The sequence below is a fragment of the Lytechinus variegatus genome, chromosome 15 (assembly GCF_018143015.1).
Source record: "Lytechinus variegatus isolate NC3 chromosome 15, Lvar_3.0, whole genome shotgun sequence".
NCBI classification, from domain to species: Eukaryota; Metazoa; Echinodermata; class Echinoidea; order Temnopleuroida; family Toxopneustidae; genus Lytechinus; species Lytechinus variegatus.
The window spans coordinates 1,660,440-1,794,994 of NC_054754.1; the positions used below are offsets into that span (position 1 = coordinate 1,660,440).

Sequence of the window (134,555 nt, forward strand, 5' to 3'; positions counted from 1 at the left end):
CTTTTAAATTAAATTCACCCTGTTCTACATACCTTTGCATTCTTGTAAAGTAATTATTCAATTTTTCCCGATATCCAAGAAGTATAAATACAAATGAATCTGTTTATGATTTTGTTATCCTTTCGAGCAGATCTTTATATGACTCCACTGCCATTGCGAGCACGAAGCACGAGCGAAAGTTTTATTTTTATATTTCATGTTTTATATTTCCCCTATTCCATTCACTCTTCTTTTTCCTTTTTTTTCTTCTGTCCTCCCCTCCCTCTTTCTTTTTCATTATTTTTTTGTTGGCCCAGTCAATAAGGTTATGGGGGGGGGGGGGGGGCGGGGGAGGTCGGCTTTGCCGCAAGCATGCTATAGTAAATATGATCTCATTTCTTCATCTTGCTGGGCTTGCTCTCGCGAGCGAGAGGGGTGGATGGGCGTGACCGCCTTCGAAACTTTATGGAATTTGTCGAGTAAAATCACGTGACTAATATAACTTATTTGTATTGCCAATTTGGATCTTACTGTCTTCGGCTAAATATATAATCTTTCAAAATTTAAATCAGTACTCACTACAATTAAATCATATTTTACACTTTTATATTTTTTATTAATCAAGTATATGAGGCAATTAATATAAAACTATATAAAAATGTACTATTGGATGAGACGACTGGCCGGCTAGCTGGATGTTGCAAAATGTCCAAATATCTCATTTATTCAAGCGAGTCAAAGAACCCTAGAGAACCCGACGAGTGGACTCGAAATCATGGATAATTTCCATCGACATCTTTTCCTTCTTCATTAACCAGATGCATTGAAACTTATTGTTATTCAATTTTGAACAGATGTATTTATAAGTGAATATTTGACACAATGGATTTGGAATACATCTCCCGTCGTTTCCCGTTGTTGGTCATCGCCTTCTTGGGTAAGTTGCAGTTGCACTCGCAACAGAGCGCGAGCAATCGGGGCAGTGGAACCGAAGCTACGGGTGTCGGGTATGGGGCGAGCCGCTGCGCTGCGAAAGAAACTGGATCCTGATCCTGGCCTGGCGGTGGTGGATGTCGTAACCACTCCTAGTACCAATGAGGTCCAAACATTAACATGTATGGACCTCATAGGCGACATTACCCAAAATTATGGGTTAGACAATTCAGTTCTGATTTCAAACCCAAGACTTTGGTAAATGTACGCCTTAATACAAATTGGAGTTATGCGATATGACTTTCATTTGGTGGGAAGCCTTTAAATACTTCAAAAAATGAGTTGAAATTAAAATGAATTATTTAAATAAGTATTAAACTTACATTTCAGGCCCTTTTTGTTGATTTTCGGTGAGCGTTCCACACAGCTGCGACGAGTGATCAACTCCGAAGTGATACGCGAACTGGTCAGCTGATCGGTCAGGTGATCGGTAGATTATCTTTTTGTCAGACGTTCATAATTTATGTAAAGCGTATCAATCTTCAGTATCTTGATTTCAAAGTATCAGTATTGCAGATAAATGTCATTATTGATTGGAATCAGTGGCGGATCGGGGGTGAGCATTTCTGCCCGATCCCCCTATTGAGATTTGTAGTAAATATTTTGGAATTAAATACGTTGTTCATACTAGTTATGCGACCCCTCCCTTATGATGATCACAGCATTATTTGTAATGGGGATATTTCGTTCATATTCTTGTCTCTTCTTTCTCTTTTTAGCCCTTTTTTGCTTGTTAAAACCCTTTTTCCTTTTTTTTTGGGGGGGGGGGGGCTCGCCAAATTTTACGTGGGTCAAAATTACCTTCATTTTTTTAGTGACAATCTTTTTTTCATTTGTCCAGTTCTACGCGAGACAAAATTACCTTCGATCATTATTATAGTTAAAACTTTTTTTTATTTTTATTTATTTATTTATTTTTTTGGGGGGGGTTGCCAAATATCACGCGAACGTTTTTCAGCTTTTACTGTTTTATTCGACTTATAATCAAATATTAAATGGGGCTTACCACAGTTTTTTTAAAGTCAATTCATAAAAATATTCCTCCTCGGGATTTGAGCTTTCTTTCATGAAATATCAATCTTTTTCATGATTACCAAAAATACTTAAAATTTTTTATCGGTGTAGGCCTATAAAGCTTTAGCTCATGCGTTGCGCCTGCCATATTTTAATGTTGATCAACTTTATGCTTTTAATGAATTCCTAAAAACACTAAATTCTCAGATCATCAATTTTGTCGCAATCGAATAATTCGATTGCGTCTCTCTATCAGTTTTGAATATTCATAAAAAATATCAGCTCGTGCTTTTTGCTCATAATATTTTGATTAGTAAATTCTTCTCTTATATAATCGAGTCGGATAGATAGATAGATAGATAACTAGAGAGAGAAATTTGGGGGGGGTCCCTCAGCTACTTGTCCTCGCTTATTCCCAATTTGTTATTATGCTCATGTTGTGAGAGCTTTGTGTTTTCATATTTTTTTCTTTTTCAACCTTTTTATTGTCTCGGAGCTTCCCTCTATTTCTTTACACTATGATGTAGTCCTTTTTACCTCATTGTTTCAACCATTGGCGGCGGAAGCCCCAAATTTTAGGAGGGGACAACCCAAAAAATTTTGACAAGCAAAAAAAAAAAGGGCTCTCAACCCAAACATTTTAGGGGGGGACGTAGGAAAATAAATTGACAAGCAAAAAAAAAAAAAAGTCAACAACAAATTTAGGGGGGAACGTCCCCCCCGCTTCCGCCGCCTATGGTTTCAATTCTTTTTTTGTTCTCATTTCAATGAAAACATCATTATTAAACTGACGTAGAAGACTTTATTACGAAATTTTGACATTGTTTTGTCTCATTTGTTTGGCTTTCTTTTTTTCTTCTCATCTTCTTTTTCTTCTTACTTTTTCCCTTTCCTTATTTTCTCTTTTATTTCATTTTATGAGGTATCCGCCAATTTATACAACACCAAGCATATAGAGGCGGATAATCAGTGAGGGAGCGTGACGGTGTGCCGCTCTAAAAAAAAAGGAGGAATATTGGAAGAAAAAAAAGAAGGGATGGGGAAAAAATAAAGGAAAAAAAAGAAAGATGATGATGGCAATGATGATGATGAAAATTATCTTGGTGATGATGATGGTTGTGGTGACGGTTGTGGTGATGATGGTGATGCTAATGATAGTGGTGATGATGATGATGACGAGATGTAATTTTGTTATTTTGTCTTTGAAAAAATTAAGTAGTGCAAAGTTGAATTCATTTAAAGTTTATTATGAAAATAGCAGAAAAAAAATAAAAAATTGGTATGCGTTCGAGGAAAATCCATCCCCCACCAATTTTTTTTAAAAGGTAAGATTTTTTTTTGTGACGGCGTAGGCCTTTGCAAGCAGCTATTATTATGGTAAAAAAGTAAATGAAATGTCAAGAAATACATGATAATGATTTTTATGGTACATTTAGTATATCAATAGATAACTTCATACTTGTTATCAAAAAGAAAAAAAGTGGGTCGTTACGGACCATTAAAAATGGGAAATTTGGGCATTTTATATTTAGGATAGAACAACTGCTCGTTATAGACGTCACAATAAATCAAGCATTCTAAATTCTATCAACTCCATTTTTGTCAAATAACACCTTCATCGATATTTTGAAATGATTTTTCTCATATTTTCATCATCTTTTTATCAGGGTGAAATTCCCCTTTAATTTACAAAACAGATTCGCAAACAATATCAAGAGTAGTGGGAGGCAAGGGCGGAAATCTAAGGTAGGGGACCAGGGGCTAAAAAAAAAAGGCAAAAAAAAAACAAAAACAAACTAACAAAAAAAAACAAAAAGGAAGGTTTATCACCCCCAAAAGAAGGTCGTCTCGTCCAAAATACATGTTTTACTTCGATTTAAATGATGTAGGCCTATTTCCATCATATATAAAAGAACAAAAATAGTAGGGGGACATTTGATAATGTGCCCCTACTATTTTGGGTTAGGGGGAAGTGTCCCCCTGGGATTTGCGCCCATGTGGGTGGGGGGTGTTGCACCTCCTTTCGGAATCATTATGGAACAGTGTGAATAGTCGCTGTGATTTCGATCTCATACCTATAAAAAAAAATAGAACAGAAGAACGCCTTGACCACAGGCCAAAATGCCTAACAATTTTTCCGCGGCATTAGCGACTCTCGTAAGGGGCGCTCCATTTATAAATAAAGTTGCATGTGTAGCTGTCTATGGCGACAGAATTTATCGCAGAATTGCAGCCAGAAGCGTGGGAAATTTCCAGAAAATTCAAGAAAAGAACCGGTGAGTACCGATTTAACAGTACTAATGTAATTAGTAACATTTATTGAATTATAAGAATATTCAATTTTTCGTGAAACAAAGCTTAGTTCTAAGCTAGGGCGGCCCAAATGCGCGTGAGTGGAGTCCCAGTTTCTTAACACGGGTAAGTATTGCGGTGTCGCCTAGAGTGGTCGTAGCCTACCTTAGTCTTGAGGACGCAATGATGATGATTTTTTTAGATATGTCATATACTTCTTCATCATTGACGTCTTGACACTCTCTCCATAGTGTCTTCAGCGAAGAACCAAAACAAAGATGGATTCCCCCCCAAAATCCATCTTTCTAAACCGAAGTCAAGAGAATTCATTTAATTTTATTAATTCTTACACCTTCCTACGCCTAATGCGTAGGAAGGTTTTAAATATTACTGTCTAAAAATGTAAAAAAAATGAAGATTTCTTACCTAACTGATGCAGCGTAGACCCCTCGTTCCACATGTAAACAACGGAAATACAATAGCGTCGACCCTTGAACCGCTTATGTATGACGTACTTCCGGAAATCAATGCCGTCTTAACGAACAATTTAGAGATAAAAAATCTTATTTAACAAATATTAAAATTTATTTCGTGATCATAAATAATTTATATGTATTGATATGAATTATTTATGATCACGAAATAAATTTTAATAATTCAGCGGAACAACTAACATAATGGGAGACTGAAGCTTTTGGTCTAGGAGGTTCTATGACTGATAAATCTACCTACCTACTCTCTCTTGTCTTTTGACTTTCCGTAGATGCCCACAGTCAAGATTATTATGGCAACCTCTTGCCAACCTCTTGCCTCTCCATCCAGATAGATCTCGATAGATTGCTCCTTTTCGGCCAACTCTCCAATCTGGACCACAACCGCTTCGAATACCGGACATTTCTGGCAGCTCTCGGAGCATGGACTCCAACTATCCAAGTCATCCAGGATACGTTGAGAAAGTATGACCTCCCTGATCTTCACAGCACTATCTTGAAACCACTTCCTTACTCCACCTTTAAGAAATTGATTAAGTACAAGATCTACACTGCCGTCAATGATCTCGTTGCCCAGGGCATCCGTGTGAAGTCAACTCTCAAGTTCTGGATTGATCACATACCACCCTCAGTTAATCTCCTTTATCCGAAGTCCTCACATTCCCCTGTAATCCGTTTCGCACTCATTGTGAGAGCCCAGCTACTCTCATCCACATATCTCACTCACTGTCGCCTCCACACATTGGGAAAGTCCTCCACTCGTACCTGCCCCCTTTGTGACTCATATGATGAGACAGTTGAACATTTTGTTGGATCTTGCTCCGCTCTTGACCACCTCCGCCAAGACTTCATACTCAGAGTAAAGGAGTGTCTCACTGACTTCCCACTTTATCTAGACGTGTATACTGCTGATGACCCACACCAATTCACCTGTGCTACCTTATTAACCCATCAACCTGGTCTCCCATCCGAAGTCAATAATTGTCTGCTCCTTAAATCTCTCTTTTTTCTACATAAAATGCATGGCTACCGTTCCAACCTGTTGCTGAATCTGTAATTTACCTGACTGGGAATTGTTCTATTTGTATCCTAGAATCTCCAGAACAGTGGAGGGATCACCTAAGAGAGAGAGAAAGGCAAGTCTCTTTCTCTCTCTCTTAGCTGATCCTTCCACTTATTTGGTGATTCCTGGTGGAGGTTCCATGACTGATAAATCCTCTGTTTCTGAGAAGTTTTTCAACATTTTCTGATCATTTTTTGTCCTAAACAGTCAGAGCAGCAGGAGGGATGATGGATGGCCATCTTCTTCTACTTCTTCCTCCTCTGCTTATATTGGAGATCAACAGCAAGGTGCTGCACAAAGAACGTCCAACAGTAGTTAATAATTTCAGAGAGATGTAATACGGCTAATATGAAGTTTATAAAGGAAAGTCAATGTAAGCAAAATAAGCACATCATTTTGTTGGGAGGTGACGTAAAGAGAGCATGGGAGTAACACCGCTGTTGTGAATGCATCTCCTTTGGTAACCCAGGGAACTTACGTGTAAAGGCATACTCACCTGACAAGCGTGAAGTATGGTCAAAATAATTCTCCGAATAAATAGTTAAAACAGAAATCAAGCACTTACCACGATTATATGGATGAAGGTCTAACGAGTGGCAGTTTTTCTGACATCTGGGCACAGACTGGAACCTCAAAAACGAAAAGTTCTCTCCTACCCCCGTCTCGACCCGGGGGGGGGGGGGGGCACTCGACCAAAAAAGTGGTAGGGGTGTGCCGCGGGCGAGGCAAAAAACGGGGGCCTTGGAGCGGGCTTACTGTAAAAAGGAGGGTCCTCGGAACGGGCTTCGGAACTACAAATGTTTGTGAAAACGGGGGTCCTTGGAACGGATCTCCAGCGTGTGAGTGCGTATATGCATCCCTATGGAACGGGCAATAGTGCATGACGCAGCTAGCGCGGCCTCCGCCGGGTGCGCTCGCGCTGAGGCGATGGTCGAAAAGCGCTCTACGGCCGCTTTTCACCAAAATTGCAGCTCATTATAAAGCAGATCAATGCAATCGGAACGGCGTAACGAAAAATGCGAAGCTTTGGAGCGGATTTCTTTCTTGTTTTTTTCTCGATAAGAAGAAAATGCCATGCCTTGGAGCGGCTTTCTTTGTTCTTTTTCTCAATAAGACAAAAATGCTATGCCTTGGAACGGAAATTTGAGTGTGAAAATGGGGGTCCCCTCCGCGGCACATACCCACTATGCATTACATATTGAGTGCCCCCCCCCCGGGCGTCTCGATTGGCCATTTTTGTTATGAATTGTAACAAAATGGCTGATCGAAACGGGGGTAGAAGGAGAGAACTTTTCGTTTTTTGAGGTTCCAGTCTGTGCCCAGATGTCAGAAAAACTGCCACTCGTTAGACCATCATCCATATAATCTTGGTAAGTGCTTGATTTCTGTTTTAACTATTTATTCGGAGAATTATTTTGACCATACTTCATGCTTGTCAGGTGAGTATGCCAAATTGCACGTAAAAAAAGATCCTGGGCTCCCGCCCGCGTAGCGGGCGCGAGTTCCCTGTGTTACTCCTTTGGTTGTATCATTCTAGAGAGTAGTTATTAACGGAGCTGGGTCTTTTGTACCTCTTGTTTAAAGATGTGTAGAGAGTAGACAGGAATAACCGTCGTTTCTGGGGATTTATTCAACAATTTCTGACATTTTACTACAATCCCCATTCATGTATTGGTGAGTGAGCCAACGCAGTTCAGCGGAACAACCAAAATACAGAGACTGAAGCTTTTGGTCTATGTAGGGAGGTACAATTAACTGTGCTTTGAGGGAGGGAGTTCCAAAGTCTTATCGAGTCTGGGAAGAATTGGGGATATCTGTTGAATTCCCATCATAACTTTGAAAGTTTATGGATCTGATTCATGAAACTTAGACATGATAGTAATCAAGCATCACTGAAAATTTTGTGCAAGTTTCAGGTCTCATGATTAAGGTCAAGGGTCATTTAGGGTCAATGAACTTTGGCCGAATCGGGGGTATCTGTTGAATTACCATCATAACTTTGAAAGTTTATTGGTCTAGTTCATTAAACTTGGACATTAGAGTAATCAAGTATCACTGAACATCCTGTGCGCGTGTCAGGTCACATGACCAAGGTCAAAGGTCAATGAACTTTGGCCGAATTGGGTGTATCTGTTGAATTACCATCATAACTTTGAAAGTTTATGGATCTGATTCATGAAACTTGTACATAAGAGTAATCAAGTATCACTGAACATCCTGTGCGAGTTTCATGTCACATGATCAAGGTCAAAGGTCATGTAAGGTCAATGAACTTTGGCCATGTTGGGTTTTTTTTGTTGAATAACCATCATATCTCTGTAAGTTTATTGGTCTAGTTCATAAAAAGTGGACATAAGAGTAACCATGTGTCACTGAACATCTTGTGCGAGTTAGAGTAGTATTCAAAGTCAGCACTGCTGCTATATTGAACCGCGTGATGCAGGTGAGACGGCCAGAGGCATTCCACTTGTTTATATTTGCTTGGGTGTGAGGGTCCCATATTATGCTGGCATACTCCATGATTGGTTGCAGGAGAGCATTGTAGCACAGTTCCTTCACCTTTCTTGGACATGGCCAAATATTTCTCTGGAGGAAGGCACCCGTGGAGTTGGCCTTTTTGGTTACAGCATTTATATGTTGATTCCAGCTGAGGTTTCTCTGCAGCTCAACTCCAAGATACTTTGCTGTGTTTTTATCAGATATAGTCTGTCCATGGATGAAGTAAGGCTTGATGATAGGTTTGTGCTTATTTTTGACATGAAGTACTTGACACTTCTGTGGATTAAATTCCATCAGCCAATCTTGCTCCCAATCTTGCTCTCATCTTTGCAAGGAGTCAAGGTCCTCTTGGAGACGAATGGCATCTTCCTCTGTCTTGATGTTGTTGGCATAAAACATGCAATCATCAGCAAAGAGCCTTACCGTTGGGTTGTTGGAGAGATACTCTGGCAGGTCATTGATGAAGATGAGAAAGAGCATTGGCCCGAGAACACTGCCTTGCGGAACGCCTGATGTTACTTGGCTGGTATTGGAGATGGATCCGTGATCATCCGTCCAGTACAACGCGTTGGGTCCTGATCAATGATCTTTAAAAAACAACGAATATTCTTACTTTACACAAAGTTTCACTTCTTTTCCAAGCTTCTATCAGTCACAAAATTTGGTGATTTACAGCCAACATGGAGTTCCTCACACGTATAAATAATTCGCTGCCGATTTAAAAACATTGCATACGCGAGGATCTGAGCTCGGACCCTTGTGCATGCACATGCGATGTTTTGAAACCCACAAATTATTTATACGTGTGAGGAACTCCATTTTGCTCCAAATTACCAATTTTGAGACTGATAGAAGCTTGGAAAAGAAGTGAAACTTTGTGTTAAGTAAGAATATTAGTTTTTTTTTTTTTTTTAAAGATCGTGATGTTGCATGAATTTTATATTTTCCTCCCATAAAATCCCACCTTTTTCACTCGGACTATCAGAGCGAGTTCTGGGGATCAATGTTTGGGTAGGTGGAGCATTATTGCTGTGTAATGGTAGTGAAGTGGATTGGAGCCCGCACGAACATCGCTTGTATCAGGTAATGAAGTTTATGATATAACCTTGTTCTCTGTTACTGGAGTTCTCTGTTACTCTGTTACTTTGTCAGATTAAGAAACATTATTTTGAAAGCTTTTCCAAAAATGTTACTTTTTCATAATGATATACAGTACTTTAGGCCTACATTGTATATGTACAGTACATGACAAGCATCTTGCCATCCAAACAGTTGAATGTTTTCATGAGTCATGACAGTCTGAGGTTTCATACATGTATATATTTGCTCGGCTCAGTATGCTCTCTGTTTTTGTTGCATTTTTTGTGGAAGGCCATTGAACATGCTCTTATTTGTTCTTGGTGTTTTGATTGATTTTATGCATTGTATCGATGAAAAAATAACCAAAGTGATACATGTATAAAAGTTTTAAAGAGAACACAGACTACAGTACATGTACAGTATGTATAGTAATGTAATAATCCAATCACCATACTTATTTGTGATTATTATTCATATGAAGACGCTGTGGAACAACGTGAGAAAGATTTTGAGCAAAAAAATCATTCTATTACTATGACAAATTGTGCTTATATAGGCCAAATATAATCACTAGAGGGTATTCATTTGTCTCGCAATCTACTATGGTCAACAAGGAAATTCGTGATCACTCTCGCAAAAAGTGTTCACTGGCTTTCTAGGAAATTTGTGATCACTCTCGCAAAAAGTGTTCACTAGCTTACAAGTTCACGAGCTTTCGAGTGCCGCTGCAACTCTTTATCAAGTGACACGGATTGTCCGATATCGTACTCTATTTATACCAACCTCCAAGACCGTATGCACAAACGCGAGAACAATAGGTGGGCACTGATCCGTTGTGTGATTGGTCAGGAGTTATGCAAATAAGCCGGGGGTATATGCAAATACGCCGTGGGTCGGCAATATGCAAATGAGACCAAAATTGGCGGGCTCGCTAGTGAACACTTTTTACGAGAGTGATCACGAATTTCCTTGTTGACCATAGTAGATTGCGAGACAAATGAATACCCTCTAGCGATTATTTCAATCCGCAATAATGAACCTATTTAGTATTAGGCCAAATATAGTTTATACTGGTCAGCCATTCTCAATTACTTTTGTTGAAGCTCCAAATTTCTTGTTGAGAAGGTCCCTCCCTTGCAGGTCCCTGCAAGTCCCTGCAATGCACCGTCATGAATGACATTCTCCCACACAACTTCATCTCGAGCTCTAGTTTTTTTCAAAATCAGGACATGACTTGCTGTTCTTTCAATGTCCATATCTCTTTGTATGGATTCCTGATGTACATTTTTGATAGAACTGAGATGATACCCTTTGTATACATACCAAATACGTTACAATGAATCTGATTCAATCTGGCTACAGTACGAACGGAGAAAGTTGGATATTATTAGTCATTCATGTATGTCTGTTTTTCTTGCTTTATTCATTTTAAATGAGGGGAAAAAGCATGCTTCGATCTTGATGCTACATGTAAGATTATTTGTTCTGTCTTGTTCGCCTTGAAAATATAATGATGAATCAAATGGCTATTTCTACAGTGATTGTTCGACAGTGTCACATCATCGAGTATCCTGCGGTGCCCACATACTCCTATTTGTGTAAGTTGAAGGTGATTGTGATGCTGGAGCTCCAAGTTTGCGCGCTCAGCTCATTCACACAGTACAGGCCTCAGCTCCTGACCTTTCCAGAAAAATATTAGAATTGACACATTTGAAGAGATAGATCTAGACCTAACTTTTATGATATTTCCTTGATTATGATCTGTAAATTTTCTTTCTATTAATATTACCCATTGAGTCCGAATGTCGGCGTTTGAAATTGCATTTGATCAACTTTCCGTATCTGATTTAGGGCTGATACCCCTTTCGTATGTCCTGTGCCTGTACATGTAACTTATGTAAGTGTGAAAGTGCCGTGATGGACCACCCTGCTGTAAGGGCCAGCGGTGCCGCATGGGGAAAAGCATTTGTGAGAGCCAGATCTCCATCCATAGCTCTCCATGCTCAAACCAAGGAGATATCGTTAGAGGTGATATCTCCTTGCTCAAACCAATAAGGATGTAGCCTACACTAGGCTTATACTGTTTATGTCAAGCTCATTCATTACCAGGTTGGGGTACATTGTTGTAGTATTGTATTTCATTGATCCATGGGGCACCTATAATACTATGCACATTCCTCTGCTTATTCATGCATGACAGTGGCTTTATTGAGTTCATTAGGTAAGAAGGCCAAAAGGGATTACAAACAAATTCAAGAATCAAATTGATCTCCATGTTAAACAACATTGATTCTATATGGACATTGAGCTTTTTTGTTTCATTGTTTTGAGTTTATTTTAATGTCTTCTGGCAATTTCCTCTTCTGATGATGATGAAGTACAGTCTGCCAACTGGTGTATTGTCATTTTGACAAAGTTAACTTGTACTGTATGTTTTGTACAGACTTATTCGAAAATCAGATCATTGACCAGTTGAAAGGTGTGCGGTTAGTCTGCAGGCACAGACCCTGATTGGAACTTTGACCAACAAGTGTGCCTCCATGCAAAGACTAGCACATACAAAACTTGCTGTTCCAAGCCTTCAGTACACAAGGCATGAGTAGGCTGCACATTCAGACCCTTATCTCAAGTGAAGGGTTTGCCCAGCAGACTAGTGTGCGGTGGCCTTAATGCACATGTACATGACCAGACTCAAAACTTTCATAAGTCAATCATGCAAAAAAGTTTGCACTAATGACGATGACACCATTGGAGGTAGAAATTATTATACCTAACCTGTATGATCATGTAAAGAGAAGGTCCTTTCAAATATTAAATTACTAAAAGCCTATCCAATTACTGTACTTGTACATCTGATAAAAATAGCCCTAAATATAGCTTTTTTGATATTTTGAATATATCTAAAAAAAAATACTATTTTTATTTCAAACAAATACAGAGTAGAAATCACTGTATGTCAGATTGTCAGGTCTGGCATTCCTGATACAGTATGGAAAATACCAAATGCCAAGGATACAGTGTACATTGCTTATTGATTAAGTTATGGGTTTCTCGTGGTTTAATTAAAATATAATTCTATATCAATATTGAATCTGTGGCAGATTGGGTGTTAGTTCGCATTGGCCATACCGTGTATTGTCAGATTACAAATATGACTCCAAACTTAATGCCTGACAATGAAGGCATGCATACAGACCATATCGGAACTGAAGTTCCTCTTTCAATGCAAGAAAATTACTGCAAACAAAATCATCATTTAATTTGTTTACTTTGACAAAGTCATTTAATTTGTTGTCTTTGACTCAATTATTGCATTTTTCAGATGATTAAATCCAGTTTCGATCTTCATACATGTAAATCGTACAGACACACATATGATATGTGATAATTTGGGATTGTAAACATAGGTCACCAATAAACAGGTGCTTATCTTTATGCATCATATCTGAAGAATTTGTATATAGATGCATTTTATTATTTTTAAGGATAGAATCGCAAATAAAAGGTGAACATGAAATGGTTATTTTGGGAGAGTATTCAGTAATGTACTTCTCTCCCCTGTTCTTGAGCCCACCCAATACATGTACATACCGCAGTGCGTTTCACCATGTCACACAAAATCCCCTCTCAAAATGTATCTTTTTTTTTAGAACATATTTTTTATTTTGAAGGATTATTTTTATGATGATTGATCAATGATTAATTGATTGTACAGTGTCTGAACATCTTTCTTCGAAGACCAAGATACACACATCAAATTACATCATAGTAGAAAACATTGTAGTTACCAGTATTTTGTTTTCAATGCAAACAAACAAATAATGATGATTAGATATTGGACAACTCAGCACTTGATTTTTTTGCAGGGCTGAGTTGTCTTAAGTGCCCAGTTACATGTAGCTGGCACCCTTTACAGTGTGTTCTGTGACAGGTTCACTGTTTTACCCTTTTTACACAGGATTTTCTAAGCCCGGACTATCGCTAACCCCGTACTATCCCTAACCCCGTACTATCCTTAACCCCGTACTATTTTTTTTCCTTTTCACACATGCCAAATTGTTATTGCTAACCCCGGATAAGGAATACTTGCTTTTCACACACGAAACTCACTAACCCCGGACTAGTGGTACATGTAGCTCATGCTTTAGATACATTTGTCGATCATTCGTAGTACAAGTACTTCACTCGTACACTTTTTACATGCTAAAATTTCCTTAACCCCGTACTATAGGTAGTTCTAAATTACCATTTAGCCCCACCTATAGTATGGGGTTAAGTTTAGCCCACATTCGTTTTACAATAGCTATCTTAACCCCGTACTATCGCTCTTAGCACCGCAATTGCTGGGATAACCCTGCTTTTTTGCAGGGCCAAATAATCCCGTACTAAAGGTGGGGTTAGCCCACTTTGCAAAAATGCTGTGTAAAAAGAAAGTGGGCTAAGCTTAACCCCGTACTATAGGTGGGGCTAAATGGCAATTTAGCCCCACCTATAGTACGGGGTTAAGGAAATTTTAGCGTGTGTAAAAAGGGTATTTATGTACCTTTTCATTTGTATGGGCTCATTTGAAGAAAGTTGGCCTAACCCAAAATCTGTCTACATGTATGTAGGTCACTTAAAGGTCAATTTTGCACGCCCCCTGTCAAAATTTATGAGAGCCAAAAAAAGAAAAGGAAGAAAATATGGAATTCCATACCCATTGACTGGAATAGGACTTTAATAGAGAGGTCAAGTAGGGTTAAATTCTGAACTCAAATTCAACTTTTTTTAGAACCTGTTCTCTGTTGTATTTCTTTAGTTGCAATGTGCATTTCATATATATTATTCAAAAGTACATACCTACTACATGTATGAAGGGGAGGAGGGAGATTGATAACGTGGTCGGAGCTTTGGAAGTTCAGAATGATAGTCATTTGTTTTTAGCAAGATTTGTTTTTGATAAGGATCATCAGGGAGTCATTTTTCCTACTTAAAGTTCACATTTGCATTGATTTGACAAGAAAATACTTTGAACATACATGTATTATGTGATATCAAGATGAACTATGTATGTGTATACTGTATTAAATTGAAAAATGAAAAAGATACTAATCTGAAAACTAGAATATTTTCTTGCATTACAACACAATGAGAATGAAATTAGCAAAGTAAAACATGGAGAAGGAGATCTCATTCTTCTGCTAAAACACTTCACACTTGGTTCTAAAGAAGCCATCAACTACGTATTTGTCAAGTTTGATAACTTCCTGGACTATTTCCAACACTTCTGTTGTGTTGATCAATTACTTCCTTTTGAGTAATTGTATTACTAGCCTCTACAGACACTCAAGGCTTGTTGAAAAATAGCTTGGTCTCTCTTGTAAAAAAATGAAGTCATGATTACATGACATTTATTAAAGTAGAGACTCTGGACTATAAAGACAATAAAAGTGAACATTAATTGTTTAACCTAAAGTTTAATGTTCAGGTACATTGTCAAGAAATGGGCTTTTTGGAATCATAAACATACTGTCAGTAGGCCTAAAAATGTTTCATCGTGCAAAATTTTGGGGAAAAATACCCTCCCCCATTCGGAATATAGAAGATATGATAGTACATGAGGACATGGCTATGGCTATTAAAGTGCCTGGCATATTCTATTGTCTAAAAGTGTTTGCAGTCATGTAGTTGTCTTTCGCTGTGTAATAGAAAATCTATATCACCGTGGTAACCACTTCTCCCTAAAAGCTATCGTGCCATTTGCCAGGTGCAATGTACTGTGATGTACATGTACATGTCCATTCCTTTCATTGGATCTTGTCTGGTCCATTGCAAGTCATAAAATCAGGATTTTTATGAATTGGCTCAGGACAAAATATTCTGGACTATTGTAGTTATACAGTGTTCTTTTTGAGCTACAGGGTCAGGCTAGGGTTCTATTTCATAAAGACTTGTTTTAAATAATAGAAATTAAATGATTTCAGTTTATTCAAATAGACCAGTTCGTAGTTACTTATGGACAATTTTGGTCAAATGACCTTTCATTTCTTTCATTATGATAGGCAGATTTCAAAGCAAGATATTAGATAAGCTTGCCTTACATAGCAAGATGAAGAAATTGAATAGACCAGGGGACTAGAATAGCACAGCAATGAACAATATTTATGAAGGTATTTGTTGCATTCCTACTTTGAATGCATATCATAGCATGTTGCACAATGTACTTGACAAACTGTGAAATACCAGTCGTTCGTGGACGCATTGTTGTTTTTTGTGGATGTAATTGAAAACCACAATTCAAAAGAATGAATGAATAATCAAGACATCAAAGTTGGTGCTTATCTCATTAGATTTTAAACCACCATGTCACTTTAGTACAAATGACCTTCCTCTGATCATGCGCAGAAAGGAACTACGAACTGGCTTATTAAGGGAGGGAATCATGATCCTTGTCTACATGTAGTTGGTATCAATCTCTGGAAGAAGAAAAATTAGAGCTAGTATAAATCAATAAAGTTCTAAATAATTAATGCGTTAAACTATGAAATTATCCATTTAATCACCAAAGGACAGTGCTGAGACTAAAATTATTCACTCTCACATTCCACAGTGTTTTTTCTCAAAAAAATAGACAATATCTTTGTTAATGATTATTTACATATATGTAAGGTATTTGATGATGACGATGATATTAATGATGATGGTGATGATTATGATGGTGATTGATGGTGATGATGATGATGATAATGATGGTGGTGATGATGATGGTGATAATGATGATGGTGATGATGATGGTGATTTGATGGCGTATATTGGCTTGTCATTTTGATTTTCATGTGGGTGTACTGTACCACTAGTCCACTACATGTACTTTCCATTTTAATTCATCGGGGAAACAATTATTTTAACAGTAAATAAATAGAGACGGTAATAATTAAATATCAAACCATTATTTTGGAATTTCTGTCTGGTTTTGATCACTTTGAATTCTTAAAGACTGAGTCATTACTATTAAATAGTTTAGTCATTTCATTGGTGAAGCCTCCATGATAAGAATTTTATCCTTGTTGGAATCATTGTCTGAGACAGTATTACCACAGCATGACCTAGGCTGCGTTTATGCGACCTCAACCCAGAATCATGATTGGAATCACGATTTGAATCATGATTCAAAACAGCAACATGAATCACGATCCGACAGAATCAGCGTTTATACGACCATCTTTCTAACGCTGTTTCTCCCTGAATTTGGGCCGATCCAGTGCGCATCACAGTGCGCAGTTTGACCCAGGAAGTATAGGTCAACATTTTCGCGCGTGTTTCTAACTTCACGTCGGCTGCTAGATTTTTGCTGCCACCGGAGCTAACGCGCGATCGTTTGTGCAAGTGCAACTCGGCTTCCGAAAAATAAATCTTTTACTTCCAGAATTCCGTGTATTGTACCTCGTATTGTTTTTGTTTACTTGTATTCAATCTAGTCGGTTCATCAAAAATGGTGTTCGGTAGCCGTAGTACTGGGCACGAATTCTGTTAATTTTGTCTCGACAGGCGGTGCCACATCTCCGTTGAAATCCCTCCCTTGCAAGCGCCGCTGAAAGGGACTCGTAGATCGTCTTATATTTCTGTGAATCCCGGTAAGGGATGCTTGTGCTTCAGGCTGAGCCCAAAGCACAAGCAGAGCCCTGAGTTCGTCGTCAGTCCAATTTGTGCCTTTGGAACTTGAAGACATGATTGATGAAAACAGTGAAATCAGGGTGACCAGACGTCCCGTATTTCCCGGGATTGTCCCGTATTTCAGAATATTGAACAAAATGTAGTTAATACATTTGAAAGTGACAAATTTTCATTAAATAACCAACGGCTGACGAAGCAGGGACAACAATTAAATCGATAACTGTAAACTTTTGCAAGTTCTGCGATGATTTCTTGCTAATACATTGCAAACGAACTGGCCTCCTGCCTGTGTGTGGCAGGCTACTAGCTAGGCATGGAGGATCGAAGCAAATTCTCAATGGTGCAAACACCTCACATGATAAACAGTTTTTCTACCAAAATAATCACAAAATCGGCGGGAAATTCTTATAATTATACTATGGATTCTCAGTTTAATGATTTGGAGATGTAATCGGAGGAAAATGTTATTGACTTTTCATAGATCTAGTTTCAGCTTTCGTTTTGAGTCTTGGTGTGCACGATGCCGCGATGTTTCATCTAATTTTTAAGTTTGACAATATGTTTCACTTTGAAATTTTATTCATTTCTAAAACATTTTATGTTTCAAATTTTAAAAACACATTTAATAAAGTTATGATTTTTATAAGATGATTGGATTTTTTTGTTTACTTGAAGTTTGAACTTTTCCCTTTTCTTTATTTTATATATACCCTATCCTTTCTGCTTGCCCTTTTTTGTTCCATCTATCTTTATTTCCTATCTTTCTTTCCTCGACATTTTCTTTTCTCTCTCTCTCTCTCTCTGTTCATTTTTCTTTCTTTCCTTCTTTATCCAATATACTTTTTTATTTCCTTCATTCTTTCTTTCCTTATAATTACCTTGGCTTCCTCCTCTCTTCGTCTCCTTTTTCTTTTCGTTCTTTCTCTCCTTCCATTATTTTCTATTTTTTCGTTCTCTTCCCCTTCATTCTTCCCTTCCATTCTTTATTCCTTTCTTCATTTTTCCCTTCTCATTCTTTTCCCTTATTTTTATTTTCTTTCTATTGTTTCTTTCTTTCAAAGAATGAAGGAAACATGTTTATTTCCTTCATTCTTTCTTTCCTCCTACTTTTTCTCACCTTTCCCCCTTTAATTGTCTCCTTTATTTTGCGAGACATTTATTAATCTTCCCTTCCTTCCTTTCTTTCTTTCTATATTCATTTCAAAGAATGACGGAAACCTTTTTATCTCTTTTTTTATTTCTTTCATCCTTTTATTCTAACTTTCTGTTATTTTTTCTGTTTTCTTTCCTTCCCAATCATCTCTTTTCTTTCTCTCCTTCATTCTTTCGTTCACCTTCCCTTCTAATTCTTTATATTTTTTTCAAAAGTCTTATTATTATACTATGGATTCTCAGAAGCCCACACTTTGTGTGGGCTTCTTTGTTGATCTTCGTTTGTCAATTGTCCCGTATTTCATTTTGTGAAATCTGGTCACCCTGAGTGAAATATACAAATGACGCTACAGTACAACCCCGGGGTACAATACACAGAATGATAATTCCTAAATGCACATGACAATTGGCATATACCGGTACTAGTACACTGGCAATCTGCTACACGAAAATTAACCTGCACGAAACACAGCGCGCGCCTTTGAGTCGAACCCGGAAGAAGCACGACACAATGACGTCATAGAATCATGATTCAAATCACGATATCGTTTATACGACCCTTTTCGTTCGTGATTCTACAGAAACGTCTTTCCAAACGCCCCTTTTTCCGTGTTTCATGTTTGTGATTTGAAAGACGTTTATTTCCAATTTCGACTAAACGCAATCGTGATTCTGCAGAATCGTGATTTGAATCATGATTCTAATCATGATTCTAGGGTAAAAAAGTGTCGAATAAACGCACCCCTACATGTACAAGTGTTCTCAACCAAAAGATCAGCATGCTAATAATGTGCCTATGTAGATTTATCTTTGTGCAATTGGAGCTTTCTCAGAGATGGGCCGCATAAATACTTGGATTTTCAAGTTCATTAATGAAACAATATACATGTACATGTACTTTTAAAGTCTTTAAAAATAATAATTGTTAGGAAAAATCTGAAAAATCTTATGAGTTAAGGAGTGTACATGTACATGTATTATCACTATTTTTATTCGAATTAAATCCTGTACAGTTGAATGCCAAGAGCATTTTAGATAAAGTGTACAGTTTTTAAGCAAAATAAATCAGAAAAACATGTAAAGGTTGAAGGTGATGATTCTCTACATGAAGAATTGAAATCTGCCACATAGTAGATCTTAGATCTGAAATGATTGATTGTTTCCATGATAATCCTAAATATGACAAATCAAACAAGTGAGTCATTCCTTTTGAATTCAAAGTACTACATGATGATGAAATAAAGATTATATCTTCTTTTCTTTCTCATTTTTACATTCTTTGAAATCAACCTGACTTGCCTAATATTGTTACATAAAAAGAGAAAAGAAAGGGGAAATACTTGGTGATAGACAAAAATACATGTATATCAAATGGAAATTGTCAAAGCAAATTTGTGGTAATTTCTATTTTTTATTAACACAACAGTTTCCTTCAGGTGGCCATTCTAAAAGATTAAAAAAAATAATTGTCTGATTCATACTTTCTCATTACATCCAAATCTTTGGACTCATTTTGAGAAATTTTCTATTTTGCTGGATTTTCCTTTTTATCTGATGATTTTGCAACCATTTCCTGGTCTGTTGAATTGTTGGTCAATATTTACAGGTTGAGATTCTATTTGGTACATGTTTTGTGGTCTTTATTGTTTGCTAATACAAGTTTCTATTTAGTTATGACAGATGCATAAAGGTATGGTACATACATGTACATGTACATGTAGACCTGTGCTTGACTTCATGATTGTGTTTTGGACTGTTTTGCTTTGTATGTTAAAGGATGATTGTGGCGTACTTTTATCATTATTGTTAATGTTTTCTTGATTAAAAAAAAATACTATTTAGGTAAAAAATACAAGGTGAATTATGATATTCTGATATATCAATACTTTTTATGTAAAGTGCTTTGATACTGATGTATTATATAAAGCGCTACATAAAAGCAGAATATGATTATTATACTGTAGGCCAGTTGAAACTTGTTATACAGCTTGGGAAATCAGACCACAAATACTAAATAATTATTGCCCAAGCTCTACACATCATCAGTTGAACTTGTGTAGTTTTGACAGTGACATGTTTGCTTGAAGAAATTTTCACATGTATCTCATTTTTTTTACATTGATTAATGTGTATTTCTAGTTCTTTATGTACAATGTATGTCTCTTTTGTGATGTAGGCCCCTTTGACATACAGTATGTACTTGTACCTGTTCCCTGTTCTGTGTGGATTTACAATATTTTTTTTCATTTGTCGGAATACATTGATGATGACGAGTATGATAATTTATTGATAACAATGCTTTGTTTTATTATTATTGGTTATTTATATTATTGTTTTTATTATAATTACTTCATCATTATTATTATTATCATTATTATTCTCATGATCATGATAATCATAATCATTATTTTCATTATTATTATTTAATTATTATTATTGTTCTCATTCTTTTTGTAATTGTTATTGATGATAATCCCAATATTTCTACAGCATTTTCATGAAAAAATTGTCACATTTACATGTACAAGGAAGGATACATTCATGTAAGACCTATAAATGTATCTGTACAAAATGGAACAAAACATGAATAAACTGACATAAAAAAACCCTTTGCTGTTTATCTCCAAGTAGGCTGAGACAGATCAGGAGGTGGTGGGTTCAGGCTGTCAGAAAAATGATAAACTTCTTAAGATGTGTAAACAGCCCAGAGGGGTTATGTCAGATTAGGGTAGGGTCAACACTTTGACCTTAAATGACCTTTAGTTTGCATTCCCAAGCCTGTATCTTACCCCTTTCAGTTAGGCTGTGTTTGTGCGACCTCAGGCCAGAATCATGATTTGAATCATGATTCAAAACACAAACATGAATCACAATATCACAGAATCAGCGTTTACACAACCTTTATTCCAATGCTGTTTCTCCTCAGATTCGGGCAAAACCAGTGTGCATCACTAGTGCGCAGTTTGACAGGGGAAGTTTTTCGCACGTGTTTCGACTCTCGAAAAATCTTTTGCTTCCAGAATTCAGTCTATACCTTATTTTGTTTACTTCTATCAAATAGGGTCCATATGCTTCTATTCATCTTGTTAGTTAATCCAAAATGGTGTTCAGAAGTGAATTTCAGCGTAGATCCAATTTAATATTGATAGTGTACACTCAACAACAACTGAGATCATTGTCTGTCCAGTTACATGTAATTCATTTACTAGAACTTGAAGTTGAAGACATGACCGAACATTTTCGTATGTGATTCTACAGAAACATCTTTCCAAATGCCCCTTTTTTCGTGTTTCATGTTTGTGATTCTAATCATGATTATATTCAATTTCGACTAAACGCAATTGTGATTCTGCGGAATCATGATTTGAATCATGATTCAGATCATGATTCTAAGGGTAAAAGAGTGGCGGATAAACGCACCCTTAGTCTACAGTCGGGCCTGTGACTGGGTTTGAAAGAGTTGGTTCAGGTCGAACTAGGGCTGACCAAACCCAGATTAGAAAGGCCATAAAAGCTTTTGGCCAGTCCAAATCATAAATTCAATCATGCATTTTGCACATCATTAGGTGGTTTCAGACTGCCTCAAAGTTCATCAGTTCCAGGTATTTTCTGATTGGGAAATTTGCACTGATTGATCAGAAAATACCAGGTAATTTTGGCAGTGTGAAAGGAAATTACTTCTAATATCCCCCAAAGAAAATATATTAGTAGGTACATGTACAATGTAATTATCAGAATTATGAGAACTTTTGCAGGGATTTTTTCCAAGATTGCAGGTAATTTTGCAGTGTGAAAGCAAATTATGGGAGCTTTCTTTGACCAGCGCGTATGTAGATGGGCGCCGGCGCTATGGGTGGCTGCTGAGCTAGCAATTATCAGAGTTGCTAATTTTCCGGATTTTTCCGGAATTCCGGATTTTTTCCTTTGCTGAAAAATATTCCGGAAAAAAAAATTGATTGTCAAAGTGAAATCCGTAAAAATTTCCCCTCCAAATCTTGTCACGGAGTTCGCTACGGAGAGCGCAATTTCAATTTTGGATGGCCAATTTGCGCAGACGGAAAATTATTAGCGTTGTGCGCAGCATGAAGTTTAGCTGGTACTGTATACTTGCACGGTACGCGCGAGCAATACATTGTAGCAGTTGCAAACGCCGCCCTATACCCTGCAGGGATACGGGTGTCAGCGCTATCCCAGTCGGGCGATCGCCCGGTAGAACCGCTCGAAGCACGGCCCGGTGTGGCTGCAATTGCCTGCTGCTGCGTGAGTGATTGGTTGTCTGCCGCGGGATTTCAGCTGAAAACCTATTTGCTACCATGAAATATGTGTTCTCTGGTGCGTATTCATCAATTCATATGTGTGAACTATCCATCATTTTGATAGAAATTGTGATTTATGGATTTTCAATAGTATAGGATTGTCTTGTTGATGAGTACAGTGAGTGAAAAAGGGCACCCCAGCTGCTACATACACCCGTCCCGAGTCGCACCCATTGGCCGCAGCATATTAACCCGCAGCAGGTTAACCCGTACCGTAATGAGTACGGGTTACATGATTTTTTTTTGAGCACCTTTCTTGCCTATGATATGAAGTTTATTATGTCATTAATTATTTGTTATGTACTACTGTAGATTAATGATTTCAGCCCTCTAAAGAATAAGAAAACATTCCAGCTTCAGGGGGCTTCGCCCGTGCGCCCTTGACCCCGCCAGGGGCCCTGGGGCTGCTGGGCGGGCCCCTGGACCCCCGGCCTGGGTTTTCAGGATTTTTTTGAGCTATCAGTTAGCATCTCTGAATTATTAAGCAGCCTGCTTATCAGACCATACATGTACTGTGCATGCTTGTAACTTTCCTTGAATGTTACATGTATGTTTTGGGATGGTGTGAATGCAAACTACATGTAATTATCAGGTATTTTCAAGCTTCATAAAGTTCTTGTAATTAAACAGGGATTCTTGTGATTGAGGTGGAGTGACACCACCTTGTGAATGGCCAAATGTTTGCCACACTCAACCCAGGTGTGATCATGGTTGCCCTGGCACCAGCCCATGATAACTACCTGGCTACATGTACATCCATGGTATCATATTTATTTGATTCCTTGGGTACTCTACATAATGGATACAAAACTGATATTTAATTTCATTCATTAAAAAAAATATTCATTTTCTATTTACAATGTTTAAAAAAAAAATAAAAAAAAAACATCGCACATTATTTTTTCTCCATGTATAATCAGAGGTACATGTTCACCCATTTCCCCAGAGAACAATAGATTTAGTGGACCGAATCTATTATTATCTGGGGAAACAGGTAAACAGGTAATCAAAGAATGGTGACTGGTAGTGTAAAGTCTCTATGAAATAGCTTGACAGCTTTTGAACCTGCATTTAAGATCTAGTTGCTACAGAACATGTACTGCCCTTTCACACTGTAAAAAAAATTTGTAATTTGAATGATGATTCCAGTGAAAAATAAGGCTAATGACAAATATTAAGCAGGTGAGAAACCGAAATAGAACATGATTAGAATCACAAACGCTAATCACAAGATCACGATAACAATCGCAATCATTTTTAAATTGATGATTCAAGATGCACGTGTGAAAACGCCCGTAGTGTGTGCATGTATTAAACTGACATTTGTAATAATTGATTTCAGTGTGTTGTAATCTGAATGGAATGTCTTGGTGTTTACCAGACCAGTGACATTTTAACCTCACTGTACTGGTTGAAAAAGAATTTTTTTTTACAGTGGAATGAAAATCTTTTTATAGTATTCAATCCCAAAGTTCTACAAAAGGGCAATAGTATACTTGTGTGCTGGAGCAGTAAATTTAAATCACAAAAGGGCGATTTGTTGACAATTTTGGTACATGTACTTTCATAGACGGTTGAACCTAAAGCTGGGTTGAAGCTGTACATGTACAAGAAACAGACACTACAATTTTATCATCTCTTATACCTCACTGATATTCTGTCCTTCATCAAATTCTGAATGAATTCCAAAATACTTGAATTTCCCAAGTTTATTGTACCAGTCAATGCCAATTGATATTTACTGACATAGCCTCCTACAAGCATTTGTCTCAAATTCCATTTTGTTTCCTTTTTTTTTCTTGACACACCTTCCTGTAAAGTGACCCAGTGATTGTTGCATGACTGGGTGTAAGGTCATCCCGTAGGTGCAAAAGGGGTTTAATTTCACCCCTCTTGGAACATGTTTGCCCTTTAATTTTCTCCACTGTCAGGATGTGGGGATTGGTGGCCACGAGGGCGAGTTTTTCTGAAATACAACCCTTGTGATACTAGAAGAGTAATTCTTGTATTTGAGAAACATGCATGGCATGATGAGACATATTAAAGAAGGAAAATTCAAGAAATTAGGTTTTCTTACATTTAGCATGCACACTAATAATAAAGTTCTATGTACATGTACAGTACACTGTACTTTGTACAACATTCTTTATCACTGAACTTTTTACTGCAGATGTCTTAAGTAGGCCTTTGGCAATAAGAATATAAATTGTGTAGATTTTGCTTTCACAATTATGAATAAAACTTGGATATAGTTTGACTAAATTCTAAAAAGACAAATTTCAGAAAATCTTGTTCTAAAAAAGACAAATGTCAGAAAATCTTGTGTACAGCGACAGTGTACCATTAATATATGTCCCATCTGTATTTATTTTGTGTTCCATTTTTGCATTGACTCATTTACACATTACAATAAGGTAAACTGGACATGTCCATTTGTATACACATACCTGTACATGTACAGTTCAAGCATCTACAGTATGCAGTTCTTTTCTATATCACATTATAATGACATTGTACTGGCAGATTTTGCAGAATTTTAATTAAGTGATCCATTGTGTAATGAAGTGATTCATTCAGGGAATAGTCACGCCTGACTTGACATTAATAATCAACCTGTCTGGTATTTATTGTTTTCTCTGGAATTGATCCGGGTCAGAGTCTGTTTTTTTTTGTGAATAAAAAGAATTCATTGCATATTAAAATAGCAGTATAATTTTTCGTTTGGTGCAATCGATGTATATATAAATGTTATGACATCATTGGAAAATGAATGTAAATTGAGAATGATTATGAATACAGACACTTTGTACATGTACATTTTGTTTTTATGGGGAGACGAGTGTATTTTAATATCATTTCAGATGAATTTCTGAAAAAATGCTTGAATTTTGGTACTCAGGATCATAAAAATGATTTGAACAGATACAGTACCGGTAAAGAAATATCAAACAAAACTCTGATAATTTGATTAAAATTGGACAAGGAATTAAAAAAAAGATATACAGTTTATAGCATTTTAAAGATTTGCATTAACCTTGTGAAACAGTTCTAGGCATGTTTTCATGAATATATACTGTACATGTATATAATATCCAGTGAGCAAACTACATGTAATGATGTCTTATCCCCACTTACATGTACAGTATATACTGTATGAACTTATATTTATCTAAAGTTTTTACCTACATGTACAAGAACAGAAGAAATTAGATTGAAAACTGATTTTTTGCATTGTTATATATATATATATACAATGTACATGTATATATATATATATATATATATATATATATATATATATACACATGTATTGCTGCAACTTATTTTATTAAAGGAAGACATAAATACATGTACAGTGTATGTATGAGATGTACACTACAGGGAAAAAGAAACTTGGCATTCGGGATCGTGAAACACGCTAGCAAATGTGCGGGATGGTCTAACGGGATTTGAACGGATTTGTAGCGGGAAACTCAAAACTGAGACGCAAATTCTAGCGTGCTCGATCGTGATTTTATCGTGCGCGGTCGTGATTTTCATCCCCGCTTCTAACGTGATTTCCATGCTTCCACCGAGATCCCGTTGGTTTGACGCGCGTTTTTGCGCGATGGATGTATGCGCAAGCTAGTTTCAGGACATGTGCGCGCACATTTTAAAAGGCGAGACAACAACAGGAAATGATTTTAAAGGGAATGATCACCCTTGCGCGAAACTGAACAAAAAGGATTGAAGTGGAAATGTAACTGTATTGACGACTTTCATTGCTAATTCATTTTTACTCTGACAAGAATATTGCGTGTTTCGTTCACAGATCATTCATTGAATATCCGAATGTGTTTTTATTTTGTAAAAAGGAAACCCTTCTTATTCATGATTATAAGGCGGGACATGTTTTAAGATTGTCTTGAGGCTTTCACAATTTCAGATAATGTCCATTTACATTTTGAACAGAATTTATGTTCTCCGATAAGAAATATTAAAGACGCATTTTCGGAATAATAGAGACATCCCGGCGTGACACAAACGGGTATAAAATGATAATCTATAAAATGGTTGAAGTTCCTTAACATATTTGTAAATAGTTATGAAATGGAAATCATCTGATTGAGATATTTCAAGTCCGGTGTCGGTCTTGATGGTGTTGGTGTTGAAATTTTGATTGCTTCCCCTAACTCTAAAACTTATTCAAGTTTGCATAACTGATTCAGATCACATTATTGTCATCTCAACAACTAGCGATTGACTTTTCGGGACCATCTTCATTTTATGTTTGGTGTTATAATTGTGTAAAAAATTGACCATACACCAACACCAAAAGGTCAACGCCGAACTTGAAATCACCAATTTACGACTTGAAATTAATGATGATCTAAAAATAATTGTAGGTTCTTAACAAATTCGTAAAGAGTTTTGAGGTTGAAATATAATCATATCGATATGATTCATGACGTAAAATCACTCAAATTTACTTCCGAAATATATGAGTTTCGCTTCGATTTTGGAGCACAGACCCTGATAAAAAGGTACAAAAATAATCTAGAAATTGTTGATGGTTCTTTATTCGTAAGAGTTATGACGTAATAATGTCAGCTATGATTTATGACATGAAATTATCATACTCAGCATTTGAAAGATATGAGAAGCGCTTGGATATTGGAGCTCCTTGTCTGATTAAAGCGTATGAAAATGATTGATAATCTATTAATTTTGTTGAAGGTTCTTGACATAATTATTCGTAATAAGTTTTAAGGAAGAAAGTAATCATATCCATGTGATCTATGACGTAAAATAATTTTTCTTAGCTTTCGAAAGCTACGAGTTTCGCTTGGATATTGGAGCACCTTGGCCAGATCAAATTATATGAAAATGATAATGTAAAATCGTTGAAGGTTCTTAACATATTCGTAAAGAATTTGGAGTTAAAAAATCATTATTAGCTTTTGAAAGATACGAGTTTCGCTTGGATATTGGAGCGCCCTGGCTTGATAAAAAGTATGAATAATCTAGAAATTTTGTTGAAGGTTTTCAACATATGGATTCGTAAAATGTATTGAAGTATAAATCATATCATATGGATATGTTTTATAACGTAAAATCGGATACTTCACTTTCGAAATAATACGAAATTCGATTGGATCTTGGAGCACACGGCATGGTAAAGAGGTATAAGAAATGATAATCTAAGAATTGTTGAAGGTTCGTATTCGTAAAGAGGTGTGAGGTAAAAATATCACAAAAATATGTTATACGACGTGAAATCATCCCTAACATTTGAAAGATACGAGTTGTACTTGCCGTTTCTAAAATATTTTTTTCAAATGAGTTTCGTTACGACTTGAGATCTTGAAGAAGGCACCAAAACAAAATTGTTCGGAAACAAACGCATTTACCATGTTTACAGCAATAAAAGAGACGTTCATTTTGATTGAGACCATTGCACAGTGCGAAATATTTTCTTCCTCTTCTCTTCCTCCTCTTTTGTAGTTTATTCCTTTTTTATTTTCCTTATAATTTTCTTCGACTTCTTAGCCATGTCCTGAACCTGGTCCTTTCTTATTTCCCTTCCTTTTGGACAATTCCAAAAAAAATTATCAACCTTTTTTGTAGTTTTACTTCATTTTCATAAACTGACCACACTGCAAAAACTGCGGTGTTTATTGAACAACAGTCTGGAATATATGACCACACGAAAGTGTTGAAACAACACCAGCTTTAATTTAAATCGATGATTTATTAATAATAATTGGTGTTGTATAAACGCATATTTGGAATTAGTCCAAAACCAAACCGATTTTTTTTAACACTTCTCTAGTGTGGTCATATAGATTCCAGACTGGTGTTGAATTAACACCGCAGTTTTTGCAGTGCACAGACTGTCAAAAGTAAAAGAAATCAGGGACAGAAAATTTCATGAATGTCCCGGTCGGACGTATATACGGAATATGGAGTTGTCCTTTTTGTCATCCTCTCCGTTTCCTGCACACGATTCTGCATTTTATTTCCCATTATCCCCAATATTCTTCTCTCTCAGCATTCGATCCGCAGTTGTTAGAAAAATATACAAAACTTTATAACAAGTTGTACACATTATATTCCACTCACTATACATTAGTTGGGTGGATGAAAGATTTATTCGCACATAATATGATAATGCTTTGAAGGGCGGTTGGGGTCTATGCCCCAATGCCAATAGATATGACTTAACACTCATCATATCAAATACATAAATATTTTTAAAATCAATCAGACTTCCACCCCGAAAAAATACACCAAAATACAGATAGGCCTATTACAATTTTTTTACGATACGACACCAGCTTTGGAATATCGCACCCCTCTTTCCATAAAAATGTTTGGTCTCTTGAAAATAAAATCTACTGACAGTGTGCTTTATTATGTTGTGAAAATTTGGAAATATAGGAAAATTACTTATCACGTTATTTTAAACAATTTATTATTTTCAGAAAATGAAGGCTTTGAAAATTTGTTTTAATCATTTCCATTTACTATTCAATACTTAAAAGGTGCTGCAAGGTACAATAGAATGATGAATAGAAAAATTATGGAAAGTAAAACTACTCGTTCTTTGAATGAACCATGGATACAAGTGATTAAAAAAAAACAGAATTGATGAACAGAAAATGATGTAAGGCAAATCTACATGTTCTTTGAATGAAAGGCGTAGCTGAAAAAAACAAATAAACATAGAATTGATGATCACAAAATGCGAATCCATCCCTCCTTCGGATAAACAAAGTAACTGATTAAATATAAAAAAATAGTTGCTGATGAACAGAAAATGATGGAAAGCGAATCTATTCGTTCTTTGACGTAACTGATGGAAAAACAAATTGATGAAGAGAAAATGATGGAAAGGGGATCTATTGGTTCTTGGAATGAACGATGTAACTGATAAAATAAAAATACAGAATTGTTGAACAGAAAAATGATGGAAAGCGTTTCTTTCAATAAAAGACGTAACTGATGAAACAATTAAAACACATAATTTTTGGGACTAAAAAAATGATGGAAAGGGAATAAATTTGTTCTTGCAATGAACGATGTAACTGATAAAATAAAAATACAGAATTGAACAGAAAAATGATTGAGAGTGAATCTTCTTTGATTAAAAGTCGTTAGTGATGAAAATAAACACAGAATTGATAAACAAAAAATGATGGTTAGCCAATATAGTCATCTCTGTTCAATTCTTAATAGATTTCGTATCTCAAAGGTTGTGTTTTTTATTTAAGTTATTCTATAACTATATGATTAATTCCGTTACAATAACTTGATTCTAAATCTCTAATTCATAACTCCATAGATAAAAACTCAAAACTGAATAATCATCTCGCCCTTTGAAGGAACGTCGTAACCGATTAAATGAAAAAAAAATGAACAGAAAAATGATGGCAAGCAAATCTACTCGCTCTTTAAATGAACGACGTAATTGATAAAATAAGAAATACAGAATTTATGAACAGAAAATGGCGGAAAGCGAATCTTTTAACAAAAGACGTAAGTGATGAAATAAAAAAAAACAGAATTGATGAACAGAAAATGATTGTGAGCAAATCTTCTCGTCCTTTAAATGAACGACGTATTACGGATTAAAAAAAACAACGAACAATGATGGAAAGCAAATCTTCCTCGAATTAAAGACGTAAGTGATGAAACAAAAAAACACATAATTGACGAACAGAAAATTAGGGGAGACGAATCTCACTTGTCCTTTATAGATGAACGACGTATTACAGACGTAACTGATAAAATAAAAAATACAGAATTAATGAACAGCAAATAATGGAATTATGGAAAGTGAATCTTCTTTGATTAAAAGTCGTAAGTGATGAAAATAACACAGAATTGATTAACAAAAACATGATGGTTAGCGATTATATAGTCATCTTTGTTCCATTCTTAGTATGGATTTCGTATCTCAAAGGTTGTTTTTTATTTAAGTTATTCTATAACTATATGATTAATTCCGTTACAATAACTTGATTCTAAATCTCTATTTCATAACTCCATAAATAAAACTCAAAACTGAATAATACTCGTCCTTTGAATGAACGTTGTAACTGATTAAAGGAAAAAAAGAGAATGAACAGAAAAATGATGGCAAGCAAATCTACTCGCTCTTTAAATGAACGACGTAACTGATAAAATAAGAAATACAAAATTTATGAACAGAAAATGGCGGAAAGCGAATCTTTTAACAAAAGACGTAAGTGATGAAATAAAAAAAACAGAATTGATGAACAGAAAATGATGGTTAGCAAATCTTCTCGTCCTTTAAAATAATGAACGACGTATTACGGATTAAAAAAACATTGAACAGAAAATGATGGAAAGCAAATCTTCCTCGAATAAAAGACGTAAGTGATGAAATTTTTAAAAACCCACATAACTGACGAACAGAAAATTATGGGAGACGAATCTCACTTGTCCTTTAGATTAACGACGTACGCAGACGTAACTGATAAAATAAAAAAATACAAAATTAATGAACGGAAAATGATGGAATTATGGAAAGTGAATCTCGTTTGATAAAAAGTCGTAAGTGATGAAAATAACAACACAGAATTGATGAACAAAAAAATGATGGTTAACAAATATAGTCATCTCTGTTCCATTCTTAATATGGATTTCGTATCTCAAAGTTCTATAACTACGATTAATTCTGTTACAATCTCTATATAACTCCATAATAAAACTCAAAACTGAATTATACTCGTCCTTGAATGAAAGTCGTAACCGATTATAAATGGGAAAAGAGAATGAACAGAAAAGTGATGGTAAGCAAATCTACTCGTTCTTTAAATGAACGACTAACTGATAAAATAAGAAATACAGAATTTATGAACAGGAAATGGCGGAAAGCGAATCTTTTAATAAAAGACGTAAGTGATGATGAAATAAAAAAAAACAACACAGAATTGATGAACACAAAATGATGGTTAGGAAATCTACTCGTCCTTTAAATGAACGAATTATTCCTGATTAAAACAACAACAATGAACAGAAAATGATGGAAAGCGAATCTTTTATAAAAGACATGATGAAATAAAAAAAACACGCAATGAACAGAAAATGATGAAAATACTCGTTGTCGGTTTGAATGAAATACGTACCTGATTAAAAGTTTTATAAAATTACAGAAATGAAAGATAAAAAAGGATTATCTAATCGTCCTTTAAACGGAAGACGTCATTGATACAAACACTGGAAAATAAATCATGGAGCTAGCACCGTAAATAAACATTGGAAAGAGAATCTACTCGTCCTTTAAGCCAAAGACGTAACTATAACTATAACTGGGTCACTCGGTCAAGAGCTGCGCACATGGATTTCTATCGGGGACGCGTTTGATGCGCGCGCTAGCAGTGGCCCGCTGTCTCTATCGGGAATTCAGGATTTTCTATCGGGTTGATAGCGTGTTGAAATATCGATCGTGCGGGTTGAAAATCCCGTTATCCATTTTGAAGTGGCCTAAAAATAACGGGATTGCATCGTGATTGCTTCGAGATTGCGTCGTGTTTTGATCAAAAAGTGCCTAACGGGAAAATGCGCATCCCGCAAAATCATGCCAAGTTTCTTTTTCCCTGTAGTGTATCACACATGTATGGAAATATGAAACAATTATAATTTCATGTACCTGTAGTAACATAAGAAAAAGGAAAACTGGGAATGTGACATCATTAGCCCACCTAATGAATATTCGTAATTGCATGAATATAACTGTTTACACAATAAACTTTAAGATTCAATAGTAAATGTTATTTTATTATCAGTTTTAATGAAATTTTCGCAATTTGGTCTATGAATTTTACTCTATAATATTTACTTCCAGCTAGGAGTGCCCCTTTAACTATGCTTATCAATGTTCAATCTTTGTACGTGTACAATAATTCATGTTGCAAATAGTACTACATGTATGTAAAAATGTTTTTTTCACTATATTTTCTAGGGCTTGCCCAATATTTCATTGAACATGCTCAGCTCTATTAAAAAAAAGGAAACTGTTCGGAATCCTTACCAAGTGTCCTGCACAGGGAACAGAAGGTTGCAGTAGGCAACTCTTGCTACTACTACTAGTAGTGACACACTGATGAAATTCTGCAGAGCACTGCGGGGGAACAAATTTGGTTGAGTGGGGATGCGGATTCCGGACCGATATACAGGATAAGATTGCAATGTACCAAGATTTACATGTATCATTCAAACTTAAAGGATAAAACAAATATAGGAATTTCTTTTGAAAGTGCATGTACATGTATGAGAAGGAATTATTCTTCCTTGTCTGGACTGGAAATATCAGATTGTTTTTTTCATCTGGGCTACAATCCTAAAAAAATACACTTACCAATCCAATCTCAGATGTATTATTCACTACTCAACTTTCTAAAAGCCTTATTATTATGTTATAAAGTGACATGGATTCTTGTTGAGTATTCAAAAGAGATTCTATTTATTTGTATCATCTCAAAGCATTTTTCTGTTTCTTTTAATCTTTCCCTTTAGCCTTGTTGCTTCAAATCGCCTTTTCACAAACTCCAGGACCACAGAATCTTGTCTACTTTGATGGCACAGCTACTGTCACAACCAATGCAATATTTTCTCCCCAAGGACAAGTAACCTTGCAATTCAGAACTTGCACCGGTGGCGAGCTTTTTTCACAGACTGATGGCGATCAGATGATCGCAGTGAGCATAGACGCAACAGGCTCCATCAACATCCGGTGGAATAGTGGTACGGGTGCGATGGAGACGTCCGTGGGTCAGGGATTCAATGACAACCTGTGGACAATCATTGACTTTGTGTACGTTGGAGAGTCACTAGTCTTGAGGGTTCGGGACGAGACCATTGAGCTGGCAACAGTCATCAAGAACCCTACACTTTTTAATCTTGTATTATCTTCAACGATGGTTGTTGGGACAGGGTTTACAGGATGCATAGAGGAGATTGTAGGAATTGATTTTGCCAATGCAGTGAGCTGGCCCAATGCAAGATGGGGAGAGTGTCCTCTGGATGAAGATATTGGATGTGGTAAGTTCTGAACAAAAGCAAATGAAAGATGATATTAAAACCACTGAAATTGTGTAATTTCATTGGCTAATTGCAAATATGACATAGAAATCATGCATTTATTTTTGAGATGTACCAATTTTTCCTTTTTGCAGCAACGTTCTCGCCAGGTTCACTCTGACGGTTGTCGGCGCGAAGCGACGCAAGCCGCGCAGCGGCCTCGGTGCGTGCTTTGCACGCACCGAGGCCGCTGCGCGGCTTGCGTCGCTTCGCGCCGAAAACCCTGTCCCAAAGCAAAGCGCGGTAGCTATCGAAAATATCAATATCGACGAGCTTAGATTGCTGCTAAATGCACCACATTTTATGTTTCTTTAATGCTTTAATGCTTCTCCGGCCACACAGCCGTAACAGTTGCGCGAATTGCGATTGAAGCAGAAAGGCAATTACTTAGATCTATAACTTAAAAAGGTGAAAGGAAATGTCAATCTCATTTCATACTTACAGTTCATTGATTTATTCACATTGATGGCATCGATAAATAAGTCCATTATTTCAATGTTTAGACCGCTACATCCTTGTAAAAGTGTGATTAATTTTGTGAATGCGTGTTGCTTTTGTCAATGACCAACTACATCTACGGACCGCATGCGTAGCCCTTTGAGCTTGCGCTGTGTCACGCCCTTACGAAATCCAAGGATTGTTCCGACTTTGTTTGGAAGCCTCGGAAGATTTCTTCCGAGGCTTCCAAGTAATGGACATCGGTATTCATGAGACGGGGTCCCCAGTTAACTTATATAATTTGCATGAATTTTTGTTTTGTTTATTCAGATACTCACTGAATCTAACTCTCATAAGACTTCTGTTGATGATGTTTACACTTATACTCTTTTATCAAGATTCTTTTATCACTGTCAATTATTGCTGTGTTCGTTACCTATAAAAATGTGCTCATCACGAGCGTGAGAATTATTTTTAGTCATTCATAAAACTTTAATATTACGATTTTGTTATTAATTGCGATTTATAATGTTTTGAAAGTATAGGTTAATTGATAGGAAAAATATTTTTAGGTAACACACTATGTAGGCCTACAAATACAGCGTACAAATAAAAAAAGAGAGGAAGAGGGGGTGGGGGTGTAGACGGGAAAGAGTGATAGGGGAGGGGTCGTGGCGTGGACAATGACAAGGGGATATGGAGATCGTGTGTGTGGGATTGGTGAAGGAGTCAATATTCGAAGCGAGTATATTTTTTTTAGAATTCTACTGATGATGATGGCTGAATAATCTTTCTTTACATGTATATTTTGGTGATTTTAAATTTTGAAATATTTTCTTGCATCATGAGTGGGAAGATCGAGGTACGTGATTCAATAAATTGCATCACAATATCACTTTAGGTGAGTAGTTTTAAATTTACAGAAATTCACGTTTTAACAGTTTATTAAAAGTAAAAAGATTTTCTTAATTGTAGTATAGCACTCATCCAGCGTAAACAACATGAAGAATATTTGGGGTCACGAAATCAGCTGATTCGCACTCAAACAACAGGTTAAAAGGTCACACACGTGGCACACATTCCAGGGTGGGAAATCAGGAAAGTCCGTTCAAGCACAATGATTGGCTCAAGCCCAAGATAATGAATACTAATTAGATCACGTGCCATTGGCTTTGGGGCGTCTCGTTTACATTCCAACTCATTTCATGAATATCATCCACTCGCAGTAATCAGGCTAACGACGTTGTAAAGCTAACTGTATAAAAGCACAATTCCGATAGAAAATATAACATCAGTGAAATTGAAAAATTCATCCAACGATATTCAAATTATACTAACAACTCATTGTGGGCGTAAACAACGAAATACATTATCCTCTAAAACGTTCACACAATTCATACTTAAAATGAATATCTGTGAATGAATGGAATGAATTGTCAATCCACTTTGTTGAATGTGTACTTCTATCGAAATCTATTGAATCACGTACCCCTCCCGACCCAAGGTGGATTTATCAATCGCCATAAAGATTATGCAGCCACAATGATCAATCACAGTAGACACATCCATAAATGAATATTGATTTCATTCGCTCCGAACATTGACTTCTTTTCGCCAATCCCTCCTCCATAAAATCACAAACATCCCATCTTTTTCCCACGACCACCCCCCCCCCTCCTTTATTCTTTCTTTCTCCTTCACACAAATCAATTTTAAATAATATTTTATTTTAAAACGTTATTGTTAAGCAATTGTACAACAAATTCATAAAGCATTCACTGTGATGATTAAAAACATTTCTCAGGACCGTGCGCTCATTATTCAATTGGCAGGCCATGAGCAATAAACAATACAAATGAAAATACACTGTATGTACGTATAAGTCACATTAAAAAAGATGAGTTGTAATGATGTGAATGATATTAATAAAGAACATTACTTATGAAAATTGTAACAGATTCAATGAATATCTGAAAAAACATTCAAACTGAATTAGTTTTGGATCCCATCTAATTCTGGAAGACTCGGATCCCCAGATCAAGGATTTTGATGCCATGTGCGATCTTTTTTTCCTGAATGTGGTCGTTGCAAGCACTAGTGCAGTGATACAGAACTTGGTAGACACGCCGTCGCGAAATTAATCAACACTTTGAAAAGATCGATGTAGAGATCAAGACTTTGGAAATTATGGAGTAAAATCGGAATATAAATGTGAATAAATCATTATGCTGTAAGTAAATGAGTTGGACATTATGTTAATCCATTCCTTTGGCTTTGTCATTATCAACGTGATCTTTGAATAATTTTCTCAATTCGCTCGATCTACGGGAGTGTCATCAGAAAAGCATTCAATGAATTCATGTAGTCGATGTAGCCCCGATGTAGCAAAGGCTGGGACGAGATGAAATTAAAATTCGATCGAATTTTGATATTATTTTTGACACTTTATTTTTGAAAAAATAAGTGATAATATCCCGGGATAATATCAACTGAAATTCGTAATAATCTAATAATTAAATTGCCCAACCCAGTAACCTACGGTACTCCTCTCAACTCACTTTATCTTTGAGCGTATTTACTACCATTTTAAAGACGTACCGGTAAAAAAGTGAGCAATGCGATACGCAAATGCGAGGTAAACATCTTCGCGCTTCCCACAAAAGAGATTGGGCCTCGAGTCGAGGTCGTATCGTATAGCATAGTGAGTGAGTCAAAGAAATCCCGGGAAGAAATCTTGGACGAAATATTCGTCAAGTTTATATCAGGATCTGAAAAGCAGATTGTGTTATTGAATATATTCAGGGTTTTTTTGTAGATCTAGGCCTGTTTTACAGTTGTCGGCCACGGTTGTCGGGGAAGTTCACGGTTGTCGGATTTCCCCTGAAAATTTTCAGGGTTGTCGGCGCCCGACAACCGTGACGCGTGGTAGCGAGAACGTTGTTTTGCAGTAATGAAAATTTTGGAACTTCTATGAACGATTCTACTCCCCACAAAACCTATATTATGAACATGTCTATTGCAGAAAAGTTGAAAATTCATACTACACCTTAAATACCAACCAAACTTCTCTTTATAATATATATTAGCTCTGATCTAGACTCTCACAGAAATTATAGTACTTGTTTGATTTAGCGGAACAGAGAGAATAAGTTAATTATGAAACAATTTTGTTTAGCGCAAAATACAAGATTGCATGTCTCTAAGCGCTTTTTCTGAGTGGAGATGGAGTGGAGAGCAATGGGCTCCAAAGAGTTAATGATTCTCCTTTTCAAATAGTTGAGGAATATGATATGTGTATGTTTTGATTGGAGAAATTAGAAGTGATCAGTGTTTTACTTGGGAAATCTAACATTTTCTTATCACTTTTGAAGGAGCTCAAGATCCATGTACTAGTCAACCATGTATGAATAATGGAGTATGCAGCAGTGATCAGGATGGATTCAGTTGTCAATGTACTTCAAGATTCAATGGAACAACTTGTGAGAATGATCTAGGTAAGTTAACAAGTTGTTGTAAGGTCACTACACACCTTACTATTGGTCTATGAACAAAATTCAGAATAAGAGAAGATTAGATGTGAATAAATTGAGACAGGAACATTTACTATGCAAGGTTCTATTCATCATACAAATACTTAGGATGAAATCTATGACTTAATAACTATGCCACCTTCTGTATAATAATAAATGGTAATGACATGACAGTTATACTATCGGCTACCATTCAAAACTAATTTGACCTTTAGTCCAAAATAGAGGCTTGAAATTCTACAGAATTTTGAGGAGTGATTCTAATATAGTTAATTTGAACCTCATACAAAAAGATTCTATTTATTCACATTGTCAGAAAATAAGCAAAGAGTGATCTTCCATTTTTGGATCATAGACTAGTCAAAGGTGTGCAATGGACACAGCATCTACCTGCCCCAACAGATGCAATGACATTTTGAATTGAATATTGAACCTGTTCCTGAATGGAACAAAGTCTTCAATGGAAGGTTGCTTGACAGTTTCCAGAATTCCCCGGGAAACCATGTACATGTACCCTTTACCTGTTCATTATGATAATATTAATGATAATAATGTCACCTTTTACCCAGGGTAGCCACTTCTGTTCCAAAATATGTTGAACATGCTGGAGAACCCTTCGAGTATTACAGCAATAGAACAACAAGAAGAATTTAAGCAGGGTATTGCGAGTTTAACTTCTAAAATATGTGCTCTGTGTGGGATTTGATTAAGTCTAGGTGTAGCATTTCACTGTTTCACATCTTTCTTCTCCTAATGCAGGTGACCTTTGCAGCAACCCATCATTTACCCTGAACTGCATCAACGGTGCCTGCACAGAAGATGGGGTGTCCAACACAACATTCTGCAACTGTAGCCAGGGATACGGAGGACCATTGTGCAACACTGCATCAACCCTTTGTGATAACAACCCGTGTGGTAACTCGGGTTATTGCCAGACCAACACTGCCATAGACGGAATCATATGCCTTTGTTTAGCAGGTATGGGTGTCAGTAATCTACAGGCCTTAATGATTTCTATTTCTAGGGCAATGTCATTTTTACAAAGGGCACAGTTCAACATGACAGCACCAAATAGGAAAAATAAGAATGTGCACAACAAATCTCTAAAGCCAATGAGAGGGGCATCAAGGTCAATCAACAGGGTATCAGCAGCAGTGACCTTTGATGGCCTTTGATTGATATAAGCCCTGAATCCTATATATCTCTGCATTCTAAGACAAAGTATGGAGTGGAGGCTGTCATTATCCTTGCATTTGGGTAGAATCATGTGTGTATTGTGCATGGGAGAAAGTTTATAATCATCTGGTATACAGGATTGAGGTAATTCTGTAGATCTTCCAGTCTTGGGTCTCCTGGTTGCTATCCAGATGCTTTGTGAGTCAGAACTCCAACTACTTATTTGGCTCTTACTGGATTCACATGCCTTCATTCCCTTCTTGTCTTGTCACATACTTTGAAAAAGCCAGAGGCCTCTGGAAGATGGCCCCCTATTTCTGGCTGCATTGCTGTCTTCCCTTTGATCAAATGTTGAGGCCACTAAAATTGTGCCCCAATTTTATTAGGCCATTGGGTCCTTTTCTCATAAATGCGATTTTGAATGATGCCCATTTAAAAGTGGCCTCGCTGCCCCCACTTATTTGCCTTGATGCCTTTAATACATGTATGTTGCCTGGCCTCTTTGAAAAGGTTCCCTAGCAAAAGTGGCCTTGCCCCTACCAAAATCCCATTTCTTGTATCACTTTTTCATTTGGCTTGCTTGGCTCGTGTGAAAAATAGCCCCAAACTATGAAGAAAAATAGATGGTCTTGACTTATTAGTGTTAGATATCTAGAGAAACGAATTTCAATAAGACATAATGAAATCAGTAATCTAGGTTTGTCTTTTCCTCGCTCCTGAAATGTTTAGAAAATATTATAAACATGTGTTTGTTAAATATGCATGATTGATTGCTTATACATCGCTATTTCTGTTTCAGCTGTTATTACTAACAATGACTTATTGTACATCTTCTATGTCTTTTTGGTGAATAGGTTATACAGGGAGTGAATGTGATGTTGAAATCAATGACTGTGAAGTGAATCCATGCTTGAATGGAGGTTCCTGCCAGGATCTCATCAATTCCTATGGGTGTAATTGTACTGATACTGGTTACTCTGGATCACGCTGTGAAACCAATGATAATGAATGCCAGGACAACAACCCTTGCCAGAATGGAGCAGCCTGCTCTGACACCAATGGTGGGTACTACTGTAGCTGCACAGCAGGAAACATCGGCAGTAACTGTGAAGACAGCCTGTGCTCCTTGAATCCTTGTGAAAATGGTGCGACTTGCTCTGTCAATGAAGGCAATATCAACTGCACTTGTGCTGGAGGATTCGAGGGGGAACGCTGTGAAGTTGACATTGATGAATGCGCCTCAAATCCATGTCAAAATGGAGGCGTGTGTGTGGATAGGACTAACGCGTTTGAATGTTTCTGCTCTATGCATTACACCGGGACCTTGTGTCAAGTTGAGTTGGATGTGTGTGGTCAGCCAGAACTTTTCACATGTCTGAACGGCGCAACGTGTGTGGATCAGGATGAAGGTTATACTTGCACCTGTGTCCCAGGCTTCACTGACGACGACTGCGGGACAAACATTGATGAGTGTGAGAGTTCTCCATGCACCAACAATGCTACATGTGTGGATGAGGTAAATCGATACAGGTGCGAGTGTGCAGCGGGTTTTAATGGAACTGAGTGCCAATTCAACATCGATGAGTGCGCATCTAACCCCTGTCAAAACAATGGTGTCTGTAATGATGAAGTGAATGGGTGAGTAAGCATATACATACATGTATTACTTTGTGTTGTTTAGGAAGTTTATAGTCTTCTATGCAAAACCATTCCTTTCAGAACAAAACATGTTTTGGTATAGACTTTCATGAGACATCCGAGTTTCTCATTTATATGAGAGCTGTGAAGAGGTGTGTACATAATGGCAATGACAAATCCCAAGTAACTAATTCTTATTATCAAGCATTACAGTACATGCAACTTCAGACAATTTTGGCCTTGTTTAGCCTTGTTTCTGCATATTTGGTTTTGCCTAATTACATGTATAACATTTCTGTAAAATCATTTACTGTTATTAAAGCTAATTGTTTGAAATAATACTGTTGGATTTGAGTTCAATAACTGCAACATGTACATGTATGCTTTAATTGCCAATTATATTTGAGCATGTATTGCGCATTATGTGGGGTGCATGGGAATATTTCTTCAGCTGGTTAATGAATTTTTCTTTTTTGGGTTTAAACATTGAATTCTTTTTTTAGTCTTGTTTAATATTTGAAACTTCTTTTCATTTTGTATGAAAGTACTCTAGCATGTAGAGTAAATTTCAAAATTCATACAGAAACTTTTGTTTTCTTTCTTGTAAATTTCTTTATCAAAGCATTTTGTATCTGTGTGCAGAAGTATTACTTCTTGTAAATTTCTTAATTTCCTTCTCACACTTATCCTTCCCCTGTATTTGTATAACTTTGAAAAAAGATGAAAAAAAAGAGAAAAAAGATGCAAGATGCAACTAGTCATGAGCAGATGATTTTATTTCATCATATACATGTACATGTAATTACATTGTAGAACTACATTGTAATTTTGTATAAAGAATTTTTTTTTTTTTAGAAATACCTGTATTTCATTATAATTTCTGAAAAATCATAATAGCCTGTACCCAAATAGGGAGAAACCAGATTTATTAAAGAATCAAAATAATATGAAGGAAATGTTTTTTTTGTCAATGTCGGTTAAAAACACGATAATTCCTTTATACTTTTTAGCACACATTTTTGATACTTACTGTGCATTTAGATTTCTTTTACTTCACAGTACTTTGACTGTTTGACATCAATTTCTGTTCAAATTTTGTTTTACTACACCATTTAGTCTTTGCATTCATGGATATACTACTTTCATTGTAGTATTGGGTTGTTCAGTGTGACCACTATATAGTATGGTTTGGTATTTCTATTTATCTTTACTCATCTTGCATTTTATCTCTGGTGTATGCCTCCCATTCTCTTGCCCTAATCACTTTTTATGCAGCAATTTTCAACCAGGGTAAGTTAACACTTTTGAAGCTATGCACCTCATGCTTCCCTTTGCTTTTGCTTTATTACCTTTTAGTGGTTCCTTATACTGTACCTCATTCCTATTTCCCCTACAGGCATTGAAAATGGCTGTTTCATTTTTATTCAAACCCCCTTTTATACATGTATATAGCTGGTACAAAAAATGTTAAAACGGCCATTTTTTACTCTCGGTAGGGGAAATGTGTCTGAGATCTTTAATGGGGCCATCACATCAGAACATTTTGTACGCATTTGCAGAGGTACATGTACTGTACAAGTACAGCTATGTCTTCTGAATCCAACACAAAATGATTCCTATGTAGAATATACATGTAATAGCATTGGAATTCTTGATGTTTTGTGTTAACAAAATACAATACTTGATACTACATGTACATGTAAGAAATTGAATTAAAGGAGGATATGGTTTGTCGTACATCATACATGTACACTGGCTATAAAAACATCCATGTGTGATGGTCCCATCTGTATTCATCCTCCTTGTGGTCCTCCATTTTGCTGTTGAGCGCACTCAGGCCATTAAGTTGACAAGTGTATATTTTTCAATGGGTAATCATGCAAATACTGTATATCAATGTTATGAGTTAATTTACAATAAACGATGCACATGGGTCAATCATCACTAAAATGTAAATTGTAAAAAAAAAAAATGCCCTTGTACTGTATGTACCGGTACCGTACCTGTACATGTAAAATGCAAACGAGCCCCAGTATCGGTAAATTGCTTTTGATGCAAAGTTAAATCAGGCTGCTAGGCTGAATAGAACTCAGAAGAAAAATATAGTGGTTTCAGACCGCCTTGAAGTTTGTCAGTTCTAGGTATTTTGGAAATGTGAAAGCAAATTACACATAATCTCCCCGAAAGAAAATTTCCGCTAAGTAATAGGTACTTGTCAAAATTACGAGAACTTTAGTGGGAATTTTTCCAAGGTCGCAGGTATTTTGGCAATGTCAAAGCAAATTACAGGAACTTTTAACACAGCGTGTTGTAGGGCACGGGCGCCGTGGGTGGCTGCTGGGCTAGCAATTTTGAATCTCACGCCTTGCTTGCTTATCAGACTTTACATGTATACCAGAGATGCCAACTTTTGGAAATCAGAATTAGGGAGGATTTGTAACCGACACCAAATTATGTGCGCGTAGCGCACATATCGAGCGCAGAGCGCTCGACCTTTGCGGCCGGGGTCCAGCTCTGGGTTTCTAGATGCTCTCTGGTGCAATCTGACCCTTATTTTTGAGAATTTCACATGTTTAAAAAAAAAAAAAAATTGTTCCCAACTTTTTAACATAAAAAATATCAAATATGCATTTTTACATGTAAGAAAAAAATGAGGGGACAATAGAAGAAAAGCACCCGTTCAACAATAATAAAAAAGAGGAATTATCAGCTATAGGTAGGTTATGTTCCACTATAAATCCAGTAAAGAAAAGCTCAGCGCGGGTAATGTCTACCTGTAAAGATCTTGTCTTTGCAATGTCCGTATGCTGTTTGCTCCCAAAGTGCTTCCGAATATCATCACGACCTCCGAGCTCAGCTGAAATGTTCACGCTGCAAATTGTGCAAAATGCATGGTAAATTCCTCTTTCCGACTTCCGAATACACGGTTACTAGAGACTGTATTCAGTCTTATAATTCTGAGACCATTTCTTGGTCTTCTTTTGTTGATTTTCCGCCATTTCATGTCAATATCAACCCATCAACACGCCGAAATCACACACTGATATTTCACCTCACGACTCGACAAATCCAGCGGCCGCGAGCGCACACGGCTCACGAAGCTAGCCGGGCCTACCGGCCTGGTGCACAGTGGATTCCCGTTGGGCATATCACATGCACCAGCTTTTTGCTGCTCCTTATTTGTCTGCCTTTCACACAAAATTTAGTAGCAGCGAACGTAATGGAGTTAATACATGCTAAAGTTAGCAGACGATACATGTACTTCCAATCCAATTTGATCAATGCAAAAAAATTCGTAATTTCGGGAGGATAAGGATGGTAATCGTAAGAGCGGGAGTTGGGATGAATTTTCGGGAGCCTCCCGATAAATCGGGAGGGTTGGCATCTCTGGTATACTACACATGCTCTTATCCCAAAGGGTATGTTTCGGGGTGGTGTGAATGTGGGAATAAGGAGATGGGTATTTACTTGCCTGAAAAAGTTCTTGTGATCATCGAGGCAGTTTGAAACCACCTATTGTCTAGCATTTTCTTCTGATGTACATGTGAGCCCTACACTGTATTTAAATGCACATAAAATTTTAGTGCTCTAATTAATAATTAATCAAAGGCTATCCATTGCCTTGACCTTGGAACATAATGACCTATTGATTGGCTTGAAAGTTCTATACAGGCCATAGATGTCTCTAACTGTGGCTTTCATAATTTTTGCCCACATGAGTGGCCTTGCACTTTTAGGCCTGGCTTCTCAAACAGTATTTGTTGCAGTTCCCTGAACACCACATACAGTACATGTAGGGGATCCAAAATTAATGCCTACTTTATCTACATCTAGGAAACAGATCTTTATTGAGATGATGGAGGTTTGGCTAGCTTTGTGCATCATTACTATTCTGTTGTGGCTAGCAGTGAGGGGGCTATTTTTATGAAGGCCTTTTTGTAAATCGACTGTGGCAACGCATCACTTTATACTATAATCTTCTCTATATGCTCATGTGTTAAAAATGAGAATGGATAAAACCACTACAAATAAGTGTCAATAATATATAAAATCATTATTCATTTTCTGAGAACATGATGATACGTAATGTTTTCAGCATTTATTCTTGGTAAGGGGTCTGAAAACCAGAATACTCCAGATGACACTTAGCTGCAGCAACAGTGATTCTTTGGCAAATAACAAAGTCCTCATAAAATACTCATTTAGGGTCAAAGAATACAACAAAATTGACTAATATCTGAAGCTGTACTAGTCTCAATTCATGTTCATGTGATACAATATTTCTCTGATGTGCATCATTGAATTTATGCATTTATTTCTATGAATGATGTAATTTTAGGTATGGGTGACGGAGGGGGAACTCCCTGATATGACCAGAACCTATTTGTGGCTTAAGGGCCCTGTGCTCATTGATAAAATACCCTCCTCTTACCCATGCATACATGTAGCTTAGTAAACTTTTCTAAAAAATACTTTTTAACACTGCTTATTTAAAACTAAAAAGACAGAATATTCAAGACTTTTCCCTTTATTAATTCAATACAATACATTCAGACAAATATTGTTTTCCAATATGATTATCATATTTGGTAATACACTGTAGGAGAAAAGCTCTAACTACATGTTATTGTCAACTTTTTATAGTCTACAGTATATATGAAAATATGTTTTTTTTTTGTATAGCAGTCTTTGAAAAATGTGAATCCAGCAAATTGCAATGCAATATAAAACAGGAAAATCATTCCCTGTACATGCAACTTAATACTGCTAAATGTATTAAGGATGTTATTGGGACCATGTTAAAATTGTAAATTTGTTAAAATTAAATGCATGTTCCGGTATTATAAAACGTTATGACCTGTACTGTACATACATGTATGGGTACATTTACAGTACATACATGTATGTATGTGCCCCGGATCAATTGTATTGAGTATTCAAAACTGAAGGTCACGCTAAATCATGGATAATAATAGTGCATGTTGGAATGAATTATTTCTAGATAGAGATGGCGCAACGTAAATGCCTGTTATTATCATTATTATCAAGATAATTGTTTTAAAACTGTAGAACTTCAAGATATAACATACTAGTACTTGTGGTAAAGTGTGTCTGCAACTCCTGCAAGCATGTCTATGTATGCACACTGAAAATAAACTTAAATGGTCCGGGCTGAAAATATTTATATCTTAATACATAGAGTAGAATTCACTGAGCAACATGCCGAAAATTTCATCAAAATTGGATAACAAATAAAAAAGTTATTGAAGTATAAAGTTTAGCAATATCTTGTGAAAACATTCGTCATGAATATTCATTAGGTGGGCTGATGATGTCATATCTCCGCTTTCCGTTTTCTTATGTTATTACATAAAATCATATTTTTTTTTCATTATTTCATACTTACAGTATGTGAATAATATGTCTCTCTTATTATGAAATAAGTTGCAGCTATAAATATCTAATGCACTAAATCAGTTGCCAATCTGATTTTTCTAGTTCTTGGAGGAAAAAATTTGAATAGCCTAATTTCATAATAAAATACCAAAGAATAAGTGGAGATGTGACATCATCAGCCCACCTAATGAATATTCATTACAACTGTTTTCACAAAATATTACTAAACTTTAAAATTCAATAACTTTGTTGTTTGTTATCCAATTTTAATGAAATTTTTGGCATTTAGCTCAGTGAACTCTACTCTATTAAACAATAAATACATATAACCATCCCTTTAAGCTGTAACTCTCGGTAGTGACTCTGTACCATGTATGTTCTTGCATGAATTGTTCTACCGACATATTGTTCCACTGATGCTACTAATTACTGGTTCAATTTTAGAGCTACAATGAACTAAATGTAAACGCTTTCGTGCCTTTGTTTTATTTACTACTAACCACAACTCCTGACATCAATCTATGGAATGATATGAGAATATGAACAAGTATTTTTAGTAAACAAAATATAAATGAAACAAGTTGAAAAGTCTATTCCCTAATGTTTCTATTGATGTTTGTTGCTTCCTATAAAGCAGATCATTGTATGTTTGAACAAAAATAAACAAATAATATGAAATCTACACACATATTAAACTACATGTAAACTCCTTTTTATTATTGTCTTTCTCAAAATGATTTTCTCCCTTTAATCATGGGAATTGGTGCTTAGGGGAAGCCACAATTCCTGAGTGCCCAATTTGAGATTCACGAACTGTATAACTCAGTTTTCAAACAGCAACAATTTATTATTATTTTTTTTAATTCAAATTTTACAAGATTGGCTTGAATGTTTTCTCAGGATGGATTACTCATTTACATTGAGAAAACAAATATACACCTGTATATATAAATATAATATATTAAGACACATTCAATTATATGTGTGAATGTCATTTAAAAAGAGATTATGATCTTTCTCAGAATTGTAGGTTATTCTAAAGGAGAAAAGTGGAAAATAAGGGCAACATAACTAATTCATCATGAATAATTTTCACCTATTTTGGTGTGATACTTATAAAAAGTAACATTTCCTTACTAAAAAAAATTAAGTTTGACTGTTTTACCTTTTTAATTTTAGAATTTTTTTATGTATCATTTCTTATTAACCACAGTTTAGTAATTTTCCTGTAAATAATGTAAAATTTGTGCTTTGTTTAAGACACTCAGGGTAGGGTACTTTTAATAAGTAACAAAAAGAAAAATAATGAGCTGATGTTTTCATATATACAATTACATGATTGCATCATTGACAGTTATGCCATGCTTGCATGATATAATTATGGCTTTAATTGTGAATATTTTGTGTGAAAAGGCTCTGTACATGTACATGTAAGTCACAAATTTGAGAAAATGATAAAATCTACCAAATAATCTGTTTCAGCATACATGTAATTCTGACTTCCATATAGTCTTTTGAGAATTTTGAGAAATCAAACACCAAAAACAAAATCGAATTCGTTTGAGGCTTTCCCCAGTTTACAGCAGGGGAGCTTTTCTTGAAAGGATCTGTTGTTTGCTGACAGATACCATAGTAATAGTGCTTTTAAGCCAACCAGAATCAAGGAAAGTTTTCAGATCTAACAACTTGTTGGACAGCAAATTGTAGATGAAATGTCTGGTTTTTGCAATGTTCCTGTCAGTTTAGAGTCCAAACTACACTGTAGGCCTGAGTCATTACATTCATTTTGGAAAAAAGGTGTAAACTCTATAAGGTGTTCATGTTTAAATGGCATGGGATAATAAAAAAGAACACACACAAAAAACTTTGCCTTCACAAACAGTTGCTAAAATTTGACATTTTGCAGATCTATATATCTATGAAATGACCACCAATTTGCCATATTAAAAAAAGGTTTTATTTAGTGGGAAATTATCAAGAAAAGGACGAATATCCCTTTCTTTCTCAACCCTGAAACATTGATTTCTAAAGTGAATTAGCTATTGATAGTGTACATTTTGTTTGCTTGTTCTTGTTCAGGTTTGTGTGTAACTGCAGTGACACAGGATTTGATGGACCCTATTGCACCAACAACATTGATGACTGCATCTCCAACCCCTGCCAAAATGAAGGAACCTGCTTGGATGGCATCAAGTTCTACAACTGTTCCTGTTACCTTGGTTATGAAGGCATCAATTGTGAGGTGGACATCAATGAATGCAATTCACAACCTTGCCAAAATGGGGCCACCTGCCTTCAGTTGTCTGATCAATCTCTCTATCAGGAAGGAAACCCGTATAGTGATTATGTCCCGGATTCTTTTAGTTATGCCAACGCCAGTGGTTATGTCTGTGTTTGTCAAGATGGTTACGAGGGTGCGAACTGCGAGGTGAACATTGATGAATGTGCATCAAATCCTTGCACCAATGGTGCAACATGTAATGATGACGTGAACAGGTTTGACTGTCAATGTGTGACTGGTTACGATGGAGTCTTCTGTGAAAACGACATTGATGAATGTTCATCCAACCCCTGTGAAAATGGAGCCACTTGTCAGGATAACATTGGTGCCTTTTCCTGTCGTTGTGTGGAGGGTTTTGGGGATACAAGATGCGATGTAGTGTTGACTGCCTGTATCGACAACACACAGTGCCTGAATGGGGCAACATGCAAACCTTATTACACTCAAGGAGCTCATGGATTTGACTGCATCTGCTCCGCAGGATATACAGGAGACTTCTGTGCCACTGACACATCAGCTAGCTTCTATGGCACTGACCAATATCTTACATATACTTTTGTATCAGAACTTCCTTTTCAGTTTTCCTTTTCATTTGCTACTACGATCCCCAGTGGGCATTTGCTTCTATCCTTTTCTATTGGCGACTCATTGAATGTTGAAATGGTTGATGGCTCTCTCTCTGTTACTATCATTGAGACTATATCAATGGAATCAGTGACTCTAGTGAATATTACGGGTCTTGGCACTGCTCTTAATGATGGAGAGTGGCATGATGTTGAAATAAATCTGATCAATCCAGGCTCCATTGAGGTGAATGTAACATCTGACAGCTGTCCAGACAATGTCTGTAGTGAGATGGGAAGCTTTAGCTCCACCCTATCTCAGTTTAATTCTATTCACTTCGGTCATGTGCCTGACAATTATGCAGGGCCTGTTACCAATGATGCATTCACTGGATGTATGAGGGATGTAAAGCAAACATCAACCAATGATTTTGTACTTCCTGTTGGAGACCTGGTTAGTGGCTGTTCCAGGACACCGCAGTGTGACCCAGACCCTTGTAACGGACAAGGAGAATGCACGGATCTCTGGTGGACATACACATGCCAATGTCAGCTGGGATACACTGGTCCCAGTTGTGAAACAAGTAAGTATATATTCCGACATTATTTTGGTTTTAAACCATGATACAATAGTTTTATTGCTAAAGCCATCAACTGTTGAAAAGGAATCATTTGTAATTTGTTACCATAACTGATCACTGCGGTATTGTGTAGTGTCACTGTCTGATGACCAATGTTTATACTTGCATTAATATGTATTCTGTTCTTTTTAGTCTACAATTCTAACAAATCTAAAATAAAGTCACATTTTCTTTTATCTCTTGCCTGTGTACAAATCACCAGTGTGACTGTGACTCATCCCATTTTCCTGAGCCTTCTTTTATCGAAGTAGTGTGACAATATATATTCAGGAATAGGTTGATGATAATAGAGATTGCCATTCCTGTACTGAATGATATGGAATAAGATAAACTGTATACTTCTATTTTTATTCAATGCAGGCTTTGTGCAGGGAACTTTCAGCTTTGAGAATACTACCAGCTTTGCAATGTTTGACACCTCAGGATATGCCCTCTCCAAATCAGAGAACACAATCAGACTCATATTCCGCACCAGGGAAGAGTATGGGCTTCTCCTGTACACTGGTGCAGGATCAGACTATATAGTACTTACAATAGACAACAGCTCTGTTGTTGCTGATACATCCTTTGCAGGCAGCACTGATAATCTAATGATATCTGGTAGTTCTGTCTCTGATGGGAGGTACCATTCTTTAGAGTTCAGCAGGGTGTCAACAACCTTGTCCTTTAATCTGGATTCATCTTTGCCTGAGACAGTAAACCTTGCAAGCAGTAGTGAGCCCTCTTTTGACCAAATATATGTAGGTGGTGTAGATGATTTCAGCGATGGCAGCCTTCCTGCTCCAGTTTCTGCCTCCATGTACTTCAAGGGATGTCTCTGGGATATTAAGTACAACAACTACTCCTTAGAGTTCTTCCCTCTGGACATTGCAGACTTTCAGATCGACTCAATTCCAGTTTCTACTAACTCCAACGTGATCAGCATGTGCAACAGTGACAACACGTGTGATCCCGAACCCTGTGAAAATGAAGGGGTCTGTGAAATCACCTGGAATGATTTTCAGTGTGATTGTCCAAATGGGTTCGGAGGGAAGAACTGTTCTGAGGAAACCATCTGCTCTAGGAATCCTTGTCCCGGAGGTGCAGCATGCCTTGACAGGGATGATGGATATGAATGTAAGTAATATCAGAGGGTTGAAAAAAAATAATTGAATATCTCTCTCTTTTTTTTGCATTGTACTATTCTACTTGATGAGTATTTCAGCTTCTTTTTCCCATTACATGTTGCCTTCATACAAGATCAGTTATATAAATTACTTGTTGCAAGTTTTTTGATGCCCAGCAAAACCTCTTTTAGAGAGTGCGCTTGTTCCTCCCAGCAAAATGTTATGAAGTTTGAAAGAGTCACACAAGTTATATAAAGCTTTATTATCACCACAGCAGTGACACAATATCTTGGAAAAACTAGTTTGAACATTAGAAATTACTTGTTCAAACTTCAAATGTCTTATTTACACTCGAACGAAAGGGTCTTTCTGAAATTTAATATGAAGCTTTGAAAATGATACTAGTTTTCAGATGAAATTTTATTTACTTAAATACTACTGTAGACAAAAATGGAGACAAATATTTATTTCAATAATTGCTAGTTGCTAGATCATGTTTCATGACTTGCCCAGATTTTAAAAGTTGCCTGTAATAGGAAAAGAAATTCTTATTGCCATAATGGAAAGTATTCTTTTGCACCAGAATGATAGGCCTACTTTGCATTATTTGTTTTATTTCTTGGATGTGTTTATTTCTTCCCAGGTCTTACACCAGCAACATTCAGTGGTTCTGGCAGCCTGATAAAGTACAACAATAGCCTCAACATTAGCAGAGAAATCAACACCATAACCTTCAGACTGAGAACACGTAGAGATGTGGGCCTGATAATGCATTCCTCCAACGATCTCCTTGACTATTTCTTCACCATAGACATTCAGGATTCCAAACTCTCAGTTAGGTTTTTCTTTGGTTCCCAAACTCGCAGTCTGGGTACAGTCTATGAAATCATTTCTGATTATTTGGTTTCAGACGGTGTTTGGCATGATGTGGTGATCACCTTTGCATCTCCGGAAGTGATAGTTGCCATTGATAATGTTAATGTAACTGAAGTAATAACCTTCCGTGGTGGAGTGAATGATGTATTAGGTGATGGCAGCAGTGGGATTGTATACCTTGGTGGCACAGACTTCTCCAACGATGACTACTTTGAGGTCTACAGTTCCTTTGAAGGGAATCTAGATGATGTCCGCATTGGAACGTACCTGTTGCCATTCTTCAACCAGACTGTCTACAATGCCACCAATGAGGAACAGTTCTATGCTATTTCTATCATTGACGTTACTTCTGGTGATGCTGGTCCTGATGTTTGTTCATCCTCTCCTTGTCTGAATGGTGGTAATTGCACCGATCAGTGGAATGCTTTTGCTTGCATCTGTATTCCGGGATATACTGGGGACTATTGTGAGACAGACATCAATGAGTGCGACCCTGATCCGTGTCAGTTTGATTCAACATGTTTTGATTTAGTGAACGGATACAACTGTTCCTGTAGACCAGGTTATGAAGGGACCAACTGCAGCATGGAGATTGATGAATGTGCATCAGACCCTTGCCAGAATGATGGGACATGTACAGATGGCCTCGCAATGTTTACTTGTACATGTCCTACAGAGTTCACTGGGAGGATGTGTGAGTTTAATGTAAGTATCGAGTGGATTAAGGTTATTTTTCATAAACTCCTTATGATAATTTACTCCTTATGTAAATTTTCATGAGCTCTTTCAATGGTCACATGTGGGCAGTATTGATTGCAAATCTGTCATAGACATTTTGACTTTTATGTTAATGATTTCTCTGTAAAAGAGAATCTGCTCTTGTAAAATGTTGACCTACATTTAGATTGTAAGATAGATGACTACATATAGGGAGGTGAATTCAACCAAGATCTTTCTTTCATGGAATTATATCTTACACTGCCTGTTTTATATATCATATTTTAGACTTCAGATTTATCCAGTCATGACCTACACATGAAAGAATGAGATAAAAGTAGCATGAACACTTTGAATCCTAGTGGGATCACAGCCTGGGTCATTGTCTACCAGTATAGTTCAAAAGTGAAAAGATGCTGCGCTCATTCAAAAAGGAGGGCACACCTTCGGAAGATCCCAGCTCCTGTATTGAAGCCTTAGTCTTGATCTAATGAATCTTTCATATAAAAATAAAGTGTGGAAATTGGTGTCGTAATTCAAAGGCCAGTTGATCTATTCGAAGATGAGAATATTTGTTGAAGTATGATATGATTGTATTATATAAGTTAAGTATAATCCTTTTGTTCCTTGTTTTGGTACATATATGATTCTGGTGTGTATACATGTATATATTACAAGACTTGTGAGAAAATTGTATTCTGGCTAGGAAATCCTGGACAATTTGAGTAGTTTGGGACTGCTGCTGATAACTTTCTTGTTTTTCTCTATACAGGTATCTGCCACATGTGACAATGATCCTTGTCTAAATGGAGGGACATGTACCAGTACATCCAATAGTTTCACCTGTGCTTGTGTGGCAGGGTATGAGGGTGAACGTTGTGCTTATGAGACAGACTACTGTGCTTCTATCACATGCCAGAATGGAGCGACTTGCGTTTCAGACAGGGTGTCATTGACATATGATTGTCAGTGTGTGACTGGATTCAGTGGCGACCTATGTGAAACAAACATCAATGATTGCCAATCCAATTCTTGTGACAATGGAGTATGTGTGGATGGACTGAATGAGTTCTCTTGTGATTGCACGTCAGGTAAATGTTTTTTAAATAAAAATAAAACCGGCCCCAGAATTTAATAATAATAATAATCTGCTTTTATATAGCGCTTAATACATCAGAACGATGTGTCTAAGCGCTTTACAGATATATTATAACCCGGTCATTGGATTCAATTAGTCATTCCCGCACATAATGTGTGCACGTCCTCCACTCCCTGGGGAGTAATGTGTTTGTTTAAAGCCCATCCAGTTATTAGCTTCACCTCACAATGACATTTGCATTGTCATATGACATTGAATTCAAGTACAAATGAAAATGAATTATCTTAATACAGTTCAAAAACACTATTTATGCTTTGACAGCAAAAATACGCATCTTAATATTAAAGAAGGTTTGAAAATGTCACTATTCTTCTGCAATTAGTCAATATTGACTTGTCACATTTTTGTTTTTTTTCTTCTATTTTTCCTCTTGTATTGTGAAGGCTATACTGGTCAACGTTGTGAGATTGAGATAGATGAATGTTCATCAAATCCATGCTATGCTGGAACATGTAATAATCTGGTTGACAGATACACATGCTCTTGTCCCGATAGTTATGAGGGTAAGTTCTTTTTTTTTAAACTTTCATTTTTTTTTCAGATGATTTGGAATCTGCCACCTTAAAACCAACAACAATTCACCAGAGAATGTTCTCTGTACATATCCGAATAGTAATTTGATCTTTAAAAAGTACAAAAAGAAAATTAGCTTCTGACAGGATAATTGCTCTTCTGTCAATATAAATTTCAATGTAATATGATATGCAAGGGTTTCTTAACAATTCTTTTGGTCAAGAATGTTTGGAAGTTTCACTTAGATTGCACATTATGCACATCTCATGCTTGAGTGAAACCCTGAACTTCAACCTTCTTTTTTCTTTATTCTTCAAAGCCCTCACTTAATTTCCTCTATATTCAATCAAGTACTTGTGTGGGTTACATGTATTTTGATCAATTTTGACAAGTTATACATCATTTTTCAAAGCATCGGATGTGCTTTTCGAGCTCATTGAATATCTCAGAATTCATGTTGGTTTTGGGCTGGCAGTTCACATTTAGATTTCCCCAGTAACTTTGAATTTCCTACAAATGGGAGACTAACTGTGTTCATGAAACTGGCAATAAAAATGTAGGTTAAGAAAAGAAGAATATTTTTTGCAATTAATTTCAAATTTTTAGTTTGTTGGCTTTTTGCAACAGAAAGTACACATTGCTTTGCCATAGTTGAATTGATCTAGAAAACTAAAATGAAGTTATTTTGCAAGAAAAAGAAAATTTTCTTCACACTAGTGAATTTTATTACTAATTTTGAATTAACTCTAGGAAAGAAATAGCAAAGGACTTTGTAGTAGTATATTGCCTTTAAAGGATGTGTCTAGACATTAAAAATCAATTCTAAAAGTGCTTTAATCTTTCAATGCAGAGGACTTTGTAGTAGTATATTGCCTTTTGTAGTAGTATATTGCCTTTAAAGGATGTGTCTAGACATTAAAAATCAATTCTAAAAGTGCTTTAATCTTTCAATGCAGTTCGATAAACTATAGATTGGATTACTGATTCAGTTTTTGAATGATAAAAAAACTCAGGTTTTGGAAAAGATATATTCAGACACAAAGTTTTGTCCTGCATAGTGAATTATTAACACTTCCTTTTTAACATAAGTTTTGATATTTATATTCAGTCTTTAATTCCATATTTATTACATTTGTCTTGATTTTATTTTAATTGATATTTGTTTGTGATTTGATTTTATATACATGATATGACCAGAATGTAGTCGACATTATTTCAGAACATTAAATATGAGCTGGAAGATTGTCATAAAGTTCATTAATTGCATGATGTGACTCTATGCAGATATATGTAATAACATGCATGTTTTATTAATTAATGACCCAATTAACAGCATCTCACACTGCATGTAGACGGCTGCCAGCAGACTGCTCAGTTTTTAATTTTGTACTAATTCTAATAATGAAGAGTTTTGGTTGATGTCTTAACTATATTTGCCCTGTAATGGTAAAAGGAAGCAAGTGACATGAATGACTTTTTTTTTGCAATTCTTAGGCCGTGTTCAGACATGGTGAAATAAAGCTAAATAACATAGAATTTTATATAGACTGCCAATGGGCTACATGGGCTAAAAAAACTCTTCTGTCTTTGCAACTTTTTTTTTATAAGAAGGCCACAAGAAGCTTCTGTCCAAGTAGATTAAAGGGAAAGAAAGTGCAAAATTCATCTTTTTTCAAAATTCAACTTTGTCAAAAGTTGTTGCACAGAAAAGCTTGTGATCTTATTCATAACAAATATATTATGATGTCACATAATACAGCTTATTACATGGTGAAATCACTACAATGCCTTGAGATTGTCTGCACTGCTTAGACATGACCACTCGACCAAAAAAAGTGGTGGGGGTGTGCCGCGGGTGAGACAAAAAACAGGGGCCTTGGAGCAAGCTTAATGTAAAAAGGGGGGTCCTCGGAACGGGCTTCTGAACTTCTAATGTTTGTGAAAACGGGGGTCCTTGGAACGGATCGCCAGTGTGTGAGTGCGTATGCATCCCTACGGAACAGGCATGCGAGTATGATACAGCTAGCCCGGCGGGGTGCGCTTGCGCAGAGGCGATGGTCGGACAGTGCTCTGCGTCCGCTCTTCACCAAAATTGCAGCTCACTGTAGCAGATCAATGCGACCGGAACGGCGTAACGAAAAATATTTGAAGCTTTGGAGCGGATTTCTTTCTTCTTTTTTCTTGATAAGGAGAAAATGCTATGCTTTGGAGCGGCTTTCTTTGTTCTTTTTCTCAATAAGACAAAAATGCTATGCCTTGGAACGGAAATTTAAGTGTAAAAATAGGGGTCCCCTCCGCGGCACATACCCATTATGCATTATATAATGAGTGCCCCCCCCTGGGAGTTGGATAACTATTTTTGGAGATATTGTATTTGAAGTGATATCATCAACCTTTGAAGATTGTTATAAAAACAGAGTTAAACAAGGACTGTGTATAGAGAAAGTAGAAGAAGCCTGTTACCAGATTGAAATAAATTTATGATAATAGCACTACACTACTGTACTGAGCTGTTTGTATAAACTTTATTGTGTATCAAGCACTAAAAATTAACAGAATTTTTATGAATTTCATTGTGTTTTAAAATTTCAAAGACTTGATTGTGTTCGTAAACATTTTAGGAGAAGTGTTTGAACGAGCATCTATTTATAATTGGTCTACTCTCCATTTTATGCAATGGAGTTTGTTGATTGTTCTGTACTTTTGTGTTTGTTTTTTTTGTGTTCATATGTCTTCTTGTTTTTCTTTTATGTTTCTATTCTGTCCACTAACTTTGCTGAAATGAAACCATGAATTGCATTCCTCAATTTAATACATTGATCAAACAGACACTTCATGTATGTACATATATATATCAATTTTTTTGCTATTCCATGTCAATGTTGAGGAGGACATGTAGTGACACACTTCATAATGAAGAATGCATGTCATTCCGAAATCATACACTGTATTCACGAACTTGAAATTGATATTTCTTGCTTGCAAAGAATGGAAATATTGAACTTTATATTGGTTCTGTCAATGTGAATTGCATCATCCACATCATTTCCCGCAACGTCATCGCTTTATGTATTATCATCTTTGTCATCATCATTGTTCGGTCATTTTCACACCATTTATCAAATTGATCTATCAGAATTGAATTAATTTTATTCTTTACTATTACAGGTCCATGAACTTACCAATTATCATAATCATTATCATAATCATTATCATCATCATAGTCATTGTCGTCATCACCATCATCGTCTTCATCATCATCATCATCATCACCATTATTATGGACCCCTACGAAAAACAGCATGTGCTGATAGGGTGTTCCATCCCACAAGTGGTAAATAAATAAATAAAAAATCACCATCTTCATCATTATCACCATCATCATTATCAATATCATCGCTATCATCTTTATCATTATTATCTTCATTATTATCACCATCGTAGCCACCAACAACATAAAATATTACAATGAGAAATGTTTCAATTTTAACTAAATGTAGTACCGGTATGTACATTGCTTATATTTTCCCCTCTCTTTGTATTCATATAACATAGAGTAGTACATCTAATGAAATATTAAGGTCAAAGCCCAGCGCAGCACCTCTCTTTTGTCATGTTGTAAGCCTTGCTATTAGCTAACGCTGCGATGTTCCCCATTTTGAGACTACTAATACACTACATGAATGTGCACTGCATGTAGGAAGGGCAAAATCTTCATGTGAATGTGAGCCTCCCCCAAACCTGACCTGGCCTGTTGGTCAGAAACTAATCCTGTTGTTCAGAAACTAACCCAGTTGTTACATTCAAATTTTCATGCTAAGTTGGTTTTAATAGAAGATCATATTTTAGATTTTTGAAAACAAGAATGAAGAATCATTCTTTGATTCTGTATTAACTAAATTCTCAAATATTTCTTCCCTTTTATATCCCATTTCTCCCCTCTGCTACATTTGGTTTATACTTTAAATTGGCCTTTAACTTTCTATATTTTGGATTCCATTTTTGTTGTCAATTGAAATAAAACAAATACCCGATTCATTTGAGACATATACCTCCATACTTTCCTTTCAAAATGTTTTGTTCTGGGGTTCTAAATCAATCAATCTAAAATCACTTATATAAACACTGCCCTCATATTTTCATCTGGGATATTGCACTAATATGTGCGTTGAATATTGGACACCCAACCTTTCATTCCTTCTCAAAGGCTTGCTCTGTGATGAAGACGTCAATGAGTGCTTGGTATTTTCACCTTGCAACTCCGGGAATTGTTCCAACACGGAGGGCAACTACACGTGCAATTGCTGGACAGGTTTCTTTGGTCGTAACTGTGACATTAGCCCTTGTTCTCCCAATCCTTGCCAATACAACGGTCAATGTACCGCCCTCTCTCCCGATAGTTTCCTGTGCAATTGCTCCTTGGGATATGTAGGGGATGTGTGCCAAGTAGCCAATTGTTCGGCTGTCGTCTGTCAGAACGACGGGCTGTGCCACGTGGATGACGGAACAGGCTCCTGGCAGTGCAACTGCACAGAGTTTTATGAAGGTATTTTTCCCTTTAACACCCCCCATATTTCTTTGCTTCCGGTGTCAACTGCATGGGAGAATAGGGTGTGTGGACCGAGGAATGTTATAAAAAATATGTATTGTCCGTTGAACAGCGAGCTTGATTGCAATTAATTGCTTGTGTAACTTGCTTTATCTACAGATATTTAAAATGGTTAAGGTTAATGGGGCTGACTGAAAAGTGGGAACAAAACTGGGTGTTGATGTAATATGTAATGTGTTATTTATAAAAATTATGTGGCTACCCATCGTTTGACAGTTATCTTTCTGAGAAATAATAATGAAATTTACATGACACTAAAGGATACATTTTCTTTCTTTTTTTTGGATTTAGAGAATATTTCAGAAGTTCTTTAAATCCCAATATCTCAAGAATATCCCTGCAGTGGAAAGAAAGGAAAAATTGTTTATGATTTAATTGGCTGATTTGTTTTTCCATATATGTAACTTTCACTCATAAATTAGATTTTAGCCTTTCCTGTGAATGCCTGTTAATGTGCACATACATATAATCATTTATTCAATTTACTTTAGACCTGTTTTTCACCGGTTTTACCTCTAAACATCACCACTTCTCGTAAGATCTGGATTGCGAGCTCGAAGTGACTTTGTACTTGTCTAACAGTTTGAAACCACCTTTATATTTAGCTTCTATCCTTTTGTTTCTCACCAGATACATGTATGTACATATATTCTGTTTTTATTTTCCATGGTCCATACTACCTTTCTCTTATGCATTAGACCTATCTTTATATTGTCATTTGTGTGTTTTTTTTACTGTAAATCTTGTTGTAATCATTACAGTACATGTCATGTTTGAAAGCTTTGGTAAACTAAAGGGTCAAACTCAAGTATCATCTAACATGCTGATCTTACAAAAATGGATTAGCTTTTGAATCCCTTCTTTCATTCATTGATTCTTCTGAAAATTCAAATATATGTATCTTAGATAGGTAGTGCCCTGTCTTTACAATGTTTCTATTCTTTTAAAAAATACCAGTCAAGCACTTATCTTACATATTTTTTTTTTATATCAGAAAGCTACAGACACAGATGATGTCCTGAAATCTTAATCCCATTTCAAATAAGTTTCATACTGAAAAGGGGGAAAATCATGCAAATATTTCATTTTGATCGGTCATCTGATCAAAATAGCTATTCATGTGAAATTGCAACCTTTATCCTGTTCTTGTCTTTCACATCATGATTGTTCTTGGCATACATATTCATATTTACTGTAGTCATAAATTTGAATATTTATAGATGCATTTGGGGGTACTTTAATACCAAAACTAAAAACAGGCTTTGATATACAATGTAGCTACAGTATTTTACACACATTCAGATTTGGCTTTAAAACCTCTGTTATAGGTTAAGTAAATTCCCCAGAAGTGTCTGTCAGTATAAATGTGTATGGCTTCGAAATATGGTGTGATGAAAAATTACAATGTGGTTAAAACCCTCACTAAAATTATTATTTCCATTTTCATTTTTTTTTTTTTTTTTTGGGGGGGGGGTGGTATTAAACAAATTTGCATGCATGAGATGGACTAAAATTGAGGGAAATCACCTTGTTCGTAGCTTTCTGTTATACAATCACTAAATTAGATAAGCACTCAAAACCCCTTAAAACAGCCATAAAACCATTTCTGAGAGAGCTTGTTGCCTGCAAATGTAATACTCAAAATCTTACAAAGAATCAATAAATCTAATAAGATTTGATGGCCACTATTTTGCATTGATTAGAATGTTGATACTTTTGATATTATTCATATCTCTGCAATTTTACTAAAGCTTTTGACAGACTGTAAAAATTCTTAATTTTCAATGGTACATTTATTTATTCCTCTTTCAGGTTTTAATAATATACCCCCAAAGAGCATATTGATATCATAATGTGCATGCTCTAAAACTGTTATGATGCAGAAGATATAAAATGATTTAAATGTGTTTCATTGATTGATCAAGTGCCCAGTAAAAAAATTGCTTATTTTCTTTCTTTTTTAAAAATATAAAACCTCTTCCCAAGCATGAAATGGAAAATTTAGAGGGTAAACAAATCTTTGTGTCCCTTCTTGTTAATGTTTCATTGTTTTAGAAATGAAATGACTCTTCAACCACTTACAAATTTGGATTATATGGTGATATAGTTTAATTAGAAAGCTATAGACAAATTAAATCTTGAAATAATCACCCTCTCTGTACTTTGGAAATGGTTGTGTATGAAAAAGAAATGAAATATATGTAGATATTTTATTTGGATTTGGTACCCAGATTTTCATGTAGATATAAAATCTCAAAACTTGTCCAACAGATTATATTTGAAAAAGTATCTTCCACATGTTTCAGGGCATACACATTCATAATTTAGTAATGAATTTATTGACAGGTTCTTTAAGAGAATTTGCTAATTCTTGAAATATGCCTTGAAGCTTGCGTAAAAAGTTTGTTGAACTTGTTATGTGTTTCTAATACTATAGTTGAATGTACACATGTGGTTCTTAGTCATGTGACACATAATATTGACTCTTGACTAGTAACACCTTGCGAGATTGACTGAAAAGTTTTGAGTTAACATACAGTAGAAAAATTAAGATATGAAGACCAAATTTGGTTCATAAAATCTTTCACATTTCTTAATCCTACCCACCTAGTTTCTTGGTAATAGCAATATCTAGCCTTATTTTTTTATAGATTCTTAAATTTCTGTATCAGATTTCTCATGAAAAATGGGCAAATCCAACTTTCGAGCTGTCATTAAGTTTCTGCAGTTGAAAGGCATGACCCCATCAGAGGCTTGGTACTCTTTGAGGGTAACCCATCCTATTTCTTGGAATGAGTTGTGACTTGAGATGAGACTTGGGTTCATCATTATCATTCTGAGACCAAGGAGCAGTCAAAACAGTGGAAGTATTCCATGTCATCAACCCCTCAAAAGTCCAAATCAAGTTTGTCCATTATTCATTACACACTATGATACAAGAACCTGTAAAATCAGACTCAATGTAGGTATGACCAAGAAATTTGGCGGGTAGGAGTAAGATATATGAAAGATTTAGTGCACCAAATTTGGTCTTCATATATGTATCTTAATCCTTTCCATGTTATAAGGTCCAGTCCCACTGCACTTATGAATGCAGAGAGGATGTAAAAAAATCTTACCTTTCATTGGAAAATGTTATGTATCCATTCGCTTTATACCCATCGAGCATCCATCCACTGTTATTTCATTGTTCGCCCATTTTGTTCATTGTCTGTAGCGAATAAAAATGGATGGAGCCACCCCAAAAATTTTCTGCGCTGTATCTGTTACACATTTTGTGTCCATCAGCTAGTGGGACCAGGCCTTTAGGCTCAAAACTATTCAGTCGCCTCTCATACATGTGAAGTTGTTTTGAAAGTATTGTGTTCATACCAGGTAGATTTTTTAGTCGGTATTGCAGGAACTAATCGGTAGTGGTGAACTAATTATCTTCTTTCAACTAAAATGCTGCATTTCCTATACATCTTTCTTTATAGAATTTTACAAGTTACAATCTTGTAAATTAATAACTTTCATATTAACAACATACCAGGGGGCCGTTGTAGAAAGAATTGCAATCAAATACAGCTCTGAAAATCAAACATAACTTAATTCTTATCCAATGAGAAGTCTACATATCCGACTTGTGATTAATCATTAAAATTAGGTTTAATTGCAACTATGTTTGCAATGTGTCTCTGACCATGACCTTGTTCAAGTCAGTGTTATATGAAGAGAAATATAAACGTACAGTGTGCTTCTCATTATCTCAACAATCGATCATACATCACAATCATACTTTCATCATCTTCTATAATCCCCAAACAAATATTCAATATCATCTACAGGAGAATATTCTTCATCAGCCTTAGTTTAATTAATCTCAAGAATCTTGTTCTATCATCTTTACTTGAGAATAAGTAAAATATTTTTTAAAACACACATTTCTATCAGCCTATTAAAGTGGAGGATTCGCACTCAAGAATGCATAAGTTTAAGCTACAGGACATGCACATTGAGTTTTTCATTGCCCTCTTTAAATTTGCATCTTTATTTGGCAAATAATATCAAGACTTTGCTGTACCCTGCTGCATGAAAGTTGATAACTGTGCCTTCTATTAGATCTCTGTAATTACCATTGTAATGACATTCAACAACCAACCAATCAAGGATTCCATGCAAGTTGCCATTGGATGGCAATGTGGCTTTGATGAGAATGATAATAAGCTAGAGCAGAAATACATGAAGTGCAGTAAAATGAAAAAGCTTGGGGCTGATTGAGACAAGCCTATGGAGTTGTCATACAGCTGTTGAGCTATCAAGGACAGGTTTAATCAACTAGCGCCTTGTTTTATATTCAACTAATAATGATACTCTGTCATTCTTAGGGTGTGTTTATGCTTCCATTGCGAGGACAGAATCAGCGATTTCAAACGTCGATTCAAAACGCCGATCGTAAACGTGGTTCTGGGAGTGCTGTTTATGCTTAACTTTTCAGAGCAAATCATGATCTCCAGCTGGCTTCCCATCGTAAAGCGAGGTCAAATTGGGCGCGCCTTTTTTCGAAAATTTTTTTCCCATTGTTGTTATTACGTTGAGATAACATGGAGCAATACGACTGTGTTTGCCCGCGGATTTTCATCTCACCGGAAGCAGGTACCAAATGACGTCATTTAAACACGTTTACGATCGCGGTTGTGTTTATGCTTCCCCAGAAAGCCTGATTCTGGTCAAACGACGTTTACAAACGCACCATATTGTGAGTTTACGATCGGCGTTTTGAAACAGCGTTTATTTGAAAGTAAGCATGGACGCAACCGTGTTTTGCACTAATCAAATTTGGAAACGCTGATTCTGGCCTGAAAAATGGAAGCATAAACACGGCCTTAGTGAGATATGTTGTCTGTCTCTTACTCTTACTCTAGGTTTCTATCTCTCTCTCTCCCCTCTCATTGCACCTACATGTATATATACAATCATACTCTCTTTTTATCTCTCATGTCCAATGTCTGCTCATTTCCATAGACAACCTTTCTCTATCTCTTGCTAATACCTCGGTCACATTTGCTCTATGGCGGTCTTTTAGGTTGATTCGAAAACAGCCATTCTATTTATTTTTTATTCAAACCACCTATATGGAGCTGGTACAAAAAATGTTGAAATGGCTGTTTTTGACTCGCTGTACGGCTGCCGTAGAGCAAATGTGACAGGTATCACTGCCACCTCTCTTCTATATTTTACTTGTATTTATGTTTTTCTTTATTTCTTTCTTTCTTTTTCTCTTTCTTTCTTTCTCTCTGGCTCTCTTTGTTTTTGTGTCTCTCTCTATTGATGTGTGGGTGTGTCTTTTCTCTCTCTTTCTCTCTTTCTTCCTCTCTCTATCACACTCTATATCCCTCTGTTTCTCCAACTCCCTCTCCCTCGCTCTCTTCACCTCTCATCTCGCACCTTTCATTCTAATTTTCTCGCCCTCATTTCTCCGCCCTCGTTCCCTATTTTATATTTACGCTCTTTCCTACTGGTTAGGTTATTAGTGTTTTTCTCCATGTTCTGTAGTATTTTGTAGTGTATGCCTATGTATCGGGTCTGTATGTACTGTTGATGTTCTTGTTTGCTCGTCGGTGAGTTCTAATAATTGATTGTTATTATTACATGATTGTTATTTTTTTTACATAAAATTTTGTATAGAACTGATGATGGCTTAATGTCTGATACATATAAGTGAAGAAAAATCTGTATAAAATTACTGGATAAACCTTACAGTAAGACTACTGAAATCTGAACAATCATGTACACATGAACCAGTATGCTTTTGGCACAATATTGAATCCCATGATTATAGTACATGAAAGAAAATTCTGCAATGGTTTTATTTCTGTTTAATACTTATTTTGTGTCGTTCTTGTGACCTTCAGTTAAGATATATGTACATACCCTTTCTGTTTCGTACATGTATTTGTTTTGTTTTATTGTTCAGTTATTTTTTTGGTGATATTTTGTCTTTATTTGTGTGTTTCATCGTATACCTTGAAAATGAAGGTTTTTTTTTAATTTGTCCAAGTGTTTTTGTTATATCTGTAATGGTTTAATCTTGTTATTTTCTATTGTCTTTTTTTATTGTAGTTCACCACTAATTGTGCTTTTGATTTTAGTGATAAAAAACTTGTATAAGACAATTTATCAATAGATCTTTGTAATATGTACATGTAATACAGGATTGGTGTAATAGGTTTTATCAAGGAGCTATTAACACAATAGCTCCATGATCTTACTTTACAAAAAAAATTACTCTCACACTTTCATGTTTTACAGAGAGAGTCATATTGACTGTTGAGTGATAAACTAAGTACATGTGCCTCATCAGTGTAAAAACAAAATGATTCAAAAGTTTGAGTGATCTACTGTTAAAGAAAATCTGATTTTCAAAGTCCTTTAATAGGAAGTCACTTGTCATATTTTCAAAATAAAAATGGTAATTACATGTATATGCATATAGTTCTTTTTGAAAGCAATCGGTTCTTATGTTTGATTTGGATCACATAGTGTGTATGTCACAAATATTTTAAGACAAATATATCTTTTTAGATTAAAAAAAGTACAGAGTACTTGTAAATATGTAATTGTTATAACTTTAAAGAACATGTATGGGGATAAAATTTACTTCTCTTAAATATCAGATTTTTTTTTTCTTTTATTGAGTTCATGTGCATAATCCTTTATTTGATAAACCACAATTAGTGAAATTGTAATACAGATTAATATGTATCTCTGACCCTTATTACTTGGCAAAGTGTAATGTTTGAATCTCTTTGCATTTATGAAAAATGTTTTACAATTGTCATAAAATAATATATGTATGCAGGCGTGGTGTTGGAATGCTAAGTGTTCACTCCATACATTGTTAGATAAGAGGCTCATATGGTGTTGAAACAAGATGTTTTGATGGATAATAGATTGCTTTGACAAAGGCTATACATGTATTTCATGTCATTTAAAATTAATGTTCATAGTGTTAGGGTCGTGTACATGAAACCATTTGATTGTAAAAACAATTTCTCTTGCTGTTAAAGTTCTGATTATGTATGAATAGTAAATGTCATATTGTAAAGGAAATTATTTTGCAATAATTTAATCATGCAGCAAAAATGACCCAATAATCACATAAGAACATGCCTTGTATAAATATAAAACCCCTAACTTTCTCCTCCCATCTGTACTCCCTTCTGACACATAGGTACAAACTGCCAATATGCTGGCCCCTGCCTTAATCTACCTTGCCAAAATGGAGGTACTTGCTCACAGACCTTAGATCAAACCGACAACTCATTCACGTACCAGTGTACCTGCCCGACTGGTTTCAACGACACAGACTGCCAGAACGAGATTCAATGGTGTGACAGTAATCCATGTCAGCAAGAGGGTAGTAACTGCACTGACGACAGGTTTGGTTTTATCTGCTCCTGTGCACCAGGGTATGGTGGTAAGTGAGATAATTAGCTGTAGTTTACTGGACATATAATCACATTAAACAATTCTTGTACTTAGATTAGCATATCAAGATTAAAGGATTACAATGTGATGATACGTGGAGTTTGGGAGTTGTTTCACAAAGGTTGAACTTGCACATACAAAATGAATTTTGTGAGCTGTTAAGTGTTACACTTACACTATTTATCGATTCGCTGTTTCAGAAGGTTTGACACTTAAGATATATTTTTGTTGAGAACTTAGGGAAAGTTTTTAGTGTGACTTCAAAATTACATTGAAAAGAAATGTTATTGGTTGTTTTACAGAAATGGAACTTATCAATATCATCAAACTCTCCCCCCCCCAAAAAAAGGATCTGGGGGTGTTTCATGAAAGTTGTCAGCACTGACTAAATTGTCATTGCTGACAATTTCAGTGAAATCCTTGGTTTTGATTGGCTGTGAGGCACTTGCCCCTGACTGTTACTATGGTAACTGTCAGAGAAAGCCAACTTGTGAATGCAGACAACTTTGCTGAAATGCTCCCCTGATTTACACTGTCTTGCTTAATCATATATCAGCTCATTGGCTAAAATATGTTTGAGATGTTATTATCTAGTAGACGTTCAAATTGATTGCACATGGAACACTCTATATGCATTGGCACTTTTATATCATTCCTTATTAAGTCAGAAGTCAGCCCTTGATCAGAGGGTTTTTCACAAAGATCTAACTACATACAGAATCACACTGAAAATTCCTGTTGCTTTAATAAGGGATGTGCACTACCCCATATTCAGTTATGAAATTACAAATTAAAAATGAAGCATGACTTTTAGTCAAACTTAACGTTATGCTGAACCCCCCCCCCTCTGGCATAACATGTATACTACACTACGTGTGACAATATGTTCCTGAATTGAGCAGGTATTTTAATAGTTACTAGTGGTTTTCATCTCTTTTTGTATTAAATGGGTATGAACATATTGTGCTCTGATTCAACAAGAATAGAGCCTAGCAAACAAACATATTTATCATTATTTTGCCTTATTCCCCTACTCATCCCTACTTAAAAACATTCTGTTTTGGAATTACTGAAGCCAAAAGGGTAAACTGCACCAATTTTTTTTATGAAAGCATTTGGCTTCAGATGTATTTTTTCACTTTCATACCTCTTTTTTTTCATATACGCACTCTTGTATTCTGTAGGGTTTAAATTCCTAGACTGCAGCAGTTGATTTTTACATTTACAATTTTATTAAGATGGATCATTGTTTCTCCTTTCATATGCATGTTACACAACAGGTGGTTTCAAGCTGCTTTGACATTACAATAATTTTTTCTGGCTAAAAAATTTCCTGCATTCACAGTGCTTAAACATGCCCTTCGGGGATAGTTCTTGAAGTTACAAGAATGCGCAGTATGGTCTGATAGGCAGGCAAGGCGCAAGACTCAAAATCGCTAGCTCAGCTGCCACCCACAGCGCCCATGCCCAACTTCATGCTGGGCTATAAAAGTTCACATAATTTGCTTTCGCACTGCTAAAATACCTGTGACCTTGGAAAAAATCCCGCGAAAGTTCTCGTAATTTTGACAAGTACCTACTATTTAGCGGGTATTTTCTTTTGGGGAAATTACACATAATTTGCTTTTACTCTGCTAAAATACACTGTACCTGGAACTGATGAACTTCGAGGCAGTCTGGAACCACATGTATACTTCTACAAAAAGTGTATATTTATTAAGCCTTGTGACCTTTGTGAAAAACATGCTTGTCTGGTTATCAAAAAGGGTTTGTGAACCCAAAGTGCAAATAGAAGACAAGTTTCAAAATACATGTATTAGATTTATTCATTACCTTTATAAGTTATATCGGTGAGTCTACTGTAGGTAAGCTAATAGTATAGCTTTGTGAAAGTAGAACTACGTAAAGTAGGACTTGGTACTGAAAAACTAATATTTGTTCAATTCATCTGCCCTTGTTGCACATGTATTATGATGAAGTTGTGGTATATTAACATCCTGTTATAAACTGTCTAGCCTAGACATGTAGCTACAGAGTATAGAAATTAGGGGTAGTCATACCTTCTCAATCAGAAAATACCTTGTAGTTTCCCAATGTGAAAATAAAGCACTTATTCATCCCAGAAAGTAAGTAGCTGGAATTACTTGAAGGTATTTTCAAACTGATGAGAACTTTGGTAAAGATTTCTGAGAGGGTGAAGGGATACTGAAATATGTGAAAAACAACTCTACAAGAACGGTCTCAAGGCCAAGTCTGAAAAGAAAATGTTATTAATTTGTAATATTACATGTATGCTTGTTGAATTATTCACTATTTGTGTAAATAAACTTTTCAGGGTAGAATAGGCATTGATATCCCACCAACATAAATGGCAAGATCCGGCAAAAAATATGCGCTCTTCTATTTAGATATGTATCTCAAGGTTTACTCTATTAACTTTATCTGGTTCAGTCAGGTGTGAATGCTTCATTAACTTTCAGGAATTTTGAAGCCTGAACAGATTCTTGTAAAATGCTTTCCCTATTAGGATGGTGCAAACACACCTTATCATAACTTTTATCCCTATTTCATACATTTTCAGGTACAGTTTGTGAAACCAAACTGCCCGACTGCTCAGACAACCTTTGCTTAAACGGAGCCAACTGTACTGACCTAACCTATGGCTATCGGTGTACCTGCGTAGCGGGATATACAGGAGATAACTGCCAGACGGACATTGATGAATGCGTTGATAATCAGTGTGCGAATGGTGCAACGTGTCTTGATCGTGTCAATGGTTACGAGTGTGACTGTCAAGGATTAGGTAAATCATTTCATTTTAATTTCTGCTTTCTTGAACGTAGCCAGCTCATGAAATTATGACATAGTACTTGACAACCAAATACTTGCTCCATCTCGCAAAAGCTAAAATTTTTTCAGAAAGGTACAGTCGTCTGACTGTTGCTGTAGTAATTTTTGAGAAAGCATTCGAGAATTTTTTTTCTTCTCCAATGCCCTGTTATCTATTAGGTATTTCAATTCAAGTTTAATGCATTTGTTTCGAGGTAAATTGTAACATTTTTATTTGCATCACAGAGCAGTGAATTGTCTCCTATGTCTCCATATTTCTTTTTATGGGGTTGGCAAATGGATCAATAAAATACAATGTCCTCTTCACAAGTAATGTGATTCTGAAATAGCTTAAAAGAACATTTGAAGAACTAATCCCTTGTTGGATATAGGATGGTTTGCACCAATTAGCATTGGTGCATGGGGGGGGGAGGGAGCGACAGAGAGAAAGAACTTTGAACCTCATTTTTTTATGATGATATTATTACACAAAACACTAAACACATTGTCAGCAGTCATCATTTATAACCAGCTAAATACTCGGTATTCCAAACATGGTAATTTACAAGCCCACAAATATTTGGCATTTATTACTTAGGCATTGTTATCGCCCTGAAAGTAATTTACTGAAATGGGATCAGAGGAAGGACTTTGGTCTATTGTATTTCATTGGATGTCTGAAGGATTTTAAAAGATTATCTCTTTTCAGTAAATAAGGAAATCAAATGTGATGCCAAACAGCTTTACATGTATATGTATGTGCATGCATACTCAGCGAGAGAATTTTTCTTGTTTTCTTGTGGATTTGTCAGTTTAATGCAAAGGTAATTTTTGTTACTTTGACATTTTCTTTAAAATTATTAGTTTGAAATTAGTACAGTAGGTGCTATACTTGTGCTAAAATGTTGCCATTTACAAGCAAGTAATGATGTGTTAATCAGTTAATAATGCTATTAATGAAAGCATTTTCATGTTACAGTACAAGTATCTAAGAAACCAAGGTCTTTGTGGATTTCATGCTACATTAAATGGTTGCACAGTGCTATAACTTTTTGATATATTAGACATCTTTGTGACCCTTCTTTCTTCAATGAATATCACATATATCAATATGAAATTTGATGTTCTTGATTTGTCTTAGTAGTGACAGCAATGTCAGACTAGAATATAGTTTCTAATCACATGGTTTAAACCAATCCAAGACCACACAATGGCCTTGAAGGGCTATTGATTGACATCATTGCAGAAAAATAGAATGTAACAGTGTTGTCAATAATTTTTTTAGTAAATTGCTGATCAGATCTAAGTAGTTGTTTCATCTAATTAATAAGAACAAAATCTGATTCATCCCTTCATTCCTTCTCTGTTCTATGCAAGGCAGCAAGGATCAGTCTAGAAATCTTGTCTGTTAATGATCGTCAGTATAGGAAAGACAGAGTAATCTAGGATCACTCACATTATTAAGTTAAAATCAAGGAACTTCCCATGTATTATGATTATTAATCCTAAGAAGAATTTTAAAAGATTATCTCTTTTCAGTAAATAAGGAAATCAAATGTGATGCCAAACAGCTTTAAATGTATATGTATGTGCATGCATACTCAGCGAGAGAATTTTTCTTGTTTTCTTGTGGATTTGTCAGTTTAATGCAAAGGTAATTTTTGTTACTTTGACATTTTCTTTAAAATTATTAGTTTGAAATTAGTACAGTAGGTGCTATACTTGTGCTAAAATGTTGCCATTTACAAGCAAGTAATGATGTGTTAATCAGTTAATAATGCTATTAATGAAAGCATTTTCATGTTACAGTACAAGTATCTAAGAAACCAAGGTCTTTGTGGATTTCATGCTACATTAAATGGTTGTACAGTGCTATAACTTTTTGATATATTAGACATCTTTGTGACCCTTCTTTCTTCAATGAATATCACATATATCAATATGAAATTTGATGTTCTTGATTTGTCTTAGTAGTGACAGCAATGTCAGACTAGAATATAGTTTCTAATCACATGGTTTAAACCAATCCAAGACCACACAATGGCCTTGAAGGGCTATTGATTGACATCATTGCAGAAAAATAGAATGTAACAGTGTTGTCAATAATTTTTTTAGTAAATTGCTGATCAGATCTAAGTAGTTGTTTCATCTAATTAATAAGAACAAAATCTGATTCATCCCTTCATTCCTTCTCTGTTCTATGCAAGGCAGCAAGGATCAGTCTAGAAATCTTGTCTGTTAATGATCGTCAGTATAGGAAAGACAGAGTAATCTAGGATCACTCACATTATTAAGTTAAAATCAAGGAATTTCCCATGTATTATGATTATTAATCCTAAGAAGGTCTCTTCACATCAAGAAGTTCAAACAGGATATCATGCATATGATTAGTCAAACACTTGGAAGTCTTACACGTGTATAGTATGTCCTAGACAAACAAGCCTGAAGATTTCAATTGCATTATGCAAGCTGAATCTTGAATTCTTTTTATTTGTAATTACTGTGATTAAGTGCTGCCACAGTTGATATTTGAATTTGTTGTCCTTGCGAAGGGTCTGACAATATGTTTTTGCTTCAGTTAAGGGCCTACTTTCTCATTGAAATACATATTTATTAATCTCCAGGTAACTAGACCTTTATCATATTGATAATAACCCAACATTTTGTATGCGCTTTATAGTTCACTATATCACTGTGTTTACAAAACAATAAGCATCCCATTACGTAATAAACGTGCAAACAAATATTGCAATATTGTAACTAATCAAAAAGGATGTATCTTTTTAGGAATTTCTTCAATTGATCTGTAGAATTTACTGATCTAAAGGAAGAAGAGATATTGTTCAATGCTGTAGATGCAGTTTTAGTAAATATGCAATCACCAGTTTTGTAAGTCTTGGAAATAGCAAGTAAAAATTCATTTTTAAATGATCATTATCGGGGATTTTCTATTGGAAGTTTTTAAGATTTTAGTTGGTATTCTGAGGTTTCTGAAATGTTCCAGATATTCCCCTTTCCAAATCATGAAGCAGACCCGTCACTTTAATTCAGTTGTTTGTAGCACACAAATCTATGTTATCTCTCATGATGTATTTCCCCTCTTCAATGTGTTTCCATACTCCGTAGAGTGAAGTTAAACATGTTCCACCAGGAAATCTACATCATGCCATGAAATGAACATCCATCCTAATTACATAATGTCATATTTCCTTGAATGCTACACAGAAGGAAGAATACAAGTTTTCTCACCTGAGGGCTGAGGGGTTTATTGGATTGTTTGCTAGTTACTGTATGTAACTTGTACGTCTCTTGTTTTAAATTCCATACATGTAGAAGGAAAATTTAATTTAATTTCAGTCACATCACTTTCAAAACACATCAAAGGATCAAGTTTACAAATCAATACAAATTACAAATAACATCATACATTATACATAACATTATAAAAGAAATAGAAAAAATGAAGTGTGGGGGATAAACAAAGGGCCATTGGCTGTCAAGGATAATCCCAAATTTACCCCACTTCAAAAACAGTAAAAAATGCCGTATTATAAACATCAAGCTGACAACATACAATAACATACACATAACAATCTAAAAACATAAAAGTCAATCAATTAAAAATTAAATTATTCAGAAATTAGATACAATTTATATTTTTTCCTAAAAGAATGAGTAGTATGACTTTCTTTGAGGTCATCTGGCAAGAGATTCCAAGACCGTGGTCCTTTAAAACAGTTCTTGAAAAATTAAACATGTTGATTCTATACCATAATATATATCATGCTTAATCATTCAACAAACGTGAACACAGCAACCTGACAGATTATATATAGCCTTCATTTACAGCTTTGCTCATTCTCCTTATGGTGACAAGAATACACTTTTCAAAATGTTGAATTTGGATTGTCCTTTTCAGGGCCAACACATGCCTATGAAAGAATACATGGTGTATTCATGATGAAACCATCACTATTCAACATCCTATCACACTTTTCTCCTTCTGATAAGCCAAACTAGTTTAAGGTTGGAATACCCCTTTAAGCCAATCTTGGTTCCATTTTATCATTCCTTTTAAAGAGAAATACCAGTAGTTGCAGTAAACACTGATTTCATGAAAAAGTCTGTAAAACCAGGCTTAAATGTCAGTATATCATCGAGGATCTAGATCTGGTACAGTTACATAAACTGAACTTTGTGAAATCTTGAAATCTGTGCCTGAAAATGTTCACTCTGAAGATCACCAACACAGATAAGCGCACGTGGGACAATGTATTATTATTGCTGGAATAAAGACCCAACGGAAGTGACCGAATCCGCGCTTATTTTGCTTATTTCTCAGCAATTACACAATTTCTTCCAGAATCCTTTGGCAACTAGTTTTTACTCATACAAACAGACACTTGGGTGGTCATTATATTAGATTCTGTGTATAGTCATTTTGAGATTGTTACAGAACTGGATTTACCTTTAAATGATTCATTGTAAAAGTCATTGTTTGGATGGGAAAGAGACTTGAAGCTTCTTGGAGAAGCCATTTTGATAACATGGCCTGTTGAAATAACAAAACAGTTTTCTTTTCATTTGAGGAAGGTCATGGAAAGTACAATACACTTTTGTCTTTTGGTATCTGTGGCTAAAGCTGACTCTGTACCTGGTGATCAGTGAGTCAGTTTAACATTTACCACAAAGTCAATCTAGTTTTACCATGTACTTGAGCCTCATAGACAGTGGTTTATTGGTAAGATGTGCCATGCTATCAATGTTTGCTCTCACTTGAACAAGGTTTTTTTTTCACTTCAGGTCGTCGCATCTGAAGACTTTTTATAATCCCTTTAATAAGAATGAGCTTTACATATTCTTCTGTGATTTGGAAATAGTTGTCTGATTTGTGGAGACCATGTGCCTTGAGGGAAAACAGAGGTTTATTGACAAGATGTAACATTATACTTATGGTTGCCCACACTTCAATAGGCCTTTAATTTAATGTTAATAATAATAATAATAACCAGCATTTATATAGCACCACCTATATAGAAATATTCTATTCCGAGGCGCGTTATTACTATTATTACCCCGGTTTTAGCTCGAGCTGCCTTTCAGCGCTCATGCATTCAAGGAATTAATCCTGCCGGGTACCCATTCACCTCACCTGGGTCGAGTGCAGCACATTGTGGATGAATTTCTTACTGAAGGGGATTCGAACCCATGACCCTCTGTTTCAAAGACAGAAGACTTATCCACTGTGCCACAATGCTCCAAAGAATTATTAACCAGATTTATATCTTACTTTCTCAGGATACAAAGCACAATTATTTTTAATAATCCAGTTATAGCCCAAGCTGCCTTTTCTTCAGTATTGCTCAGTGCAATCAAGAATTAATCCTTTCAGGTACCCATACACCTCTTCTGAGTGGAGTGCAGCACAATCTGGCCAAATTTGTTGCTATAGGAAAACATGCTATGGCTAGGATTTGAACTAATGACCCATTGTCTGAAAGATAAAGGTCAGAACCACTAGACCATGACTCATCAATCAAATATCTTAAAAATGAATTTAAACAGATCTACTGCAAAGTGTTAGAAAACAAACTATTGATTTTGTAAATAATTTATGTGTTTTAGGTTTCCAAGGGACTTACTGTCAGGAAGATATTTTGGAGTGCAGTGCTTCTACCAATCCCTGCAGCAATGGAGGGACGTGTATGGAGGAATATGGAAGTTACAAGTGCGAGTGTGTAGCCGGGTACCTTGGACCACAGTGCCTTACCATGGACCCCTGTTTCACAGAAGATATCTGCCAGAATGGAGGAACATGTGTTCTCTTAGATGAAACAATACCGACCTATGAATGTGACTGTGTCGATGGCTATACGGGTGACAACTGCGAAAATGTAAGTCATTAATATTTAAGAGTTACACTTAAATCGTACAGGGCCCTGTAACATAGAGTTTAGCAATTGATCGTGAGGCAGATTTTACAATTGATCATACACAATAATCAATGCAATCAATCATCAGTCTACAATCCTGCGATCAATAGCTTAGCTTTATGCTTCTGTGCCTGAGCTGTTGTGTAGTGATGCACATGGTGCCATCTGTTTTGATCAAAGTCATTCCATTCAAATCACACTTTAAAAAAAATCAAATACATGTACTATTACAATTTGAATTGGCTATTTAACTATTAGAAGAACTACATGTAACATTTTTTAAGGTTTCTTTTAATTTCATGATGATTTGATATAAGAAATTTCTGTTTTGAATAATCATAATATATTTGAAAAGAAATATTGACAGCTTTTAAAATGTACTTTTCATAAATGTACTGAAAATCATTCTTTATTTATTTGTCTTATTTTTTTTCTGAATTTGTTATTTGCATGTGAGTAAACTAGTGGTCTAAAACAAATAATCTCATTTTCATTAAAGAGAGGCTCTAGCTCCCTAATAAATCAAACACTTCTTATATTCTTATCATGATTAACAAATTTCACTTTATTTCATGGAATTCATGTTGATTTTTCTCAAGAATCATAGTTTTTTTATATCCTCCAGACGGTGAAGTACTTAAAATACCTGTCTTGAACATGAAACATTTTGTCCTCATCTATTAAACTGTGGATGTTGGCCCTTTTCAGGAAAAACACTTGCTTGTTCTGAAGAAAGGATATTCTATTGTGAGGATAACCTTATCATGATCACCTCTCCAATATATCTTATGTAATCTTTCTCCTCCATCTTCTCTAAGGCATCAAACCCAATATCCAGAGCCATGTCTTTCCTGCAGGGATCAAGCAAGTTATTTTTCATCACGCATCCTGAAATTATAAACGAAAAAATAGGACTTGGGGAAACGACATCATGGTTCCCACTGCCCTGTTGTTTTGTTGTATATGATTAAAAGACACTTGCATGATTCCTGCAAAGAAGCCACACCTCTGAATTTTTACAAGGTGTCTAGCTTACAATCCTTTTAATGACCAACCTGTAATATTGTAAACACCATCCATGTCTTGTCTACTTAATCAAGAAACCTTTTCTCTTTTGTCCACTTCTCTTAGGCTCCCACTGACATCAAGTGGATCATCATCGGAGCCTCAATCGCTGCGGCTGTCGTGATCATCATACTCATCGTATTACTCTCCTGCTTTGTATGTTCGGTGAGAAAAAAGAGGGCGACGCAGGGATCATACAGCCCCAGCCGTCAAGAGATGACTGGCTCTTTCGTTGAAATGGACAACGTGCTCAAAATGCCTCCAGAGGAACGATTAATATGAGAGAATATTGGACCCCTAGAATGAATATACTTATAGAATAGTGCCTTCTGTCTTTGCATAGATGATATATAGCTGAACGTCTGCAGAGAGTTGATGCTTGAAGATTACTCCCATGCATTCCAGTAAGAATTAGTGTGTGCAAACAAGATGCGTTGCTGTTAGTGCCGTTACAGACATCGTTGCCTAGATTGTAGCAAACTTGAAAAGATGTCAGTTGCTGCCGTACCTCTCCAAAGCTTTTCTACAATGTACTACTGTTTACAAGTAGTTCTGACACCTTGAAAAAGAAAATATGTGTCTTGATATGGCTGGATTCCAAATCGTGCATTCCTTGCTTGTAGATTATGTATTTGAACAAATATATTGTGAGTTAAGCAGTTAACCTGTCCACTCCTTCAGGCTTCACACTGGTTTTAGCAATGCAGTTGACGATTGGTTTTGAAAGGAGATCACAAAAGCAGAAGAGGCCTGCATTATCTTGTATTCAGCTATGTATTTGAGGCATGCACAGCTGAATTAACCTTACAAGAATCACAGAGAAGTCATGCAGAGCTTCAAATGCTTTTTGAAATACTCTTAGAATGATAGAAGTACATTGATATGAAATAAGGATGGTTTGTGTGATTTATGGAGAGCATGATGGACCATTTTGCTACCAAAGATTTTGTGAGAAGACCTGAAGTTTGTCTTTATAATGCTAGAACCTATATTTTGCTGTGTATGTGACCATCTTTAATATATGCTTGAAGCAAAGTTGTAGTACATGTTATTCTGCTGTATTTTTCAGTAAGTCGACATATCCTCCGACAAGTGAAGAAACCAGGAGACCTACAGCTTTGATTCCCATTAATAGGCTTATATAAATGCTTATTTTGAAGAGCAGCTATGTAGGTTCATATATTCTAAAGTTGTGCTAAAGTTAAAAAAGAAATATGTTCTTCAGTCGGTTGGCATAACAAATTTAAATTTCAGATTCTCAAAAGCATTCATTATCATTTTTGTGCCTGTCTTCTGAACTGCTATGCTGATTTTGTGCATTGATATACTTGAGAGATGGGAGTTATGATCGATCTAATGGGCCCATTGGCTTAGATGTCATTTGTCAATCACAATATTTCTAAAAATGCCTTGTTAATTAGTGCCACATCTGTTTTATGAGCTGAGCTGGGACCCGTTGCAGAAAGAGTTGCAATCAAGCGCAACTCTAAAAATCACGCCCAACTTGATTTTCAACCAATCAACAGCGCGCATTTTTGACTTGCGATTGATTTTTTGACTTGCATTTAAACGCAACTCTTTCTGCAACGGGCCCCTGATTTATCATGTATTTTCTGCAGACTGGTTGAGTTTTTGACTACTGAATTCTGTAAATCCCAGGATATGGAATTTGAAATGTAGCATAATTGCCCGAATCCTTCTGATTAGGAGTTTCTTGAGAGAAATTAATTCACATGCAATGGTTAAATCCTTAATCACGGGATTTCTGTTGCACGTTCATAGGTTTAACCCGTATGCTGGGGTAGCTGCCAAGAAACTTTATTGCATGTGCAAACTGTTAAAGCACGTGATCAGGAGTTACACTTAATACACTTAATACAGGGACTAGCAGGCTGCCATAGACAAGGGGTGTTTTCAGGGTATGTTGTAAAGTGTTTGTGTTGGTGTTAAATCATTAATAGTATGAATCTGGCCTAACTTAAGCTGTAACACTGATTTTGAGTGCACAAAATGATGATAACACATTATTGACAGCTTGACAAGAAGCGTTGTCATCCCTAGCTCCAGCCTTGTTTCTAATTTTGTGTTTTGACCGGTGTAAGGATTTGTCCAACACCAGCTATTAACACCAAATGGACACCACCAAGTGACACAACTCAGTTGCCTATCCCTATTACCTTGCACTTTATCCTACCACCAGCCTAATTTCAAGTTCATTCTAATGGCCAATGTGTGTTGAGAATCAGCCCAACAACATAACACCATCTATCAACATCAGTGTGTTAATTCAGTGGCCAATCCTTAACACCTTGCAAATCTCACCAAAGCCAATCTAATTGCAATGTGCCTGATATTGTATCTCCAAGCTTAGATGTTATAAGATGCAGTTTGAAAACCTGTGAAGCAATTAAATTGCTATATGTACAAGTTCAGGTCAAGAAATATATATTGCATGTTGTAAACCTATAGGGATTTGAGAACCAAAAGTTTAGCAATTGATAGTAGATTTCATAAATTCAACCTCTTAACAATTCATGCTGTAAATGGAATGTATTCAAATTTGAGAGGTTTGTGATTAATGATCTTGAAAAAGCCATCAACCTACAATATACTGTTGTGTTGTTGTTTTGCTGCATACAGTATCAGATATGGGACATTAGTATTTCAGCACAATAATTGATTGTTAGCTATAATGAGTGACTTTTGACATTCAAGTAGTGGAGATTAAAATCTGCCATCCCCTAATCAATGCCAAACTCATTAATCTGTTAGGATAAGATTAACCGTATAAAACAGTTGCAACTCTTTATAACATGAGGCCCTGGGTGAGTCACTAACCTCTGAAATCAATTCTAGACAAATCAAATCTCATGAAATTGATTTTAGCTGCAAGAGAATAATTCATGATAATAGTCCTCTGCATAAAATCATAATTGCATTTAGATTAAAGTAGATTTCTATGTACATGTATCTCATTCAGTATACTGTTGATGTGTTCCATAGTCCTTTGTATGATTTAAGAAAATTGTATTCATATTGAAGAATATGACTAATTTATCTTATGAAATATTTTTTGAATTTACAAAAGCATTAGTCATGAACGTTGAGTAGTTATGAGATGTACCGGTGCTGTGTCAAAGGTTATACACATTATAGATTCATGACAAAGAGTTAAAACATTCTGATATTTGTACATTTTTTCTTGTTATTTATCATCTACTTATCTGTACTAACGTAATATAAAGTGTACATATGGATTTGTACATATATTCTGTTTTTTTTTATAGTCAGCAGGAAAAAATTATTTGGACATTAATGTATTGTATTGTTTTGATAAATGTGATATAACTATTGCTAATAAAATTGCATTTACTGTACGTGTTTGATATAATTTGCTCTGTATGAAATTAATACCCTTTTTACATCAATTCTTTATTTATATTTTCATTGTCGAAATAGGTCAGTAAGTGTACCTACCAGAAACATATCAAGACAAGCTAAAATAGACAAAGTGTTGATATTTTTTTTAAAATATGTTTTGGATATTCTATCAAAATCATACATTTACATATAGTTAATTCATATTCTTTCAAAATGTTGACTACTAAAATACAGTATAGCCAGATGACAGAGTATCAAATATTTACATTAAATTCCTCATAAATTCTCTTACAAAATTAATTTGAATTACACATAAAATTTGTGTTTCAACCTTTCATTCATACATTTTTGTATACATAATGTAACTTCCAGCCTTTAAATTTTTAATTGTATTACTGCCATATACATGAAATGCATTAATTTCCAGATTGGGATATTTTACAACTCAAAATCTGTGGCACTGTCAACTTAAATGAAATGTATTCATCCTTAAAATAATTTTTTATATCAATATATTTTTTCTGAATTTCCTTCATCTTGTATTCATTAGGTACATGTACCAAGATTCTTATTGATTGATGAATATTTGAATTATTCGAGCCAGAGTGTACTTAAATATAAGCTTTGTAAGTGTATATTTTGCAGGGGCTAAAATGGTAAGTAAAATTCTATAATACAGACATTATTCAGTGCATGCAAACCATTTAATGCTGATTACATAAATGTGCTATCCTCCCCCACCTTATAAAAAAAAGAATGAAAATATCGTAATATGAAAATGAACTGTTTTATTATTGAAATGGAAAGCTAACTATATTAGTTGTTAAGTAGAACATTATTATTGACGTACATTAAATTTGGTGCATATATGTCTCATCTGATTTATGATGTATTATAAATTTTATGTAATTGATCATTAGAGACTGCCAAATTTTTTTAATCATACATGTATTTACCACCATAACCCATTAAGCATAACATGTAGGTAATTTGTGAAACATTCATTTTTTTTGTATTTGCCTTCATATGAAATTCATCACACATGATTTTTTTGACAATTTTTGTATCAAAATTCTAGACTAGCAAGTGCTCAAAAGTTTTCCTTGATAATGCAAATACATAAAATTATTTTTTTCTCAATATTTGTTAATACTTGACCATAAAAAGATACTTATGTGTAGTAAAGCAGTTAACTTAAAGAATAAAGGGACCTGTTGCTTAAAGATAAGTGATTGATCATAGAACGGATGTATATGATTGATTACATTGAGCTTTACAGGTGATAAGTTTTTAGACTCCTATTCCTAGTCCCTTATTAGGGTGCTTTTCTACATCCAACACTTAAGTTACGTTGAACTCTGAAATTAGGGTTGAAAGTTGATAATTAATGAACATTTTTCAAACACAAGACATGAAGCAGTAAGTTTTTCATTTCTCTTCATTATGCCACAAATGGGAAGAGCAACAATACCACAATTATATATTCTGCGTTCATGAATTATTTTTTTCTCCAGAAATATCTTTATCATCCTATTTAAAGAGACTCCTTTCACCTTTATACCTTATTAAACCAAACAACTCTTTATTAGATGAAATGTCAAACTTTTCAAAGTCCTGATAAATTGTTGAAGTCATCTGCCCTATAGTCCCATGACATTGTTAATGTCATCAGCATTTTCTCATCTACATGTATATATTAACTTGCCATGACTTGCTACGCACATTTTTTTACTATTATCGTCAAATTGCACAATGTATGTGAAATTACTTTGTACAAGATCAAAATGATCTTAGAAATTATTTCTTCTTATAGCTTGTAGATTTTTTCTTTAAAAAATGAACTTGTTTAGTTTGATTTGATATATTTGGCAAATGAAATTAAACTTCGAATAATCAAATCTACATCTACCGCATAAAGAATATTAATGTATCATTAAGTTGGCTTTTGGATTTTAGACTGTTTAAAATGAATTTCTAAAATAAATATATAATAGTCATTTAGTAAATTGAATTTAGGTATTTTTCATTGTAATTTATAGGGATTTGAAAAAAAATTACTGAATAAACTTTAATTATGATCATGAATTTGTGGGAAGTTTTCAGGAGAGGAGAAAAAATGTGAAAGTTTGCTGTTGGTGTTTCAAATTTTTGAAAATTTTGTTTGATGTATGATAAGGGACACATTTAGTTTGAAAGACATCACCATAATACAAATTATGTTACTTTAGTGGAAAATAGGAAATCTTGATCCTTTTTTAAGGAAAGAACACAATAATCTGATAGCAATGATTGGTCTGCAGTTGTGTTTGTATTCTGGTATGCTGTTCATCAATTTGTGAGAATTTAAGAATAATGGTAAGACTTTGATCCTCATTTTTTTGGAGTGGTATTTTTGCAGTTATTTGAGAGTACATTCTAGGTGTTATTTAAAAGAGAATAATAGAAGAAGAAAGTATACAAACATGTGAATATGTGAATGTGTATCCTGAATGAACATTTGGTCATTGTCAGGTCATTCTTTTAATTCACTCAATATGTGATAAAAGTTACACCTGTTGTTTAAAAGTTAATGTTTGTACGATGATAGGTGAAATGATCGTCATAGTTTTACGTTTAAAGCCTTATTTTGTTTCCAGATCTCTTCATTTTTCTTTGGAAAGGTTAGGGTGGGTTGGGCGTGAGAATTTGTGTAACATTGTAAAATTACCCCAAATACATATGCTTGCAATTGTGTTGATCCTGAAAATACGAAATCTTGTAACTTCATGATCATTATATGTAATGTTATTAACAAAGTTTCTCGAAGATCAAAGAAATTTCCTTTCAAAGTGAAAGTGAAATGAAATTTTGGTCATTATTAGAATTCAAAATCAATTACACAAAACTTTTGACCCTCCATATGAACTACAAGTATATTCACAATTGTATACATAACCCAACCATTCCCAAGCAACAATTCCATTTTGCTACTTGCTTGTGAAAGTCTATATGTATTGCTTTTCCAATTATTTATCCCTTTATACATGTAGATAGAAGACATTGTGCCTTGAAATTATGTGTAAATTAGATGAAGATGTGATGAACTATATATTTGTATATTTACATCAGTACTACTAATAACATTTTCAGCTCCAGTTCCATTTTAATTAGTGTATTCTATACCTAGTAATAATGTATTCCATGTTTGAATTTTATGCGATGTATTCATTGTTCAAGTTGATTTGCTTGAGAATATGTTATGCTTTGTGCCAATTTTTACAATTTAGTCTAGATCTACTTCTATAATTTTTTTTCTTCTTCAAACCAGATTATTGCAGCAAACACCCCCTCCCCAAAAAATTATATTGTAAAGTCTGAAATTGGCAACAAAGTGACAAGAGTAAATGGTTCTATACATCATAAGAAATAGTCATGAATTGAAAGAAAAACTAAAATATATAAAATCAAGTACATATACATGTACATGTATGTAAATATTGATTAAACTTTTACATTGCCAATTTTGTGATCAAATAATGTTACATTTACTTTGTAATTAATAAAAGCCCACTGAATGAGACTTTTCAGTTAATATTCCTTTTTCAGCAAAAATCAATTTAAAATTTTGTCACATTTTCTATTTAATCAAAGGAACAGATCAGCAATAACTAGAAATTGTGCAAATTGTGTTATTTGCAATTAATTTTAGGACATTAAGTTGAAATTGGACCCCATCAACCTCTTTGGGTGAAAGTTGTCTTATGAGTAACTGTTAAAAAGATTTAAAAACACAAAAATGTTAATATATGTGATATTATCAAAATTTGACAATTAAAACTGTACAAAGAATGGTTTGAATGAGATGTCTGTTAGTTCATTTTCACCAACTTATCAGTGATTTTCTAGACCTGGGCCATGTAACAAAAATATATACAATCTGTATTCACAATTAATTGTAACTTGCATGGTTTGCAAGGTTTACACTGTAGATCCAGACAATTAGTTACAATTAATTGTAAAATATATCATATCTATTATGTGGCATGCCCTTAGTCATAATTGTATTTTCAGAAGTTTAATCTAATTCCTTTCAATGTGACTCAGATGTATTGTATATTCATAATGTTGAGATGTGAGGATATATGATGTTTTCTAGTGTCTTTATAATACCATTTGTTTTCATTCACTGTTGATATATTTGATTGTGTACATAGCTATCAGTATTTACATAATGAAAAGAGACATAGTTTTTTCATTTAAAATAAATGTCCTTGTTATTATTGAAGTAATGGAGCAGTGGAATATGTGTATGTGCAGTGATGAGAAAGAGAGTATGGGAAGGAACTAGTTTGGTTAGAGAGAAAATAAAATAGGGAAAAAAAGCTTGCAAGTGGGAGGCTGAGGCAGAAGAAGGGGGGGATCATGATCTGTTGGTCATTTTCACATAATTTTTTCAGACATGGGTACTGAAAATAGTGTGGGGGGGGGGGGGGGGGGGGGGGCTGACGGCCCAATTCTCCTCCCCCAGTTTCACAGCCCCTGTATGCATTCAGTGTACAAGGGAATACAAAGAGTGAGCAAAATAATGAAAGGGAGATTTGAATATGAGGGTGTGTGTTTGTGTGGGATCGTGAAGACCTAAGTGGGGGCCAAATATTTTTTGTCTAGTATAGTTAATTCAAACCAGATCAAACATAATCCCGGGGGGGGGGGGGGCTACTTACATTGATGAGTGGATACCATGCTCGACCAAAAAAACCCGTAAAAAGGATGTCTTTTTCACGATAGAGCACGTTACGTACGTAACGTGATAAGGGTGTCAAAAACACAAAAATTATGTGTTTAGGGTCGAATTTGAGGGGATGATAAAACAAAATTAAAATGTTATATAAAGGATGTCCTTTTTGCCCAAACACTTCGTTTTTAGAGTCTGATTTGCACGAGGTGTAGAAGGTGGGGTTGTACTAAACCAAATAAGATAAAGCCAAAGGACCCGTAGCAATAATACATTCCTGTACTTGTTTAGGGGTTCATTTCAGGGAATATTTGCCAAGAGTATCGTTTTGTTTCCAATACTTGTTAAAGGAAACCAAAACCCAAGAAGAGAAGTAATCTAATTGGAAAGAGTAAAATGAGAACAATTTAAAAAAAGTTTCATCAAAATTGGTTATGAAATAAGCAAGTTATGGGAGTTTGAAAACTCTTGTACTTTCTATGGGCATCCTCAAATTGGCAAACGTGCTTCAAAATGGCTGATTTTGTGGACAACTCTCCATTTGTTTTGTACACAAATTTTCAGATTTTCCTCATCTTTCAAATTGCATCTTGCCTCCTTCTGAGCACAACATATGTCATGGGAAAATATAATCCACACCATATATGTCAAGGTCAGGAGATAATGTGAAATATGTAAAATAAAGGGGGAAATCTGAAAATGTGTACAAAACAAATGAAGAGTTGTCCACAAAATCAGCCATTTTGAAGCATGTTTGCCAATTTGAAGATCTACATAGTAAGTGCAACAAGACTTTTTAATTGTCCATAACTTGCTTATTTCATAACCGATTTCGATGAAACTTTTTTTAATTGTTCCTCTCATTTTACTCTTTCCAATAAGATTGCTTCTCTTCTTGGGTTTTGGTTTCCTGGGTAGGATTCCAATACTTGTTAAGGGGTGCATTTTCCGAATATGAAAATTACGTCTTTAGGGTGCTTTTCGAGACCCCATGGTCGCGCATGGTATCCACTTGTGAATGGAAGTGGCCCTCCGGGACATAATTACGATGGTAGAACTTCAGAGTAATAGGTTCGGTACCCCAGGATAGCAAAGCTGGTTAACAAGGCCCCTTTTCTATACCAAGGTGGAACATATTTACAATCAGTATAACAGAGATGCCAAGTTTAAAGACCAGCTATGCGTGAGATTTTCTGTGAATCTGAGTGAGATCACAGACATTGTGTACAATGTATATGGGGATAGGCTGTGATAGTTGCGTGAGACAGAGATTTGAGGGGATGAACAAGAGTCCAAAAGGCTCGAGTCTCACGCATAAAGCGTGAGACTTGGTAGCTCTGGTATAACCTTGTGGACAAACAATGTAACAATAGTGATAAATCCAGACAAATAACCCCACCCCCCCATCCAGCTATCAATGGACTAAAAAAAATTAAGATGTCCCTGGTGGGCGTTTCATAAAGCTGTTCGTATGTTAAGGGTGACTATGAGAACGACTGGTGATCTTTTCTTGTGGAAAATGGTATATTCATCAACGATAGTGCGCCACTGAATAGGCAACTAGATAGATCGGCGCCTCATAAATGCTATGTTATTATTATTAAGCATGTAAGAAAGGAGGTTCACCAGTCGTTCTTAAAGTTGCTCTTAACTTACGAACAGCTTTATGAAACACCCACCTGGTCCAGACAATTGTGTTTTAAACCAGTTTTTGTACAATGTGCATTGATTTTTTTTTGCTTTAAGAAGTTAAAATGCCACATATTTCAGGTATCTTCATTTATTAATTTATGACTTTTTATGTTTGTGGAAAATATCCAAGGTAGAAACATAAACATTAATTTGTATAGTGCAGCTTTTATATGAATATATTTAGCTGCACTTGTATAGAGCTCTTTTTACTTAATTCTACACAGCATATTTTATTATCTCAAGAGATATGCTTTCAATTTTCATTTGAAGAGCGTCAAGGATGGAGTAAAAAAATGTATAACATCACATATACACATCCTCATTTTGACGGTACATTTCCACACAAGTGAGGGGGGGGGGGGGGGAGGCTGGGTAAGAGTGTGAGACAATTCTTTTTTAGCTCTCCAGCCAAAATTTGCAATATTCATGAAGGTACATTACAAAAAGGAAAATATGCAGAAGTTGATGTTGAAGGTAAGATATCAGTAATTAAAGCAAAAGAGCAGAATATGCGAATGATGACCTTAACTTAAAATGATGCTTATTAAACTACAAACAGAAATCTCCACACACAAAAATAACAAAGGTACAAATTTCAATTGCTTTAGCAACATTTAATTAATCTGCACAAAGAAATTTATCTGTGAGAATAAGAACAATACAATTTGATAAACGTTACAGTGTTTATCTCCACTATATAGGTTATCTCTCTCCGTAACCTGGTAAGTTGAATTGTTCAATATTCATATCTCACATTATTTCAGTTGGCAAAGTGTTTCAAGTATATATCATATTCCTAACATTTCTATATAAGAATCTAGCATATTGCCAACATGATAATGTTAACTAAAATCTAACAATAATTTATGCAGTGTGAATTTTTATCAAGAATTAGGCTTAAAGTGAGTGGTATGCAAATTGGCAACAAATGTTTATAATACTGATCACACACAAGCAATAACCTACGTACCAAGGATGATATCTAGGAATACTCTATAAATGCATGCGTGTGGAATGAATTAATATAAATAAGATTTAAACATTCAAATGCATTTTATCAATATGATCAAGAGCAAATGATAAACAATTACATCTATACCTTTGAAAGAAAAGACTAAATTTCATAGCACAATATGAAGAATTAAAATAGGCAATAAAGGAAAGAGGAAAATTTAACTACTAGTATGTCATAAACATAAAAGTTAAATTTGACAATAGAAACTAACCCGTAGAATACAATTCAGACATGTAAACATCATATACATGTACCTGCTTCAAATTTATCATAGGTTCTTAGAAATATGTAGTCTCCTCATGTTCTTCAAACTAGATATCAAGCAATGTAAATTTTAGTTTTGTAATAAATTCTAAAAATTTGGCTATGAACTTTTTTTTTACCATGGTTACTGCAACTCTGTATGCCTTACTTTGACAGAAATACCTCCCAATTATCCAGGCATTATACCACATACAAATAAGAATCAAATTATTTGGGAGAAAATACTCTCTCAGGACATATATATCAGTTATGTGTTCATGAAAACAACTTTTGCTTTTTTATTCACATTCAGTTTGGATAGGGGGTCACACATATTATGCCCTTGTATTGATCCATTTCATTTCAAAATCTTTGGTAAAATTGGTTGAAAAGTTGGTGAAGCGGTGAACCGCAAGAAATTTGAATAAACAGGCATCACACTACTACCTGGAAATAAATTGTACTGTTCCGTTTTTGAGCAAGCAAATAATTACAGCACCAAAACAGACAATGCAATGTATCATGGCCGGAACAGGTATCTTATCATAAGGTACATGTACCTCTCAAAGATATAATTCAAATTTCAGGTAATATTGTATTGTTGTGATATTCCAACTTTCTTGAAAATCATTTTCATTTTATCTTTTCAAGGTTTGTCTTTTTACATGAGGAGTGATGACAAAATAGAATACTTTAAAGATAGCATGTAGCTATACACACTATTACAGTAAATAGTGAATAGTTTGTTTTGGGGAATACATGTACCAACAAATGAATTTTGAAAAATCATCATAACATGCGGCAACATTTTTTAATGCATTTTTTTTTCTCAGAACAGGCCACACCAATTATCAATCTATCTTCATCTCACATTTACTCAGTGCAAAACCTGCTCTGTGAAAAGGCATGCACATCAAATCATTACACGTAATGATTGGCTATCTACTTATTTGATGAACAGTATTCCTAATTGTAAAGTTTCACTCTTAAACACAAATCTTAAAAATACTATTGTATAGAACCCTTGGAAAATTTGGCAACTAATTTGTTTCACAAATTTAAAATGCTTACGGACTATATCAGACATCTCTTCATATTCTGATTCTACAAGAAACCCACTCCACTTCATCAAAACTTAATTTCAAAATTTTTCATTTAATTTACCAAGACAATACATAATTTTAACACCACTTTTCAAGACACAAAAATATATTTCCCTTAATATATTTTCAAAAATTGCCATTAATCTCATTTAAAATTGTCTTTAGCTGGCAAGGAAAATACATGCATTTAATAAGGATTTAAAATGAATTAGAAAATGTTTAATTACGTTTGTTAATTCCACCTGCATGATCAATCAATCTTTAATGCATTAAACCATACCAACGAACTGACCTACATAAAGCCATCATTTAAAACCATACCAACAAACTGACCTACATAAAGCCATCATTTTAAACCATACCAACGAACTGACCTACATAAAGCCATAATGTCATTCTTAGCTCCATTTTCAGGGACTCATCTTAAAAACAACTGATATTAATACAATCAATCTTAACTTTAGAAGCGATTCATGTTATATTTCTTAATCTACGAGATGTATGCATTATGTAAAAAAAACAACAACTGTGATTGGTGAAAACAGAAATGAAGGCAGGGGTGACAACCTCATTGAATACAATTTATGCAGTATTTTGAGAGATGAAAAAAAAAATGTTGGGTAGAAAAAAAATCACTATTTTTCAATTTTATGTAGTAGACATTGTGTGTATAAATCAATTTTTGAGGAAAATGTATGTCTAAGAAACCTGTTAACTTTAACAATTCAAATTTACAGGTGTTTCTTTCCTAAAGATCCTAGTAATGATGAGGTATTCCTTTAACCTGTCAGTAATAAATAAACAAGAAAATACTTAGAATCCTGTTTGCATACATTACTTGTTGCTATGTCTGGCAAGCTTCTGGTGTGCTTTTTAGATAGTCTGGAACAACATTAAAAGTACATGTATGCATAAAATTTGAATGCTTGTAAACAATTTTATTACATGATCTAGAGAAATATATCAAGTGGAAATTAATAAACCAATTGATAATTGGACCAAACAATAATTATGCCAAGAAGATGGTGGACCAAATTGCATGATTTCATTGAGTTAGTTTTGAAGTCTACGGTCTTAAACAATGGTTTATTTACACAGAATTTATTCATTAATGATCCATAATTGAGATATGGGTCCAAAGATAAATGCATACTTTTGTCATACGGCACTCAATTCACTTATTGGTATGGTTAAATTCAACTGTTTATGTAAATTCAATCCAAACAGATAAATGGATTCATTAATCAAAATTGTGGGCTCGTTAATGCACAATTCATTGCGAAATTTAGTGCAGTGACAAAAGTGTGCAGTCATCATTTGACTAAAGGGCCTTTCACAGGGGCGATCACTTGGTCACAATATATGTTGCACAGAATCGCAACGGTCGTAAGCAGTCGCACCACTAATTGTGAAAGGGGCTTAAATGGGGAATAGTTATAAATCATAAAATCTGCATAAGCCATGGTTTCAGACCAGATTCAAAACAATCTTTGTGAATTCTGGCCATCTTTTTTACCTATGGTCTGAGACCAACTGGGGGTTTAACCAACTGTTATTAGACCAAGTGGCTATTATCCTTGTCATTATGAACATGTTCTCAAGAGTACACATTTCTCATACCTTTATGGAATTGACTTTGGTTCAGCAATAATCTACATTTATAATAATCTCTTTTCCTAACTGCGGTCCAATATCCAACCAAATCACTCCATAGATCTCTGCTACCGAACATACAATAATACAAATAATACCTGTGGGATTTAACATTCATTCACTGCATATAAGAACATCTTGCACTGCTTAAATGCATCATAAATACCCAAATTGCTGAACTGTAGTCCCATGCATGATGATTGATGATGGTTCATTAAATATGGGTTTAGTTTGCTTCTCTTAATTTTGCTGATCCCAGAATAAATTGAAGAACCCTGTCAATGATGAATGCAGAAACCATGTCTCCTACAAGAACTTGGAACACCAGCAAACGGAACTGAGCAGAGGAAATAAAACAAGAGAAAGATTCCATCTTAGTATACAATCAGTCATCTGGGCTTTAAATACGGTTTATTCTCCAGCCTGATTCACCTCACACTCACAGAGATCACCCTCAAATGCCCCCCACATTACGCTATTCAGTGCATTGTGCTTAGTATTAATGCTACACATATTGCACTTGCATTAATACTAAGCACAATGCACGGAATCCTTATTTTGTGACGTCACCTTATTACTGACCATGTAAAGGTACATTTTGGACGGTATGTGTGCAACGATACGAATGTTTGACATTCAGCCTCTCATTTGCATGCATACAACAAGCTAAGTAGGTGCTGAAGAATATGGATTACACGCACAAGGCACCATTGGAACAGTTCTAACACGCCTGAGGCACAGCTGAGGGTATCTGGATAAATCAAAGTTAACAAGTGCATGTATCTATTCTATGCCACATCTTAACAAGAGTCTCTAATTGGCTACAAATTAAAAAAGTCTTGATTTTCCAATTTTCTAATAATGCAAATTCTGTGTTCTTCTGTGGTTCTGAACATCAAACTCTGCGCTTTTTGGTCACATGTACAGAACTACAGGTATAAAGCAAACCGTTAATAAACTTACGATTTACATTTCTGATACAAGAATGCCAATAAAATTTGGTTAACACATGATAATAGACAAGGAACAGGTTTTATCAGCAGATACATATATTTCATTGATGCACATTCTTGTTTTATTGGATCTTACTTTTACTTTCAATACTTTTCACTGTATTTTTTGCAATTTACTTTTAATTTCCCTGAAAGATTACATTTTCCATGGAATTTCATATTCTGTTTGAATTGTGTGATTTTTATATCTGGCTTCTATATCTGAGGACTTCAACATAAATACACTGAAGAAAACAGAATACGATATAAAGTTTGCACTTACATCTGATGAAAATTCTACAATTTCAAACTGACTGGATATATCGGGCAGTACTCCAGATATTAGAGCAAATACAGACACTGTAGAGAATGCAAGACTGTACAGGAGAGGCTTGTTGTCTCTCAACGACTCCATGAAAGGATGACCCTAAAATATGAAACAAACATAATCAATGGTAACTTGATTAAGTGTGATCTGCTTGCATTGGTCTGACATTGAAATATAAAATAAAATTCCAGAGATCTGTAAATATCAGAGCTGCCAACCTGAACAAGAACATTTCAGTATTTTTAAAGCTGAAAATCAGTATTTTGTCCAGGAAATCAGTATTTTCAAAGAATGACCATAGGACATCACATAAAACTGAAACTTGAGAAATCAGTATTTTGCATGAAACCATCAGTATTCTTCTCATTTTTTAGTTATCTAATACTGAAAATCCGTACTACTTGGCAGCTCTGAAATATTATGTGCCAACATCATGGACATTGTAATGGTTTATCGTCTTCTAAAATTCTAGCAACACTCATATAAGTATTCTAAAAAATACATGACTTTTGTTGTCATGGTTCCCAATTCAAAGACAAATCAGAGAAAGATTCAATATCAAGGACAGGTGAAAAGGAAATTGCAAATATGATTCCAATAAATTGAGTTTGTGATAGGATTTCCAATCATCTCAATAAAAGTGATTTGAATCATTCATTTTTATACCTCAACTAGAAATTAGACTCATCAAAAAGTTGGGAGGATGACCGATGGTTTGTTTTCTATGTATGTATGTAGTAGTAAACTTACTGGTTTATTTTCATTTGGTGTACAAGCAGTTACATCTACTTTTCAAATAGTCAATCACCACATGGACTGAGCCAGTAGGGTTTTTATTTGTTCTAATTTGGTCTAATTGCAGTTTGGTCTTAACAAAACTTAGTCTACTAACCAATTTGTCTAGTGATTATTCAACACTAAGTTGGTCTAACTTCCCATTCATCTACTTATTATTCTTTTCTTTGTCAAATGTAAATTGAATTCATGAACAAGTTTATCTAACCATATAGACTAAATGGTGTTCAACCAAATGGATTTTAATGCAAAATGTTAAAATGGCTAAATAACAATAAGACCAAATGTTTAGTAGATGAACTGAAGATTCACAAAGAAGGATTACATCATTTGGGATTATAAGAACAATTGTAAAGTAGAGGAGACCAAGAGGCAATTAAGCTATTTACCTTGTAATTAACAGCAAATGTGCTAATCTGTAACATCATGGAGAGGATATATACTGTGCTGTTAACAAGATTTGGTTCAAACTCTTTCTCAAGATCAGGAAATTCAGTCTCCCTACAACAAAAATAATAAATGGACAGCATAAAAACAGTCATTTCAAATTTAAACAAGTGGAATGCCTCTGGCCGTCTCACCTGCATCACGCGGTTCAATATAGCAGCAGTGCTGACTTTGAATACTACTCTAACTCGCACAAGATGTTCAGTTATACATGGTTACTTTTATGTCCACTTTTTATGAACTAGACCAATAAACTTACAGAGATATGATGGTTATTCAACAAAAAACCCCAACATGGCCAAAGTTCATTGACCTTACATGACCTTTGACCTTGATCATGTGACCTGAAACTCGAACAGGATGTTCAGTGATACTTGATTACTCTTATGTACAAGTTTCATGAATCAGATCCATAAACTTTCAAAGTTATGATGGTAATTCAACAGATACACCCAATTCGGCCAAAGTTCATTGACCTTTGACCTTGGTCATGTGACCTGAAACGCGCACAGGATGTTCAGTGATACTTGATTACTCTAATGTCCAAGTTTAATGAACTAGACCAATAAACTTTCAAAGTTATGATGGTAATTCAACAGATACCCCCGATTCGGCCAAAGTTCATTGACCCTAAATGACCTTTGACCTTAATCATGAGACCTGAAACTTGCACAAAATTTTCAGTGATGCTTGATTACTATTATGTCCAAGTTTCATGAATCAGATCCATAAACTTTCAAAATTATGATGGGAATTCAACAGATATACCCAATTCGGCCAAAGTTCATTGACCCTAAATGACCTTTGACCTTGGTCATGTGACGTGAAACTCATGCAGGATGTTCAGTGATACTTGATTAACCTTATGTCCAAGTTTCATGAACTAGGTCCATATATTTTCTAAGTTATGATGACATTTCAAAAACTTAACCTCAGGTTAAGATTTCGATGTTGATTCCTCCAACATGGTCTAAGTTCATTGACCCTAAATGACCTTTGACCTTGGTCATGTGACATGAAACTCTAATAGGATGTTCAGTAATACTTGATTAACCTTATGGCCAAGTTTTATTAACTAGGTCCATATACTTTCTAAGTTATGACGTCATTTCAAAAACTTAACCTCAGGTTAAGATTTGATGTTGACGCCGCCACCGCCGTCGCCGTCGGAAAAGCGGCGCCTATAGTCTCACTTTGCTTCGCAGGTGAGACAAAAAATGTAACAAAGGCATGTAGCTCACATGAAATTACTTTACGAAATTTAATTTCATTTTGAAATTAAAACAAGGTTGGGTTCAAACTCTTTCGATCAGATTTTTGAAAGCATCTCAAAGTGCCTATTTTTCATTAAAGTGATTGGTTAACATTGGTTTGACTTAAAAAAAATCTGAGCTAGAAGGTCACACTTGGCACCTGTGACTGTGAAATGTTACAAAAATGAAGCCCAGAAAAAATTGCTTTCAAAAAATAATTATTTAGTGCTTCAAAAATTGAAATATAAAGTGACAAGAAACACCATCTTAATTTCATCCCATACACTTATGTGTACTATTTAGGCGTCTATAAGACACCTATTTACAAAATCAGGGTTTGCCTTGTAGTTTTAGCTTTTCATTCTCAATAATGGTTGTTTTCAGGGTTTATTAGTTCCAATACATGCACTTGTACACATGTTTCATCTTGGTTTGAGAATTTTTTAAACCGGCTGCTCACAAAGTTAAAAAATACCTTTAATTGAAATGATATTCTATCCTCATATTGTAACACAGTCCAATGTATATAATACCCTCTCAATGCATAAAAAGCCTTAAAACATGCCTTTTTTTTCTTCTACTTTTGTATTTATTTTGAATGACTTAAATGTCAAACAAAGTGATGGTTTTACTATATTTCTTCTCCTTTCAGCCATTTTTTAACAACACCATCATGTTCATATCTTGTCCAGTAAGACCTTGGTGGTCAATGTTCACACATGTCTCAGCATGATGAACATTGACCACCAATGTCATATCCCTATGACAATGACCTCTAAACTGACCTGGGTGGTGACCTCGCTTTTGCTTCCTGTACGAGGTACATGAGGCTCATAAAATGGACAGCAAATTGAAAGATGACTGTTAAGATGGTGTAGACATTGAAGATATTTGGTAGAGGACGACTCCTTGATAATACCTTCAATGGCTGTTAGCAATCAGAAAAATGAAAAAGGAGATAAGATGTTACTTGAGAAGAATCATGAAATCAAGGCAATTTTAAAATAAGCAGGGTCAAATGGGACATTAAGTTACTCAAAGAAAAAAGGTATATGAAACAGGGGGAATCCACAAATTCAGTTGCATTATTTCATGTGCCATGCAATAGAAAGGAGATTGCAATAAAGTCAGGACTCGGCTGTTTGTATAAAACACAAAATACAGCAATGTATCATTAACAATTATCTACAAATAACATAAATCACACATCATAACATAACATTTCTTAAGAATCAAATGACCTGACCTAAATGAATGGATTTAAACTCCAATATTAACCACATGATCATCTAAATAGTAAAGATTGTCAGGGAACCTAGGTGATCTGAAGATAGCTCATAGAATTCCATGAATCAAAAATCCTTTCAAACAAAGACGAACCAGCAGCTTTATATAGCACCACCATAAGCCTTCAATAGCTCAAATCTGGCCAGGTACCTAACCCATAATGCAACATTCTGTGCAGAGTAGTCTGGTAATTTAGACCCACTTGAATGATAATTTCAATAATTCAAAACCAATTCATACTGCGGTAATTATGTTACTACATAGCATAACAAGTACTTTTCCCCTCAACTCAAAAACAATTTTAGTTTCTAGATACAAATGAAATTACAGGCTTATTTATTCTCTCTATTGTTTCAAAAGGTATGTTTCAAGACTAGCTGTTAATAATTCAGTCAATGAAGCCTGTAGTATAAGTTTTTATCAAGGGGACTTGATGTTACAGTTCACCAGTGTTGAGTTGTAGATCAGTGAAGAGGTCCACTTTTGAAAGTGGAGAGACATTACCCAAAGAAATATCCCAATATCATTTATCTCAACTGACCTTTGACCTTGATATAAAGAGGAAACAACCAGCCAATAAGAGGCCTTGTAGCGTGGCCTGGGCGTCGCTGAATTTGATGCCATCTAGATATAGAACACTTTGACTGTAGGCTAGGATGAGAGCATTTAGTGCTAGAATCTTGAACATTTGAAGAGTGGTGACCAACGTACAGCGGCCTTGTTTAATGATGTGACACACTAGAGGGAGAAAGGAACTCAGTCTTATTTTAGTGCAATTTATAGTACATGTATTATCAGGTACATGTAGATGAATTGAAGTAATATAAACAAAAATATCTGTTTCCCCTTTACACAAGAAAAGCTACACACACATAAATAAATATGTATACTGGAGTATCTGCATACATGTCCTAAACCAGATGCATGCGTGAGTACTTGTTAGTAAACTGATCAATGCATGCTTCCCTGGTAGTGAAGGGTGTGCACTGCACATTGCATCACATTTATCCACTTCAAAACTGGAACATAGCATGCTACAGCAGCTTCAGACCTCATAGGGGAAGATTCTTTAAATATTGAAAGTTTTGCATGAATATTTTCATGCAAATAAATCTAAAACCCCTGATGACTGTAATAAGCAGTGCAAATTTTATTTTGGAAAGGATGTAAATTTACTATTTAATTATTAATTGGATTTAAATTTTGATATTAAATCTTTTAATTGGATATAAGTTTGAATACTGTGATTACATTTTTGTTCATTTGCTTTGTTATATTGTACATGTACTTCATGAATTTTTGTACATCGACCCTTTCAGCATGTGCAGCTTGTCAATATTTATGTGCATGTACAGCAATAAATAATAGTAATAATAATAATAATAGACAGTTTTCTTGGAAAGCAAATGTGCCAATATCATTAATGCAATACCATAGGAACAAATATCATGGATGATTGCTCCTATAGGCCTACAGTAAAACTCACATTAAATGATAAGTTTCGATAGATTCATGGAAGTGTTAAACTGTACAGAAAACATTGAAATGAGTTTGAGAAGTATGCTGAAGTAGGGACTCACCACATTGCACTGATGATAATTTAGAAGTGAAGGGCGATGCTATACTTGCATCTCCTAACTTGACTACTTGAGCTTGGTCCTGCTCCTCCATTTCTTTCAATAAGTTATTTAGCTTTTTCTGTGGAAGACAACAGATACATGTAATAATACTTAAATCCATCATCAAATGTCGTCATTATCATCACCATCATCCACTCCTCCACCATCACTACCATCGTCATCACCATCATCATCATCGTCATTGTCATCATAATCATCATCATCATTTACATCATCATCGTAATTATCATCATCATCGTAATTATCATCATCATCATCATCATCACCATCACCACTGTCATAGTCATCATCATCAGCAGCATCATCAGCATCATCGTCATCATAGTTATCATCGTCATCATAATTATCATCATCGTCATCATCATCACCACCAGCACCACCACCACCATCTTAATCATCATCATCTTTACCACTACCATTATGAAGAGATTTGTTAGATCTAAGTCTGTGAAATGGAAAAAAACCCCTCCCTAACAACTAACCAATACATACATTTTGTGACCTAGTAAGGTCCTCTCCTTTAGCGATAGCCCTCTGTCGAGCTGCTCGTCCTCCTCCACCCCCATGCCTGCCCCCTCCATGATGAGAGGCAGATGGTATCCTCTCTGGGCCAGAGGAATTCTTAACTTGTTTATTTTCCCCTCCTGTCTCTGCTGTCTGGAGTTGGAAGTAGAAGAAATAATGAGCAAAGATTGTTAAATGAATCTTTGATTTGAAATCACTATACCTTCATTTAATCATGGGTTTCTAATAGATATGCTACCATTTGTGGGTTTAGAACTTTTTCCTTGATAGCACCTGCTGTAAGAATTGAAAAATGAAAGTAATATTGAACTGGACAATGAAACCCAAATGCATTAAAGTATAAAGATTAGTCAGTAGAACAAGCAGTTAGATCTAAGGACAACTCTCGTTTATAACTGAGGTTTTTAATCACTTACAGAGAGAAACATTGTGATGGCGTTGAGTATATGATTAATATGAAGGAGTGACGTCACAGTAAAATGCACACATGACTCTTTCTTGAACCATGCTATGACTTGGGATCCTTTAGTGGTGGAGAAAGTTTTAAACAGCCCAAACCTTTCCAAGGGTGTTCAGAGAGATAGAGACTGAAACTATTTTTATTTTCGTTGTCGGGTTGGGTGTGAATGTGGGAGTGCCAGTGGAAAACCTTCAAGTAATGGAAGATACCAATGGCGCTGAACACCAAAGTGATAACAATGTTCTACAGAAATTATGTCTACCTAGAGCTTACAATGTTCCATTTACATGTTACAGTCAACCAAAGAGATCTCAACATTTCAATCATTGGTTTCACATACTTAATTCAATTATTTTCAAAAGATTATATATTTTTTTGTATTTGTACTGTTGCATTTTGTCATATATGTTCAGTGATTGCATCATTCAAATAAATACAATAATAAATAGCCTGCAACTGCTCAGGTCATGCAAAAAAACAAATTTCCAAAGTGGGCCCTGTAGCATAAGCTTAGCAATGAATCACGGGAATGAATTTTACAATGAATCCCATACATTAGTCAATGCAATCAATCTTAGATATCAGCTCCAAAATCAATCATTAAACTTTATGTTAAAGGGCCATTACAATGAAATTGTCCAACTGAATTGATATACTTTACCTCTTCTTTCGGCTTTTTCCTATCTCGTAAAAACCTTTCTGGAACATTTGAAAGAAGTGCAACACCTGAAAGAAATAGGATGATGATAAAAATATATGCTTAGAGTAAATGATGTGAAGCTTAGGACCAGGTACAAATATACAAGGAGGATGACTTGCTTTATATCAAGAAATCATTTGCAATATCAAATGAACATTCTTGATAACAAGAAACTGATTGATTGATTATTCCAATGTTCAGGTAAACCATGACCACACTAAATGCCAATAAGTTGATTGATAATAAGAAATCAATCTAACAATCTTGTTCTCATTTATACATCAGTTATCAAAAACTTATCAGCCATTGAGCGAGGACTTTAAAGACACCTTGAAAGTTCATGAAACACATTCTTTAATTAATCAAAGTATTATTATCTGTGGTTTATACACGTTTATACCACTAACTAAACAAAACTTACCAACATGTGCATGCTTTAGAGCTCCTACGTCATTGGTACCATCTCCACACATGAGGGTCGTATATCCAAGACTCTTTAGTGTGGTAATTACATACTCCTAAAGTAAAGAAAAAAATAAATAGATAAAGAGTTTGTACAATAAGCAGCAGCATTAGTAGTAGGAGAAACATGAAAAAAAAGCAAATATATTTCTACAAGAAAAGTGCATACTAAAAGAACTTTTAAAGGATCATCATGAAGGTACTTGCTGAATTATAACTTAGAAGAATGAGATGTAAAACTCAAACAGACCTCACCTTTTGTTTGGGTGCTACTCGTGCAAACACTTTAACCCTTGGTAAAATTCTGTTCAGAAAAGTTATATTGGTGGTTTGTAGGTGGGTTATAGCCTGAAAAATAAGAGAGAAAAAAAGAACATTTGATTACAAAAATACATTTAGATTCTATGGAATAATATTCCAACTTCAATAAGAACTGCAGCAACACTTACAATCCTTAAATTTCAACCTACTGAGAACTCTTAGACCTTAACTCCAGGTTTAACACAAAACTCACAAACTTTATTATTTTGTATTTTTGTTGTCTCATTAGCAATGCGACTAAGATTTGTGACATCACACCTGAACAAGTTTCACTTTTGCATACTCAATATATACCCCTAAACATCTATTTTGGTATTTTCCTAATGATAGCATAAACTCAAATTGGCATGAATTACTACAAAGTGAAACGCCTCTGGCAGTTTCGCCTGCATTATGCGTTTCAATATAGCAGTAGTACTGACTTTGAAAATAACTAATATGAAAAGTTATTCACAAAAACACAATTCGGGTGAAATTAAGCACTAGGTTCATCAACCCTAAACATTGGTCACATGACTTGACACTTATGCAAGGTGATCAGTGATACTTGATTACCCTTACTGTATGTTCAAGTTTGGTGATTTCAGTCTTTATACTTTCTGACATTTCCGAAACTTAACCTTGAATAAGTTTTCGATGTTGACAATGCCACTGCCATTGAAAAGAGGCACCTATAGTCTCGCTCTGCTATACAGGCCAGGCAAAAAATGATATATAAATCAACATATTACCTACATGTACATGTATAGGAATAAAAAAAATATATTTATCACAAAGCTTGGTGGTATTGCTAATGGGATAATCTCCATAGCCATAGTAATATCAACTGCTCATTACTTTCTTATTGGTTGTCAAATTGCTCATTCTCCTTTAATAATGCTGAGTTAACCTTACCTCTCCGGTAAGACAAAGATCACTGGCCAATAGAAGGCGCACTTCCCCTGCAGATGGTATCATGGGATACGTCACCGTGTCATCGATGGACTGCCAATGCCATTCATCATATTCTGCAGAAAGCAGAAAAAAACAGGATCTTCACAGCATTTTCTATGTTAAATGTATTGTTTGCTTTTGATTGATCCAATTGATCTAAACTATATGGAAATCCATCATTGTCATAATTTTTCCACAGGAAATTTGCACATGGACCTTTGTAAACAAAGAGAAGCACACTGAATTCTAAAGAAAACGACGGATGTATGAATACACATCATATCTAGGAAATACTTTGAACAGACATGTATTTTAGATGTTGACATTGCTGGCCGTCCATTGTTGCGATTGATCAAATCAATCACAACTCTTTGCAAGACGGGGCCCTAATATCATTCTTGTGAATTCAGATCATGTAACACACAATACACACTGTAATATTACTGTAACAGATAACACAAATATTTTATAAATAATGCCATGATCTATATCAAAAGTACAAAACATGTGGCTAGCAGGAGGAAGGTTCATTATTTACAAGCTTCATGTTTTTTTTAAATTTAATCATACCTCATAAACTTCATCAATATTTTAAATTCATTATAGCTTTAAGTTCTTGATAGATCATGCTGTTATGTAGACTTAAGGAAGTCTTTGTATGTACAGGTAAAGGTGCTATTTTTTTTAATGGCTGTCTTGTTGAATTGAATTTGCAAGGTTTCGTAAATTTGTTCATCAATGAAATAACTCAAAAATATGGGTTTCTCATCCATGATACACATTGTCTATTAAAATTCAAATCAAACAAGATTACAATATATATCATATAATTACAACTCCCATTTGCCTATTCATGATTTTACTTCTCATTTCTACTCAAATATAAATCCCTATAATCCATTAATTCAGATGATTACCTACCGTTCTCAGTGGGTGGTTTTAGGATAAGAGTGTGTGGTTTCTTGGTGAAGCGTAGTTCTTTGGCGACATGGCAGGCAGTCAGAGGGTTATCACCAGTAATCATGGTGGTCTACAGGTAAAAAACAAAAAAGGAAATTAAACATTTGTTGAATTGATAACAGCAAGGGGTACTCATGATGAAAAAAAGCTGGTGTTTCTGTCAATGTTACACCCCCCTGAAAAAAACACCTTCCCTAAAAATGGCCATAACTCATAATAAAGATATACACTCCAACATTTTTCAAATATTCATTATTTCTTTTACTATCATGACTATATTTGTCATAACTGTATTCTTTGACATCGCCATCATCATCATAATGACCACCAACATCAACACAAACATTACAATCACAATATAACCATCGTAATCTTCATCATAATCATCACCAAAGCACTATCATTAGTAGCGACAAAACCACCACCATCAACACCATCATGATCACCACCACCACCATCGCCACCACTACCACCAACACCACCATCACTGTAAATGATCATTATCCCCACCACCAAAACCATCATGATCACCACCACTACCACCAACACCACCACCATCGCCACCACTATCACCACCATCACTGTAAATGATCATCACCCTCACCACCAACACCATCATGATCACCACCACTACCACCAAGACTACCACCATCACTGTAAATGATCACCACCATCAGCATCATAATCTTAACCATAATCATCACCAAAGCACTATTATCAGTAGCAGCATAACCACCAACACCATCATGATCACCACTACCACCACCATCACTGTAAATGATCATCACCACCACCACCACCATCACCGACATCACAATAAATCATAATCATAACCACCATCATAAAATTTGTAACCATCATTATCAGAATTAAAGTGGTGTTTTGATCCTTACATAGTGAGAAGCATGCTGGATCTCCTTGATCGCTGCTTTCGAATCAAATTTCAGAGGACAAGAGATGATGACAAAACCAACAAAAGTCAGGTCTTTTTCAACCTCATCACGAGACAGGTCACGCAGCTACGGAAGGATAGGATATGATCATAATATCATAGAAAAGTAAACAATTAAATGTATACAGAGTAAACCAAACCAATGTAAAATCAATACCAAATGAGCAAGGGACATGAATAGAAATGTGAAAGTCGGGGGTTTGATATCAGGCATGTCAATCATACCTCTTAGAAAATCATTACAAGAATGAGATGTATATAAAGAAAGAAAAATAAAAATTGTTTTGGCATGATGCAGATCACATCACAAGCTATGGACTCAATGAATTCTGGATTTTTAGTATGATTCATGGAAGGAGACAAGTTCTTCTTCAATAAAACTTCTTTTGCACAAGGATAGCATAACTATACTTGGATTAATACAGGTTTCACGTCTTAAATCTATATACAGCAATGACAGAAGCAACACAAAGAGCAACTTCATCTAGGTTCTAGGGTCTCACCTGTTGTGAAGACATGTGACCTAGCTTCCTGTGTCCGAGGGCTAGCACCCTAGCACCTTGCCTAGACATCTGTGAGTGAACTTCATCATAGTTTTCAGGAACAACTGAGAACTGTGGAATAAGACCAAGACAATGTAAATTTTATTAGAGCAGTTTATGATTCATGCAAAAACATTTGTACTTTCATGAGACATAAACATTGGGTCTGTTTTATAAGACTAACTATGGTAACCATCATGGAAAACTTCCATTATAAAGAGTGAGAACGGCCTATGTGAGTACTTTAAAGCAACTGCATTTAATGCTTTAATCATGTAATACAATCAAAACCTGTTAAAGTTTCTACAGGTATATAAAATGGCCACCTGTCTATAAAGATCACAAATTTCGTTCCCCTTGAAAGAATTTATTAGATGCTGATATGTCTTATCTGAAAGCTGCCATAGTAATAGTGCTTTTAAGCCAGCCACATTCAAAGACTTTGTCAGATCTGACAACTTGTTGGACCAAAAATGTTGATGAAATGCTCTCTGATCATGAAGATAAATTTTCTAGTCTCCCTTGTGTAGTCTTTATATACAAGTTTCACTGTGTGTAAATGCGATGACTGAATGGTGGATACACTGTTTCCTACCATTGATCTTAGTGTTTCTGGGGCACCCTTGACGGAAGCCAGATAGGTGCAGTCTACGGAGCCATGTTCCTGGAGAGAAGCAATCACTGCCATCCTCTTGAGGGCGCTAGAGAAGTGAAAGCGTTGGACAATCTTCAGGGGCTGACTGCGGATTCGATGGGGAATCACAACATCCCCTGCAACAATATGAAAGATGTTTCCATGTATTGAAAAGTATCATTGTCATTGACCTATGCCAGGGAAGTTGACCCTGACCTTTCGATGAATGAATGCAATTCCTCAGCATTTCCCAAAATTTCTTTGGCTGAAAAGAACTCTTAATTGGTACATAATTCACAACCAAGATTTCAATTAGCAGTTTTGGGGCCGTATGATAGTTGATTAGAGGAAATGTTTTATTTCATGCATAAATTAGCATAATTGATTCATAAGGTGAAAAATCTTATTACTTAAAAAATATCAACCATACAGCCTTGTATGTTTCGTCGAACACTACCACTGCAAATTTTCACGGCGCTCGCGCGATCGAAGGACAATATCTCAGGGGGCAGAATCCACCCCCCTTCCCAGCTGTGAGAGGGGTCCAAATGACCTGGCTCTTTTAGGGTTAAATAAATTCTCACCAAAAATCTGTCCTTGGTGAGGAGTGAACTGTGTCTGGTGGTTTTAATGAAGATTCATTCTTGGTACAAAATATACTGTATACTGGGATTAGTTGAGCTCCATTATGTAAGTCAAATATTCACCCAATATACACTACATGTAATTGCCAAACATATTTTAGGTGCATGTTACTCTAAGTTAACTTTATATATTAAAACTATTCACAAATATTTTGTTCAGCCAACTTAAAAGTTCTAAAAACTTACCCTTGGTGAGTGTCCAGTCCACAGCGGTCAGTGTGGCCTTCTCCAAAGGATCCCCTACCAGGGTATCGTCCAGCTGGGCCAGGGAATGACAGGTAGCAAGCACCTGAACAGTATCTAAGGGCACCTCGGTGATGGTGCAAAGCTTGTCTTTACCCCTGCAAGGTGAGAGAAGGTAAAACAATAGTCAGAGATGACAGTGATAATGATGGTAATGATTCAATCAATTCAATTCCATTCAGTGCCATTTTGAAGCCTGCCATTAAAGGAAACCAAAACCCAAGAAGAGAAGTAATCTTATTGGAAAGAGTAAAATGAGAGGAACAATTTAAAAAAAGTTCGTCAAAATTGGTTAAGAAATAAGTAAGTTATTGGAATTTGAAAACTCTTGTTGTACTTTCTACGGGCATCCTCAAATTGGCAAACGTGCTTCAAAATGGCTGATTTTGTGGACAACTCTCCATTTGTTTTGTACACAAATTTTCAGATTTTCCTCATTATCTTTCAAATTGCATCTTGCCTCCTTCTGAGCACAACATATATCATGGGAAAATATAATCCACACCATATATGTCAAGGTCAGGAGGAGATAATGTGAAATATGTAAAATAAAGGGGAAAATCTGAAAATATGTGTACAAAACAAATGGAGAGTTGTCCACAAAATCAGCCATTTTGAAGCACGTTTGCCAATTTGAGGATCCACATAGTAAGTACAACAAGACTTTTTAATTGTCCATAACTTGCTTATTTCATAACCGATTTGCTTATTTCATAACTTTTTTTAAATTGTTCCTCTCATTTTACTCTTTTCAATAAGATTGCTTCTCTTCTTGGGTGTTGGTTTCCTTTAATAAGCTTTATGAATCCAAGGCCAAGGGTTTCTCAAGTCAATCAGCTAGTAGGATTTCATTACATGTACCTTGTAACACTTATTTCATATTACAATCAATGAATACATTTATGAAATAGGGTCCTGGCCCCCATCTTACAAAGAGTTACAATCGATCCACTCAATCGTAACTCTATAAAAATTCATCAGTGTCATAATTTTTTCCACAGGAAATTTGCAAAATGTCCTTTATGAACAAAGGCGAACACACCAAATTGTAAAGAAAATTATCATTTTATGAATATACATCATATCTAGAAAACATTTTGAACTAACATACATTTAAGATGTTGCTGGCTGTCCATAGTTATGGTTGATCGGATCAATCACAACTCTTTGTAAGATGGGGCCCTGATATAAATGGAGAAGAAGATAAAATACTTACGGTAAACCCGCTACTCCCTCTACCACTAGGTTATCACTGGTGAGTGTTCCTGTCTTATCAAAGCAACAGATGTCAACCTTACCAGCAAACGGGATACGGAATGGCTCTGTGCAGTATACACCTGGTCAAAATAAAGGAAGAAAATATGCTAAACAAAAAAAGCACTGGTTGAAAATATGCACTTACAGTAATTATTGGTAGGGAGTGAATTTTTATTAAAAACTGATGTAGTGTAGTTTCAGAATGTCTGACTTGAATGTACACTTGTAACTGGTAGAGTAATGCACTTTCAGACAATTTTAGCATCTGTGAACTACCCCTATCATCATCATAAACCTCATCATCATTACAACCACTAACACCATCAGTCAACAGCTGGAGAGAGAGCTCAATCACAAGATCTGTGGGTAGCACAGAGCCAGGTACAACAGCACCACCTCTTCTATTAACGAGCTTACCTAGTTTGGTGAGTGCAAGCAAGGAGTTCACAGCAAGGGATAACTCAATAGGGAGCTCTGGGGGTACCACTGAGGTAACACAACGGCACCAGCACCACCACCACCACTAACACAACCATTTTTCTACAAAGGATCTTACCTAGTCTGGTGAGTGCAAGTAGAGATGAGTTGACAGCCAGGGATAACTCAATAGGGAGCTCTGGGGGTACCACTGAGGTGAGGATGAGGGTGCACTCCAAGAAGAGCTTGTACTTATTCCGACTTGGATCCTTCGTTCCTACAAGATTCATAAATGAAGCGAGGTTTAATTTTTCATCTACAGACTGTCTACTTTCCATTTGGATCAGTCCTACAGGGTATTATCCTAGTTCGTCAACAACCAGTTTGTCTAACAACTTGATCTAATTAGCCATTTAGCCCATTCAACATCTTGTCTTATTCCAGTTCAATACGCTATCCCCATTTTGTCTAATATCCACTTGATCATTTACGGTAGTCTTTTTCAAACTGCTATCAATTTTTTTTACTTTGGACACAGGTGTCATATCTTATAAATGTATGCATCACTATCTAATTATCTATCTATAAATTTATACAAGATTATGGGTTAATAACAGAATAAAAGGTATACATGTACGTTCCCAGGATTCAAGACGGTGCTGTTGGAAATAGGTACAGGCTGCGGACAGCGCCAACAGACCAAAGACAACAACATCATGTGACGCTTACACATAAGCCATGTTCTCACTACCCAAACTCTGAATCTCAGTTAATATATCCTTTGGCTGCTGTTCCAAGATCTTGGCAGCTTAGCTCTCTGCTTTCTGCTGTGTAAAGTGACGTCAGATGATGTTTGGACCATTGCATATGTGTACTGTGCATTGGCTTAACGACTGGCTGATGACTGACAGCTGCATGCAAATTAAGTTGATGATCTTTGTAATGACGATAAAACAATTCAACGGCGCCCTCTTGAACCCCGGGAACATACCTTTAACAATGTTTTCTGAGAGGTATGAGAGCTTTTCTGAGATATAAGCATGTTCTCACCTTCTATCCAGACATATGAAGCAGCAGCAATGGCAAAGATGAGAAGGAAGAGAATAAAGAGGAATGTTTCTAGATTGTTGGCTGTCACTCGCTTTACTCCATAAAGGATCGTGCTCAGTAATTTACCCTGGGGAGAAACAAGACAATAATTACCATTTTCATTATTCATAATAAAGTACAGGTAGCAGCAGCAGTAGTAGTGGCAGTAGAAATAGCAGTTGTATTATTAATAATAGCTGGATTTATAAAGCGCTTTTTGCCAGAGGATACAAAGTATATACAAAATATTATTACGCTGCTATTATTACCCCGGTTTTAGCTCGAGCTACCATCACCGGCGCTCAGTGCATGCAAGGAATTACTCCTGCCAGGTACCCATTCACCTCACCTGGGTCAAGTGCAGCAGTGTGGATAAATTTCTTGCTGAATGAAAACATGCCATGGCTACGATTCAAACCCACGACCCTCTGTTTCAAAGGCAAGAGTCAGAACCACTAGACCACGATGCACCCACATAAGCATATTAGCAGCAGGAATGAGAATCATTAAAATTTTTAAAAAGTAATCGGTCAATACTTTTTGCAACTTTAATCAATGAGAGAAATACAATATCTGGTTCAGTGATCTAGGGTTCTAAAGGGTATTACAATTTATTTTATCCGACATGGTTATGAAATCAAACAACATATTGATAAAGATCGGCTACAAAATTTTCTGCCAACTGTGACTATTTTAAGCAAACAAATCTTTAAACAAATATATACAGAATGTGATTTATCAATGTGATTTTGGCTAAATTCTCCTTTACATACCTGGGAAGTATTAAATCCAGTTCTCAATACGTAAGCAATGCAGCCGTTATCGGTAGCTGTAGGTGAAAGACAGAGAATTATACTGGTTACCTGAAATGAGACTAATTTCTTCAAAAACTAATAAAGTCAGACTGAGTGGGAATGAAATTTGAAAACAGAATTAGGTAAAATAGTATATTATCCTTCGATTTTATTCTTTGACTATTTGGTAAATTGATTGAAATGAAATTATTGTAATAAACTCAAAAAAATAAGAGAGGAAAAACAACTTGATGACTGTGGGTGGCAGAAGATTTGGCATCTGACAAGTTGTCAGCTCAGACAAATTTCTTTGGATTTGATTGGCTGAGAAGCAAAGGAAATAAGTGGGGGGGGGGTGGTATTCTATGGAATGATTTGTTGCAAATTTTTCTTACAACTGTTATAAGCTACAGAAATTCTTGCAGCTGATTGACTGAGGGTGTTTAATCACCAACAGAATGCTTCATGAAATGATTTCCAGTTGTCTGAATGTTACTACGTTATCTGTCAGATGACGACAACTTATCAATATCAGTACAGGGAACTTTCTTAAAACACCCCCCCCCCCTCAATCTCTATCATGGCAACAGCTATCATACCTTTTAGTCCTGGGGCTGACTTGTTAGGAGGGGTATGCTGGACCACCTTAGTACCTCCAGAAAGGACATGAAGTTTGCTATCAAACTGGAGGTCCAAGATGCGATCTGGTTCTAGTCCTTCTACTGGCTCCTAAATGTTGAAATGGGTGAAATATATGATTATGTTTTGTAATACATTGCATCAACTTCCATCCATACATTTAGAAATCCTGAATAACTGTAAAAGTCTAAACTAAATAAAAGCCCACTATCAAAACCTTACATATTTTTCCTTTCAGAATTGACAAATTGTAATATCACTTTTCAGGAAGCAAGGAAAGAAAAATCTGGGAAATTATTTAGGTGGGGGATATCAAAGGAAAATTTAGGGGGACATTGCATGTTGGTATTATCATTTTTATTTTCTAATTTTAGTTTTTACTGATTTTATCTTTAGATTTTTTCAACTTTTTATTTCATTAATTTAATTTCATTTATGACTTTACTTTCTTTCTTATTTTTTTCTTTCCATAATTATTTATTTGACTGATTGATTGTTATGGAAAAATTATATCTTTCATTTTTTCACAATTCCAATTCAAACATGGGCAAAACATTGCCTTCAAAGACAGATCATTCAGTGAACACCTGTTGGGTAATTCACTGTTCATAAAAAAAGACAAGTTTAACTATAAAGTGACTTTCATTTATGTTTGTTTCTTTTGCTTAGACCTAGTGACATGGTATTCCTTCAAACTGTACTGTGTTTAATGTTTTAAATTGGATTGTCTTTAAGATTTTGTTGCTTGCTTTTCATAGTATTCTTGAATCAGCACCACAATACAGTCTTTCATTTATCAATTACTACAGACCAAGTAGGTCTTTGCACTCATCCACTTCTGGCTACTTTGTTATTCCAAAAGTTTCAAAAACATGGGGGGATCATTTGCTTTTGCATGCCCCACTTTGTGGAATAGACTTCCTGAAAACATTAAAAAATGTACCTCTGTCGAGACTTTCAAAAATCTTATAAAAACTTTTTTATTTAACTCTTAGCTCTTCATGCTCCTTGAGCACTCCACAGAGTGGATTTGGTGCTTTATAAGTCACATTATTATTTATTATTAAATTAATTCACCTTCATCTGAGGAACGGATTCTCCTGTTAACATAGACTCATCCACAATACATGGACCCCTCAGAAGCAGAAGGTCACAAGGGACAGGATTGTCATTCTGAGATCTAGTGATGGAGCAGATGTCACCAGGTACAAGGTCACTGCTGAGGATGGGGCGCCACTTACGGTTGCGATATACCTGGCATAAAGACAAACACAACATAGAAAAACCATATTAGTCATTATTACCTTAATTAACGTCACATTGCTTATTAAGTGTTACTTTGATAAGTTTGTGAATAACGTGAAATCAGAAGTAGTGATAAGCAAACAGGCATATAAATTGTTCCAAATAATAGCTTGAATGACACATTGTACAGCCTTAGGTAGTAATAATATTTACTGGCTCTTCTTTCGGGAAACATCAAATATGTCGCCCTTAAAAGAACCATATTGCCCTCATCTACAGACTCTGGCCAATATGAATATTATAAACAATATCAACTACATTTATCCACATGATGTGATCAAGAGACTCCAACGTGGCAGATAAAGTGAAATTTATAATTCTCACAACAAGGATTCCTTTCTTCATAGAACCAATTAAGAGTTGGGTGGAGAGTGGTAAGCATAGATCAATATCTGAATATGTTTAAGACTATATGAACTAACCCATCTGATGAATGCATAGTATCAATATACATGAAATCTATGCACTTAACATCTTAAATGAGAGTTCATGGAATTTGACATACATGTATAGGCCAGCTGCTTGTATGTTAGGTCCAAAATCAAAATTTAATAAAATTCATGACTCGTAAGTCTTAACAAACCCTGGAGATACTTTCGAAAGCACCGCCTTCCTGTATGTATCATATATCGTTTATTCCCTACCTGTATCATATAAGGTTTATTCCCTACCTGTATCATATAAGGTTTATTGCCTACCTGTATCATATAAGGTTTATTGCCTACCTGTATCATATAAGGTTTATTCCCTACCTGTATCATATAAGGTTTATTCCCTACCTGTATCATATAAGGTTTATTGCCTACCTGTATCATATAAGGTTTATTGCCTACCTGTATCATATAAGGTTTATTCCCTACCTGTATCATATAAGGTTTATTCTCTACCTGTATCATATGAGGTTTATTCCCTACCTGTATTCATATAAGGTTTATTCCCTACCTGTATCATATAAGGTTTATTTCCTACCTGTATTATATAAGGTCTATTCCCTATCTGTATCATATATGGTTTATTCTCTACCTGTATCATATATTATTATTATTATTATTATTTATTCGGCATAATGAAACATAATACTAAATATACAAACAATAGGATAAGGAGAGTCACATGGATGCCGGGAAAGGATGGACCTAGTTCTTGTATGGTTTATTGCCTACCTGTATCATATAAGGTTTATTCCCTACCTGTATAATATAAGGTTTATTGCCTACCTGTATCATATATGGTTTATTGCCCATCTTCCGAATCTCTGTCAGGTTTCGGAGCTGTTGATGAACCAGTGTCGCCTCAAACGTCACCAGCATGAACAAAGTAAAGACACTGGCAAGGAATCAAGACAAGAAAAATATCAATCAGGGACAAGTTTCATAAACCCTATGGAGTAACTCATATGGAATCCTTGATTTTGATTGGCTGCTGAGCCTTGTTACCATGGTAGCTGCTATGACGGCAAAGTTACCATGATTGTAAATCATTTATGAAACATGCCCCAGGAATCTAATCTACAGGCACAGATAAGTGTGACAAAATACTAAATGTGATAATATAAACTCAAGATCTGGAAATTTCTCCAGTTTTGAAAAGGAAAAAATAACAGTGAAGAGCATGATATATGTAGTTTTAAGGAAGAAGGCAGTCACATACATGCAGGGTCATATTTATTCAGTTGCGGAACAGTGATTTTGGAACAAGAAATTTAAGGTAATAGTCAAGGTTAGAGGTGACACAGGAAAAACTTTAGTTGAATCGAACTGAATTGAATTGTACTGAACTAAATTGAAAACTAACCTGTAATACCAATATTCATCAAGGCACCATAAAGCCACACAGAAGACTTGAAATACAAAGAAAGGTGCTGTTGCCCTCTCCTTGAAAAGTTCTTTGAACTCTGGAGGCTCCATTGTCAACCTGTATATGGAAGATAAATCAACTTATATGTACAAACAGATTTATCAAACACCCACCTGACCCCTTCCCTTGATTTTGAATGGCAGAAAAACATGATATACGGTCAGATAAAACATAAAATAAGTCCATTCATGAGGCGCTCCCCTCGACCAAACATATGCCCAAGAAGATGCATACTGTACCCTGAAGCCTCTACATTGAGTCATTATCAATGGAAGCCTTCAGAGCTTATTTCATCCATACAGATTCCAGATTTTTCCTCTCCTACATTTTAGCCATGAAATGTATCAATTATCACACACAAAAATAATAAACTACTCACTGATTGTCTCCAAACTTCTTCTTGGTGGCCGCAACCTCTGCATCATCCTGATAACCCTTCCAGGATTGGTAAACCTTGATGGCGTGACTGACAGGAAACTCCACGGCCTGGAATCGCTTCTTCTCCTCCGCATCATAAATGTACTTTGTCTTCTGGAATGTGAACCACAGATCTCGCTTCCCTGTGCCTGGATGCTGTGGCCAGACCAATTAGAGATGGAAATGTTAACAAATCAAATCAAAATGCTTGGGTACCTTGTCAGAATTCGAGGCCTCATCTTCTTGCAGGGATCCCACAAGACTGTGATGCATTTCTTCACACATCATTATAGAAAAAACAACAATGAGGAATGCAGTGAATTTGACATAAAAATCATGCATAGCCGCCGTTTTGCGAGATTCCTGCTATTAAGTGACACAGAGTTTTGACAAGGTACCATAATAGGGTTATTTGACTGCATAAGAACTAAATATTTTCTCCTAACCTGAAATTCAAGATAACAAATATAAATGTAGTCATGTAGAACACTCCACAATTTCTTTTTTCTACTATGTGTTCACACACGTTATAGTCTGTATGGAAATGGATCAAGGTCTTAAGATCATTAACAGCCAATTCAAGATATGAATAATACAGTGCTTAGGATTCACTACCGTTTCAACACCCTTTTTAGCCTCTCAAAGACACCAATCAATAAGATGCAAGTTCATAATGGATACATTGCAGGACTTCACACAACTAGTATTCAATATAAAGTGCATTCGGTCAGAGGGGTTATGGGCCCGGGAAAATATTACAAAGAGATACAGAAAGAATTCACCCCTGAAATGCTAAAGGGTCCGGGAAATTTCCAATGGGTTACGTTGGCTATTGTTAAGCTCAAAACATAGCCCAGGGATTGTTTATTTTTTTCCCTGGTGAGAGATCGTAAAGGGATTGACTACTGACTACATGAATGCTTACAATATCTGTGTGAAGCTGGACCAGTTCTGGATATCCATTGTTGGCTGTAGGGACAACCTTCACCCAATCAGCATCAAAGGGGTTAGATTCCTGGAGAAAAAAAGGTTATTTATCACTGGTTGTATGACTACATCAGAAAAATAGAAAACTTAGTTTCCACATCTTTTCCTTCATTTCAATACAGCAAGTCCTATTCAGCAAAAGCTGTTTCTACTTCTAGCGCACAAATATAAATATTGAAACAGTAAATTCATTGACGTAAAAAAGATCATCATACAAACACAAAATCAAAAGTTAAAAAAATAAACATAAAAATGTCAAAACACAATATCAAGAACATTAATTACAATCGGTAAAATGGACTAAAAGACAAGAAAAACATAAATTTCTGGGAAAAACCCAATTTCGGGTGTCCGGACACTATATTTTTTAACTTGAAGCCTTCTTTTTTGTCTTTTGATTACACTAAAAATGTGAATTCAATAATTATAATCATCTTCTATTTTGTTCTCTATATACATTTTGTACTTAAAATTGATGAAACTTCGCTTTTATTTTTTTCCAAATAACTTTCTAAAATTGATTGTCCGGACAGTCAGTCTGCAAGTCCCCATGTTAATGAGCAAATGAGTTAAGATTTATCCAAGTCCTCTCGTGGCTGAATTCATGTCCTTGCAAAATGTCATGAATTGTGACTTTCTTTCTCAAAGAATTTTTTCCGTGAGTAGTATTAATTATTTTTTGTACCATAGGAAAGAGTAAATGTTACTCTTTTACATTGGTAATTTCTTTAAAATAAGTGAATTTTCTACCTGAAAAGATGCCTCAAACAGAAATTTCTTCCTCTATTTTCACTTGCAAATTGTGCAAAATTTTGTGTTTTCGGCACAAATATTATTTATATCATCAGAAAACTCAAATTCTTTACTTTCTTAGAATGTCACTTTTGATACATGTATGTGGCATCTTTTAGATGGGCCAGTAGCCAGCTTTTTTCTATCAAGATGCAAGACAAGATTTCTGAAATTTCTGAGTAGCATAAAATCCAGAGTTCTGATTGGCTGAATAATGTTTTCAAAACAGGCGCAGGTATTATTTGAAGAGATTAGGCCTACCACATGGTGAGTGTGACCTTGCAGAGGCCCAGTGTGGGGAACACTGGAATTTGCGTGGGTGTGTGGTCTCTGTGACCAATCAGAGCGCAGTAGTCTTGTTTTTGAGCTGGTAAATGTACTTGGCCTATGAAATCTGGCTGCTGACCCATCTAGAATATCTCTTCTTTTAAAATTATATCATATTAAAGCTTAGATCTTCAGCTTCATCATAATCTAAAAATCATTTGTGCTCAAACAGAAATTATGTGAAAAAGTAACAACACGATCATAAGGACGCTATCGGGGGTGAAGAACAATAAGAAAACAAGATGGCGGCGTAAACATCGGGCAAGTCTCTTCCATCTTTTCATATTTTTCTCATTTTTTTGATGAATTCTTGTTTAAAAATAAAATCCATAGTGTAGAAATGTCGGAAATGGAGTTGTATCCCATGTACATGATTTAGGGCTAGATCTTTTAAAGTAGAAATCTTGGGGGCGAAAGTTTCAGGTTTTCTGGTGGTACACACAAATAAATAGAAAGGAAGACCTGGCTTCGTTTAGAGTAACCTTTCGTTTAATAGTATGGTAGTGGATCGTATTACTGAACACTTCATGAATTCAGTCATATCAAACGCATTATTCTCATAAAATTGATCAAACTTTCACCATAAATACACAATTACCTACAAAATATAAATATGTAAAAATCGATCTTTTTCTATGATATAAGCTTCCAATCGGACCCCTCTTCACATGTGAAATATTTTGGTCACTTGAAAAAGGTATCGTATTACAGGCCTCGAAATAGGATTTTGGGGGGGGGGCAAGGCCACTTTTTTGAGGGGCACTTTTTCACTGAGGCCAAGCAGCAGAGGGCGCCAAGGCCATACAGAGGGGCACCAAGGCCACTTTTTAAGGGGCATGTAATAAATTATTTGTAGGTGTTACAGTTTCGCGGCGTGGGGGGGGGGGGGGCTTTCCACAGTCGATGTTATACATCAGATTCATTACCAAACCACATTATTTACTTAAGAAAAAATGAACTTTAATAGTCTGACAACACTCACTGTATAAGGTTTTAAAAGAAAGTTTCATTATTCTTCAGAATCACTTCAGGACAGGATAACACATCATTGCATTGCTTTGAGTCTTGAATTTGACATCCAACATGTAACATGTACATATTAACAAATCAAGTAAAAGTACCTCTGGTAGAAGTAAATTTCATCAAATTCTTTATCCAAATTACCTCATGGCATGCCAAGTAGGCCTGGGACGAATATCCTTTTTGCCATTCGATTGTTTGCCAGAGGAAACATTCGATTAGTTCGATTAATCGAGATTCCTGGAATATCAGAAATCACGCACTCAAAAATTGACCTACTTCCATGACCTAGCGGTAGCTGCGCTTATTGATATGGGCTGATATGATGGGAGTGGAACTTGGAATAAATGCATTGTATACAAGGAACATGTACTTGTACTGTGTTTGTCATTTATCCCGCCCTCTATACACACAATGAACGAATAGCAAAGGAGTTGTACTGTGTTTGTCATTTTATCCCGCCCTCTCTGCACACAATGAACGAATAGCAAAGGACTTTGAGAACTGTGCGTGACCGCTATGGTGCATGGATGTTAGGCCTGGGACGATTGTCATTTTTACCATTCAATAATTTCCTGAAAAAATAATCGAATGATTCGATTGTTCGTCGGGAATCAGGTCTTTTAGGTCACAATAGTTGACCTACTTTATGGTGACCTCCCACCCATGAATAAATCTCCATCAAAGTCACATGTTTAGAATGAAAGTAGGACCTTTTTCCCCTTCTCCATGATATTTATATCAAAAGAAACTACATGAAATGAGATTAAAACTTTCAGTTTATTGTTCCAATGAAAATCCTTCCTAAATCCATGCTGGTACTCTGGTATTATGCATGCATCCCTCCAAGTGCCACACCCCTGCATATGAATGAATCAGCCCAGGGGCCCGTTGCAGAAAGAGTTGCGTTTAAACGCAAGTCAAAAAATCAAACGCAAGTCCCAAATGCGCGCTGTTGATTGGTTAAAAATCAAGTTGCGCATGATTTTTTAGAGTTGCGATTGATTGCAACTCTTTCTGCAACTGGCCCCAGATCAGAGTTCAAAGTCCAAAGCCCAAAGATGTAAACAACTCATTCATGAACTATTCTTTGAGACTGACCCCAGGTGGAGCATTTCTTGAACAATTACATCCCTTGCCCACACCATGTCCCCGCCCCCACTTGTGGCACTGCCCACGATTCTACACATGTATTTAAAAAAAAATATTTTGCAAAATATTTAATTTGAAATACCTTTTAAAATTACGATTTTTTATCATTTGAACCTACATGTATAACTGGGTCTATTTTTGGAGACTAGTCGAGAAAGTACCGGTGAAGACTGGCACATGTTGGAATGTAGTTTTCATTGTGTGAGGGGGATAGAAAAAAGGTTGCATTATTGTTTTGAAACATGAAAGGAATTCTCCGGCTCCCACCCTTATCTTTCTCTCTCCCTCACACACACACAGATGGGGGAGGGGTCAATTTATTTCTGAAGTCATGACCTCTCCTGATAAGGGAACCACGTGCCTTCTTCTTTGTTTCCCCAAAAGTTTCATTGGCTATCCGAAGGTCCAATCAGCTCAAGTGAGCTTGGTTGTGTGTTTTCTTATTGTTTTGTGCACGCAGACAATGAACTCATTTTGTGTATCAAGGGCTCGTCCATTCTTATGCTGCAGCTTACATAGCATATGTAAAGCGCACTAGCTGCCGGCCGGCCGCTAGCGGTGTATAGCTAGCTCATCGTTCGGCAGACTAGACTGCATACATGCACTGGACGTTGCTGGTAAAGCTAAGATATTGGATACTTTTTGAGATCGGAGAAAAGTTTTCCTCGCTCAGAAAAAAAGGTGCAGACTTTCAAAAGGGGCACATTATATATCAGAAAAAGGGCACATTTATGAGAAAAAGGGCACCACGGCCATATAAAAAAGGGCACATTTTTAGTGGCCGTAACTTTTAGCAAAAAGAAGAAGGGCATGACGGCCAGTAATGGGGCATCGACGGCCATGGCCGTCGATGGCCGTCGATTATTTCGAGGCCTGGTATTACCGAACGTGTGTTTTCTATGGGAAAAATTGAGAAAACAACAAAATCAACGATGAGCTATTTTGACCATATTTTAATATTTTTAGAATGTTAAGACTTTGAAAATGTGTTTTTGACGATTTTTCACCATCTTTCTATTCAAGTTCCATTTGGAAGGATGTTGCAAAGTTTTGAGCGTATGAAATTATTTTCTGACGCGTACGATGCGCGCGTTTGGTAATACAAGGCCGGTCGGTAATACAATCACTCACTAGCAAAAATAAATGATTGAAGCCTCGCGCCTCCTTCCTGGCTACCTGACCTCAGCTGTGGGACAAAAACAAAAAGTTTGGGTGGAAAAAATCATGCTTTTGTTGGTGTTGTTTCTTTTGCAAAGCAAGTCTCCAATATGGGAGATTATCTCCCTTATTGGAGAGAGTCTCCCATATTGGCCGTGCGCCTCTACTGTCCAAGATTTCTCCCATTGGCCATCGCAGATCGAAAGCTTTGCCCCGCCGCGGCCCCGAGCCGGCGGCGCGGCAGAGCTCGTTGATTTACGTACCTTCCTGCATGTGAGCGAACACCTCACGTGTATTGACCAATGGCAGAACAAGCAGACCAAAATTTGGACACATCCTATGGCTGCTAAAACGATCAATCCAGCTTCCAAATATTCACTGACCCCATAGGCAACCACCAAAAGATATAGCCATGCAATGTATATAAATATAAATGGGAAAATATATCCATGGAGGACTAAGGGCCGCAAATTATACGAGGTGACACTCTCAATTTTTTCTTCCATGGAAGGTGCCATATTGGAAAAAGGTACAAAGATTACAATTCACTTGTTAATATGATTAAATTTTATTTTTTAATACCAATATATCAATCAATTTGTCATTTTTAAAAAATACTAAAGAATATACATATTATTTTCAATCTGATAATACAGTGTATGAATTATTTACTTGAGATTTTGATTGCTTCACAATATAGACTGAGCTCCAATTTCCGATTCATTTGAATATGGCTGCGTATACTTCCATCAATTTAGCTTGGGATGAAGTCACAAAATGTCTCTCAAACATCACTTTCCATACGGTGAGACCAATGAAATCGTATTTTATCGTAGATAATTACATAATATCTAGTAATTATGTGAGATTATTTGATTAAGTTGTTATGGAAAGGTATAAATTGTGATCAAACAATGGCTTATATTCCCGTCGTCAGAAGACATGAAAGAGCTCGCTCGGGCTCATCTTCGGGGTCGGGCTCTATGACTATGGGGAAGCGTCCGGGCGGAGCTGAGGGCTGTGCGGTCCAGCTTATCTTCTGCCGGCTAGTGCACTCAGCCCCCGGTGGGGTCACTCACCCGCAGAGGGCCTAGGGGGACGCGTATGACCGTTACCACAAATGCAAGTAACCCCCTATTACAGTAAATTTTAAGGACATTTTGTGAAATTTACCCCTATTTTCACGCAAAACAAGGAAAAATTTGCGGTGAAATGGTATACCAGTTGTTGTGTATCCGGACAGGTTGTGTGTCCGGACGATCAATTTTAGAATGTCATTTGGAAAAAATTACAAGCGAAGTTTCATCAATTTTTAGGACAAAATGTTGGGAAATATTATAAAGAACAAAATAGATAATGATTACAAGTAATGAATTCATATTTTTAGTGTAATCCACAGACAAAAAAGAAGGCTTCAAAAAGATAAAGTGTCCGGACACTCGACCCCCCATCCTACCTTGAAACACCCCTAATTATAAGATTATAAGGACACTTGCCCATTTCGCAAACTTACCCCTATTTGCCATATTTCAAGGACGGCATAAATACCCTTTCCTCATTAGAGGAAATTGCAACACAGGCGAGGGAGTGCTCAGTCCTTAAAGTTAAAGATGACCAACATTAGAGGCGCACAGCCAATATTGGAGACTGTCTCCAATGTGGGAAATTATCTCCGATATCACTATCAGAGACTTTTGTAAAGAATTTGGGTATCCAATTTCAGAGACAGTCTCCAGTTTTGGAGACTAATTTCCTTTGTTTACATGTGCGGCAAAAGGATTACATTGGCGGCAAATAAAAATGTGATAAGCATATTCCTCATGACAAATTACCCCTTTTCACCGTCTACTTTAAAAATTCACCGTTATGACCGTCTACTTTTGTTTTGATAAGGATTTTTGTTATCAATCACACACAAAACAAATGGGCTTCTGACATCAGTGAGACAAAATTTTGGGTGGAAAAAATCATGCTTTTGTTGGTGTTGTTTCTTTTGTCCTTTTGCAAAGCAAGTCTCCAATGTGGGAGATTGTCTCCCCTATTGGGGAGAGTCTCCCATATTGGCCGTGCGCCTCTACTGACCAAGAGCCATGTCATACTCATACTAATACAATAATCCAAAAGAACTTTATTTTTCTTGAAAAATAAGAAAAGTAGAATTCTTTGTAAAAATAAATATAGAGTTGTCCACATAAAGATACAGAGTATGATGAGCGTGCCCTCTGCGGCTGGTGACTCGGCGACGGAATTTACTTCCCGTGATCGTTCTCCCCTTTTTCCTGACCCCTATTTCCATCAGATCGAGGACGGTGAGCACCCTATTTTCACTACCTTGAGGAGTGTTCTGTCCGCGGACGTTCCATGAAATTGACCCCTTTTCCCGTGACTTTGGTAACGGTCATGCGGTCCCCAAGTCATATTAGGTGACCCCACTGGGACTCAGCCAGCCAAGACTCGACTTCTACACTTGAGTCAAGAGCCCCGAGTTCCATATTTTATGATGAATGATTTAAAAACAACTAGATCTACATGATCTACTTTAGTATAGGCTAGGCCCCAGATCAGGGTTGGGCTCAATTATTATAGACTCTATGCATGATAATTACAAAGCAAAGTAATTCATGAATAACATAATTAGGCCCCTAATTACATTTTTTCGAGTAATTGTTTTGTAGACTAGATCTGAAGTCTAACTTGTAATTGAAATAGAGGTCTAGATCTAAAGCCAAACTAGGGTCCAGTAATTGTAATTTTAATTGAAAAATTGTTTGACTTCATTACTGTCAATTACTTTAATCCTGGCTTTTAATTGGATCTATGATGGTGGTCCCCAAGTCTGCGCACCTAACGATTTGAGTTAAGATTTAACATGAATTTCTTTTCATTTCACAAATTCTTTCATTTGATAATTTTCCTTATATTATTATGAGTATATGAACCAAATATCTTAAATGAATATATCTTACTATGGATTACATACATGTGTAAACTCGATGGTCGTCGAGTGCATGTGCGCAGACAAGGGGGACTGCGCAGACTTGGGGGAACTCACCATACTTTCAATTACATTAGTTTATTATTCAATTTACTCAAGAGTGCTTATTTCTCTTTTCCCATAGCTATAAAAGTTATATCTTTTGCATGCAACTGTATCCTTTCCCATGATGTAGAGGAAAGAGGAGACACTGTTGCTATAAAGAAGTGCACAAATTGACCATTTGAAATATTTGAGAAATTTGCAAAAGGTAATAGGTTCCAACAAGAAATCAAACTATGTAATATTTCATACTAGCAAAGTTACATTTCTTATATTATAATGTCATGCAGTGGCCTCATTTATTTGTAAGAATATATGTTAGATGTTAAATTAAAATCTGTATACTTAAATTTGGAATAGCCTACCCCCCTCAAAAAAAGAAATCAGCTTTAAGTGGGTAATTGGAAAAAATGTGGATGAAAAGTAACTTTTTTACTGCCCCCCTATAGGCGAAAGCTGGATCCGCCCTTTGCACGACTCACAAGTCAAGGTTTTATGTTGTACATCATGATTTATACAAATGAAGAGAGCATGCAGATTTACATTTTATTGGGAATGTCAATTGAAACAGATCAATAGTCAGGATCAATGCTCTCTAAACTAATAAAACCTTCATGTTGTCAGTTTCTCTCTAACTTAGAATTATGTTGAAATGGGTTGCACTTCATACAAAATATAAATTGATTTCATTTATGACTTAATTAAAAGTAATTGAAATTGTAATTGACAAAAGTAGTTGGTCCCAGTAATTGTAATTGAACATTTCTTCAATTACATGTACGTAAATTTTGTAATTTAAGAAAGTAATTGAGCCCAACTATACCTTATATGCATAGCCATAGACATAGACTTGGCAATGGCCAAAGCCGCTTACCTTCAAGCAAGGGCAAAAACTGATGTGATGCCTTGGCAAAGATAATGAATCATCGTTGTATGGAAGGAGGTGATCCTGTACTAGTGCTTCCGATCATTCCTTTGAGATTACTTTTACTGGTCTTTAACTGACTAACAAGTGTGGAGGGTGGATATAGACAGGAGGCTCCTAGAGAGTGAAAATCATTCACTAATTTGTGCTTACTCTCCATGGAGTCAGGGATTGCATCCCATTCATGTGTGTGTACTGCCAAACAAACTGAAATTTTTGCCCCCTTAGTTTCCTATTTTCCTTCTAATATGATCTGTGGAGCGTTGTGGCCCAGTGGATTAGTCTCCGGACTTTGAAACGGGGTTGTGGGTTCGAATCCCAGCCATGGCATAATTTCCTTCAGCAAGAAATTTATCCACATTGTGCTGCACTCAACCCAGGTGAGGTGAATGGGTACCTGGCAGGAATTTATTCCTTGAAATGCGTGTTCACTGTAATCATAGTAATTACGGCAGCCAAGCTACAGCTGGGGTAATATCCAAGTCCTTTGGAAGCGCATAGAGACATTATTCATAATTGTGATATACGCTATACAAGAACTGTTTGTTATTATTATTATTACTAGCCCTAAATCATGTTCACTAAAAAAACAAGAAAAATATCTAGAGACAGGGTAAACCTTGCCAATGTTTACATCACCATCTTGTTCTCTTTTGTCCTTCGCCAACCACCAAGACGCATACAGTATCAGAGGATGTGCGTCTTGTTAGCGCTAACAATGCACTAACAGAGGCCGTTTCAACTGGTTATGTGGCAGCGATGGCAAATGTTATAATAATGATGATGATACACAGCATTTATATTGCGCCATTTACATGTATCTGTTAAAAGCATTCAAAGGCGCAGGCTCATCCAATAGGTTAATCACTACACATCTGCCGAAATAAGTGAGTATTGAGAGACTGTTTAAAGAGTTCTATGCTGTCAATTTCACGAAGTGAAGAAGGGAGTTCCAAAGGCGTGGAGCAATAGAAGAAAAGGCATGGTCTCCAAATCCCCTTAGGTGTGTGATGGGTACATGAAGAGTGATTACTTAAAAATTGAAATATGTATTTTGACTTCACAATCCGAAAGATGTGACCTGGCTTACTGTTAGCGCTCTGTTAGGCTAACAACGTTTCTGTGAGGCCGGCACTGGAACTCATCATTGAACAACAACACTGAAATATTCACCAAGATTATAATGAAAGAAAGGTATTTCTGTTATAGAATAGACTCTTATTATTGTCAAAAGACTTTTTTTGGGAGTGTACGTGTTGTATGTTGCATAGACTCAAATAGACCAGGTGGTACTTGCAGACTTCAAGTGAAATGAAAATGGGTTTCTGACTGAAACATACATGAAAAAAAAAAAATTCCCCCGAAGACAGTTATTATTCTCAACCTTTTGTTCAATCTTTAGTTCTCAATCTTTTTTTTCTTTGCAAAGCAAATATGGGAGATTGTTTCTCATATTGGCCACACATCTCTGTTGATGGTATCTAGATGATAGATCTAGACATTGAATATAAAAAGATGAAAATCCCCTTTTAGATAAACAAACAGTGAACTAAATGGCAAGTGCTGCTCATAGTATAAAAAAAATCTGAAAAGTGCTAATGATTTTTTTTTTCATTTACAGGATGATGATGATGGGAGGGATGCAAGGTTCAAACCGGCGATGGAGTTCCTGCAGGACCAAGGATTAGAGACCCTTGTTACGGAATGGTTCATGGAGACCTTCCAGCAAGATCTACAGAGCAGGATTGCGCCAAACTTCTGGTCAACCTTCAAGATTGATGACACTTCGTCCACAACGCTCTGCCTGGATTGCCTCACCCGTGGAATAAACATTCTCCACTCCTCTCTCATCCCATACACCAACAGTCTCAATCTGCTTACTGGTTACCTTTCCATTGAGGGTCAGGATCTCAAAGAGCGCTTCGATGTTCTCGTGAAGGCACTTCTTTTCTATCGCACTCCAATGCACTTTTCTGAAGTTGTGAAAACTGTATACTCATCCGTCTTCAAGGCGTTTAGTGACAGTGATGTCAAGAATGAACGAATCAGAACGAGCGATGATAGTGAGATGGATATGGATGAGAGTACAGATATTGAGAAGGATGATGATGAGGAGGAGCTGGAGGAGGGAAGAGACTCGGAACACACATTGGCACCTTCTCACTCTGATACCCTATCAGCTTTTCATCAGATAAATGCACAGTTGTAAGTATTTCTTGATGATACGTTGAATGCTGTTTTGTAGAAACTGATGGTGTTTTCCAAGATCCTTTCCCCCCCTTCCATGACCTGACATCTTGATGATTGAGAGCTAGTTGTGTGGGAACTGTTTAGTTAGTCTTAAGTGAGAGGTTGTATCTACACTGTATACATTTCAAATTTATACAAAAATTCATGTATAATATATTTGGTAAGTAAGCAAAAAGAAAATATTTTAATGGTTCAATATTAGCGGGGTGTTCCATGAAATTTACATTCAGTTCCTTATAAAGTGTAGATCTGAAATTCAAGCGTAAATTCTATGTTTTAATGCGCATTTGTAATTGATTTGAGTTTAATAGCATAGCAACTCAACTTTCTTGCATTAAGCTTGTATTTGGATCTTTCATTTGATTTGCAATTGAACAAGTTTCTTACGATGCCCCCATAATAATAGAACACTCAATGGGGCCAATCCCCCTCCCAAGAAGATGTCAATTTAACGTCAAGTTTTATAATTTTAACCAGTGATTTGTATTTGTGAATAATCCTCAAGTTATGACTCATCTCATAGGTATTCCTTAGGGTTGCTTGAGAGAGTTTGCGGTGAACCTGTTACCTCTATCATTCACCAGAAGATCAAACATCATGTGGACCAGCAATGTGCCGGAGAGTTTGAGACATCTTTCATTTCTTTGCTAGAAAGTGTGAGTGATTCTTTAATCTTCAGCTACTTCACATTTCACTTGCAAATCCATAACCTGTTCAAGGACATGTTATATTGTGTTGGTCAAGCAGTGGCGTTGCAATCCTAAAACAAAGCTTAGCAGTTGACCCCAGTTGAATTATTAATTGCACATACTGTCACGATGGATGCAATTGATCAGAAAATCAGTCCTGTAATCATTGCTATAAAGCTTTGCATTAAACAACCTAGGTTACCCAGGTCTAAAACCAATTTGATGCACTGGTGCCCTTTGGGAGTAAGGTAGTGATCATTATCATGAAGTCCTGCAGAAAGGTTGTGAAGTCATTTTTTTTTAGTTGCTGACTATAGTAGTAAAATGAATTAATAACTGATTATGAGTCTTCTTCTTAAACTCTTCTCATATTCTTAATTAATGAAACTTGAACATGGCTTGCGTATTTTAAGTGCTCTTCTCTTGTATGTAAACTCAGAATATCATCATCATCGATTGCATCATCATTGTAATCATCATCATCATTATTATCATTGTCATTATCATCATCATCATCATCATCATCATCATAGTCATCATCTTCATTAAAACCATCATTATCATCATCATCAATATCAAAATCAGCAGCAGTAGTAACCTCATCATCCTCATTTTTCAAATGTTATGCAGTCATCGATTGAAAATCTTGTAACCAAGTTAATAATCATCCTTATCTTACTTTCAGTGGTTAGACAATAAAGTGATGGGATGGTTACATCTCGTTTTCTTTGGCAAGAATGCAGAGCGCCCCCAAAGCCCTGTATTGTCACAGTCCCTTCAACAATGGAAGGAGAGGCTTCAGTACTACTTGTATCAGACGTTAGCTGAACTGAGAATTCAGGTATTAGATACTTCTCTGATTTATTTTACAGAGTTGGGGGTAAAATACATTGTATTTGTGAAATGTTGCATCACTCAACTAACATTTCAATTTTATATAGTAATAATGCAGTTCTTGTATAGCACATATCACATCATGTCATAATGTCTCTATGCACTTCCAAAGGACTTTGATATCATTACCCTGGCTTTAGCCCCGCAGCCTTTTTTACAGCTCGGTGGCATTTCAAGGAATAACCTGCCAGGTACCCATTCATCTCACCTGGGTTGAGTGCAGCACGATGTGGATAAATTTCTTGCTTAAGGAAATTACGCCATGGCTGGGATTTGAACCCACGACCCTCTGTTTCAAAGTCAGAAGACTAATCCACTGGGCCACAATGCTCCACACAACTATGTTATTTACTGAGGTGACATGAATATACAAGTAACAAATGCCATCCTTTCAGCTCTGGTTATGTTATAAGTATTTTCATCCATCACTAATTTGAATGTATACCGTAAATTTACCATCAATATCATTCTCACCTGAGCTGAAAAGTAGTTAAATTTCCAAAGTGCCACCTCTTCCACTTCTAAGCAATATCTTTAAAGATCACTTCATGCAGTGTAACGGGTCTTTAAAAGAACATACACTAAATTTGATTTTTTTTCATTGATATTTGCAGGAGCTCTTTAATATCATTGTGGAATTCCCGGATTCAATGAGTGCTTTGAATGACCTTAAGAGTTGTCTAGAGAAGACCGACTTGAGAAAAAAACTGGTCCAGTCTCTACGAAGTGCCTTCGAGAACAGGCTTCTACATCCGGGTAAGAAAGCTCTCATGTAAATTTCAACAAATACGTTCTGCAGTAAAAAATCCCTTTTAGGTCTTATGTTCATCACTCTCAGTGGTTGATATTTTTAGAGATCATTTATTTAGCATATTTCTTTAAATAACAAGGCAAATGTAAGACAAACATTTTAAAGGGGGAATGAACTGAGTGTGGTCTCTCATTGACTGTGTGTTATAAAACAGGTATCTACTAATACTACAGAGAATAAATTGACCTATAATTGTATTTGCATAGAGAAACTAAATGTTTTGAGAGGAAAAGTAAATTATTAGTAATTATTGCAGTATAAATGTATTGCGTAGTTAACTAGCATGTTATCATTCAAGTGGGTCTATATTATTAGACTACACTTAGCATTATGGGTCAGGAAACTGACCAGGTATGAGCAGTTGAGGACTCGAGATGGCGCTTTTTGTTTTAAGAGGGCTCAACAAATCTCCAAGGTCAATGAGAGGGATAATCAAAGTGGCATCCATGAGCATGGCCTTAGATTAATTTAAGCTCTGCTTTGCTAAAGAATTCCTGAATCAATGAGTACTTTGAATGATCTCATGAGCGTAAGTGGTGGGTGTGCAGAACAAGCCCCACTACACCAGGGATTCTTCTGCACACCCAACACCTCGGTTACATCAGGAGAGACCAGCGGGTCACAATCAAATGATCCATTCTGCTTTTTTGACTCTCAGTAACTGTTGGTGCCAAACAAAATAATAAGATATATTTTTTTACTGTTTCTTTCACTCATTTTCATGTAGGTGTGAACACAACTGATATCTTAACCCAGTACATATCATCCATAAGAGCATTGAGAGTGCTTGATCCCTCCGGCATCGTTCTGGAACTTGTGTGTGAACCCATACGCAAGTACCTCAGGTATGACATACATTGCTCAAGTTTCATTGTTACCTTTTTAAAAGGTAATTCCACCCAAACAAAGAGTTAATTTACATAAAGAGGGATAATTTTACAACCATAAAGATGACATTGTCATTAGATTTGGATGTATATTCATTGTGGTGTTGGTATTATGGTGATGTGTTTGGCATACATGATATTGTTTGCTAGTTGATTCATCCATTTTCTTCCAGTGTATCTGGCCTGTATTATGTACCCATTGATCTTTTTGAAAATAATTCTCTAAAAAATTTCAATCATGACCAACACATTAAAATTACATTCAAAGTGATTTGCACGGAATAGATCATAATCTTTTTTTCTTTTTTTTCATAATCTTTTTATTTTCTAAAAATGACAGGACAAGAGAGGACACAGTTAGATGTATAGTGTCCAGTCTGACGGATGATAACTCTAATGAGTTAGCAGACGAACTGGTTAAAGCTCAGCCGGTCAATGTAGAAGATGGAGCTTCAACAGGGACAGAGGAAGCTAATCCTTATGACTGGCAACCAGATCCTATTGATGCTGACCCAAGTAAATATGTTTAACATTCCATCTTGATGTCATTTTGGATCGCGAAAAATGCATTAAAAAATGGGAAATAGATTTTAATGGTGACTTGGTAAAGCATGTTTTTAGTTTTGGTAAAGTGTCAGTAATGTGAACTATATTCAAACATCATTAAACATTAAAATATTATAGAAGCATAGCAGTCATTGGACGCATTTTTTACCCATTAGAAGTTAAATAAGGCATGTTTTCCAGCCATTGGGATTTAAACTTTAATCTAATGCACTCTCTTTACTCTTAGTAATGTTATTAATTTGAAATAACAGTTTGAGCACATATTTTACATATTTAGTAATTGGATGTTAGAATGCTTCTGACAAAGATTATAGCCTGAAAATTTCAGCCCACTCTATGCTTGAGTAAATAAGCAACACAAAACTATAAAGATATTCTGTTTTGATCTGGCATCTGATTAAATTAAAATTTGGTGTAAACTTGGTAAATTTATCCCATAAAACAAATTTTTAGATTATATCCTTCACTCCACAACCGTTTTGGGGAACATGCTTATAATCTGGTATGAAGTGGAATGGTGACATGCACTTTTATGAGGATTTACCAAAAATAAAGAAAGGCTTTAACTCCACAGTTGGCAACTTAAACATTTTGCCCATCCTGAAATAAATATGGAAATTTGTGATAAATGAATATAGTTTAGTGTAATAAATATGTTTTGAATACTTCTATCAAGGTCAAACATCCAAAAGCAGAAGAACGTCGGACATAATCAGCACGTTGGTCAACATCTATGGAAGCCGTGAGCTATTTGTCAATGAGTATCGCAACCTGCTCGCTGATCGTATCCTCTCGAGCTTCAGCTACGATACGGCGAGGGAGCTACGTAACCTGGAGCTTCTAAAGCTCCGATTTGGCGAGTCACAGCTCCACCAATGTGAGGTTATGCTGAAAGATGTGGCCGACTCTAAGAGGTAAATATTTTCAAGAAGGTAGATTTTTAGCATTGAATCTTGCAGCATGTTGCCATTTATGAGATTTCAAATGTTATTTTCAGTAACTTCATTCCATAATAATGACAATCTGTTAGTTATGAGGCACTTAAGACATATAGAGTATAATCTAATTTTTCAGATTAATATGACAACAGTCATCAGATTAAATCAGTCATAACCCTTTATTTTCAGTATTTTCATTACATAAAAATGAAATGTAATGAAATTGAATGGCTAAGGTTCCTTAAGTTTGTAAGGTAACATTTAATTTATTACTTATAGGCATTACAAGAAACTTTTCTTTTCAATTACAAGTAATTAGTATGTCCCGAAACCAAGCGTAATGGGGTGTTGCAACAAAGTGGAGTCGCAATTGAACAGTAATCAAGTGCAAATTTGTATCAAATCAAAGGACCTAAGATTGATTTATAATTTATCATAAATTTCCTGCAACATGCCTTATTGGGTATTTCTTTACTATGAATTTCAAATAGGGATAGATTCTCCAATATCAAAATTGCAATTATGAAGGAAAATGCAAGGAAACACATCGTCAGCACCAGAACGAAAAATTATTCATGTTATCCCATAAAACTACAGGTAATTCTGTTCCGTTACATTTCCTCCAGCATCAGTTGCTCGCTATAGATCCTTCACACTAATCGAATGACAAATTTCACTCCGGAATGTAAAACTATACCCTACCTTAACCTAAACCCTATCACAACGCTAACCCTAACCATACATCTTAGACAAAATAAAGCCTGTAGCAATTTTCACCGGAGCAAATGTTGTGTCACAGATAATATGTTATGCAGACAAGACTTAACAGTGTAAGCTATTTCTGACATTATGGAATTTGTCACCTGTCCATTCCCATTCCATGCCATTTTAGTCATTGCTGGTGACAGCTTTCCAGTTCCATGCATACTTTGTACACAAAGCAAGCCCACTTGCAGGAAAGGAGGTTACAGACTTCATGATCGGGCCATCATTTCTCAATTTTGCCCTTGGATTAAACATGATCTGTATCTATTCTTACAGGTGTAATGCCCACGTTTTGAGTGAGAAGGAGAAGAGAAGGAAAGAGGAGGAGAAAAGGAAGGAGCAGGAGGAGAAGAGAGCAGCAGAAGGGGGAGAAGAAGGAGCAGAAGTGGATGGAGAAGAAGGAGCCATAAGGTTAGGAGCAGTTACAGGAGGTGGGGTTGAGAGAGATAAAGAGAAGGAGGAGAACGGTGGAGAACAATCAGAGGATGCGGTTGATGGAGGAGAGGATAAGGAGAATGAAGAAGTTAATGCTCCAACTCTTCCTAGTCCTGATGAGGTAAGGATCTAGGAAGCATTTCATAAAACAAACAGTTGGTGGTTTTCACTGACTATTGTTATAAGCTACTGAAATCCTTGCATCTGATTGGCTCAGAGCAAAACTGTGTGATAATCACGGACAGTTTGTTTTGTGAAATGCTCTGAGTCCATGAAAAGAAGTCTGAATTATAATTGATTTTCATGAGGCTGGCCATTGCATGTGTACATTAAAAGAATCCAGTAGCTTTAGAGAGGCCCTATGTACTGAATTGATGAGCTCTAATGTTTCTGTTGTTTGTTGTACAGAATAATGACTGAACAGCTAGGAATATGTGACGTTTTTAGAGGATTTTATTTTCAAATGAAATACATACTTTGGGGTAACACATTACAGAAAGTGTTACTCTGAAAAGGTGAATTATGAAGGCCAGTGAAGTGAACTCCTGATCCCTGTTACACAAAACCATTGGTCATAGGGTTTACCCATTGATCAACATGATCCTAACATCCAGAGAAAAATGAGATAAAAGTGATTGGTTAACATTGGTTTGACTTTTAAAAAATCTGCGCTAGAAGATCACACTTGTCACCTGTGTCTGTGATATGTTACAAAAATGAAGTCCAGAAAAAAATTGCGTTCGAAAATAATTATTTAGTGCTTCAAAAATTGAAATATAAAGTGACCGGAAGCACCATCTTAATTTCATCCCATACACTTATGTGTAATATTTAGGCGTCTATAAGACACCTATTTACAAAATCGGGGTTTGCCTTGTAGTTTTAGCTTTTCATTCTCAATAATGGTTGTTTTCAGGGTTTATTAGTTCTAATACATGCACTTGTACACATGTTTCATTCTGGTTTGAGAATTTTTTAAATCGGCTGCTCACAAAGTTAAACAATACTTTTAATTAAGTTTTGGAAAGATTGATAAAATGATATAAACGTTACAAGATCGCTATGCAGGTCCTCTGTGAAAAAAAACGACCACGATCTGTAACGTCACACATGTACAGTTTTCACTTCAATTTTCTAGTCTTTCGCGAGATCACATTTTATTTTTATAAGAGATCACATACAGGTTTCCCAACACTATGTCATAGATGAAATGTTTGTCCTGTCACTAGAATGAGCAAAAAAGAGACGTTTTTGGGTAGGCCTATAGTTTCAGTGTACAAAGATTTTGATCTTATTCTTTCATTTTTGTGTTTCAAAACAAGCTAGCTCATTCCACAGGTTTGTTTCTTCAGATGATTTCTGTGGTAGATTGATTGTGAGCTTTGTTTTGAATCGTGTTACATGATAAACTGATAGCATATATCAAGCTCTCATACATTTACATATCCTGTTACAACTGTAATACAGTTGCCAATTTTCATCATGATTATGGGGTCAGGGGTCATCACCTTACAATTCAAATAGGCCACCAAGCCTAGGATATATAAATGTAAGTGTTAAGTTTTCTTCACCTATTAAAGTATTGCACTTTTTTGTATTGTATGAGAATTATATTGGTTTTGTTTAATCTGTAGTGGTATATCAGATATCTTTGCACTAGACTTGGATGTGCAATAATTGTTAGCTCACCCATCACATTAATGTTAATTTTTCTCTTTTAGATGGATTTCAACACCATGATTCTGTCTGCTCAATTTTGGCCAAATTTGAAAGAAGAGAAGCTTGAAGTTCCTCAAGATATCAAACAGTGGATGGAAACATACACTAAGTCATATGAGGTAATAACAACATCATTTCTGTACTGACTTACGGGATATTGTAGGAAACTTGTAATCAGTTGCAAATCTATTTGGGGTCCCTGAAACTGTCATGCAAATTATCGCAAATTCACAATTTATTGCTGATCTCCTTTTTGTAACCAGGAGCGTTAAGTGATTTTATACTACTGTAATTGATCTGTCATTGGTAATATTGCAACAACAATTTTTTTATCTATTTTTTATCTTTACTTCACAATGAATTTAAATGATAATTCAGTGCATATTGCAGATTTTATATTCAGCATTGTGAAAAAGCAAAAAAAAATTAAATTGAAAAAGGTCGCTATGTGTTGTGACAGTTAAAGATGAAAGGTAAATGAAGGTCTTTAATACAAAACACAATAGAGCTTAATGAAAGTCATGTGAGAGCAAATCAAATCGAATCATCACTGAAATTTAAAGTGTGAAAAAAGTACATTTCATTTCGACATTGTTGTATGCACAGTATTGAGAACCCTCCAGAATAGCTTGTAATTTTCATGAGGTACTTGGTGTAATCCATTAAAGTTACCGTGTTGTGATTATAGGTACTGAAGGGAATGAGAACATTGAACTGGAAGACGAATCTAGGACAAGTAACTCTTGACATTGAGCTAAGAGATAGGACAGTGACCCTGACCGTATCTCCAATACAGGCTACTATCATTATGCACTTTCAAGATAAAGGTAAGTAGGATGGGTGGGTGGATGGATGGATGGGTGGATGGATGGATGGATGGGTGGATGGATGGGTGGATGGATGGGTGGATGGATGGATGGATGGGTGGGTGGGTGGGTGGATGGATGGATGGATGGATGGGTGGGTGGATGGGTGGATGGATGGATGGATGGATGGATGGATGGATGGATGGATGGATGGATGGATAGATAGATGGATGGATGGATGGAGGGAGGGATGGAGGGTTGGGTAGGTACATAGGTGAATGGGTTAAAAGGGGGATAAGTTAATGGATGGATGGATGTCTATCTGTGTGGATAGATGTATGGATGGATTGATAGAGGAATAGGTGGATTGCTAAGGGAATTTATGGATTTGTGGATTAAAGATAGATGAATAGATAGAAAGATAGAGAAATGGGTAAATAGGTACATACATCGATAAATACATGTTGGTAGGGAGATGTTAAAGATTAATAGGGTTGATTATACAAAGAAACAGCAGAAATGTAAACTTCTGAAGGTTTCCATGTTGAAGAAGAAAAGTATAGTAGGTTTCATGGTACACCATTTATCTTTCTTAGACAAGTGTTGGTCCTGAAAAGGACCACCCAAATTCAGAAAGATACATGGTGTACGGTGAAACCTACTAAAAGGAGAAATGTTTGTTTATCTTCTTCAGAGAGATGGACAATCCAGGAACTCAGTGAGAAAATGCAGGTGCCGGGGGGCGCTGTTCGTCGAAAGATAGCCTATTGGCAGAGCCAAGGTCTACTGAAGGAGGAGTCACATGACACCTTTGTTTTGGTTGAAGAAAAAGAAGGCGCCGTCCAAAATCAAGAGATGGTGATGATTGATAGCGATGAGGAGGCGGAGTCTGCGACTGCATCGGTTGAAGACCAGAAGGAGGAGAATCTGCAGGTATAGTTCTCCCCTTGCTCCATCCTTTCCTAAAATGGATGCCAATAAGTCTTCTTACAATGACGATCAATAGCATGTAGTGATAATAAACTGATGACATTATTGATTTAGTTAGATTCATTAGTGTTTTTATTTTGACCAGTGCTTACCTTAATGAGTTTTCAATGGGGACTAGTGGCATGTTGATATAAAGGAATATTTAAGAAATTTGATATTGCCAAACACTTTGAAAATTAATCAAAAATGAAAACTAAAATCCTTAAAAAGAACTAAAATCCTTATCTATATTAAAACTATCACATATTTCAGTTGAAAACCTTGTTGAAAACATTGTAATATTGATGCATTATGTATGGGCATGGTCATATTTGTGTTTTTGTTTTGCTTGCAATTCCTAATTACTCTGCTGGGATAATAAAAGCTTGGATTAAATGAATTTTATTTTTGTTTAATTTTTTCAGTTTACTCATGAGTATGAAGCAAAAAATGACAGTATGCTTGTAATGCCTTTTATTGCTATTCTCATAATACTTTTCTGCAGATGTACTGGTCTTTCATCACTGGTATGTTGATGAATCTGGAGAGCTTACCGTTGGAGCGAATCCATTCCATGTTGAAGATGTTTGCCATCCAGGGACCTTCTGCAGCTGAATTCACAGAAAACGAGCTTCGACATCTCCTGGAGACCAAGGTCAGAGAACAACAGCTTGTTTATTCTGCAGGGACCTATCGACTTCCTCAACAAAGATAGTACTAACTTCTATAAGACTCATAACGTTTGCAATCCAGAGACCTTTTACAGTGGTAGTGGAGTTCACAAAAAAAAACAAGCACTGGCAACTTGTTGACTCCAAGGTCTTGGAACTGCAGCATGTTTGCTCTTTATGGACCTGTTACCTTCCTCGAGAAATCTAGAACTAGTTTCTTCATGATTTTGAAGATATTTTGCAATCCAGGTTCCTTTCCATGACAACAGAGATCACTGATTAAAAGCTCTCCAACATCTTGTAGAGACCAGCATAAGTGAATTATGGGACTTATGGCCTCTTTAACAAATGTAGAATCAATAGTAGTATGCCATGTTTATGATCTAGAGTTCACAGAAATTAGCTTGTAAAGCCTCTAGATAATGAGACCTGTAACACAACAGTTAGCGATTAAAATGGCCTATCAAGATCATCGTTGCATGCACATTTTGCTCAGTAGACCGACTAGGAACCAATCAGAATTGTTCTTTCAAATTTATAGCGATTAATTTCTAACCTTTGTGCTACGTGGCCTGGGTCCAGAGTACTCTGTAGTAGCTTATTTCTCTTTCTTGGACCTACTGATCTTCACAACGAAGGCATACCTAGTTTCTGATGATGTGCTATATCCAGGGTACTTCCTCTGTGGACATCCATATGTAACCCTCGCCCTAAAACCCACAATAAGTCACCAAAAATAGCTTAAGCATAATTGATGAATAATAACCCATATAACAATTTGATTCTTTGTTTAATATTTTGGTAAGAGTTTAAAAGAATACCGGTAAGTAGAACAATATTTTGAAGTTTGGTGTTAACCTAACATGACATGTGTATGCTGTGCAAACTGGTTTAAACCTCCAACAGTCTGAAAGAAGAAAAAGTATAAAAGAAACCCTTATATCTTTCTTTTTGTCAATCTTTACAACTACACCATGGCGTGTTTACCTTAAGCAAGAACTTTACCTACACTGTGCTGCACTTAACCCAGGTGAGGTGGACGTGTACCTGGTAGGATTCCTTGAAATGTAGTAGCTGCTCTGCTAAAGCTGGGTAATTATGTTGCATTACTGTAGAGTGCTTACAGGCTTCAGATAAGGTACATGTAAGTGTTAGTGCTGTATATGCAAGTATAATACACCCTATGGCCCGTATTCTGTAGTCGGGTTTAACTTAAACTCAGGTTTAAAGTTGTGGTTAAGTATGGATAGCCAATTGTCACATAAATCACTAACAGTAGAGATAAGAAACATACAACTTATAAAAATGTTGATACTTTTGGCTTCCCATAATTTAAGCACAGAGTTAGACTATGATCTAAGTTAAACCTGACTCCAGAATACAGGCCTATGACATTAAGGGGAAAAGAGGGTTTTTTTCTGAACTCATGTTTATAATTTTGATTTTTTAAGACAAAGTGACTTTTTTGACTGATTGCAGGTAATGTTTCCATGTGACTTAA

The 134,555-nt window shown here is 35.8% G+C and overlaps 3 protein-coding genes across 6 annotated transcripts; 2 read left to right on the top strand and 1 right to left on the bottom strand.

Moving 5' to 3' along the window:
• The first annotated feature begins 11,363 nt into the window (after positions 1-11,363).
• Positions 11,364-77,088, top strand: LOC121428962 (protein crumbs homolog 1-like). The gene is made up of 15 exons (XM_041625858.1): positions 11,364-11,439; positions 33,057-33,581; positions 37,430-37,552; positions 38,348-38,566; positions 39,619-40,402; positions 47,879-49,227; positions 49,645-50,400; positions 51,034-51,971; positions 52,756-53,074; positions 53,526-53,645; positions 57,863-58,201; positions 65,478-65,723; positions 68,316-68,537; positions 74,189-74,457; positions 75,628-77,088. Exons 1-15 carry the CDS (start codon positions 11,364-11,366, stop codon positions 75,841-75,843), a joined length of 6,501 nt encoding a protein of 2,166 aa, XP_041481792.1. The 3' UTR covers positions 75,844-77,088.
• An 8,859-nt stretch (positions 77,089-85,947) lies between these two features.
• LOC121428472 (endoplasmic reticulum transmembrane helix translocase-like) lies at positions 85,948-117,220 on the bottom strand. Of its 3 annotated transcripts, none has more exons than XR_005971797.1 (28): positions 116,955-117,220; positions 112,181-112,270; positions 111,218-111,411; positions 110,776-110,895; positions 110,199-110,307; positions 108,754-108,930; positions 107,637-107,766; positions 107,017-107,072; positions 106,205-106,331; positions 105,294-105,431; positions 104,697-104,817; positions 103,424-103,578; positions 102,555-102,730; positions 101,921-102,031; positions 101,359-101,484; positions 100,427-100,535; positions 99,467-99,579; positions 98,507-98,599; positions 98,211-98,307; positions 97,751-97,815; positions 96,597-96,761; positions 96,045-96,162; positions 95,006-95,202; positions 93,963-94,105; positions 91,867-91,978; positions 90,638-90,781; positions 88,084-89,699; positions 85,948-88,001 (listed from the first exon to the last, which is right to left on the bottom strand). XR_005971797.1 is itself a non-coding variant. In XM_041625100.1 (27 exons), exons 1-27 carry the CDS (start codon positions 117,207-117,209, stop codon positions 89,589-89,591), a joined length of 3,552 nt encoding a protein of 1,183 aa, XP_041481034.1. In that variant the 5' UTR covers positions 117,210-117,220; the 3' UTR covers positions 85,948-89,588. The 3 variants fall into 3 exon arrangements, 1 of the variants encoding a protein (XP_041481034.1); XR_005971798.1 differs by having other exon boundaries at positions 85,948-88,042; XM_041625100.1 differs by having other exon boundaries at positions 85,948-89,699.
• Positions 117,221-117,406: 186 nt separating this feature from the next.
• LOC121428700 (anaphase-promoting complex subunit 2-like) lies at positions 117,407-134,308 on the top strand. 2 transcript variants are annotated; one of them, XM_041625509.1, is made up of 14 exons: positions 117,407-117,496; positions 121,347-121,349; positions 122,275-122,858; positions 123,427-123,559; positions 124,278-124,433; positions 125,101-125,242; positions 126,025-126,142; positions 126,525-126,700; positions 127,428-127,665; positions 128,731-129,010; positions 130,611-130,727; positions 131,297-131,435; positions 132,109-132,347; positions 132,889-134,308. In XM_041625509.1, the coding sequence occupies exons 1-14, from the start codon at positions 117,422-117,424 to the stop codon at positions 133,096-133,098; spliced, it is 2,610 nt and encodes an 869-aa protein (XP_041481443.1). In that variant the 5' UTR covers positions 117,407-117,421; the 3' UTR covers positions 133,099-134,308. The 2 variants fall into 2 exon arrangements, with proteins under 2 accessions (XP_041481443.1, XP_041481445.1); XM_041625511.1 differs by lacking the exon at positions 121,347-121,349.
• The last annotated feature ends 247 nt before the right edge of the window (positions 134,309-134,555 follow it).

Bases quoted from the DNA above. Each gene is read 5' to 3' on its own strand.
- LOC121428962 (XM_041625858.1), top strand. From the start codon at position 11,364: ATGGGGAAAAGCATTTGTGAGAGCCAGATCTCCATCCATAGCTCTCCA. The intron at 38,567-39,618 runs GTATGGGTGTCA...TTTGGTGAATAG, and splicing joins CATATGCCTTTGTTTAGCAG to GTTATACAGGGAGTGAATGT. The intron at 65,724-68,315 runs GTAAGTGAGATA...ATACATTTTCAG, and splicing joins CTGTGCACCAGGGTATGGTG to GTACAGTTTGTGAAACCAAA.
- LOC121428472 (XM_041625100.1), bottom strand. From the start codon at position 117,209: ATGGCACCTTCCATGGAAGAAAAAATTGAGAGTGTCACCTCGTATAAT. The intron at 101,485-101,920 runs GTGAGACCCTAG...ATCCTTCCGTAG, and splicing joins GTCACATGTCTTCACAACAG to CTGCGTGACCTGTCTCGTGA. The intron at 90,782-91,866 runs GTAAATAGCTTA...TTCATATTTTAG, and splicing joins CATTTGCTGTTAATTACAAG to GGTCATCCTTTCATGGAGTC.
- LOC121428700 (XM_041625509.1), top strand. From the start codon at position 117,422: ATGGCTGCGTATACTTCCATCAATTTAGCTTGGGATGAAGTCACAAAA. The intron at 123,560-124,277 runs GTGAGTGATTCT...TCTTACTTTCAG, and splicing joins TCATTTCTTTGCTAGAAAGT to TGGTTAGACAATAAAGTGAT. The intron at 127,666-128,730 runs GTAAATATTTTC...CTATTCTTACAG, and splicing joins GATGTGGCCGACTCTAAGAG to GTGTAATGCCCACGTTTTGA.